Below are 121,896 nucleotides of genomic sequence, written 5' to 3'. Positions count from 1 at the left end.
CTTCCATGTGGGCTTGGTTGCTTCTCAGCTAGACGGCCACCTGTTCATCTTCAAGCCTCTAAGACCCCAGTTGCCACATCTTTTGATAGCCGGGCACCATCAGCTTTCTTCACCACATTTGCTTATGCACCCGCTTTGTCTTCAGTGATCGTGTTGGGAAGGTGAGCATCATGGAATGCCAGTTTAATAGAGCAACGTGTTCTTGCATTGAGGGAGTACTTGAGTGGAGGCCAATGTCTATGATGAAGGGTCTTGAGATGCACAGAACTATTCATAAATCTTTACCATGAACTGCCAGAGAGAGATATGATTGAGAAAACAATGTTAATGTCAGATTACTAGAAAAACCTGCCCAGCCACTGCCCCGGAATCATCCTGTGATAAACGGAAGAGCACATGTCCTTTAACTAATTGTGTGTTCCCGCTGGTGTGTTGTTACCCATCCAGCTGCTAAACCCCCACTTCTGTATACCTCACCTTTGGCTTTCTGATCGTCTTTTAGCCAATTATGATTTAGTAACTCTTACTTCTGCTCCGATGGTCTCTTCTCCACTGTCCCTCTTTGCTCTGTGAAATTGGATGTCTTCCCAGTCTGGACGGTCTCAGAATTTTCGATACATCTCTTCATCTTATTTTACAGAGAACATATTTTCACTGAGGACATGCTAAGGGAAGAAGGCCAAGCTGCACGGAAGGCACTGACAATAAACCAGGCTCCAGGAATTTCTGGAATACCGACGTCACTATTTCAACCAGCCGATGCAGTGCTGGACGCACTCATTCATCTGTGCCAAGAATTTGGAAGCTGGCTAACTGGCCGGTTAACTGGAAGAGGTGCATAGTTGTGCCTATTCCACAGAAAGGTGAGCCGAGGGAATGCATGCGTAATCCAACGATATCATTGCTGTCACATGCAAGTCCAACTTTTAAAAAACGGTGGGAGCAGTACATCATGGGGGACTGCCAGGAATTCAACCCCATGGAAGCAGCAGGCAATGTGCTGCCAAAGACCTCTTTCCAGTGTTCCAAAGCCACGTGTCCCCTTGGGGACTCAGGTGTCCCTGACTCAAGCCATGGTTTTCCAGTCGGCTCATCTGCTTGGGAAAGCTGTCTGCTGAATAAGCAAGACTGAAGAAGAATTGGCACCTTTGAATGATGGCATTGACAAAGACCAGAATCAACCCCGGGCTGTCTGGAGAGTGATCAAAATCCGTCTTGGAAGAAGTACAGCCAGAATGATCCTTGGAAGTAAACGTGGCGAGACTCTGTTTTCGGTGCTTTGGACCTGTCTTCCGGAGGGATCAGTCCCTGGAGAAGGGCATCATGGTTGATAAGATAGTGAAAAAGAGGAAGACTTTTGAGACGATGGACACAGTGGCCAAAACAATGGGCTCACAGGTAGCCACTAGCGAGAGGATGGCTCAGACGGGTTTTCTTCCGTTGTACACAGAGTGGCTGTACCTTGGCAGCAACTCGCTGGCCCCTTGCTTTGCCATCTTCCATCGACTACGTTCTGCTTGGCCATTTCTGCAGACTCATATCCTGCCCGTTTCTTCCTTCTTCACAAGAGCCTTCCGGGATCTTTCCGAATCCCTCTGTCCTTCAGGATACTGTGGAAGTTTTGCTGGATCGATGGAAAAGTCTTCATTTGATTTGTATGCATAGTCTATCTTTTCTATTTGTGGACAATGTCATTTTATTTGTAAGGACTCAACTGTGTGCCTGGCAAATACCCTGTTAGTCACCTAGTGACTGTTTGCTGAAGGAAGCTTTCAAGAGCAGATGAGTGGACTCGCCGCCGAGGGAATGCTTTTTCTAACTGCTGCACTCCCCACCCCACCACCCAAGACTTCCCCAAACAAAGAAATCTACATGGTCAAGAGTCACTGTTCCACCACCACACCCACACTTGTCAGACAGCGCTTTCCTTGATGATTAATTAGACCACCACCACCCAAGCAGGGGACATCAGTTTCCCTGATGTGTCCTCCGATGCACTCTCTCCCAAGCTGGGCACCTGAGTTGGTCAGGGAGACTCCCGCCACCATCACTGGGGACATAATGATAATGTTCACCTATAATGCTCTCTCTGCAGCTTCAAGGCGCTGGCCCAGGCATTATCTCTCTCCCCGCCCCCTTGCCGATCCTCTGGAGATAGCTAGGGTAGCGATTGCTATCCCCACTGAACAGATGACAAAACTGGAGTCTGGGGCCTTGTGAAAGATCACTTAGGGACTGAGTTGAAGCCCTGGGTCTAACCAGCCCTGGAGTTTCTAGTCATTAGGCCACAGGCAGAAATGCATCATGTTGTCTGGCTGTATTTTTGTCGCGGGGGTGGGGGGAAGAGGCGGGGGAGGCGTGTGGCGCCCAGCTGAGTGGAGACTAGGAGCAGGGAAGGTAAGGGAAAGCTGTGACTTGCTCCGCAGTGTTGCAGCGGTGGACATTGGCTAAGTCCATGAGGCCTTGTTTCGTTGTGAAGCATTACTAGATGTGTGTCCCGGAGAAGGGAAGGCGGAGGGTGAAGCTGAAGGTCACCCAAGGTTAGCAGATGTTTGCCATCTTCTCTTAAACCCACAGAAAACCAAAGGCTGACACCCATTAGCGAGAACAGTCAAGTGACAAGTCAGAGGGCCTTCGCAGCTGTTAGCTGGTAGACTGGAAGAAGTGAGTGCCAGGTGGGTGGACGATTTCCTCTGACAAGCCTGGGCGGTGGGGCCTGTGGAGGGGAGGCCTCTTGTGGAGGAAAAGGGCCCTCTACAGCTCCCAAGGTGAGTCGCCCCTCGATGGGCTCAGCAACAAGCCCAGGGAGGCTCTGAAAATCATGGAAATAAAAAACCTGTGCAGGATCCACAACTGGTTTCTGCAGAAAACTCCCCATAGAAATCCAACAGGTCCACCTCTCTCCCCAGGTCATCTTGGCGGAACAACCAACATGTGTTAGAAGCCTCCGCCTTCTCTCCCAGCCTCGGGATGTCCTCTGCCCGTTCTGTTTCACTGGCCATCTCATCTCTGGGCACCTCAGCCTTTACCCCATCAGTCTCTCTTACGCCTCAACTCTTTGTTGAGGCCTGGGGCTGGAGGTGTGGGGTGGACCAGAGATGGACACACCCTGAGCCTCCTGTCTGCTCCTCAACCTGTGGGGGAGGGAGAGGCGCTGGGCCTGCCTCAGAGGTGGTGTGGGATGGGGCTGATCTAAGGGAGTGATGATGAGGGACAATGGGAAGGCCAGCCTAGGTCTCTGTCTGACTCCCCCCACCCCCTTTCGCTTTCAGGACCAGATGGGAACTGGAGCTGGGAGAAAGGCCCACCTGGGGCAGCCAGCGAGGAGCCTGAGCAGAAGAGACTCACTCTGAATGCTGGAAGGCTGCAGCCGGGGCTCATTTGCATCATAAGTGATTGGTTTTCCCTGCTCTTCCCTCATTAGGACACAACGGACAGTTGTTTGCTGGCGAAACAGATCCATTTACCAAGGGACAGAGGAGACAAGCAGGAGTGACTGATGGGTGACAGTGTTAGGGGGCAACCCGGCTCTCCTCTGGGCCCGCTGGCACTCTTGTGTTCACACAATGAGAAGGGGCCACGCACAGAGCAAACCCACCCCCTCGTTTTCCAGATGAGGAGAAGGAGTTGCTAAAAGCAGATGAGCCTTCTGTGGTCCAACAGGGAGATGACCACAGGGCCCCGGCGTCTGCCTTTCGCTCACTGGCTGTCCCTTCAGTTAGGGCCCTTGGTTTCCATTCTACCCTCTCCAGTGATGGTCTGTCTGTCTGATATGATACTTGTCTGTCCCTGCTCCTCTCTCTACCGTTTCCTCTGTTTCCAGCCAGCCACGATGGTTACTACACTTCTAATTAATCCCTGCCCTTCCTAGGGGTGCATCTGGCAGGAAAGGTAGCAATTTGGAAACTGTCTCTGTGTGTTCCGGGAGAGGTGGGAAGGGAGGACTCTGCTGAGCCCTGTCATAAACCTGCCAGGGAGACTTTGATCTCACGTTGTCCTTGCAACCCGGCCAGGCGGCCAGGCAGGTGCTTGCTGAGGCAAGGAGACAGAAGCTCAGAGGTCGAGTGACCTGGGCCAGAGCACCTAGCTGGCAGATGGGCTGTCTGCCTCCCAAACCTCATTCTCAGGCCCGGAATCAGGGGCTCGTCAGGGTGGGTGACCTGATCCCAGCTCCAGGGAGTCGCCCTCTCTCTAAAGAAGGCACTGCTTTGTAGCTCTTGCAGAGGCAGCAAATGCCTCCCCCATTTCTACCCTCTGGCCCCCACCCTCCTCCGGGCTTTCACCCCTGGAGAGTTGTTGGGGCAGCAAAACCCAGGCCAGGGGGGCCCTCCCTCCAGCTCACACCTCCTCCGAGCTCCCTGTCCACCCTTTCTGCTTTGTGGGGCAGGCCTGCCAGTGTCTGGGTGGGTTTCATTGTCCCCTGGAGGAGGGGAAAGTCTAGGGGGAGTGGGTGTCTGTGTGCTTGAGCATAAGGGCCTCTGGGTTCATTCTGACACTGAATGAAAAACTCACCAATTATTCGTCCAATCTCATTAATATGCAGACAGACATCTGTTATTTAGGAGTCAACAGCAGAGGCATTTTCTTGGGGGAGGGGTATGCATCTAGCATCCCACTGGTCTCTCTGGCTGCTGTGGGGTTAGCTGCATGGGAATCAGCCCCCCTCCCTTGGGACCCGGAGCCTCCCAGAGCTCTGACCCTCACCCACCCCTTGCCTAGAGGGAGCAGGGGATGGAGGAGAGGTGGATGGAGAGGTGTGGTGAAGAAACTCCTTGACAAGAGGAGCTTCCCAGGACCTGACCCTTTTCCTGGGAAGGAGGGCAGGGTCCAAGGACAGGGAAGTCCCAGAATTGCTTGCCAGGGCCCTGGTGGCCATGGAGATGACCCCTTCCCTCCATCCCCTCGGCCTGCAGGATCTGGGCCAAAAGAATCAGTCCAATCTGATTGTAGCCGGGGCGCGGTCACTATGGCAACATGGGGTCCACACCCCGCGACTCAGGGAAGGCAATGAGGGGTGTTTATAAAAGTGGGGAACCAAAGGATTTCGCTTTCAGATGATGCGGGGACCCTGCAATCTCCCAGCCTTCCGGCCTCTTTCACCCCGAGTCTCAGCACCACTACTTCCTCCAAGAAGCCTGCTCCCCTCTGGGCCAGCTCAGAAGCACTCCAGCCTGGAGGTCTCTGAGGTGAAGAAAAAAAGGCTGCCCCATCAAACTGGGTCCCTTTCAGATGGTCAGTGTCTGTTCCTCCGACTCTTCCAAGCCAGGTGTGGAACTGAGTTCAGGCAGGTGCAGGCCCTTGGCCAAAGACTTCCCAGGGAGGAGGTGGCAGGTCTACCACCCAAACTCTGGGATGTCCAATTGTCAAGCCCTTCTCCTGCCTGTCCCTGCAGGGCAAGCTGGAGTCCCCAGGGGACAACCCTGGAGCAGCTGAAGTGTCCCAGGGGCGGACCCAGTTTCTCCTCAGCCTCCTCCCTCCCAGCTCGCTGATTGCAGAGGTTAAGAAACACTGGCAGCATCACAGCAGGATTAGTTGTTTATTTCATTAAATGATTAACGAGGCTACATTGTTTCCCAAACGGGTGTCTAATTTGTGGGGGAAAACAGCTGCGGAGGGAGGGAGGAAGCCGCCTGCGCTGGGTCTGACACTGGCATCAGGCAACAGTGGGGGCAGGAAGGGCTGCCCCTCGCCACAGGGGCTTTGAGGACCAAGGTCCAGTCTACCATCTCCTCCACTCACAGGGCTCCTTAATCCAGAGCTCCAACTCCTTCCCCATAAAGGAAAACGGGGGGGGGGGCACCCAGACTTGCAGAGGGGACCAAACTCCCTTCCTAGGGGTGCTGGAAATGGATTCTACTTGCGGGTTCTCCAGTTGACTTCTCTTCCTAATTGTTTGCTTCCGGGGGATATTGCGATGTGTTTGCAATGGCAGGCGAGGGAGCTTGGGAGAGGAGAGGGGTGCCAACACGCTGCACTTGGGTGGTTGCAGGCTTGAGCCTGCTTGGTACCCCAAGAACCCAAAGTAGAGCAGCCACACAGATTGGCATCCTTCTGGAGGCCCTCCCTAAGCATCTCCTCCTCCTGGGGATTCAGCGGTCTCAATAGCACCCCTAACCAGGTCTCAGGTCGACAGTGTGAGGGGCAGGGTACTTCAAAGCCCAGAATCCTCAGGAAGACTGGCTGAAATGGACCAGATGGGGGCCCAGGAGGAAGGAAGAGGGAGAAAGGGGCACTGATAGATCAGGAGATGGGTGTGGATTTCCTTTCATGTCTGGAGACAGTTACAGGGAGAAAAGAAGCTACTTAAAATGATGCATCTCGGAGTCAAGTTTTTCCAGCCTCCAACACCCCCACCCCGCTATCTATCCCCAAACCCAATCTGATCACTTCTTTTCCCTGCTTGAAATCCCCGGTGGCTCCGCTCGGCCTCAGATTGAAGTCCTCAGTTCCTCTCAGGCCCTGCAGTGGCCTCTGGGCACCTCCCCAGCCCCATGGCCACGGGACCCAACGGCACCATGTCTTTCCTTGCCTCCCATGCTCCAACCTGCTGAGCTTTCTGTCTGGAGTGCCTTCCCTACCCTCTGTGCCTGGTAAGCTAACACCTCTTCAACCCTTGGTACCTAGCTCGGAGGCACACCTTCTTCCCAAACCGTAGGCTCCTGCGGCACTCTGCAGCACCCATATGCCTGCCTCAAGGCACCCCCAGCCCTGGGGAGCCCCTCTTCCTGCAGAGCTGGCCTCCAGAAACAGAGGCAGGCCCTTTCTGTCTCGCCAGCCAACTGGCCCCAGTTGGTACTTAGTGCCTCTGTGAGGGTACTTAGTGGGTGGGGATCCCAGCAGATGGGAGGCTAAGGATGCTGTGTCTGGCAGAACTGGGGGCGGGGTGGGCCAGGGATGGTTCCTCAGGGAGCATGTCACCAAAAGAGGCCAGTGGGACGGGCGCCAGGGAGGGAATACAGGACAATGTGAAACCAGACTCCTGAGAAAACAGACCCACACTGTCCTTACTGACCACAGCGCCACGGCCGTCCCCTCCACCAGCTCTGTCTCTAGGGGGTGGGGATGACCCTAAACTCACAGCTGATACTCCCCCTCCCCCCAGGCTTCAAGTAGCTGCAGAGAGTCCCTGCCCCAGCCACCCAGGAAATCCCAGGATCAAACCCCTGGTCCCTTGGGAAACCTCACCCTGAAGAGGGTCAGCCTCTGTGACCTGGAGACCTCTGCCACCCTCCAGCTGTACACCACCAGGGCTTAGGGGTGGAGATGGTCAGTAAGAGGTACTCAGGAAGCCCCCCTCCAACACAAGCAGGGGGACCCAATCCAGTAACTAGGTGAACCGGCCCATTCCCGCTCATTCCCAGGCTTCTGGCTCTTCAAAGGTTTTGGCCGAAAGGACCCAGGGCTTTCTGTGTGTGCGCCAACTGTGGGTAGAGACAGGAAAGTTCTTCCTGAGGCCTAACTCTCCTTCACACTGCTAGAGACTGATTTTGTTGTTGTTGTTGTTGTTTTTCCAAAGCATCAACACTAAAGCCACAGTGGTTTGACATGGGCATGGGTTTTATTGGAAGCTTGGGGGGAAGGAGCTAGGGCAGGTGGGTAGCTAGGGGCGGGGCTTTTCCTGGCTTTTGCATTTAGTGCACAACACCTGTAGGCTAGGGTGCTTGAGAACAGCTGTAGAAGTGAGGGGAGGAACAGAAGGGCATGGATGCTCCTTGGGGAAGGAAGCTAGAACTGGATATGGGGGGAGGGGAGGGGAGGAACTCTCCTTGACTGGGACAACCAAGTCACCAAGCTTGAGGCCAGCTTCCCCAACACCCACCTGCCCCTTCCTAGCTCATGCCTCAGGTACCTGCCCCTGTCATCCCCTTAGCTTCCTGTGAAGAGGAGGGAGATGAGGATTTAGGGAATGGTAATGCCCTTTTGTCCACCAGCTCCTTTCCACTAGGCCCGCCCCGGCCCCCTGGCCACGATCAGGATGTCAGGAAGCCCAGGGTCAGGCAAGTGAACAACGTGGCCCTGACCGCCCGCCTCACTCCGCTCTGCTGCATCCCTCACATGAGGTTGCAGCTCTTGGCCCGGTCCTTGTGCATCTCGCCCTCGGTCCCCCGGTCGGGCCGTCCTGACAGCTGAGCAGATCGCTGCAGTCCCCGGCGTGAGTCAGTACGGCGAAGCTGCCTATGGCCACGGCCCAGGGAGGCCACGGTGGCCACGTGGAAGACATCCCTGACACTGCGCTCGGAGGATCGCGAGGAGCACTCCACGTAAGACACAGCCCCCACCTGCTTGGCCAGCACACTGCCCTGGAAGAGAAGTTCGTGAGAGAGCATGACTGAGGACACCTCTCAGCAAGGGACCACTGGGTAGCTAAGCGTTGGGGGCGGGCGGGCTGAAGATCAGTGATCAGAGGCTGATGCAGCCGGGCCAGGGAGGGTGTATTCAAATCAGAGACCGAGGGGAGAGGTCTAGGCTGGGGTCAGGTCAGAAGTCCCACCTGCTCATGTGTCACAGGGATCAGCCTCTGTTTGGACAGCTCCCTCAGTGTGGCCAGGTCCGTCCGCATGTCCAGCTTACAGCCAACCAGCACAACCTTAGCGTTGGGGCAAAACTCCTGAGTCTCCCCTTGCCACTGTTTAGGGGAGAAATAAGAGTTAGGGAAGGTTCGAGGGGTGCCCAGGGTGAACCCAGGGCAGAGAGGGTGCTCCACCCCCAGTACTCTTTTACCACAGGGGATTGGAGCTGGGTTGAAAGCAGAACTGGGTGTGGAGACGGGGGTGAGGTGAAAGAATTGGGTGGGGCTGAGGGTTTAGGGGCCTCCTCCCTTAGAGCAAGCGAGTCTTCAGCCCTGAACCGTCCAGCTCCCACCCCTTTCTCAAACTCTGGTCTGGGAACAGACCAATTTTTCCCAGCCCTGCCCTCCCCTGCCTGGGAACTGGGGCTGCCCTAGCAGACACTCATCCTTTCACCACAGGCTTTTCTCATGGAAATATGGACCTGGAGAGGCCTTGGGGGGGGGGCTTTCCCAGCTCCTGTATCTGGGGACCCCACACCCACCCACAGAGATGAGGAGAGCCAGGAGGAGGAATCTCCCAATCCCCCTTGCTCCTGCCCCACAGCTGTGTCTGTGAGGAGAGCCAAGAGTTTCGAAGGATGATGGTTTGTCCACCTTGTCGGGGCTCTTCCAACCCCCTGGGGTTCCCACCTTCTTGAGGACACTGTCCAGTGTTTCCGGCCGGCTGATGTCGAAGCAGATGAGCACAGCGTCAGAATCAGGATAAGCCAGAGGCCGGACATTATCATAGTAAGAAGAACCTGGTGGAAGACAGACAGGGATGGGGTAGGTGGGAGGGAGGGCCTTAGAAATCAATTGTGGTCAAGAGTTGTTGTTTTCTTTGGGGGCGGGCGGAGGGGACAGGCAGTTTGTGTGTCCCCAAGGAGGCAGGTGGGGAGGACTTCTAGTCAGGGACAGAAGGTCCCCGCTTCCCTGGGGCTCTCTGAAAGCAGCAGTACTTCATCTTTTCCCCATGGAGAATCTCGTGAAATCAGTTTCACCATGACATTTTTTGTACCTCTGGCCTTTGATAGACACCTCCAACCCGCCAGGAGAATCTGGTTTAAAAAAACAAAACAAGCAAACAAAACCACCAAACCTCTCCCCATTGTTGAAGGCGGGTGGGGGAAGGGCTCACCCATTCCTCTAAGACTTTATCTTAGAATAGTTCAGAAGTTCAGAAGAGTCTGCTTCTCAGTCCCAGTCACTCCCCCATCCCAAGGAAATTCTACATGTCCTCCCTAAACGTAGTCAGTCTCTTCAAAGGCACACGTTCCCAAACAAAAGACCCTTCCCTTCCCAACTTTCCCAGAGAGGAGGCCCCAGCAGAAGGGGCTCAGGTAGTGGGGCTTCTCCTTCAGGTCAAGGGCTCTGTTTCAGTAAGCCCTGCCTCAGTTTCCATCGCTGTAAGCAGAACACTGATTCTCCTTCTTCCTAGAACTGGACAGATGAGCTTGAGCCTAAAGGTCCCCCAAGAGGGAAGTTGGGGCAGGGCTTTGGAAGTCGGGGTCACCCCCAGGGGCCTTGCTACCTGAAGTGTCCCACATGCTGAGCTCAATGCGGCGCTTGTCTATCTCAAAGCTGGCGGTGTAGTTCTCAAACACGGTGGGGACATAACTCTGCAGACACGGAAAGGACATCATGAGATCCTTGCTCCATCTCACCCCTGACAAACGTCCTCCCCACGCCCACACCTGGTCCAGCCCAGCCTCGCACCCAATCGGTCTGAGGTTAGGCAAAGGGGAGACCAGAAGAGCCCGCTCAGACTCACTCCAAGACCACCCACTCTGGCCCCTTCAGCCTCTAGTTCTACCTCTGCCCATTCCCAAGGGCCCCCCATCTCCCCAGCCGCCCCCATTGGGAGTCTCCCAAACCCTATTCCACATCACCTCGCTCCCCAATTCCTCCCATCCTAGCCTCTGCAGTCCCTCCAGAGCCCCCATGCCTCCCACAGTCTTCCGAGCCCCTCTCCTTCCCTGGCTAGCCCGCTCCCCCGTTCCTGGCCCTCTCGGGGCCCTTGTCACCCACCCCCGCGCCCTCAGCGCCCTTCTCTCGAGCGAGCCGCGCTTCCTCACCCCGGGATAGGCGTCCTTGGCGAACACCTGCAGCAGCGCCGTCTTGCCGCACTCCGCGTCCCCCACCACCACGATCTTGCAGCGGCCGCTCTGCCCCTCCATGGTCCCGGCTACGCGCCGGCCCCCCGCGCCGCCCCCCTCCCGGGCCCCGCCGCCGCCTCCCCCGCCGCTGCAGCTGCAGCCGCTCGGGCTGCCGACACCGGCATCTCGCGGGCCCGCGCCGAGCCCCCGCCCCGGGCCGCGGCCCCCTCGCCCCGCCCCCGGCCGCGCCCCCAGCCCCGCCTCCCGCCCGCGCCGTCGGGGGCGGGGCCAGGGGACTGGGCGGGGCCCGGAGCGCCGGACTCGGGTGCGCGGGAGTGACCCAACCGGACCGTGCTGGTGTGGGTTGGCCGGAGCCGGGCCCATTTGGCTTCCTTGGAGGTGGGGACGGGGTGAAGTTGGGGTGAAGTTCTGAGGAGCAGGACCGGGGCGGCACACGCGTGAGGCTCGGGCCTTCTACGTGCCCACGCGTGCCGTGCACGCCAGTGTGCCAGTGCGGACACGCGCGGGGCAGCCGTCCACTCCCTGAACGAACACGTGGGGCGCGAAACGGCGGGGCAGAGACGGCGGCTGCTCGGGTGTCTCCCTCCCCTCCTGTCCCGGGAAGGGGTCTTGGCGACGTCGAGACTTCTGACTCCAACACACCCACCCCACAGTGGTGACATCATAGCTTTCGGTCCCTATGGCAACGAGCGGCTGGTTGGGGTCGGTGGTGACTTATCAGCGAGCTGGACGAGCTGGGAGGCGCGGGCCGAGTTCCTCTTACCAAACGCTGAGTGGAAAGTTTTAGGGGAGCTGCGTCCTCTGGTGGATGTTCCGGGCGACGGAAACGAAGGAAGCTATAATTTCTCAAAGTGACAGCCCGGGAGGAGCCAGAACCAAGCCCTAAATGCCTCGATCCAGAGTTTAACCGCAATTAAAACCCTGCCTTTTTGCAAGGCATCTTTTACCGTTTTTAGGCGCTTCCTTATCCTCTATTTCAGTTTGTCTTTAAACAATCTGGTAACGATAACTAAAAACAAGCACGGTCACCATTTTACAGAAGGGAACATTGAGGTCCAGAGCATTACAGATCAAAATCAGATAGAAGTCCAGTCCCTGAGCTCCCAGTTTGCCCCTGCAAAACCACACTGAATGGGGTCTAATCCGTGCCCGAGGTTACCTACGGAGAGTCGCAGCTGCAGGTACAAACTGGTTGGATTTCAATCCAAAGGTAGCCGATTCCTCAAATCTGATGTTAACTCAGGTCTTGAGATTTTGCTTCAGACTGCTCCTTTAACTGTCTTTTAATCTGCATGCGTTTTTATAAAGCAAACCGTGGTCCGCGTGAACTCGCGCGCGTCTCGCTGACGTGCCATTGGTTCGCTTTTCGCGCTCCCGCTCCCGCTCCCGTGGCGCGCCGGTGACCAAGACGCTGGCCCTTTAAGTGGGCGCGCGAGCCCCGCCCACGCCACGCCCCTCCCCGCGAGCCCCGCCCACGCCCCGCCCCCGGCCCGACGCTGCGCCGCCCCCGCCCCGCTCGCCCCGCACTCGCAGCGCTGCCGCTGTTCGCGTCGCGCGCCCCGCCCTCCCCAGCTGTGCAACCTTGGTCCAGCTGTGCTTGCAGGTTGGGAGTACAAATCATGTCCGCCGAGAAGGAGGCAGCCGAGGCGGCTACCATGGTAGTGGCGGCTGAGGCCGGGGCCGGGGAAGGCGCTTCTCCGCAGCCCCCGAAAGCCGAGGCAGCAGCCGCCCCCCAGCCGCCGGCGGCCCCGGAGGAGGCTACGGCCGCCTCGCCGCCACAGCTGCGCTGCCTGGTGCTCACCGGCTACGGCAGCTACGACAAGGTGAAGTTGCAGAGCCGGCCGGCCGCGCCCCCGGCGCCCGGCCCTGGCCAGGTGACACTGCGCGTCCGGGCCTGCGGGCTCAACTTCGCTGACCTCATGGCCCGCCAGGGAGTGTACGACCGGCTGCTGCCGCTGCCCATGATCCCTGGCATGGAGGGCGCGGGGGTCGTGAGCGCCGTGGGAGAGGGAGTCAGCGACCGCAAGGTGAGCGGGCGGGGCGGCGCGGCAGGGTCAGAAGGCTGCCCGGGCTGCGGGGCAGGTGGGCACGAATGGGCGGTGCCGGGGGGTGTGGCAGGAGGGGGAAACTGGCCCGGACCGGGGTGGACAGGCGTGGGAAAGAATCCTAAGTTCTGCACTCCCGGAGAACTGGGTTTGAGAAGGTGGGGTGCAGATAACGGCGTTATCGCCCCCTCCCCAAGTATTTTCTGCTTCGGCCACCGCCCAGGGGAAGGGAGGTGGGGAGAAACAATGAGGCGCCACTGCGCATGCGCATCGGCCGCCACACGCGCGGGGGGGCCCCCTCCCACCCCGCCCAGCCTGTGGTAACACCACACCTGTACCCCTGACCGCTAAATACTCCCTGAGTAATTGCGGTCTGTGGGCCGGAGTGACGGTTAGCGAGAGTTGGAGGGGCTGTGCACTGGGGATCGGGCGGGGGCGCAGCGGCCATGCCAGAGTCCGAGTCACATGCAGCCCCGTGGTCTGCGGGGGTGTGAGGCGGCCCCTCCCCGTGCAGGGCTGTGGAGACGGGTCACGCCCGTCCTGGGGAGAGCCGCTCTCGGAGCTTCCCCGCCCGCCTCTACCACCGGGCCAGCGCCCATCCTATGCCGTCTGGCCTTGGGGCGGGGGAGGCGGGATTGGGGCTCTGGATCTTTGTCTTGGGATGTCTCCCGTGACTGCGGTATCTCCTCCTCCGGTGACTCAGCTGGCGGCCCACCACCCCGTGGCTGGCCTCGGGAAGCTCTAGCGGAACCCCGCCCCTGCCTTGCTAGTGGAGGACCCCTGCACCTCAGAAGCATGGCCCGGTCCATTTGGACTGGGGTGGGTACGGGTGGCGCGGTGAGCAGGTTGGCCCAGCTCTGCCGGTCTAGGTCTATTTCTCCTTTCTAGGTATCTTGCCCACAGCTGCGAGCACCAAATAGTCCCAAATGACCGACTTGAGGAGAGGCCTGGGGTGAGGCCACTGCATGTGCTTCCTTCGAGTTTTGTTGGCTGGAAGTCCAGCCCTGGCAAGCGAGGCCCCTCAGATTCAGCCTCTGATGCAGGCTGCCTGTTGCTTGCCAGCCAGATCCAGGTTCCGGAGTTGGCTTGCTTCGTCTTTTTAAGTGATTTTATTGATATCAAATTCACGGATCATACACTCCATAGCTGAGTGGCTTTTTGAAAAGAGGTTGTATGTGCCTACAGCATCACACTCAGTTTTAGGGCTACCTGCCCCCCACCCCAACCCCCCCAAACTGGCATTTCTAGCACAAGCCTTCTGCTCCTCCTTGATGGGCTTCCCCCACTCCCACCACTCTTTTAAATAAGCCAAGTTCTTGAGAAGGTGCTAGGAAAAAATTTGGGGATGTCGGGGTGGGGTTTTTAGTGCTTGTTTCTGCTAAAGACCACCCACCTGAACTCCCTTCCTCACACTTTCCGCTGGGTAAATACAGGATATCCTGTCCAGCGCCGAATCTGATGTAACAACCTGGATTCGGTGGGGAGGAGGGCTGCTCCCCCTCCCTCCTGATGTATGCACTGGGCAAAGGGCATAGCCCAGCCTTGGGTTGGGTTGCAGGTTGGACATAAGCCAGGGTGAGACTTATTTTGGGTCAATCTTACCCCAACTGGCCACTGCCCCTTTGCCAGGTTCTCAGGCGGTTTCTGTCACCTCTGAACCCTGGGGTGAGAGGTGAGTCCATTCCCCAGATGCCCATCTTCCGGCCAGGACTTACAGGGAAAGAACTCAGCCCTCAAGCCTCCTCTTGAGTGGAGTATGGGGACTTGAAAACAAGAAAAAAGGTGTGGGGCTCCCCTCCCCCATCCTCATGAATCCTGTCTCATTAATATACAGAATTCCCATCATGCCTGTCCAAGACCAAGACAGACCCAGATTGTCCGGAAACAGCACCCACAGGAGCAGCCTTCCTTTTTCCTAAGAGCCCCGTCCCTTCCCCTCCCCTTGACCCTGGCTGCTAATCTGCAGGGCAGGGCTCTTTATCTTTGCCTCTGTTGTACACATGGTTAGCTTAGGGGGGTAGTGGGTGGCTTTCCTGGTGGAACTATGTGGCTGGCCTTAGCCCTTTGTTAGCTCTGGGAGAAGGTGGTTGTTTGGTCCCCAGGACTGGTGATTTCTGTGCCCGGCCCTAACCTCATAAAGACCTCTACCATTGTTGGGCTGTAGCCTCAGCACAAGTGTCACCACGTATCCACTCAGCCTGCAGCTGTTAGATTCCATGACTTTCGCTCCTTGCTGTTATCACATTACTGAGTGCAGACTCTGTGCCGTGCGAGATCATTGGCTAACCCCACTAACCGATGACCTCTCCCATGTATTCATAACTGCCCAAAATTCCAAATGAGGTGACTCAACGAGGAGTACGGAAAGGTTAAGTGATTTAAATGCGCCCTAGGTCACACAACAGGCAGATGAATAGTGAACCGAGGAGTTTGGCCTCTTGGATACTGCGTTCATGCTGCCCGGTCAGCTTCTGGTGCTCAGGGACCTTACACAATGCCCAGCTCTAAGATCTATAAAACGGAGATAAGCATAGTATCGACCTTAGAGAGCTGGTGGAAGGATTCCATGGGCACTTGGAGATAAAACACACGGGGCCTGGCCCTTGTTATGTTTTTTGTGGTTTGTGTTATTATTTATTGCCTTCATTACCAGAACTAGGACTGTTGCTTCAACGATGGCTTCGTTGCCAAGAACAGGGCCTTCTGCCTCGTGGAAGGTGAGGGAATTCCCTGTGGGTGAATGAATGATCTTCTCCCATCCCTCCAGGAAGGGGACCGGGTGATGGTGCTGATCCGGTCAGGGATGTGGCAGGAGGAGGTGACTGTGTCCGCATCCCAGACCTTCCTGATGCCTGAGACCATGACCTTTGAGGACGCCGCTGCCTTGCTGGTCAATTACATCACTGCCTACATGGTTCTCTTTGACTTCGGCAACCTGCGGCCTGGCCACAGCGTCTTGGTCCACATGGCTGCAGGTGACAGCCTCCTGCCTTTTCTCTCTCCCTCCAGACCTCTCCCCCCCCACCCCCCCACACTTCTGTCTAGGCCCCTTGCCTGCAGCCTGGCTGGATTGTTGTCATGGCAACACTAGGCTGCTGGAGTCCTTGGCTGGCCAAGAGGCCGCTGGGGTGCTGTTGCCATGGTAACATTCAGGCACTGGGTCCAGCCTAGTGTGCCATCCAAATCAACACACCCACACCCAGCACCCCGTACTCTCCAACACCCCCTGTCCCCAACTCCCAATGATGGGCACTGGGCATGAGATGGAAAGAGACAAGATGAGGGTCAGGGACTGTGCCTTTGCCATTCCATGGGGGTGGAATGGTTGCCAGAGGGCTCCCTAGCCCCTGAATGTCTGTCTCCACAGGGGGCGTGGGCATGGCTGCCCTGCAGCTGTGCCGGACAGTAGAGAATGTGACCGTGTTTGGAACAGCCTCGGCCAGCAAGCACGAGGTGCTGAAGGAGAATGGGGTCATGCACCCTATCGACTACCACACAAGTGACTACGTGGATGAGATCAAGAAGGTCTCCCCTAAAGGTGGGGCTTAGGGCTTGCGAGGGATGCGGCACCTGGGGCCAGAGAGGTAGTCTCTAAACTGTGGATCCTAAAGCTGTCCCCGCTCCCCTGACCCTGGCAGGAGTGGACATCATCATGGACCCTCTGGGTGGCTCGGACACCGCTAAGGCCTACAACCTCCTCAAACCCATGGGCAAGGTTGTCACCTACGGTGAGTTCGTGGGCTGGGAGGGAGAGCACATGGTAAGGGAAGGAGGGCAGGTTTGAGGGGTGGAGCTCAGGTCTCCAGAGCTTTCCGGAGGGAGGAGGGGCAGGTTGTCAGGTGTACCACACAGCACCAGAGTTGGAAGTGGTTCCTGTGTCTTGGCATGCAGAGTGCTTTCTCCCAGGTACCAGCTACTTCCTTCCCTTCCGCAGTCCTGGTAAATTCCCAGCGTCCCCTCTCTCTGTGCTCCTCTTTGGGGATTTTTTTCCTGATGCAAAATCGGCCAGGCTGACTTCTGTCCAACTTGCCCCATGGCCTTCTTGGGCCAGCTGCATTTTCATTTTAAATACCGTGTCGCACAAAAAAACAGTCAAGATGAGAGCAGTGTCTCAGGCCGCTGAAATGGGCTCGGGCCGGTAGCTAGCAGGCAGAGCGTGATCCCGGCCCTCTCTGGTACCGCACTGGTGTGGAGCATTGCACGGACACCACGGGGGGAAGGCGGCCAAGGGCAGCGTGCCAGGATGGGGCTGGCATCTGGATCCTCACTGCCTGTACTTTATCCCTCAGGAATGGCCAACATAATGACAGGCCCCAAACGGAACCTGATGGCCCTGGCCCGCACCTGGTGGAATCAGTTCAGTGTGACGGCGCTGCAGCTGCTACAGGCCAACCGGGCTGTGTGTGGCTTCCACCTGGGTTACCTGGAGAGCGAGGTGGAGCTGGTCAGTGGTGTGGTGGCCCACCTGGTGGCTCTGTACAATGAGGGCCGCATCAAGCCCCACATCGACTCGGTCTGGCCCTTTGAGAAGGTGAGGGAGCGGATGGCTTTTGCGGGTGAGGCTGGGGTCCCTGGGGCAGGGGAGAGCAGCCTCTTGTGCTGTGCAGGAGTCGAATGGCTTTGAGACCAGTCTTTCCTCCTCCTCGCCCCGCCAGGTGACTGATGCCATGAAGCAGCTGCAGGAGAAGAAGAATGTGGGCAAGGTCCTTCTGGTGCCCGGGCCAGAGAAGGAGAACTAGGCGAGGGTCTGGGGGACCCTTGGAATCCAAGGAGGGGGAAGTTGGGAAGCCACATTCTGTTGACCACCATCTCGCCTTTCATCCTCTGTTGTCTTGCTCCCCATACCCCTACCCCCCAGATCTTGGTGATGACCTCCTCCCTGCCCCTCCCCCTTCCTGCCCCCTGAAGAGGTCAGGGAAGCCGGAAGTGATCACTTGGATGTCTGGGCCCCATGAGGAGACAGGGAGGGTGAGAGAGGCTGGAAGCTTCCTGTCTCCCACCCTTTCCCCGGGCCTGCTGTGCTGCTTTTGTGCCAAGGTTAGCCAGTCCTTCCCCATCCAGTGTGCTTCTACCCCTGCCTCATCTCCCGCCCACCACCCTGCCCCACCACCTCCCCAAAGAATTGAAGTGTCAGCTCAGGATGTGGGGCCAGTCTGTGTGAGTCCAGCATGTACCTGTCTTTCCCCAGTGTCCCTTCACCCCCAGGCCAGCCAGCGCCCACCTCTCAGCCCTGCATGTCCCCAGCCTCTTAAGCACAATTGGGCGTTGTCCACCTCCTGGTTTTCTGCCACTGTTAGCCAAGGTTGCCTCTCCCAAGGGCGAGAATCAGACCCCCTGCCCTAAGTCATGGCTCTTCACCGAGTCCTGGGATCTGTTCTCAGTGCCTTAGCTACGGAAAACCTGTGCTTGTGTGTGTATGTGTGTGTGTGGGGGGGGGGGTGTCTCCCGTCCCCACCTCCTTCTCCATCCCTCTAGTCCCCAGTGCCTTCTCCTCTGGTGGAGCTGGGGTCTCACACATCCCCAGTCCCACACCACTGCCAAAAATCTGTGTACGTGCCAGTGGGGGTGCAGGGGAAAAAGTGGAGGCCAGCCCTAGCCTCCCACAAGGGTGAACCGGTCACCCTCTTGGTGGGCAGGCCCTTTGTGCCAAGTCCTGTCTCTGGGGCTGCCAGTTGTCAGTGGGTGGTTGAAGAGGAAGAGGTGGGACAGATCCCCAGCCTTGCGGATAAGAAGGGCATTTACCAGCAGCAGCGCTGTCTCCTGGGGCCAAAGTGGAAAATAGAAGCGCATGCCCCTGGCTGCCACGGGAGGCCCCCTGCCTTCTCAGAGCTTGTCCCTAAACTTTGTTTACACGGTGGGGAGTTGGCGCTGGGAGGGAAGCAAGCAAGCAGGTCAAGACCTGGATCGCTGGAGCCAAAGTGGGGACTTGCTGGGGGTGGGGTGGGGGGGTGCTGATTGCCCCAGCCATTGCCAATGGGTGTGTGTGTGGGCGGGGTCCTGGGGAGGCCTGAACATGTGAAGTGCGATCTCTGCTTTTGTGTACCCCACCCCATTACCACAGCTGCCTTGTGTTTGTGTCAATAAAAAGCCAAACCCTGGTTCCAGCCTTTCCCTCACAGATCAGAAGGCCTGGGAGGACAGCAGGAGGCGGCTGGCCTCCCCCAGCCAAGTCCCCATCCTCTTCCCCAGGGGGCCGAATCAACTTTCCTTTCATGAAATGAGGAAGCGGGCAGGCCACCCAGACACTTTTACTCTCCTTTGACCCAGTTGCGCAACCTCAAGGCCCCGCCCCTGGTGACGAGCAGGAAGGCCGGCCCCACAGGCACCCGACAGCGCAGCGGCCAGCGCAGAGCCCAGGCTCCCTAGCCCGACTCGGAGGTGAAGACCGCCAGCCCCCGCTGGCCAGGGGGCACGACTTTCAGGGCCTCCACCTCCCCGCCCCCGCGGGTCGGCTTCTGGAAGTGGATCTCCAGCACGTCTTGCAGCTCCGGGCCGTCCAGGATGTCGGGGATGTGGCGCACCACCACTGCGCGGGGCACGGGCTGGAGGCAGACCTGGGGGAAGAGGCCCCGGTGTAAGGGGGGTAAGGCTGAGAGCAGGGGCGGGCTCTGGACTGGCTGCAGTGGGGACTCGGAGACTCCCTCCGGTCCTTCCTTGGGCAAATTCCTGGCGGGCAGACGGTTGCCCTGGCCTGGCCCCAATTCTCCACCTCTGCTTACCTTGGCATTCTGGATCTCACTAGTCATGTAGGGAGAGACTTTTAGAAGCACCTGTCGCCCATCCAAGGCCACCTTGAACTGGCCAATCTGGCACAGGCGCCGGGCCACTGTGGGAACAGGAGGAGGTGGCCCTTTAGCATCCAAGGCCCCTTCTCTCCTGTGGCCCCAGGCACCTGCCCCCTAACCACCTCTCCGGGCTCTGGGGGGCCCTGACCTCCATCCTCAAGGAAACCTAGCATGACGCCCCCTTGCAGCAGCTCCCGGATCTCCACGTCACCGCCTCCGTTGCTGGCTTTGCCAAAAAAGATCTCCAACTTGTCCAGCAGCTGCTCCTCGCCCAGCTGCAGCCCCGCAGGAAGCCCGCTGACCAGCACCCTGCGGTCACTGATCTGACTGGACACCTAGGGGAGACGGGGGAAGTGGTCCCAGGCACAGCCCCTGGGCCCTGCTGCAGAACATTCCTATACATCGTGCCCAAGGCCTGCCCTTCTGTCACCTGGATGGCGGTCACCATGGGCAGCTCCAAGGGCTGGACCTGCACGCGCAGCCGGCACTCTTCCATGGGGATCTTGTGCTCCTGCTGCTGCAGGATCTGCTCAGCCACTGGGTGCGGGGCACAGAGGTCAGTACTGGGAAACCTCAGACCTAGCGCCCAGAGGTCGCTTCCCTGCCCACCATCCCCATGCCCCCTGACTCACCCTTCAGGTCATCAAAGATGACCACAGCGGAGCCTCCGGGCAGAGGGGTGCAGATTCTCAGGTTGGAAAGCAAAGCCTTGGGCGCGGCCCGGCCCTGCTGTGTGTGCCCTTGAAATACTAACGGTAGCTCAGGACATGGGAATGGCACCTGGGGTTGGGAGAGGGGAGGCTGATGGTACTCTGAGTGGCGGGAGAGCCCCACGCCCTCCCTGGAGGAAAACCCTTCCCTGTTGGACAGATGCCGGGCACCAGAGTGAAAGACATTTATTTCCCAATCACTGCGGGAATGCAAGTGAGGAGCCATGCTGGGCTTGGACACGCACACACCAGGACGGGTGGCAAGTTCACCTCTCAGATGAGACGAGCGAGGTTCAGTTCAAGCAATGTTCTTGGGGCCACACAGCAAGAAAGTGGCAGGGCCAGGACCAAACCAAGCACTCCCTGGTGCCAAGCTCGCTCTGCCAGGCTGCACCCCAATCTCTCTCTCTCTCTCACCTTGTCCTGGGAGAAATGCATGCGCTGTCTCTTTAGCTCCTGAAGCTCCCATAACCTCTTCTTCAGTCGGTTCTGTTCCTCCAGAAGGCTGAGGAAGGAGGCCTGTGGGAACGGGGAGGCGGGGGGAACATACCCGTGGCGTTACTAGGGTTACCCATGGACCTCCAACAGCATAGGAATAACGTTTCAACACAGAGGAGGGGGCGGTAGAGGTGCAAACTGCTTCAAGGTAATATTTCTCAGATCATGTGAACACCACCGAAATTGTCCTGTAAAATCTTTGGACATCAAAGGGCATCATTACAACATTATTGGTAACTGAGCAGAAGCTCGTTTATTTTTCTCCTTTGCCTTTGTTTACAAGTTCATCACCCCCTCCCCCAAAAATGATGATAGGTTCATGCACACTCATGATCACACTCCTGTAGCTAAAACACCAGAAAACTGAACAAAATCAAGGATGATAACCCCACCCCCACCCCCACCCCCGGCAGCAATAAATACAGCTGCATGTCGTGCAGAAGAAACCACACGATCCGAAGCATCATGGTAACTGGCAACAGAACACACTCGAAAGTACCAAAGGGAAGACGCCGCTTGGAGCTTTATACCTTTCAGGCACATTGGTACCTGTGAGCTGGGTTTATGAAAACACATTTTTAATGAAAAATATTTTTATAGCTAGCTCCAGGGACCGTTCTACAGAGGGCCATACATTGCTGCTGCTAATGCTGCACAGAAAATTGACAGACCGAGCAAGGGTAAGGTTGCGTAGAGAAGAGGGATAGCTGTAGCCCAAGTGGGGACAGAGCATGGTGGTAGGGCAGGAGGAAAGTCAAGGGAGATGGAGGAAAGAGCTAGGAGTCAAGGGGCGTTTATAGAGGTCTAGACAAAGACATGTACATGCAAATATATATATGAGGATGGGGAAATAGATCTATATTTATAGGTTTAGTATTAAGGTGGTGGAAGGATCTTGGGCCTCTACTCAAGCACTCCCTCAATGCATGAATACTTTCTTTTATTAAATTTGCACTCTACAATGCTCACCCTCCAGACACAACTGCTGAAGCCAAAGTGGGTGAACAAGTAAATGTGAAGAAAGCGGATGGTGCCCGGCTATCAAAAGAGATAGTGTCTGGGGTCTTAAAGGTTTGAAGATAAACAAGCGGCCATCTAGCTCAGAAGCAACAAAGCCCACATGGAAGAACACACCAGCCTGTGTGATTGGGTGGTCCCAAAGGGATCATTTATCAGGCATCAAAGAACAAAAAATCATATCATTGGCTGCACACCTCCATAATACGATCGCCGAGGACAAATGGGTGTATAAGCAAATGTGGCGAAGAAAGCTGATGGTGCCCAGCTATCAAAAGAGATAGTGTCTGGGGTCTTAAAGGCTTGAAGGTGAACAAGCGGCCATCTAGCTCAGAAGCAACAAAGCCCACATGGAAGAAGCACACCAGCCTGTGTGATCACGAGGTGCCAAAGGGATCAGGTATAAGGCATCATGCAAAAAAAAAAAAAGAATATGTGTATATATGTATATATATGTGTGTGTGTGTGTATACCACAGTGAATGAAGGGGGAAGTGCAGAGTGGAGACCCAAGGCCCAAGTGTCGACCAATGGAGATCCCCTCATAGAGGGGTTTAGGAGAGGAGATGGGTTAATTAGGGTGTGAGGTAGTATCGATGAAGAACACAGCTTTCCCCCGGATCCTGGATGCTTCCTCCCCCCAACTACCATGATCCGAATTCTACCTTGCAGGGCTGGATAGGACAGAGGCTGTACACTGGTACATATGAGGGTTGGAGGTACAGGGAATCCAGGGTGGATGATACCTTCAGGACCAGGGGTGTGAGGGGCGAGGCTGGGAGAGTGGAGGGTGAGTGGGTTGGAAAGAGGGAACTGATTACAGGGATCCACATGTGACCTCCTCCCTGGGAGATGGACAGCAGAGAAGGCGGGGAAGGGAGACTCCGGATAGGGCAAGATCTGACAAAATAACAATCTATAAATTATCAAGGGATCATGAGGGAGGGGGAGCGGGGAGGGAGGGGAAAAAAAAGAGGACCTGATGCAAAGGGCTTAAGTGTAGAGCAAATGCTTTGAAAATGATTAGGGCAAAGAATGTACGGATGTGCTTTATACAATTGATGTATGTATATGTATGGATTGTGATAAGAGTTGTAGAGACCCTAATAAAATGTAAAAAAAAAAAAAAAGAAAGAAAAGAAAATTGACAGACCGTCCTCTGTCACTCCCCCTGTCAATGTCACCTGGCTTGATCTGTTCCCCTTCTTTCTTGTGATGCCACTGAGCCAAGCAGACAGCTATCTGCCTTTCCCGAGACCGAGTGAACCCAGGGAAATGGGGTCCTCTTCTGTATGTTCCAGCAGAGCACAAGATCAGCCCGAGAATAGCACACCCAGCCCCCCGCCGGGCTGGTCCTGGTTGGCAGTACCCAGAGCTCTGGGCTGGCTTCATCTCAGCTTCTCGCTGAAGGGCAGGAGGCTGCAGCCTTGCCACTTCACATGCACTGGTGGTGCCCCTAGGAGGTGGTTGGGCACAGAGCTGGGCATGGGAGGAGACATGGCAGGAGAGCCAAGTGATCATCAGTAAGTGACTGACCTGTTGGAGCAGTGGAAATGGGGGGGACAGGCCTGAAGGGGCTGACACACAAAGGAACCTTTTTAGAGTCGCAGGGGCTTCGATTTCCAAACCGTCCTAGTGAAGGGCACGGGCCGGAGCATTCTGTCCTGCTGGGCACGGGCTCACTGCACGTCAGAGCTGACTGGAGTGCCACTAACAACACGCCAGGCGTGACCTAGTGATTCCACGTGGGCTGCAAACCACACGGTTACTAGTTCGAGACTACCAGTCACTCCATGGGAGAAAGACGAAGCTTTCTACTCCCATCAAAAGTCCCAGTCTTGGAAACCCACCGGGCCCCGGTACCCTGCCCTGTGGGTCGGTGTGCGTCAGAATGGGCTCAGTGGCAGTGAGTTCGCGCTTGAACGCCACGCTCTTTATGTGGCTTAGATCGTCTTATGAAACAGCAGGGGAGGGATCACTGGCTCAGAGAGGTTCAGTGACTTGTGCAAAGCCATTCAACCCGGGCAGTTTGACCCCACACCTCTCCCTAACCGTTGTGCTTGAGAGACGGTGGAGAAGTCAAGCCCCAGGCAATTGTCCAGTGTCGCCCCACTGGTCTCTTTCCTGCCACCCTTTCCACCGTACCAAGTGGCCTGTCAGACTGGGTGTGATGTGGAAGAGGTCAGAGAGAGAGCGAGAGCTGGTGACATCGGCAGGCCCTAGGAATAGGAGTGGACGCCCCTTCGCTCGTGGGATAAGCTGACCGTGCCTTCGTCCCCGAGTGCTGCTGCCACGGGACTGCCACACGTGGATGACTTCAGCAAACAGAAATGTGTCTCCTCAATCCGGGGGCTAGAAGTTAGAACTCAGGGCGCCAGCACGAGGGGAAAGCTCGCTCTCTGTGGGCTCTGGGGACAGGTCCCTGTCTCCTCAGCTTCTCCTGGGTGACCGGCAGTGGTTTGTCATCTCTCTTCCCCCATCACCACCTTGCTCTTGTTGAATCTCCCCAAAGAGAGACTGACTCAAAAGAAACCCTACAATGGTCCCGCCTGCCTGTTGCCCTAACAAAGACAACCCATTCTCAAATGGGCTGTATCCAGGGGTGAAGAGGCTGGGATTTAAAACGCGTATGGTGGCGGTGGGGGCGTACACAATCCCATCCATAATAGAAAGTCCACTGTTGTCTGGTCCGACTCAGCGCACAGGACAGGACAGCGCTGCTTCCTGGGGTTTCGAGGGCTGTCAGTCGAGGGAAGCTGACCATCTCTCAGCTTTCTCCTGCGAGGCCTGGAGACGCAAGCCACTGACAGCCCACCGGATTCCCCCCCACCCCCACCTGTGTCCCAGGGAGACTGCTATATAGTGGGAACTCTTGATAAGATCCATCTCCATCCTGGTCATCTTTCTGCTTCCATTATCTGGCAGAGTCCCTGGTACAGGTGTGCCCTAGGTGTGCACTGTGTGAACGGGTGATAGGGTGGGAGCAGATTACACAGAGCACAAAATGACATCTGTTTTAAGCAGAGGGAAACGAGGGTGCTGGCTTTGAGTCATGATGAAGGTACCCAGTTATTTCTATTTCCGTAATTCAGGGCTTTCCAATCTCGTACCTGCAGGGGCCAGTGAGGTGACAGCGAGGCTCCAGGGGAGCCCTTGGAATACAAGGGGATGGGTGTGGCACTCTGACCAACTAGAGAGCAAGGCCCCCAGGGCGGGAGTGGGCGGCCTCTTCTCAGCATCACCATGTGTCTTATTCACATGGGCACCTACTTACAGCACTTAGAGGGGATCAGAAGGCAGGAAGGTGAGGGAGTTCTTGTGGACTGGGTGGGTGTGGAGATGTGCAACCAATGCTGGGAAATGAAGTGTGTGTGAATCGTTGGATGGAAACTGTGTTGCAAAAAAAAAAAAGAAAAGAAACTATCTTGCTCTGTAAACTTCCACCTAAACTACAATTCAAAACAAAAGAACAATCTCACCTAACCACACTGAAATTTATTTTTTGTGACTGTTTTTTCTTTTTAAAATTATTTCTATTTATTGATTGACTGTTTTATAGCATCATTTTGAAACCCCAAAAGCCAGAGATTAGAAAGTATTTTCTCTTTCAAACTTCTAACAAGGATCAAAGGTAGATCAAAAGGAACTTGGCAAAAATTGTATCATGAAAAAAGGAGCAGGACATTTTTTAAAAGGTGGCTACATTTTAAAAATATACAAAAATAAAAATATTTGGGGGTGGATTAATTCCTCAGTTTATCCCTCTTTTGCTTCTGATTTAAATTGTAAAGATGCTCACCGATGAAACATACAACTTTTCCTCTAGTTCTTTAATGTCAGTCCCCCCCCCCACTGTCATGACCTCAATTCTACTCTACAAATCCAGCCAGACCAGACCATGTACACAGGTACAGATCAGAGCTGGAAACACAGGGAATCCAGGACAGACAAACGCCTCAGGACCAATAATGAGAGTAGGGATTCCAGGAGGGGAAGGAGAGGTGGGGGAAGAAAGGGAGAACCGATCACAATGATCTACATATAACCCCTCTCCTTGGAGGATGGACAACAGAAAAGTGGGTAAAGGGAGACATTGGACAGTGTAAGACATGAAAAAATATTTATACATTATCAAGGGTTCATGATGGAGGGAGGGAGGGGAGGAAGGGGGAAAATGAGGAGCCGATACCAAGGGCTCAAGTACAAAGAAAATGTTTTGAGAATGATGATGGCAACATATGTACAAATGTGCTTGACACAATGGATGGATGGATGGATGGATGGATTGTGATAAGAGTTGTATGAGCCCCTGATAAAACAATTCATTAAAATAAATAAATAAATTGTAAAGGCGCTCTGGTGTCGCTGTTGGGTAAGCACGGGCCCACTAACCGCAAGGTTGGCAGTTCAAATCCACCAGTTGTCCCCTGGGAGAAAGGTGAGGCTGTGTGCTTCCATAAGATTGACAGCCTTGGAAAGCCCTAGATAAGGGTCACTATGAGTTGGAATCAAGTTGACGGTGGATTTGATTTTGAGTTATAAATCTCAATTCAGTTGTATGTAATTGCTTGAAAATCTAGTTGGCAATGTTATTTTGGTAGTGCTATTGAATATTTGAAATGGATAGCTTATTAAATCGATTTCCAAGAGAAAAAAATTAAAGTTTGGATTTTATTATCATTAAGCCCAATTAATAAAAATGTCTTGTGCATAGTATCCTTTTAAAATTTTTATTAAATACTTTTACTGGGGGCTCTTCCATCTCTTATCACAAGCCATACATTCATCCAGTGTGTCAAACACATTTGCACATCTGCCGCCATCATCACTTTTTAAAACATTTTATTAGGGGCTCATACAACTCTTATCACAATCTGTACATATACATACATCAATTGTGTAAAGCACATCTGTACATTCTTTGCCCTCATCATTTTCAAAGCATTTGCTCTCCACTTAAGCCCTTTGCATCAGATCCTCTTTTTTCCCCTCCCTCCCCGCTCCCCCCTCCCACCATAATCATTTTAAAAGCATTTTCTTCCCACGTGAGCCCCTGATATCAGCTTCCCATTTCTTCCTCCTCCCTCCCCTGGGGAATAGTATTCTTATAAAGGCTTATTTATCTATATGAACTTGAACTTAACCCAATAACAGTTAGCTTACAGCACAGGGAGAACGTCAGTGGTAGAGTCTGAATGGTGGTAAAGTAATGTAATAGATAGAAATGGTGGCACAGTATCGAGGATGTAACCAAGGTCAATGGGCTGGCTGTTCACGGAGAAATACTCGACTCTATGATTGTACATATAATTTCTTTTCAGAAAAAAGGTTTGTATTTGACAGACTGGGAAGCAGGGAATTCATATGGATTTCTGAAAGGGGAAGTGATGTGATGGGCATGGTGTTTACAAAGACCAGATTGGCAGTGGTTGGCAGCTGGGGAGACTGGCACAGTGAGCACAGAGCGAGGAAAAGGAGCCTCAGGCCCCGGCATTCAAACGCCACGGAATGGAACAGGAGCTGGCCTGCGCCTCAGCAGGGGGCATCTGCAGAGGGCATTCCATCAGGCTCCGCCCTGTGGCTTTCTGCATGATGGCGCAGGTGGAGGTGGACAAAGCAGATGCCAGCTTTCAGGCCTGGGCGTGGCGGAGTTTAGTGTGAGGCACGTCAGAGATTCGGTAGTTCCCGAGGCACAGTTCGACTCGAGGTCCCTGAAAGATCACAAAACGACCTCCCTGTCCTAGCTCCCTGAAACTTCTCAAAGGGTCTCTTCAGCACAACTCAGACGGACGGTGGTTACTTACGTGGACATAACTGTGCATGCTGCTGATTTATATATGTATTGGCTTACATGCAAGCCAACATTGTTGCGCAACAGAAACAAGAACAACAAAATGGGTTCAACCGAGCTTATCCAGAGACTCAATTTGAATACTTAAAAAAGAAAGAAAAGCAGGTACTGTAGTCATTTCTGACTCACAGTGGCCCTGCTAGAGCAGCGGCTCTCAACCTGTGGGGCGCGACCCCTTTGGGGGTTGAACGACCCTTTCGCAGGGTCGCCCGATTCATAACAGTAGCAAAACGACAGTGATGAAGTAGCTATGAAAATATTTCTATGGTTGGGGGGTCACCCCACATGAGGAACAGTCTTAAAAGGGTGGCGGCGGTAGGAAGGTTGGGAACCACTGCTCTAGGGGTTTCTGAGGCTGTAAACCTTCATGGGAGCTGATAGGTTCATCTGAGGCTGCTTTTGACTTTGCGCATTCCCCCATGTAATCTCATGTCGAGTAATCTCATGTCATTTATGCCTGTCAGGGAAGTACTGGGAGGCATGTGGACATAAGGCACCGTAATAGCATAAACAGGAGCCAAGCTTTTGGGCTTCCACCCCAGCATCTTACTACAATATGAGCACGGACAAGGTGTTTCAGGCTTCATACCTTGATTTCCTCATCTGTAAAGTGATGTAACAGCATTTTCACCTGCATCTTGCTGGGAACGGTGCCTAGCACATAAAATGTGTCATATGAGAATTAAGTGTTTTCTATTTTACTAATCCTCATTGTATAGATGAAAAACTGGAGGTTCATCAAGGTTAAATAATGGGCTTCCGTCGGTCAAGCTTGTCTTTTTATCTCCGAAGACCACTTGAACTTTGCTTTCTCTAACGGCGGAGCTTGCGAGGGAGAGATGAGGTCATTTTAGATAGCTGAGTGTCGGGTGATGAGAGCCGCCAGAACGGGTGACTGCAGTGGGTGAAGGGAAGGTAACATCCCCTGAGAGGGAGATGGAGAGAAAAGAAAAAAAATGCTGGAAATGGGGGAAGTCATCGAGAGGCTTGATAAGTTGTTGAATCCAAAAATGATGTGGTCTGGAGACCCTCACCTCATCCAACCACCCTCAAATGGAAGAGGGCTGAGCTTCCAAACCAAAGCCAGCTCCATGGAGTTGATTGCGACTCAGCCCCCTGTGGGACAGAGTAGCACTGCCCTGGGGGTTGGTGGGGGTGGGGTTGTAAATCTTTTTAAATTTATTGAATGGAAACAGGTCCTTATTAAGAAACTTTTAATATCAGATGGGTTGTAAATTTCCCTCATCTTTCTCCAGGGGAGCAGCTGACGATGTGATTGGCAGCCCCGTGCAGCCACTGTGCCACCGAAGCCCCTTCTTTAAATGGCAGAGTCTTGGAAAGATCGTCTGGCAGGATTCAGGAGAGAAAAAGGAATGAAGAGAAAGAGGGAAAAAATCAAAAAAGGTTGGTCAGGGAAGTAGCGCCAGGTCCAGAACTGGCAGACATCAGACAGAGGTGAAACGGGGGTGAAAGAGTAGGAGATGCTGTGAGAATTCCACTCACCCCGTTGGGGACCCCTGCTACCCTGCAGAATGAAGATGAGCCGTCTGCTGCCTTGGAGACTTACAGCCTTGCAGAGGATGTGGAGCGACTGGAACCCGCCACCGTGGACTGCGGAATGGCACCTCCTCAAAGATTATTGTGGTGATAGCAATACCTTACGACCCGGCAGTCCCTCTACTTGGTATCTAGCTACCCTTCAGAAGCAAGGAGCGGAACACGAGCAGGCAGATGCCCACCAGGCTCATCCCAGCACCACTCCTCGTGGCAAGAAGACGGAAACACGCTCCTTACTGGCTGGAGGGATGGATAAGCAGGAGTTGGTGCATACTGACAATGGAATGCTATGCATCGCGGAAGAATGATGCAGACTGTCAGAGACATACCGCGTGACAAGGAAAGATTTGGAAGATATGCTAAGTTAATAAGGTGAGAACAGTGTTAGAAAAGAAAAAAATCAAGATCAAAGGATTTCATACCAAAGGTACCAGACTCTGATGGGGACGGAGGGGAGGTGGAGCAGGGAGGGAGGGAGGGAACAAGGGGGCTGGCAGTGGATTTGTTTGGTTTGACTCTCAAATAGCTACTGCTTTTTTAACCTGTCAGCCTGTTTGGGGTTCTACAGTGTGGCTGAATCAAAACTTCCGGCCCTTCCTGAACTTGAATTATCTACAAGGCTAGCCTAATAAATGAGGCAGGGTTGGGGGTAGGGGTATTGGATGGTTAGGGAAAGTCTCGCTGAGCCAACGCCACAGTCTGTCTGCCCTTCACTCCTGCATCTGTGCAGGGCAGCTGGGAGGTTTGGCCTTCAGGCCCTGACATCTACCTGTAAGCTTCTTGCCCAGAAAAACTTAGTTCTCCCCACCCCCTTGTCTTCTTCCTCACTTACGGAATCTTGGGTAGCAGACATGGGCCTGGGGTCCGGTTGGCAGGAGTCCAGGCTTCAGAGTTGGGTGGGACTGGCAGAGTTCACCAGGACGAATGCTGGAGTGTACCCCTATCCCTCGTCACAGCAGGCCCGGAACACACTTCAGGCTGCTCCAGGCTTCACTTTCATTTCTGTGAAAGCCCGGCCCTCTGCCACACACGCCCCCAGTGGCGGATCCCGCCCCTGGGAGGGGCCTTTCTGCTTTCGAAGGCCCTCTTATGAGGAAGTCCATCCTTTACCCTCCTCACCAGGGCCTCCACTGGCACGGCAGCCATCAGTTACTGACCTCCAATTTCCTCCTCTAGCGCGCTTCCTCTAGAGCATTTCCAACCAGCCAAACTGGGGTGTGGGGGATTTGCAGGCTCTTTTGCCCTAGATGCCTGGCACGGAGCCAGGACAAAACCAACCAGCAGTTGACCCTGTTCCTCCAGGAGGCGGCGGACACATCACTGCCATTTTTCAAGAGTGGCAGAAGGGCACTGTACTACAGGGAAGCGAGCGGTCTCCAAGGATTGAAATTCCCATCACCCAACAAGTAACACTCTTCTCACCAGCACCCAGAGCAGACAGCACAGTGTTTCCCACTGTCATTTATACCTGAGTTTCTAGCTGATTTCGAACTAGGGAACATTTTTAAAAATCATTTTATTGGGGTGCTCATGCAACTCTCACCACCATCCGTCCAGTCAAGCATATTTGTATGTTTGCTGCCAGCATCACCCTCAAAACATTCTACTTGAGCCCTTGGCATCAGCTCATCCCGCCACACAAATCCTTTATACATTTTTTCATGTTTTACACTGACATCTCCCTCCACCCACTTTCCTGTGTTCCCCTTTTCCCTCCTGATACCTCTACTCATATGGGTCCAGAGGGGTTTGCCTATCCTGGTTTCCAGTTAACTGTACCAGTGTACATCGTCTGGTCTAGCCGGATTTGTTAGAAATTGGGATAATGGGGGGAGGGAAGCATTAGAGAACTAGGGGAAAGCTGTAGGTTTCATTGGAGCTACAGTGCACCCCGACTCCCCTTACAGAGGGTTGCAGGGAGATGACCCAGGGACATTTCAGCAGTGCAATAGTGTAACAACAGGAGGCAAATACTGGCCCACACAGGCCTGGGTCAGGACCAAGCCTCTCCCTAGAGCCCCATTAGCAACACCCCTCTGGACCGGGTTCCCAGCAAACCAGTCAACCATCTAGAGGACTGCTTCTCTCTCACCAGTGTCAAGGTTCAAAGAAACCTGGTCAGTGGTTTCCAACCCAAGCCTGTGGTCCATACCCCAACGCAGGGCGAGGGAACAGGCTCTTCTGGCCCGTATCGGACGCGGGAGACAATGTCAGATCCTGTCCAGGTGGAAACAGTCCCTCCCCCCTTTCAGAAACCCTTTAGTAAACCATCCTTCCCTGAGATGTCCTACTGCCACCCAATGTCTCACCCCCTAGCATTCTTTCCCCAGGTTCAACAGGACACAGAGCAGGCAGACAAAGGGATATTTTGGGATGTTTTTTTTAATGATTTTGACTCAAGACCTAGAATCTCAGCTTCTGGAAGAACCACTTGTTTTTGCCTGTCTTGTACCTAGAGGGGGAGAAACAGACAAGAATGAGGATCAGGGAACTGAACAGTGACTGCCCCCACAATTACCAGCCGGAACCTACTCACCTCTCCTCAAATTTGACCTTGGCCTCCCGACGGGCCTTGCGTTTAAGAGCAGGGTCTCTGAAGACATCCTTGTTGACGATAGTTTTGTCCAAGGGGATGTCTACGGAGTACCTGGGGAGTGATGGTGGGAAGGACCAGTTCAGGTGCCATCAGCGCCTCCACACAGCCCCACACAAGCTTCCCCGGGACACTGGGTGTGAATTCCATACAACAAACAACCTGAACCAACGACCGTTTTGGAGAAAGCTTCCATTTTACTTCTTCAACCCACTGGAAAAACTCAAGCTTCAGTCTCAACTACTTGAAAGCTAGCAGCCCCAGATCCAGAGAATCCCCCACCATCACAACCACTTCAATTTTGACTCAGAGAGACAAAATGGAAGGGTCCCTTTGGGTTTCGAACTTCTCTTTTCCCTTCGGAGCACTCGCTGTTGGTGGGGTCAAGTTGTGGACTTTACAGTAAGCAACCCCACTACCGGGGTTCTTTAAACTCAACTCACTGACTCACTTCTGACTCCTAGACACTCTGGTTTTCCAAATCGACGGGGACAGACAGCCCCATCTTTCCCCATGCTGCCACTGCTGTGCTGGAGCCACCAGACCTCTGGGTAGCAGCCCAACGCTCGGCCAGTGCAGTGGCAGCTGTCTTGTAAGCAGGAATCTTTAGGCACACACTGCCTGGTTCAGACAGTTCTGACTCAGGCTCTCTCAAAATGCACCATTTAAAAAGCTTTTACCAAGGTAGTGACATGCTGCCGGATGTAAGATTTCCGTAAAGGGCCAGAGATGATAGGGCCCAGGAGCAAAGGCAGACAAGACCCTGTCTTTGTATTTACTGGGGATGGAAACAAATGGTGACACCATCTCTACCCAACTTACAGGGAGGAGACAGAAAGACCAGGAGCAAGCTTAGGACTGACAGCTTCATGATGGACCATGGCTCTGCTAAGACAGGGGACCCCAGCTACAGCCTAAGTGGACATGGTGTCCCTTCCGCCCCTTTGAACAGGGTGGGAAGGGTCTCTGGAGTCTTTCCCACACTGAGCTGCTCACCTTGTGGGCATGAGGTGATTATAGTTATACACCTTCACAAAAGACTTGATCTTCGACCTCTTGGCAATTTTCTTCTTGCCCATGGCGGCTGTCACTTTGCGGGGATATCGGTCGATTCCAGCCACCAGGGCGTGGCTGTAGGGGCGGTCCGAGGTGCCGTCGTCAATGTTCTATAGGAGAGACGTTCACAATCCGTTGAAGGTTTACCTAGGCGCCGAGCTAGATGCAGGCCAGGGGAGGGAAGAATGCCTCCAAACCCAGGTCTGGGACCCACGACGTTGAGCGGAAGACACAATACAATTAAGGTCTATCCCATATGACCAGAGAGAAATCAGGAAGCAGAGAAAAGGCTTCTGGAGGTAAGGCTCAAGAACGGGAAACAGTTGTGGTGTGCTTGCTCTTTGCACAGGGCTTAAGATGCTGTAGCTCACAACCCGCCGTAGCCAACGGTGGCAGTCCACTCGGACTCCCGGCAATGCATGTGCAGAGAACCGCCCCACAGGGTTTCCAGGGCTGACTTGCAGGCCCGCATTGAGGCAGCTCTGGCAGATGACAACGTTTGGCTGTAGTTTAGCCCGTCCACCCAGTAACTCCTGCTCACAGTCAGGAGAGACAAGGTCAGGTCTTAAATGATTCAAACCAGCCCCAGAACTCCCACCTCCAAGCACCACCAGATCAGCGTCTGGCAGGTGGAGAAGCAGAGGTGTCCGGGACCTAGCAGCACAAATCAAGTGTGGCCGGATCTCACAGGGGCCTGGCTGCAGGGTACCAAAGGCAGGTGGGGGGCAACTAGCTAAGGGCTAGGAGACACACCAAGCTAAACCCGTCTTTGGGGCAGGGCTTCTAACCGGCCCCAAACGGACCATTAATTGCCCATAAACAAAGGCCATGTCTGTCTGCCACACACATGCACTCCTTCCTCCTGACAATGTGGATCACTGGCAGGTCTCAGAACAGTCAGGGAACCAGGCACCTACAAGCAGCCCTTGTTTACAATTACAACCTCAGTGACTGAGCCTTTCCCAATGGAGCCGAAGCCCTGGTCTGAGCTGGACTTCATGAGCAGTGTGGGCTTTTGCTCGGGGACTCTCTCCAGTTCGTTCAGGTTACTGCTGGCCAGGAAAGGGGCCGTAGTTCGGACTAGAAGACCCTCTCTTCTGAAGGACTCCCAGGCACCACTTACTACGTATATTGTAGGGCAGACGGTAGAGACTACTCAACACTGCCTAGAAAATACTGCCTGAAAGAAAATATAAACGGAAAGGGCTCAAGTAGAAAGGAATTGTTTGGGAAATGTTGACGGCAATGCATGTACCAGAGTGCTTAATGCCATTGGAAGACGGATTGTTATAAGACTCGTAAGAGCTCCCCAGTAAAGTGATTTAAAACAAAAGTACGGCCTGAGCCCTAACAGACGCTGGCCCTATCATTATGTACTCTCCGAGGCGTTGATTTCGAATCTTGCCCCCACACACGCCCTCCTGCGCTCCCGCTCCCACCCGCCAGCACTCAGCCCCACCGCCTCCCGCGCTGGGCGGCACGCGGGCGCGCAAGTCCCGAGGCTGGTACCTTCACGATGACGGCTTTGCGTCCCGAATAGCGTCCCGCCAGGACCAGCACCACCTTCCCGGGTTTCATGAACTTGCCCATTTCTGCAAGGAGAAGGAGTCCGGAGAAAGCTGGGGCGCCAACGACCCTCCGGGCGGAGTCCTGCCCGCGAGCGCAGGCCGCGAGCCCGGATCTCCGGGGTGCGCTTCTTGCTCGGCGGCCCCAGGCGCCCCGCAGCCCCTGCTCGCCGGGCCGGGCCCCCACGAAGCCGCCGGAGGCCCAGCGACAGAACGCACCCGGCGCCGCCCCGCAGCCCGACCCCCTGGCCGCGGATGGAGGGAGATTGGGAAGCCCTTGCCAAGACTCCACTCACCGACGACAGGCTCTCAGGCCGACAACAGAAAGGAAGAACCGGCACTTCCGTTGACCTTTCACCACGGGAAGAAATGACCTCACTTCCGGTCCCGCCCCCGACGCCTCGCCCACCATTCGCTGTTCCGTCTGTCTTGTGGGCGGAAGAAGTTCTTGAGGGCACAGAAGAACCTGGCAGAAAACGCTTTTGAATCAACTTTATTAACCTCCCTGGGATACAGGCAGAGGAGCGCGGGCGGGCGCCGCGGCCATGCTGCCCGTGCCTTCCTGGGCGCTGGAGGGGGCTCTGCGCTACTGTTTGCTCCTTAGAAAATGCAGAGAACGGTATGGGGCGTGCTTTCGTTTTAACCTTGCCCTGGTGGCGGAGTGGGCAACCCTAGCTGCAAGATCAGCTGTTCCAAAGGAAAACGAGGCTCTCCACTCTCGTTCACGTTTATAGGATGGAAGCTCACAAGGACGGTTCTGCTGTCGATAGGGTCGCCTTGGCTCGAAATCGACTCGGTGGCTGTGGGTTTGAGACCGTGTGTACTTTGTTAGGCACAGTTCCACAGGAGGGAGAGACGAAGATCGACCAAAGGAAAATTCTTTCCCCCAACATGTAGACGTTGGCATTACCAACTTGAGCTGTGGCTGAGGTCAAGGAGGGCGATGGTGATGTAGCAGCTGTGTCCTCGGTGTCAGGTGGAGTTGGTCGTGTATGTACATGATCACAATTGGCCCTGCTAACAACCTAGATGATAGGTCTGTCATGATTTCCATTCTGCTGCTGAAGAACTGGAGACTGAGGGAGTGTAACTAGCTTGCTCAAAGTTCAGAACTAGTTACAGTAGTAGTTGGAATTCAGACCCGTGCAACCCAGCGTCTAAATTCAGGTCATCATGCGGATCACCTGCTGGATGGCAGCTAATAGGGCTAGGCGCTTTACAGGATAACCGCGTAATCCTCCTACCTCGGAATCCTGAGTGTTTTCCTCATTTAGGCATGGGGAAACAGGATTCAAGGAGCCATCGAGCATGACCCGCCTGGGATTCAGTCTGACCAATTGCATAAATAGAATGCAACTCTGGGCCTGCAACTCAGGTCTGGTCGCCACTCAAGCAATAATTTCCTGGAAGAGCGTTTTTAGACGCAGTACTAAAGGAGCTCACTCCACACTTCTGCTCATGTAAAGCATTGAGGCACCGATAGAATTGGTCTTGAGGCAAAATGTGGAAACAATCTACATAAACTTTGAGGCTCTCCACTCTTGCTTCTCTTCTCGAGATTTTCCAGGGGCCAATTTCCCCAGCCGTCCTCAGAACCCTGTTCTAATGGTTGATTACACTGTTTTATACTCAATTACAATACTTGCGCTGTTTCTCTCCATTCTCCCGGTTCTACAGTCCTGGACTGACTGGACCTGCTCTCCTCCTCTGTCCCGTCTGCCAACCCAAGGCAAGGATAGAGCCCTGTCCTCAGTCACAATCTAGGGAATGTCCATTACTAGCAAGTATCTCCTTTGTCTGGGATGCTGGCTGGACTGTCTCAGGTTACATGTACTTTACAGGCTAGTGAAGAACTTGGCTGAGCAGTGCCGGTTTGCTCATCTCTCTGTAGCCTAGTCCTCTGACAGGTGAAATTCCTGGCAGGTATGTGGAAAACACTGGTGGTGAAGTGAGAGGGTGAAGGGAAGGAGACAAAAGATCTAGAAGCAGCATGACACAGTGAAGGACCCTAAGAAAAGGATGACCATCAGATTTGGATCCAGACAATTAAGAGTTCAAAACCCAGCTGTTCCATTATGTAAACCTGTCATTATTTCTTCAGCTGAAAAATGAGGACAATTGCCGTACAAATCTTGGAGTCTTGGTGGTGTAGTGGGTTAAGCACTGGGCAGAGAATGTCCAGGGTTCAAATCCATGTGCTGCTCCATGGGAAACCTTAAACTGTTAGAAAACCGATTTGGTCTTGGAAACCCTATGTCTCACTTCTCCCCTGCTCACTATGAGTTGGAACTGACTCAATGGCAGTGTCTGGGTCGTATGAGCAGTTAGAAATAAGGACAGTACACATACAGGCTTCCCATGATATTAGCACAAGGCCGTAATACATAGCTTAGGGGGGATTCAAAAAAGACAATACTGGCTATATGCCCTTACTGCTCACTCTAAGGGCTTCCGGACAAATCGATAGAGAGTGAGAGTCCCCAGAGGGCACTTGTGCTGGAGGATTATGCGACGTGTCCTTTTCAGCGAAGCAATCTTAAGAGAATTGGAAAAACCAAAGCTGAGCTGATCCAGGGCAGGGAGAGGGCCTGCCAGCTCTCCAGGAAACACTGATTTGGATCAGATGGGCTGACAAGTGCCAGGACAACGGCTGGTCTCTAAGGTCTTTGCCGTGAAATTACACAAAATACTATGATTTTATTAGCAATCACAGATGCATCACTTTTCACATCATTTTACACCAAAACACTTTCACACAGAAGGTGGACTAATTCTACCCAAATATCAATAATGCATTTAAATAAGTAACACATTGCTGAAGAAAGATTCAGTTAAAATGCACTACGTAAGAGTGCACAGAGAAAGTGCAGCTGGCAATTCAATACAGAAAAACAAGGTAGAATCACTCATGTTTGGGGTCCGTTTGGTTTTCCAGAAAGCCATACATTTCCTCCCGAGTCTTTGGTCGGTCCTGGAGGCGCACCCACCACAAGCAGACCGACAAGCATAAACCAAAAAGGCAACGCTACTGGTGACCACATACGACCAGGCTGGTCAGTTTTGAAATACTCAGCCCACTGTCTGTACACAGCAATCGGCTCTAGGACCTAGCTCCCCACCTTAGTAAGCATCTGCAGTGGGAAGAGACCGGAAGCACGTCTTTAGTGGACGTGAGGGAGAAGAGCAAGATCCGCTTCCTTTCGTTCGTCATCCTGCCTGGGGAGAGAGAGGGCGCCTGGTGAAGCACGCTTGGAGGGGCTGTGCGGGTTACAGCCGAGTGTTCCTGCCCATGGCCTGGAGTCTCTCCTGGAGTAGCTCCTCTCAATCCACGGCTTCTGGGAGGCCTTAGTTGTCTTGCTGATAGGAGTGTACAGAACAATCTACTTGTCGAGGACATATTCTCAGACCCTGGCTTTCCTTCCTTGTGAGCAACTCTGCTTCAAGACAGCCAACCGCCCAGGCCCTGGGCTGTGAGAAGAGGGTCGCCAGGTCAGGGACAGAGTTCAGTTCGTATCTTTACAAGAAAAGGGGCTCAATTCAAAACCAGCTTTCCGTTACTCCCTTAGACATGTTCTTGGGGAACCGATGACAATGATCGACATAGAACCCCATCCCTGGGGAATGGACAGCAGAAGGGTGGGTGAGGGGAGACGTCGGCAGTGTAAGACAAGACAGAATAATAATTTATAAATTATCAAGAGCTCATCAGGGAGGGGTGGTGGGGAGGGAGGGGAAAATGAGCTGATACCAAGGGCTCAAGTAGAAAGCAAATGTTTTGAGACTGATGATGGCAACAAATGTACAAATGTGCTTGACCAAAAAAAAGAAAAAAAAAAGGATGGCAACATATGTACAAAAGTGCTTGATACAATAAATATATGGATTGTTATAAGAGCTGTAAGATACAGCTAGACCACAGGATGAAAGCTGATAGTGATAGGAACTGGAAACAGAATCCAGGACAGAAGATCCCCTTCAGGACTAGAGCTCAGAGCGGTGATACTGAGAGAGTGGAGGGAGGGTGGAGTGGAAAGGGGGATCAGATTACAAGGGTCTACATATAACCTCCTCCCTGGGGGATGGACAACAGAAAAGTGGGTGAAGGGAGATGCTGGACAGTGTAGGATATGACAATAACAATTGATAAATTATCAAGGGTTCATGAGGGGGGGAGCAAGGAGGGAGAGGAAAAATGAGCTTGTAAAAGCAAATGTTTTGAGAATGTTGATGGCAACAATGTACAAATGAGCTTGACACAATGGATGGATGTATGGATTGTGATAAGAGTTGTCCAAACTCCGAATACAATATAAAAAAGAGCCCAAATAAAATGACTTATTAAAAAAAAAAAGATGGAAAAAAAATGTTCTCATTCCTAATTTTATAGGCAGTTCCGCCCACCCTGGAGTGCTGTACTCTTAGAGACTCAGTATTCTTACCGAGAAATGTCAACTCTGACCCCAGGATTCTCAAACTGGCTTTCAGTCAAGGAAGATGGCTTCCAACTCGATCCCAACTTGACTACCAGGAGCCTCGAGTTGCATGCCTTCTGGGACCAACAACTGGTGTCACTGTCACTCTCGGGCAACCTGAGTTTGGGGAAAGCCCTGGTACGGTACAACAAGATGGCGCATGACTGCGTGTCACGACAGCTGTCTTGGTCAGAGGCTCAAACTCATGTGTACACCCTGGTCACACACCCAGGCAGAACCTTCTTCTAGGTGGGTTTCCTGCACATCTCTCTGAGATGCTACGTTGGTGGGGAAATAGATTTTGCAATCGTCTGGCTGGCCACTGAAGCAAGATTGGGAAAGATTTTCAATCCCTCTTCCTGGCTGAGAAGACAAACACATGTACTTTTTGACTGAGTGAGGCACTGGTCCAGGTCCAGGGCCAGGGCATTCCTATCAAAAAGCATCTTTGATGTTCTTGAGCTGGCGCACGGCCAGGTCGACCGGAAGGGCGAACTTGAGGCTGCTGAGGCGACTGAGCAGGTTGAGGGCGCTCTCAAAGCCGGTGTGTGCCATGTAGCTCCACGGCTGGTAGTGGGACTCGATGAGTGCCCCCGACTTACAGATGAGGTTCACCCAGGACACCAGACGCTGCTCGTTCAGGGCCATGCACACCAGGGCCTTAAGCTCCGAGTCTGCGCTGCGCTTAAAGGGGTCATGCTCCGTCAGCACCAGGTGGATGGCTGTCAGTAGGCTCTGCTTGGGGGTCACAACAGTGCCCCCCATCATGGGCAAGGCAAAGGACTGGGAGAGCTTCCGGGCTGGCGATTCCACGTAAGCCCGGCCGTTCTTGGCATGGTAGTACTTGACAAAGAGCTCCCAAGGGTGCATGGCCTCAGGGGCTGAGGAGAAGGCTGGCAGCAAGCAAGCAATGGGCGCCATGACGAGGCTCATGCCTGGAGAGGAGGCGTACAGTCCATGGGCCAGCAGGTCCCTCACGGCCACGGTCAGCTCCTTTCGCACAGCTGCGGTCAGCTCGTCCTTGCCTCCAAGAGTGAGGTCCTGGAGGTTGGCAGAGGTGACAACGTGGTTGTGTGGCTGGTGCCTCAAAGCCAGCTGTTTCACTCGGTCCACGGACACCTCCAGCCTCTTTAGTAAGGGAGAGTAGTCCCTGTCGGCCTGGCCACTCTGCCACAGGCTTTGTGGAATCTGGCCGGTGGCACACCCAAACTGGCTGACGGCGAAGATCTGGAGCACAGCCAGGGCTCGCCGCATCAGGTGCAGCCCCAGCTCCCGAACTCTCCTCGCATCCTCGGGCTTCACTGGGAGAGAAGGACAAGCACTGGTCAGCGCGAGGCTATCGACAGAGCAGCAGGGCCAGCAGTCACGCCGTGCGTGCCTGCAGCCCAACTAGAGTGTGAGCCCATTGTGGCATGAGTTGGGGGGGGCCAGCCCCCCACCACTAATCACGGGTTCAGTAAGCACAATTGTATAGAGTGAGAGAGAGAGAGAGAGAGAGCATGAGAGATAGAAGAGAGTCAAATCATGGAGTCACATTTCAAGGTAGCATGCTCACTTCAGCCCTGCTTGGTGGTCCACGTGGAGAGAGGGGGAGGGGAAGGAGGGCAAGGGGAAAGGGGACAGGGGAGGAGAGGGAGCCGAGGGGAGGTCAAGGGAGGAGCTGAGAGAGAGGGAGAGAGATCTCTATTGCTAACCCAGGCCTATATACCTTTGGGGATGCGCAAGCCCACTGATTACAGGTAGAGACACGTCACAGGAAGGGGCTGCACTGTAGGTTACACAGCAATGGGAGGGAGATACACGTGAGAGGAAGAGGAGGGGTTGGGGATATACATGTGACAAGATGGGTGGGTCCTAGAGTCAGGATGGCAGCTTAACTTTGACCTGTTCTCTGGGTCTCCATAGGAACCGTTATCAGTAGGGTATGAACCCCACCTACAGGAACCAAGTAGATGACTGCAGGCCTGTCCATTGTCCTTAAGAGCAAGGAGCGAGGCTACTGCAGTCTGGCAACTGATCGCCCTCAGGGAGGATGCCTGCAAGCTCTGACCTCCCCACAAGCCCATGCTGCCAAGAGCTGCGGTGAATGTAGCTGGGCATGGGTTTCTACTTTTTGGTTAGTAACAGCTTAATGAGATACCATGTATCATGCAGCATCATTTAAAATGTATCATTCCGATTCCTTTTTTGTGGGGAAGGGGTAGATTCAGAGTTGTGCATCTAGCACTGCAACACATTTGGGGACATTTTCTTCGTCCCACAAAGAAACCTCGTACTCTGAGCAGTCCTCCTCCATCTTACCCTAAGCCCCGATCCCAGGCAACGTTACCTACTTTCGGTCTGTCCCGGCCTGCCAGTCCAGGAGAAATGTACTCACCTTTGCCGTTTCCTGGGGGTAGTCTGCTGCCGCCGGCGCCTGTGCTGGCGGAGTTGCTGCCAGTCTTCCTTCCCGCTTTGCACTCACAGTGCCCATCGCCCGTCTGCAAAGGGCTTCCCACTTCATCTGCGGTCAGAAGTGGCAGGGAAAGAGGCTAAGCAAATAACTTCCACTAGTGCCTACCACTAGTAAAATTTTCACAAATATTGTCTTATTGTCTCCAACAGTGACCGGCTCAGGAAATATCTGCTGAGCGAAGGAAGAGTGAATCATCACTTTGTGGATGAGTGGAGTAAGACTAACGAGCTCGGTTACCTGCCCAAGGGCACAGAGCTGGGATTTCAATGAGTCCCTTACTAAGTGGTCAACTCCCTAGGGAGAGGGCATCGACAACTGGCACCCTTAGGTAGAGTACCAGAACCAACGCCATGTGCCCTCAGGTGCCCCTCCCCTCCCCTCCCCTCCTCTGACCTTGGATGAAGTTAATGAACATTTCGAGGTCTCGGATCTGAGTTTTCAGCTGTTCAACCAACTGCTCTTTCACTCGGGCGGGGTTGACGATCTGAGCCACGGCGGCGTCCACACGCTGACGGAGCTCTTCGGTGGACAGTGAGCTGATGTCCTCGTTCAGGTTCATGTCCAGTTTCTTTATTAACTCGTCTATGATCACCTAGGAGACCAAAGGCAATGAGCAGACTCTTCAGTGGTTTTCGGGGAGAGGCGTACCAGTACACCCTCTTCCCTGACATGGGAATCTGAAGACACACGCAACTCCCAAATCAACCGCTCATCAGGCTCAGGGCTCAGACTCTCTGCGTCTCTTGAAGGAATCAGCCTTTTGCTCCTCGACTTTCTCACCTCTTGCAAATGGTCTACCAGGCAGTGGATCTTCACTCAGGAGCAGAGCAGTGTGACTCTTTAGGCTCAAGAGAAGACCACTGCTTTCTCTCGTTCTTTCTAGCACTGTTCCAGACAACGAAAGAGGGGTCTCGACACCGTGACAAGTATGACAGCAGAGAAATGAGATCTTACTGACAGTTGGTAAGTCAATGGCAGCACAACCAGGGAAACCGCCATCGACAGGCACGATGACAGCACGCAGGAAAAGACGCTGAAGCTGCTTGTTTCCCAACGGCTTTGCCTTTGGCCCAGATCTCACCCATGTTCATACACCGTCAAGTCAGCCTGGGTTCTTGGAAGACTTACCGCGTGGTGGGCAGCACAGAAAAAGCTCGTCTACATTGTGTGCTTTGCCCAAACACAATGTTGTACCAAATGAAGAGCGTAATTATTATGACAGATCGTCACTGCTATTACACTAAGTCTCCCAACCAAAGGGCCCCGCCATCCATCGTGCGACTCACTGTCCCTGCGTGACTAGGGACGGTTCCATGGAATACGTTCCCTTTGCCCTGCGCTGGCTCAGATTCTCAGTAAGGCCCCGGGAGGGCGAGCCTAGCAGGGGAGGTCTTGTCAATGCTGGAAGGGACAAATCCGCCCTCAGGTCTGCTCACCCGCTGTCTTTCCAAGACGACCGACTGCGGCAGGGAGTCAGAGCTGCCCTCTTGGTAGGCGAACGTTTCCAGGTCATCGAGCTGGGTCTTGAGCTGCAGTATCAGCTCCTTCTGCTTCTCCCTCTGGGTCTTCAGCCGTTCCCGCTTCTCCTGGTCGCTCTAAGAAAACACACACGCAGGTCTAGTTCCAGGGCCTCGCAAGAATCCTCTCAGGCCAATAATGACCAGTAAAAGAGCAGACGCTTCCAAAGCACCCGAATGAATCACAGAAAGACTGTGTAAGGCCTGATCAGAAATGAGAATCATCATTTCATCCAGGGCCATCAATTACATGTGTCTTCTTCTTAAGAAAATACTTGTTTTTCACTGGAAGTTGGAGGTGCCAACAGTGGAGCCTTTTGTGAAGACTGGTTTTTCTCAAAGGTCTGGTTGGGGTTGAGATAGCTCATCTTAAACATGCCATCCTCCCCAGCCAGCCATCACCGCAGAGCTCCTGAGTACTTTGTGCAGCCAAAATGTACCAGGGACTCTGGGGACAAGGATGGAGAAAAAGGCTTCATAACTCAGCCAGTTGTGTTGTTGTTTGGTTGCCTGTTTTTAAGGTTCTAAGCTCCGCCACAGGTGCTTAAGGCCCTGAGAAAAATCCAGAAGCCAAGTAAAGGGAGTAGCGAGATACCAATGCTTGAGCGAGAGAGAGAGAAACGTCTGGTAGGTTTTTCTGACCAGAGGCTTTAATCACTATCGGTCACCAGTAGTTGGTGAATTTCAGTGATTCCAAACTCTTCACGGTCGTAAAGGCTTGCTCTTGTAGTCTCAAGCACTGGTTCTGCCTTGCCTTTCATACCAAAAGCAAAAGGAAGCAAAATCAGCTGATTATTTGTAGATCGCAGGCTGGGGTTTGGAAGGAGAAGCCTGTAAGTCTACAAGATATTAAGAATCACCTTCAAATGGTACTTACCAAACCCTCCAGAAGGAAAGCATGAGAGAGAACAACGAAAAACGACAAATAAGCTTTCTGTTCCAGCTGTTTTACAAGCAATCCTCTCCTCTGACTTTGACTTTGCTCAGTAAAAACAAAAACAAGAAACCGAGCTGTTTTACAGGATACTCCTGCTGCAATCTTTTTGGTGTATACTGTCCCTTTCCCCAGGACCCTGTCTCTCCATCTCCATACAGAAGGACCAGTTATCCTTTAAGAGGTTTCTCTGGCTTCCAGGGCCCACGTCTCCTCTAGCTCCTATTACTTACTCCTTCGTGGTAAGAGTATTGACTTTGGGGACTTAGAATAATCAACCATTTAAGATCAAACGGGCAGTATTTGCCCAAGGCCAAGTTCAGAGGGTTGGGAGAGGAGGAATGCAACAGGACACACAGGAAGTGGGAGAGTGATGGCACACTCAGGGGTGTCAATGGACGAGTTGAACCACAGTCGTAGGACTGTTGAACGTAAACCTGATGATCTGCTGTAATATTCTTTCTCTCTCTCACACCCCCCCCATTGCCCAACATAGACCTGGCACAGAGGAAGCTCTCCATATACATTTGTTGCATGTTGATGACCTGAATTAGGAACAGAACCACAAATTCTGAATGATGAACTTGGACCAGAGGAAGTTATCTAACCAGAACCCAGAAAACTGGGGGATTTGTCCTTTGTTTTGTTTTCAACCTATCCCAGCTTTAAGAAGCCAGGGAAAGAAGGAACCAGCCATAACTCTCGGCCTGTTTTAGGGACAACGACATCCGTTGCACGTGGCCCTTGCCGAGGTGCACTGTTTGCTATAATACTGCCAAATGCCGTACAGACCCGAGCATAAGCTGACCAGAATATCCACCAAGACACCTGATTTTACCACCAAAACGGCATTAAAAATGTGCTGAAAAAACTCGGCTTATCCTCCAGCATATACGGTAGGTTTTTAATAGGTGAGAACAATGAGCTGTGGCACAAGGTAGGAAATAGTTTAAATAATTTCTAGTAAAAAGTGAAGCTAAAAATTAGTTTTTTTAAAATCTGGATTTGGAAGAACACACCAGCCTGTGTGATCGAGTGGTCCCAAAGGGATCAGTTACCAGGCATCAAAGAACAAAAAAATCATATCATTGACTGCACATCTCCATGATAGGATCGCTGAAGACAAACGGGTGCATAAGCAAATGTGGTGAAGAAAGCTGATGGTGCCCGGCTATCAAAAGAGATAGTGTCTGGGGTCTTAAAGGCTTGAAGGTGAACAAGCGGCCATCTAGCTCAGAAGCAAATAAGCCCACATGGAAGAAGCACACCGGCCAGTGCGATCATGAGGTGCCCAAGGGACCAGGTATAAGGCATCATGCAAAAAAAAAAAAAGATAGAAGTGTGTGTATGTATGTGTATATATGTGTATATGTATGTGTATATATATATCATATTAAATGAAGGGGGAAGTGCAGAGTGGAGACCCAAGGCCCAAGTGTCGGCCAATGGAGATCCCCTCATAGAGGGGTTTAGGAGAGGAGATGGGTTAATTAGGGTGTGAGGTAGTATCGATGAAGAACACAGCTTTCCCCCAGATCCTGGATGCTTCCTCCCCCCAACTACCATGATCCGAATTCTACCTTGCAGGGCTGGATAGGACAGAGGCTGTACACTGGTACATTTGAGGGCTGGAGGTACAGGGAATCCAGGGTGGATGATACCTTCAGGACCAAGGGTGTGAGGGACGATGCTGGGAGAGTGGAGGGTGAGTGGGTTGGAAAGGGGGAACTGATTACAAGGATCCACATGTGACCTCTTCCCTGGGAGAGGGACAGCAGAGAAGGGGGGAAGGGAGACTCCGGATAGGGCAAGATATGACAAAATAACAATGTATAAATTACCAAGGGCACATGAGGGAGGGGGGAAAGGGGAGGGAGGGGGAAAAAAAAAAAGAGGACCTGATGCAAGGGGCTTAAGTGGAGAGCAAATGCCTTGAGAATGATTGGGGCAGGGAATGAATGGATGTTCTTTATACAATTGATGTATGTATATGTATGGATTGTGGTAAGAGTTGTATGAGTCCCTAATAAAATGTAAAAGAAGAGAAAAAAATGATTAGGGCAAAGACTGTACAGATGTGCTTTATACAATTGATGTATGTATATGTATGAACTGTGAAAAGAATTGTAAGAGCCCCAATAAATTGTTAAAAAACAAAAACCCACGTGGATTACAAAAAAAAAATCTGGATTTGGTAAAAAGTAAAATCATTAGAAAGAGGTCCCCCACTTTATCCTCCTTGTTCATGTGTCCATAGATGGGCCAAGTGCTCCACATTTTTGAGGTACGCTGTTTGCAAAGGGGAAATGGAGCGGCAGGGGGGAGTGCTTTTGTTGCTGGCCCTTCTCAAGAAAGCCTGGCCGAATCCATTCCAGCCTTCCTGCTTCTTTATTGCAAGGAGCTGTGGTCAGGTGGAGAGAAGGATGGGACTGTAACCCTGTAACCGCAGCACTGCAATGGAAACATTTCACCTTACAACAAACAAGTCAATATCTGCTACAGATAAGCCTTCTTGTCTAAAACCAATTTAAGTAGCAAGAAGGCCAACTGGGGGATTGTAAATTGGATACAAACTAGCTAGGTGTGCACCTCCAGAGATTGAAAACCCGTGGGGAAACTGTATGTCTCCTCTCATTTTGGATCCTGCCCCATCAGTAAATGAAAACCTTTTTCTCCTTTCAGGAGAGTCCACTGGACTTGGAGGGAGCTCTTCCCCCATTTGGATTTGGGGGGCCTCCCAACCGAAGAGGCTTGTTTTTCGGCCCAACATCTGACCATGTTCCACTGCTGTTCGCAAGGTAGGCAGTGGCTAATGCCTCAGAAGGGAACCGCTCATTCCTTCTTCCCACTCTGGAAGTTCAGCTCACACCTGTTCCGCACGGGTGACGCTGTGGAATTTGAAACACCACGGGCCTCATAGCTTCTGGAATCTCAGGATCACGCAAGGCTCCGCAGTGTGACAAATCTGGCAGATGGGTGGTGATGGCACGGCACACAATGTCATTATTTCTCAGTGTGAGCTTCTTGAATAGATCTTGTCAGAGAAACCCATAAGCCCACATGTAGAACACCTACCTAGTTATTAAACAGGATGTGAGGGGGTGTTACAATGCCAACATCAGGGAATGCTTATCACCGGGAGATGTTTCTTTCCGTTACCAAAGAGATCTTGCTCTCGCTCAGAGAGATTTGAAAGTGTGAAGATTTTCTCCAGGCCCCGGGCGAGCAAGCTTGGGCAGGGGGTTCTATGGGCTCGCTCCACTCACGTGATTTTCACATTCTAGACCCCCACAGAACAGCCCCTTCCCCCCAATTCCTGGGCTGGAGGGCTGGATCGGCAAACAGGCGCAGAACTTCGGGACGTCGTTTTTGGAAGCAGGTAAGAGGAAGCGAGCGGCACTGCTTCCGCTGCCCGGTTGCCCTTGCCATGCATGTCCATGCCGTCACGCTCCACTCCTCACGTCCTCACACACCTGCATCTCTGCAACCCCGCACCCCGTCTCCAGACGTCCACGTCCGGCACCATCTCCCCGGTTTCAGTGGTCCTCACCTGGTCCTCGCCCCACGAGCGCGGTCGGTCCGCGGGCAGCCCGTCGCCCTCGTCGCTGGCAGCGTCCTCTGGGTCCCCGCACCCCAGGACGTGAGGACAGCCGCGGAAGGCGAAGTCCTCGAGTTCGCGCAGGAGGCGCTGCTGCTCGGCCGGCGCCCCGCGCACCACCTGGCGCAGGCGGAACTGCACCTGCGCGAAGTGCGAGGAGAGCGCGAGCAGCGCCGAGTCCAGCCGCCGCCGCTCGGCCCGCAGCCGCCGCAGCGTCCGGCCCGGCGAGTCCGGGCTCCCTGCGGGCTCCTCGGCCGCCGCCTCCTCCGAGCACGCGGCTGCCCCGGGCCCGGCCTCCGCCACGGCGCCCACCGGGGCCCAGCGCACCGACTCGCACGGCGGCAGCGGCTCCTCCTCCTCCGCCTCCGCCTCCTGCTTCGCTGGGGGCTGAGCGGCCGCCACCCCGGGCGCCGGCGCCACGGCCGCTTTGACAGCCGCCATCTTTCCGGAAACGCCGCCGCACGTCAGCCGCGCCCCCGCTGTCATGGCAACGGCGCGCCCGCTGGTTGGCTGGGAGCGCGGGTGGGCGGGGTCTACAGGCCAGCTGTCTTCCAGGGCGGCCTCCCCAGCCCGCCCCACCCCTGAGATTTAATTCGGGCCAATAATTAATTCTCTCTCTCTCTCTTTCTTTTTTTTTATTTTTAGGGCGTAGGGTGAATGAGGCGCCTGGAGGAATAAGCCTCGGACGGCCTCCGGGGCACCCGTCGCTCTGTGTTTCCGTCTGGTTTGGCGCTTGCCCTGATTCAGGGGTCCTCAAACTTCGGCCCGCGGCCCCATGCGGCCCGCCCAGGACATTTATCCAGGCCGCCGGGCGTTTTTGCCCCGTTTTGTTTTTTACTTCAAAATAAGATATGTGCAATGTGCATAGGAATTTGTTCATAGTTTTTTTTTAACTATAGTCCGGCCCTGGAACGCGTCTGGGGGACAGTGAAGTGGCCCCTGTTTTAAAAGTTTGAGGACCCCTGGGCTGTGCTTTTCTCACAGAGCCCTCCCAAATGCAATGAATGGCCCAGTCCGCGGCCGGGCTGTGCTCCCCCGCCCCCTCTCCCCACCATAAAAGGAGGAGCAGCTGTGGGGCGGCCGGATCTAAAGATAGAGGGCCTCTGGGGACGCTCAACCCGACCGGGCCGCTGGAGCCGCCATGGCGACGTGAGTGTCTCCGGTCGCTGGAGCCCCTTGTTACCCCTCCAGTCTTCCCCCTTGGGGAGCCCCTGTCCCCCATTTCCCAGGCACAGTCCCAAGGGCATCTCAGGACCGCCCCCGCCCCAGGCTTCCTCTGTACCGTGGGATGAGAGGCAGTGTGACTTCAGTGACTTCTCCCTAACTGCCCACCTTTCTACCTCTGTATTCTCGCATTTGGGATTGGTTCCAAGTTTGACCATCATCACACAGACCCCCCTCCCCCCCACCTTCACCTGCTTCCTTGACTCCTGTCTGTCTCCTGTGGCATCAAGTGTCCCTGTATCTCCTCTCCCCCACCTTTCCCAAAGACCCCTCAGTCTTGCCTCTCTCACCTCTCTGAAGCCCACCTCCACTCCCCTTCAGGCTGCACGCCCGGACCCTGTGGTACGACAGGCCCAAGTACGTGTTCATGGAGTTCTGCGTTGAGGACAGCACGGATGCCCGCGTGCTCCTGGAGGACCACCGCCTGGTGTTCAGGTAACGGCTCTCCCCTCCCGGCCGGCCAGGCTGCCCAGGAACCTCTCCTTCCCCACGGCCCTCAGCTACCGTGCCTTTTCAGCTGCAAGAACGCCGACGGAGTGGAGATGTGCAACGAGATTGAGTTCTATGCAAAGGTGAACTCCAAGGTAGGCATGGCGGGTGAGGACGGTGAGATCTGGCTGGAAAGCAGGCCCCAGGACACTGGAGATTCACTCTAAACCTTACGCCTTAAGACGGAGGTGCTCTATCTGGCAGGACTCCCAGGATAAGCGCTCCAGCCGCTCCATTACTTGCTTTGTGAGGAAGTGGAAGGAGAATGTGGCCTGGCCCCGCCTCACCAAGGAGGATACCAAGGTGGGTTTGCGGGAGCCCCTGTTCCTTCTCTGGTGCTCTCTGTCCATGTTCCCCAGGACCCAAGTCATACTAGGGAATTACACTCACCTGCCTTCCCCCCCCCCCCCCACCTATTCACTCACTCACTCAACCCACTGCTGTGGACTGGTTCCTAGTGACCCCATAGGACCAGCGGAACTGCTTAGGGTTTCCAGGACTGTTTATCATTGCAGGAGCAGATGGCCACATCTAATTTCTGGGGATCAAGCTGGTGGGTTTAAACTACTGATCCTAACCAAACCTAACCAACCTAGCCACCACCAAAAAAACCTTTAATCCCTCACCAAACCAAAAAACCAAATCCCCCACCATCAAGTTGATTCTGATTCCTACAGTCTTCTGTTGGGGTTCCAACTGGAATTCTTTTTTTATTTTAATCAATCATTTTATTGGGGGTTTGGGTTAGGGTTGACTAGAGAAACAAATTCATAGGCACTCGTATGTGTATAAGAGAGGACTTTATATACAAGAGCAATTGACTATTGAGAAAACAACTCAGCCCAGTCCAGATCAAGTCCATAAGTCCGATACTAGCTCACATGTCCGATACCAATCTATATAAGTTCGTCTTCAGACTCATGAAACACATGCAATGACGCTGAATGCAGATCACAGGCCAGTGGGCGGAAAGTCTCGTGGATCCAGAAGCATCTCAGCGCTAGCAGGAGGCTCCACGTGGCTCTCCACGTGGCTCCTTCACCTCCAGGGCTCTAGCAGAGATCATGGGTCTTGCCTGCTCCCGTAGGGAGTGAGCATGTGCCACGCCTCCCGTGAGCTTTCTCTCCTTAGTGCCACCAAATATGGTCATCAAAGTGCAACCTGATTGACAGCCTAAGCTCCACCCCTCCATTCTTAAGTCTCAAGTTGACAACAGATTATGTAACTACCATGGGGTTCTTAACAATCCACACTGCAACTGTAATTCTTTTCTTTTTTTAAAACATTTTATTAGGGGCTCATACAACTCTTAGCACAATCCATACATATACATACATCAATTGTATAAAGCACATCTGTACATTCTTTGCCCTAATCATTTTTTTCTCCTCTTTTCTTTTTTTACATTTTACTAGGGACTCATACAACTCTTATCACCATCCATACATATACATACATCAACAACTGTAATTCTTTATGGGAGCATACAGCCTCATCTTCCTCCCCTGGTGTGGCTGGAGTGTTGGAGTGTTTGAACTGCCACCTTGGAGTTTAGCAGTTCAGTGCCTAACTCACAATGTCTCCAGAGTGCCTTCATCACTCCCTGAGTCCTGTCAGTTTGACACCTCCAACATTCTTATGTATAATTCTATACATAATTCTATACATGTCAATACGTGCGTATATATATCTATAATCACATGCAAAGTTTGTGGAAAAATAGAGTGGATAAGTTATGGATTTCTATGAACTTTCTGAAGCCCCCTCATATATGTTCATATATATATATTAAAAACTTTATTTTTTGTCATGGAAACTATATATAGCAAAAATATATACCAATTCAAGTTTTCTTTTAATAGTTTTATTAGCACTTCATCTCCATGTTACACAATTCAATAATTCCATCATATCAATGAAGAGTTGTACAATTATCACCACATTCAATTCTAGAACACAGTCTTCTTCCTTGTATTAATTATCATTTATATACATTTTTTCCTACTTGTGGCAGAAATATACACAACAAAACATGCTCCAATTCCACAACTTCCACACGTAATTCAGTGCCATTGATTATATTCTTCGTGTTGTTCAACCACGATTGATATCCTTTTCCAAATGGTTCCACCACTAGGAACACAAACTCGGTGCCCCCACTCAACTGTTTCTACGTACACCACTCGGTGACCTTGATGACAGTCTCCACATTGTGGGACCCTTCTCACCTTTTCTAATGGTTTCTCCCCCATGGACGTAAACTCACCGGCCCCCAAGGTTCCTGTCTGTCTAGTTGAGTTGCTGTTGTCAGTCTGAACCTACATAGATAGCTCTGAAAAGAGCACAATGCTGAAGGCAGACTTTACATATATATATATATATATATATATATATATATATATATATATATATATATATATATATAATTAGTTAAGCTAAACTATTGTTTGGTTTTAAGATGAGTAAAGGGGATTTTTTTTGTATCCAAAATGGGTTTATTAGAATGGTTTCCCACTCATCTCGACTCAGGGTCTTTTAGTGCTGCTTCCGTCTGAAGGAGCATCCTTCTGTGAGCCTTGCTTGTCCTCCTGACAGAGGACAGTAGAGCAGCCAACACACAAAACTACTGTTTGTGCCTGGCTGAAGACCATGGTGATTTTATAGCAGCCTGGGCATTTGACACCCATGAAGTAGGAGTTGGGGCTCGGCACCAGGCACTTCAAGCTTCTTGTGTTTTCTCTTCTCCTTTTTGGGAGAAGAGTGAAGGAAATCCTTTGTGAGAGACATGATCACCGGGAGGTCGTCAGCGCTGGAGAGTAAAGTGGATTTTTAAAACGTAAGGTTTAAGATGCCCTCAGGGCAGAAGTTTCCATGATTCATCAGCCCCTGTGGCTCTAATCTGGATTCTGTAAGAGTCTGAAATTCCTTTCTGCATTTTCCTCTTTGGGAGCAGGATCCTTTGACAGTGACCATGTCAGTAGTCTTGAATCCTCCACTGGGCTTAGTTCAGAGCATCTTTACGGACTTGTGAGTGTTGCCTAGTTTCTGGCCCTCTGTCAGTCCTCCCCCTGCTGGCCTGGGCCCCGTCTTTGTAAAACACACACTAGGCCATCTTTTCCCACTGAAGCCCGGCCAGTGCTTTCTTCTCACCTGAAGTTTGAGCACTAGCGACCTGCTGGCTGGGTCTTGGGTACATTTGATTTAGCAGTCTTCACGTGGTTCCAAAGGGTTTTGATTGCTTACTTTATTGATATGTTAAAATGTGGAGATCTTCCCCTGGGATCATTTGAAACCTTAAAGGAAAAATAAGCCATGAAGTCTTAAAACCCAACAGTAAGCCCAACCCAGCCCACTCCTATCAAGCTGAGTCCGGTTCCTAGGGACCCTATGGGGCAGTCAAACTGCTCCACAGGCTTTCTAAGGCTGTGAATTTTGACGGAAGCCGATTGCTCCGTCTTTCTCCCGCCGAGTGGCCGCTGGGTTCAGCCCCCAGGCTTTGTAGCAAGCTGCCCAGCGCTCGACCCCTGCCACCACCAGCTCTTCCTAAACAGATATTCAAAGTTTGTCCTAACTCATAAAGAAGGTCTGCCTTGAGCATTCATTCGACTCTCTTAAGAACCATCTAAAAACAAAAAAACAAAAAACTTTCTTTGTGAGATCAAACTCACCAACAGCAACTTCAGAAGGTAAGAGCGGAACCTCGGAGGGCCGTGAGCTGATGCTGATGAGGGTGGGACAACCCAGGACTGGAGGGCAGGAGGGTGTGCATTTCGAAGACTAACCAATGCCATTGGGCCTGAGCATGTTGAAACAGTTGGATTGGTGCACATTTTTCGGTGCCTGCTAACAACAAAGAGAATGGACTGCAGAGGGGGTGAAAATGGAGATGACACCTTGAACACTAGAGGTGAACAGACACACTGAGTCTCAAGCCCCAATGCCTGGCACTGGAGCTTTACATGAGGCGGAGGCGCCACCTGACCTGATTCCTTGTCACCATCTCCCTGACTCTTGCAGGCGTTTGAGCTTGTAAGTTCCTGCCTTTCAAGGGCAAGCCCCTTGGCGAGACACACAAGGCCGCACAGAGATCTCGCCGTCTTGCCCTTGGGCAGCCGCCTATCGCAGTGCTCACTGCTTCCAGCGCGCTGTTCCAGCCTCGGCAAACTGCAGTCCCTTTGCACTCACCAGGCTGCTTCTGGCTCCGGTCCCTTGGTCCAAGCTGTGCCTTTTCCCTGGACAACGTCCACTGCCATAGCACACGCCCACCGAACCCAGCTCCCCCTCCACATCCCTGCGTCTCGAAGACGCCTGGTACTTGTATTCCAGAGGCCCCCTACATCACCCAGTTACCCACGTGCCCCATGATTCGTTTCCATCGCCTCGTTCCACTTAGGTCTCGATGGCTGGGACATTGTTTGAACTTTTAAAGTCCCAAAGCCAAGCTCACGGACTAGCCCATAGTACGGGTTCAATGCATATTGTTAAATGGATGCACGGGTAACTTCTTTCCCTGGAAAAGGTAAGAACTCTGGGACACGAACCTTGCAGGGTCTCCTCTGACCCCCAGGACTGCAGTTTGTCGGTCACATTGGTTTGACTTTTATGTGCTTTGCCGCCCGCGTCGATTAGCTCTCTAGTTAATCTTTACCTCCTGCTTGGCAGACGGCTTCCTTTTTGAGTCCTTACAATGTCTAGTGGGCAGCGAATAAGAGGAAGACTTCCCACCAGTTGGGTGGACACAACGGCTGCTTCAAAGGGCTCAAGCACGAGGCGGTTGGGAGGAGGCCACAGGAGCGGCGGTGTTTCCTTCTGATGTGCAAGGGGCCCTGGGGTCGCTGTGAGTCAGAGTGGACTGGACAGCTCCTAAGGACAACGGCCACCACGTGTGGCATTGCGCGTGGAACTCAGTAGTGTCTAGTAACTCTTTGCGGCCTGAAGGGGGAGGGGTGCTGTGGAGGAACTGTACCCCAGTGACCCTTTCTGCCATCCTCCGTGCATTTGTGCTGCTGCCCTGATGGCTGGTGACACCGTGTTTCTCTTTCAGCCAGTGTGGCTGTCTGTGGACTTTGATAACTGGAGGGACTGGGAAGGGGATGAAGAGACGGAGCTGGCTCACGTGGAACACTATGCCGAGGTGAGAGACACCAGCCACGTCCTGCTTATCTTGATCACCCTCTGCGGCTCGCTACACAGTTTTGCAGCTGTCGTCAGCGTCAGCCGGAAACCCCCAGCTTCCCCGGCAGGCTACTCATCGGTGCTAACACTCTTAACCTGTCTTGCACAATGTTTATTTAGTCCGGGTGAGAGACATGACAGTTCCATCGTTAGATTGTATAAGCAGATTCAGCTAGCCACAGAGCAGAGACTGTGTTCTGGGAAAGTTTGGCAAAATCTTTCCCCACTCTTCCCTAACTCAGATTCCCACTTCCAGTCTCTGTGTTACTTCCTCTCGCCCGCACTCGCACGCCCCCCCAAACCAGACAGCTTTGTGGGAAGTCAAAGTCAGCAGTGTGGAATGGACGCCACAAAGGAACTCCCTAGTTTCCCCAAACAGCACCTTTCCCACGGGCTACTAACCACAAGGTCAGCAGTTTGAAACCATCAGCAGCTCCTCAGGAGCAAGATGAGGCTTTTTGCTCCGTGAAGAAGAGTTAGAGTCTCCTCACAAGGACAGTTCTACCCTGCCCTGTAGGGTCACCATGAGTCAGAATTGACCTGATGGCAGCGAGTTTTCTTGTTATGTATAAATAATTGGGTTTCCTGGTGTCAGCTTTTATTTATTGATCTTGTAAAGAACTTTAACACCAACCTGCACTCGTAAGGAGCGTGTCCTGTGTGTGTGTGTGTGTGTGTATTTCAATTTCCTTTTCAAGAGCATATCAATTTTCTTTTCTCTGACCAATTCCAGTGATGTCTTGGGGCTTTGAAGAAGGGGCCGTTGCCTGGCTGGCTCTGGCTGGGCAAGGTCTCCCTCGGTCCATCCACAGACAGATTTCTCGTCCCTCACCCCTCTCTCCCTTGTGACGCCTTTTCTCTTCCCACCAGCTTTTGAAGAAGGTCAGCACCAAGGCCCCGCCCCCTGCGATGGATGACCTGGATGTGAGTGAATCCTGCTGCCCTGGGGCCCCGGGGTCCTTTTCCACCCTTCAGAAGAAGTGCCCATCCTGGTCCCTGGCGCACGGTATCTGTTCAGCGTTGGTTAGCCAAATCTCAACTTGACCCACAAGGTCGAGTGTTCTCTTCCAGCCTTTAGACAACTCCGGCAGGGCAACCTCCTTTCACCACCCCCTCAACGCCTCCACCCGCCAGCAGACTGGCCCCGTGGAGTGTCTTTACTCAGAACAGAACTCAGCGCAACTCTGAAACTTAATGCTGTGCGGCAGCGTGCTCTTTATTGTGTACCGCGGTTTTTCAGGGGTTAGGTCTGCCCCATTAGCCGCCCAAGATGCTGCCTGGTTAAAGACGCACGAGAGGGAGCTTAGAGTGTGGAAGGTGGGAGCAGCGTTTGTGAACGCAGATGCTGGCCGGACTCTTGAAGCTTCCGTCTTTTCCTCCCCAGGATGATTCTGACGGCGCTGAGGCACCAGGTAACTAGTTTGCTGCGACACCATAAAGCTGGGGAAAGATGGTGGCTGGCTGCCAGCCCTTTGGAAGAGGCAGAGCCCTGGCCGTTGTTAGCTCACAGGGTGGCCCCCAGGCCCTCTGGGGTCTCTGAACTTCCCTAGGAGATTTTTATTTATTTAAACAAAAAATGTTTGAGGTATGTACAGTGGTTTGTAATAACACATGGGTGCTACTTTGTTGTGTATGTCAACATATTTTAATTATTGTGGTTATTATGTTAAATGTTTTAGTGTATCTGGAAATGTTTTTTTAATGCATAGAAAAATGCACAGATAGGCACACTATAAACTGTATATTAAGACAAACATTTGACTAGTTTGTTAGATACGAGTTAGACCTGTTTCTTTTGACGTAAATACGAATTTAATTTAAAGGCAGACTTAGGAACAGAATGGATTAGTAACCCAGGGATTGCTTATCAATTGCTTGTGTGAGCCGAGAGCACTCGACCTCAGAGAAGACATTGGTGGGATCCAGCGCCACTCATCAATTTCACTAGCACCATCGAACTAACTTAAACAGAACTTGAACTCACACACGTTTCTAGCTATTTATTTTTTCATAAAAGCTATGGAGAATCAATAGACTATGATCCAAAATATTCTGCTCCGTGTACGTTTGATGTGAAAGCCATTTTTTAAAAAGAGCAAATGTCTTCACTTACATTGCTCGTGGTTTCAGCTCAATAATTCATTCAACCTAACTGTAGATACTGCAGTCACCTGCGAGAAGCTCTGTATTAGGGTTCCTGTCACGCTTGATTTCCCTCCTAGGCACTTGACCTGCTGCTGCTGCATCGGGGCAGGACGAGGAAGGAAGAAGAGACTGGTGGGCCTTCGAACCCATCATTGACTCATCTCGGTGTTCGGGCCACTCTTCAGTGCCCGAGGATCATAATAAAGCTCTAGGATTTGCACTTTGCCTCTCTCCTTCTTTTGCTTCTTCCCCTGCAGCCAAACCTCTTCTGCCTCTAAGATTCCCTCCCACAGAAAGGGTTGGGCATGTAGAAAGACGGCTTGTGATCAAGCCGGGGGCTTAACTATGTCCAGACCTGGGTTCTGATTCCCTAGCGCAGAAACCAGCCTTTCCTTACATGGCAAATCCTGCTATCCCGGGAACCAGTCAGGAGCCTCACCTCAGAGCTTTCTGCACATGACAGGAATTTTTTCCTTGCATTTTAAACTAGAGGTTACTCTAATTCTTGAGTTCCCAAACTGCCACCTTTTCAGAAACAAAATTACTCCGCACACTCTGGCAATCAAAAACTTTTGTACCGTAGCCCATAATCTAGCATAAAGTGTAGGCATTCGCTTTTGCAGCACCCCCTGGATGGTTTCAGCCCCCCGCCCCCCGAGGGTGGTACCTCCCACTCTGGGAAACCCTGCTCTGGATCATACTCTTGTTTGTTTACCCCTCCATTCCTAAGCCACTCCATTGATCCACAAACATAAAAAAAATCATTTTATTGGGGCTCATACAACTCATAGCAATCCATACATACGTCAATAGTTGTAAGCACATTTGTACATTTGTTGCCCTCATCATTCTCCAAACATTTGCTCTCCACACATTTATTTTTTGAGTGCCCAACCTGTACCCAAAAGAGCCCTGGTAACACATTGTGTGATCAGCATTGAGCTGCTAACTACAAGGTCAGCAGTTCAAAACTACCAGCTGCTACTTGGAGAAAGACGAGGCCTTCCACACTTGTAAAAGAGTCATGGTCTTGGAAACTCACAGGGGCAATTCTGCTCTGTCCTACAGGGTTCTTATCAGTCGACATCGACTCAATCAATGGCAGAGATTTTGGTTTTTTGGTTTGGGTGGTGCAGGGGTTAAGTGCTTTACTGCTCACTGAAAGATTGGTGGGTTGAGTCCACCGGCTACGATGTGGGGTAAATATGTGGCAGTCTGCTTCCATGAGGATTTACGGTCTTGAAAAGTATGTCTATAGGTCCTCAAAATCAACTTGACTGCGATGGGTTTTTGTTCTTTATTTTTTACAGGGGGCGGGGGCATGGACAAGAGACAGTGACTTAAGCAAAATGCATTAGCCACTGACTTTGGCCTTAAACCCATGGAACTGAGGTTTATTTAAAGATTAACCTTTAAGAATGATATAAATAACATGGATACAGTAAAGACATTATAATAATATAAATGTGTATTTATAAAATTTTAATTTAAATTTGCAAGTTCTCAGGGATAATTAATATGAGCAATTAAAAGTTATATATTATAGATTCCATGATACCGACATTTTATATGGCTATAAGGTATAATTGATAAAATGAAAAGATACAGGAGCTGATTCCAAAGGCTCAAGTAGAAAATGTTTTGAAAATGATGGCAATAAATCTACAGATGTGCTTGACACAATAGATGTATGTATGGATTATGATAAGAGTTGGACGAGCCCCCAATAAAAATTTAAAAATAAATTTTAAAAAGATATAGAATAAGCGTAGCATTATTCATGGTTTCTATTACTAATAGAAAATGGAATACAATGTCTGTTTATGTCTATGCAATTGGAACAATACTATGTGTAGTCACCTAGATTAACATGCTGTCTTGTTTCATACTTCCTCTAACCCCTGCTAGCAGCTAGCCTCCCCCTGCTCCTCTTCCCTTTTCCAGCTCCTCCAAGGAGACCTTGACTCTTCCAGAGGTGTCCAAGCTCAGCCTGCCCAATTAGCAAGAAATGCATACTATCCCCTAAGAATTAGCACCTGCAACTGTGCTGTTCCCCCACCCACCCCCATTACCCTGCCAAACGGATAAGAATGTAACAGCTAGAATACCCCTCCCCCTGAGCCAGCCCCTTATTGTGAACTATAAGAATTTTGAAATTTCTTTGTTCTGGATCAAGAAGTTTCCAGGTACTAGCCTACCCTTGGTCCAGCTCTTTAATAAAGGCTTTAATTATATATGTGTGTGTGTATATATATATATAATATATATATATACACACAATATATATATATATACACACACACACATATATCTTACATCATACTTAATAGATGTTGGAGATCTTTATATCAGCACAAATAGATTTATCTCATTCTTTTTCAGCATTGCATAGATACCCATTGACTTTATTTTCTACAATTTACTTGGATGGTTCTTTACTGAAAGACGTTTATATTGTTGTTAACCTTTTGCTATTTTCAAACAATGCTGCCGGTAACATTCTTAAATGTAGCTAGAACTTTACAGAGATGTTCAAATATGTAGGGTAAATTTCCGCAGTACGACCTCTAGGCGGCGCAAATGGCTCGGCATTGGTAGATTGTACTCACCAACAGAGCCTGAAAGAAATGCCCATGACCCATAAAACGGTAGGGAAAAAAGGAAAAGGTCTGTGATGTTTTAATAGTATTCTGGAACACATGAGCTTGAAGTAAAAGAGTAGATACCCGTTTTGACAGATTTTGGGGAATGGCTCCCTTATCAAGTTGCTCCAGCCCCACTCCCACTCACAATGAGAATGCTCCACCCTCCAACATCTTTTATGCCTGCCAAGATGCAAGAGTGCAGAGGGTCGTTGGTGGACCTGAGTTAGGCATTGGATTGCTAACTGTCAGGTTAGCTGTTCAAACCCAGCAACCTGCTCTGCAGGCTCACTATGTGTAGTAAGCCACTAGGAGGCAGTGGGACAGGTCATAGCTGGTTCAAACTTTCTTTTAATTATGAAATAGCATATTGTTTATTTGTTAGTGATTTATTATATACTTTTAAACAAATTTATTGGCATATAACACACCGTACAGTTGCATAGTTCATTCGCATCAAGAAGAGTTCCACAATTATCACCCCAGTCCATTTTAGAACATTTTCATTCTTTAAAAAAAAATCATTTTTTGGGGGGGCTCGTACAATTCTTATCACAATCCATATATCCATCCATTGTGTCAAGCACATTTGTACATTTGTTGCCATCATCATTCTCAAAACACTTGCTTTCTACTTGAGCCCTTAATATCAGCTCATTTTTCTCCCTCATGAATCCTTGATCATTTAAAAATTATTATTTTGTCAAATTTTACAAGGTCCAACGTCTCCCTTCACCCACTCTTCTGTTGTCCATCTACCAGGGAGAAGGTTATATGTAGATCCTTGTAATCGGTTCCCCCTTTCTCTCCGCCTTCCAGATATCGCCACTCTCACTGCTAGTCCTGAAGGGTTCATCCGTCCTGGGTTCCCTGTGTTTCCAGTTCCTATCTGTACCAGTGTACATCCTCTGGTCTAGCTAGATTTGTAAGGTAGAATTGGGATCATGATAGTGAGGGGAGGAAGCATTTAGGAACTAGAGGAAAGTTGTATGTTTCATTATTGCTACACTGCACCCTGACTGGCTCATCTCCTCCCCTCAATCCTTCTGTAAGGGGATGTCCAGTTGCCTATAGATGGGCTTTGGGTCTCCACTCTGCACTCCCCGTAATTCACAATGATGTTTTTTTTTTTTTGTCTTTGATGCCTGATACCTGATCCCTTTGACATCTCGTGATCACACAGGCTGGTGTGTTCTTCCATGTGGGCTTTGTTGCTTCTGAGCTAGATGGCCGCTTGTTTACCTTCAAGCCTTTAAGACCCCAGACACTATATCTTTTGATAGCTGGGCACCATCAGCTTTCTTCTCCACATTTGCTTATGCACCCACTTTGTACTCATCGCTCCTTATTAGCACCCCAGTCCCCCCGAGATGTATATCCTTTTTCAGGTGTTTGGACCATGCCTTTTGCTCCTTTTGCCCTCAGGACCCAGAGGTTAGGCACACCCCTACCTCCAAACACACACACAACCACACACAATTGCACACATATGCCCACAGCCTAAGGGGCTAGACCGCATACTGACCAACGCAGGTCGAAGTTGCAGGGCGTTGTGTTTGATTGCTTTACAAATCCTCCAACAACCGCTGCCCAATCACGGACGCCGGCAATTCGCGCTCTCACTAAGTTTGTCCAAACCACTCGCTGTTGTTCCCCGGGGCGCGCGCGCGCCGGCCTCGGCGCAGGTTGTCCTCCGCGCGCTCCGTCCAGCCGCACTTCCGGTCCGGAGAGAAACGGACGATGGCGTTGCGGTGCCAGCGGGACAGCTACGCCCGGGAGGTGCGGCGCGGCGGCGCGGCGGCGGGAGGAGGGCGCGCGCGGCGCGGGTGCCGGGGCCAGCGGCTCGCTGGACTCTCCTTCTCCCCCTTCTCAGTTCACCACCACCGTGGTGTCCTGCTGCCCCGCCGAGTTGCAGGCCGAAGGCAGCCGCGGCCAGAAGGAGGCGGTGAGCGGTTTCCGCGTGGTGCTGGAGGACACGCTGCTTTTCCCCGAGGGCGGCGGACAGGTACCGCCCGCCCGCGCTCCGCCGCCGGGGTCCGCCCTGTGCCACGGCGGTGCGTCAGAGCCGCGGTCTTCCCTTCCTCCTGCCGCCTTTGGGCGGAAGCGCTGTGTTCACACGGAGACCGTCCCCTCGTGGGACACAGTAGACACCCCCCCCTGCTCCCCGACTTTCCCTGGGGAGATGGAGTTCTGCGTCCGCCCCCCACGCCCGTGCCCTCCAGCGGCGTTGCTAGGGCGCGTGCCGCCTCCCTCCATTGAGGACGCGCCCGTTCGTTCTTGTCCCCGCAGCCTGATGACCGAGGCACCATCGATGGCGTCCCTGTGCTGAGAGTGACCCGCCAGGGCTCCCAGGCTGAGCATTTCACACAGTCGCCCCTGACCCCCGGGAGCCAGGTCCAGGTGCGGGTGGACTGGGAGCGCAGGCTTGACCACATGCAGCAGCATTCAGGTAGGTGGGGCCGCAGACCGGCGGGGGCCACTAGAGCAGCCACCGTCCCACCGGCGGACAATTGATTGAGAAAGGGGTTTAGCTGCTTCAGAAGTTGACCTGTGGGAAGAGGCAGCTGTGTGCCGGTATGCAGAATTCACTTTCATTCGGGTCCCCACAGCAATATAAGAAGTAAAAATAGTAGAATCACTGCTAGATTTTATGAACTTCACACTTTATATCCGGATGGCCTGCAGGCCACTCAAACCTAACGTGCCCAATTGGGTGGAGCTGCCCCCTCCAACCTCCCTTCCAGCCTGTTGCTTCGACAGCATCCACTAGCTTAGTATGGGGTGTCCCGAGCCACACAATTGTGGAAGTCATTGCGGAGAGCCATTGGGCCCAGTCGACTTAGCTTTCCAGTTTCTCTGCACTGCGCTCACTGGTCCATCACCCTAGTCTTAGCTCTTCTCACTCTGCCCCTGGGCCCCTAAGGGCCTCCCAGCTGGTGTCCCCACTCTCAGTCTTGATTCTCTGCAGCCCAGCCTCCACATGAAGCCGCCGGAGAGCAAGTCAATGCTGAACCGCAGCCACCCTCTGGGACAGAGTAGCTCTCCCTCAGGTTTCTGAGGCTGTAAATCTTTACAAGAGGAGACCGCCTCCTCGTTTCTCCCATATTCTCTGCACAGCCTCCAGAATCCTGTTTGTTTTGGGTTTTTTCCCCCAAAGGAAGATCTGATCATGTCATACCCCAGCTTAAAGCTTTCCAAGACTTCATGTGGCTGCTGTCTGTTGTCCTCACTCAAGGCCTCGTTCCCTCTGCTATCCTCGAATGAATTCCTCCTTGTCCTCATCAGCCCGGGGCACCGCTGGGTCTCTCATGCCAAGCCCTGTGCCTTGCGTGTGGTGGGCACCGTTCGCCTGAGTAGACACGAAACAAATCCTTAAACCCCTATATGTGTATAGGAAAGAGCTTTATAAACAAGAGCAATTGAATCTTGAGAGAACATCGCAGCCCAGCCCAGGTCAAGTCCATAAATCTGATATTAGCCCATTATGTCCAATACCAATCTATAAAGTCCTCTTCAGACTCACGCAACACATGCAATGACGCTGGATGCAGGAAGATCACAGGCCAGTGGGTGCAGAGTCTTGTGGATATGGTGGTGGTAGAAGCATCTCAGTGCTGGCAGGTCTCCACATGGCTCCTCCAGTTCCCAGGGCACGCGGTCTATCAGTGTAATGCCATGTGTCTTGTCAGTAGAGAATCTCTATGGGAGTGAGCAGAGAGAGAGAGAGAGAGAGAGAGTCAGTCTCCTGCCTCCAAGGAGAAAATACAGGAGTTCCCAGAATTCTCAGGAGAAGGCCATGCTTACACAGAGGCCTCATTGACTAGACAGGCTAGACTCCACCCCTACACTCTTGATGATCCTCAAATGGACCCGGGTTATGTAACTACCACAGGCACTCAGTAAATAACTGTTGAATGAGTGAGTGGAACACATTAGAACTTGAGTTCGAATCCTGGTTCTGCCTCTGATAAGCTCCATTGCCCCGACAAGTTATTTGATCTCTCAAAGCCTCGTTTCCTCACATGGCATCCTCGTGCCTCTTGCAGGGATTCTTGGGAAGGTTGTCAGTAAGGCGCCTGAAGTGCTCGGTGCCTGGCAGTCTGAGCTTCGGCAAGTGAGACTCTGTGTCGGTGGGAGAGGCCGTGGCTGCCTGGGGCGCTGACGGCTCTCCCGCTTTGTGCTCTCTTTGCTCAGGGCAGCACCTCATCACAGCCGTGGCTGACCATCTGTTTGGGTGGAAGACGACTTCGTGGTGAGTGGGGGGCATTAGAGCTGGTGGACTCCTCTCGGTCGTGGGCCTGGGATTGGGAGGATATGAGGAAGGCGAGTGTTTGTCCTGGGTTCTCCCTTCCCCTCAAGAGTGGGCTTCCAGGCAGGGTTTTCCTGAGACACGGGACCAATAGGCTCCTTGAGGGGCCTGTGGAAAGCTCGTGGAAAGATTCCATTGTCTTCTAATTCCATATTTCCCCACACACTTTTCCAGGCTTCCACATATATGTGTAGAAAGTGATGGAAGGGGTTGATTCGTGCCACTGTAGGGGCTTGTGAGCCTGAACTACTCGGACAGGCTGCCAGTGTGGACACGGGTTTACTGTGCGACAGCCTTGAGGCAGAAGTCCTGCTTTTCTGGAAAACCTCAGTGCGCACAGGCCTTCCACCGATGGGTTGAGGCCCACTCACATCACTGAGGATAACTGTTACTTAAAGCCACCTGATGACGACAAATCGCAACTACATTAGCAAACTTCCCCAGAGCGGCATCTGAACTAGTGTTGGGCCAAACACCTGGTCACCGTCACCTAGCCAGGTTGAGATATTTAAATGAGCCATGACAGAAGGGGTGGTGGGGAACGGGGCGGGCATGGCGTGGGCTTCTCAGGGGCAGGGAAAGACAATGCTGAGAGGAGAAACAGGTACCTGGTCTCAGGAAAGAACCTGGAATTTGGAGCTCAGAGGACGGGGCAAATCCTGTCTGCCCCACCCACTGGCTGTATGACCTTGATCACATTCCTAATATCCATCTGAGCCTTAGGGTGCTTATGAGGCCTTTGGTGAGGATGAAACTTGAGCCTTCTTAGGGCCTGTCGTTCTCCTCCCCGTCAGCAGCAGCCTCCTGTGACCCCCTCTGCTTCCCCTGCAGGGAGTTGGGACGCCTCCGGAGTGTGATTGAGCTGGACAGCCCCTGTGTGACTGCAGAGCAAGTCACTGCCATCGAGCAGAGCGTCAATGAAAAGATCCGGGACCGGCTGCCCGTTAGCGTTCGAGAGCTGAGCCTAGCCGATCCGGAGGTGGAGCAGGTGAGGGGTGAGCCAGGGGGCTGGCACTGCTGGAAGGCCTCTTCCAAGGGCCCCCTCCTTAAAACTCAGACAGGTCCTCTCCCTCTGTTGCAGGTGAGGGGCCGGGGTTTGCCGGATGATCATTCGGGACCCATTCGAGTCATCACCATCGAGGGCATTGATTCCAACATGTGCTGTGGGACCCACGTGAGCAATCTCAGTGACCTGCAGGTAGGGGAGGAAGGGACTTCAGAGTTGGGGCGGGGGGGGGGGGCCCTGCTCGGCCGGCAGTGGTGTGTGGACGGCCCTTGCTGCGGGATCCTCAGGGCAATCGTCCCTTGCTTCAGGGCTGGGCGGGGGGCTGGCGCTCCCCCCCACTCGGGCTCCGTGATGCTCGGTGGCTTCTGCCCGTGTGTGCGTGTGTTACTCCCTTCTTCATGCAGGTGATTAAGATTCTGGGAACCGAGAAAGGGAAAAAGAACAAAATCAACCTGCTCTTCCTGGCCGGGAACCGGGTGCTGAAGTGGGTAGAGAGAAGTCACGGGACTGAGAAAGCGCTGACGGCTCTGCTCAAGTACGCCTCCCGCCCGCCCGCTCAGCTCGCAGTCACCCTGGGGCTCCACGGCTGGAGCTCTCCTCCCAGCAATGTGGACGGCAGAAAGGCTTACCTCCCGGGAGGGGAAGGACGTGACCACACGTGTTGAAGGGTTCTGGGTAGGAACCCAGACCTAAACCCAAGCCAGTGGCTTCTTTCTTTCTTTATTTTTAAGTAATACTTTATTAACATATTTTAAAAACCCTTTTAAAAAATCATTTTATTAGGGGCTCGTACAACTTAACACAACCCATACATCCATCCACTGTGTCAAGCACAATTGTACATTGTTGCCCTCATCATTCTCAAAGCATTTGCTTTCTACTTGAGCCCTTGGTATTAGATCCTCATTTTCCCCCTCCCTCTCTGCTCCCCCCTCCCTCATGAACCCTTGATAATTTCTAAATTATTATTTTGTCATATGCTTGCCCTGTCCGACATCTCCCTTCACCCACTTTTCTGTTGTCCGTCCCCCAGGGAGGAAGTCACATGCAGATCCTTGTAATGGGTTCCTCCTTGGCAGTGGTTTCTTGATAGCCACCCTTCCCCTCCCCCCAGCTGCCAAAGGTCTCTTAAGGTCTTCAGGTCCCCATCTGGAAGGAGGGCCCCCTTTCGCCAGGTGTCTACTGAGCCTTCTCTCCCAGGTGTGGAGCGGAAGATCACGTGGAGGCAGTGAAGAAGCTACAAAACTCGACCAAGCTTCTGCAGAAGGTAAGCTGTTCTGTGGAGGGTGCACTCGGGCCTGGGCGCTGCTGGGTCGGTGCCCAGACTTGGGCCTGGGCCCACACAGCTGTGTGGCTTGTCAGATGGGAGAGCGCGGGAAGGAGGATGCTGGTGTCTCCTCCTCCTCCTTTCCGCCTGTGAACTGAATCCTTGTCTCCATCCCAGAACAACCTGAATCTGCTGAGAGACTTGGCTGTGCACATCGCCCACAGCCTCCGTAACAGCCCGGACTGGGGAGGAGTGGTCGTGTTACACAGGTAAGAGACCGGGAGCAGAGACGAGGCGGGAGCAGCGGTGGGCCTGTGTGCCGTGGCTGGTAGAAGTGGGTTTACTCACCGATGCTTTCAGACCGCGTAGAAGCTAAGAAACGCATCCAACACCAGATTGCTGGGTTTGGTGTCAATCTCTCCGCTCCACCATCTGCACCTTCCCTCGTCTCCCTTAGCGGTAGATCTCCCGGCGTCCTGGCGAATCCTGTTTCCAGGAGATGGAGGCAAACCGTAGCATGTTAATAGGCTTCTGAGGCCTAGACGTCCGTCTCACTCCTAGTCTTTGCTCAGGGGGCCCAGAGCTTTAGAGCGCTCTGTGTGGACGGAGCGAGGCCAGACGTCATGAGCAGCAACTGGGCTTCCTGCTCTCACCACCCCGCCTCCGCCCAGACCTCACGTCTGTGTCCTTTGTTGCAGGAAAGAAGGAGATTCTGAGTTCATGAACATCATTGCCAACGAGGTTGGGGCCGAGGTAAGGGGGGCATGGGATTGGACCCACCCTGACTAGAGACCTGCTTGAGAGGAGTGGAGGCGAGGGGCTTTAAGAACGGGCTCAGTTGCAGTCCCTCCCCCTGAGCACCCGCAGTGTGCCCCGTGGCGAGTCGTGCAATGCTAGTTTCCTAGCACAGGCCAGCTCCCTTTGAGGCGTCGACCTCTCTGGGGCTGTGGCACTCGCCAGCTTCCCAGCTCCTCGGAGCCACCAGGTGCTTGGGTGCTGAGGGCTGGGTTTCCGGTTGACGGGGCTGCAGAAGGCCACCTCTGCCCCCTCTGCCAGCGTCCTCCGCCCCCACCTTCTGTTGCCCTTCCTCATCCAAACAGTTCCAAACCTAAGAGAGTCCCAAGTCTCTCATGCATCTGCTTCAGAACCACGCCTCCCCTCCCCTTTGAATGCCTGCACTCGAAGGTCAAGCCTGGCTCGCCTCACCGTTCTTCATGTGGAACTTGGCTCCTCAGGGGCCTCCCCTTCTAGCCTGGTGTTGACGTTGATCACCTGGCGCTGCCCGCTGGTGGCAAGGGGCAGCAGGGAGCAGAGGTGGAGGAGCCTGTCCCCTGAATGGGTGGGGAGACTTTCGGGGAAGGGCCCATTGAGTTAGCTGTGCCTTGAAGATTGCTTGGAGGCCATCAGACGGGGGACCCAGGGCCAGTAGGCAGGGGCAGCCGTGGTGGCACAAGGTCACACCTGTCTGAGGGGTACCCGGGCAGGAAAGGTTGCAAGGAGGATGCTCACAGAAGGCACTGTGTGCTTGGCCACCACCTGCCTGGCCTTCTGCCTCCTAAGGTTTAACCTACAGCCGGTTCTGACTCGCAGCGACCCATAGGGTGGAGCAGGTCTGACCCATGGGGTTCAGGGCTGTCTTCTCCGTTTGAGCTGACTCCACGGCTCTCTCCCATGGGAGGGCTAGTGGCTCTGAACTGCCAGCCTTCCCATTAGCTGCCAACTGCTTGATCATGGTGTCACGCGGGCTCCTAAGTTCCCCGTCACTCTCAGGCCCCATTGCGAGACCAGTCCTGGGAGAAGGACATTGTGGGCAGCGAAGGGGAGGAAGGCCTTCAGTGGGATGGATGGACGCGGAGCTGCCACAGTGGGCTCAGGCGCAGGAATGATTCTAAGGATGGGACAGGACCGTGCTATTTCCTTTCGCCCTGCATGGGGTTGCTATGGCATCTAACAATGACCACACTGAGCCACAGTGCAGGGGGCTGCATCGCTCGGGAACCTGCCCCCTCCCCTGGTGGCTAGGGGCTGCGGAGCCACGCCCTCAAGTATGGGGGCTCAGCTCCCTGTCTTCCCTCCTAGGAGACCCTCCTGTTCTTGACCGTGGGCGATGAGAAAGGAGCAGGGCTCTTCCTGCTGGCGGGACCAGCCGAGGCCGTGGAGAATCTGGGACCCAGGTAATACCTCGGGATGCTGGGGTGGCGGGGGGGCTGGCGCTGCACAGGCCTGCTGAGAGGGAGGCTGCCTTCAGCTGGTGAGACCGTCCCACTGCCTGTGAGGCCCTCCGGCTTGGAGGACCTTCTGGTCAGCCCCAGTCTCACAGCACGTGGCTGAGAGGTCACTGTTCAAGTGGCGGAGCGCAGGCTGGAACCCAGGCCTGGTGGCTCTAGCGTTCATGGACCGTCCCCACTTGGGGTGGTTTGTGAAGAGCTGCCCTCCCATAAGGGCATGAAGCCCAGGCTCTGGGTGTCAGTAGGCAGATGAAGCAGATGTGGAAGGTGCCAGCTAGGCAGAGGTGCAGAAAACCTTTGTGGAGGAAAATTTTGGGTTTTGAGATTAAAGCAAAAATTTTTAAATCATGAATGTGGTCATTATGGAAATTCCAACCCCTCCCTCCCCTTGCCCGGCTCTCTCTAGTAGAGGTTCCACAGTGCCGAGTCGGCACGGGCGCCGGTACCCTCCGTGCTGGCCCGTAGGGCTTCCTGACTGCTTCCAGGGATAGATGTTTCCCGTGCACTGTCGGAGTGACCTCTGAGTGCTAAGGCAGAGAGAGGGACCTGCTGACTACTTGGTCTGGTCACTCTTTTTTTTTTTTTCTTTTTCTCTTTTTTTCTGAATGTCTGTATCAAAATTTATCCCTGAGCCTCAGCAGAGGAACAGGGCCCATGAGTTACAGTGTCTCTGTGACAGCCTTTTGGGCTAGTGCCAGCCATGGGCGGGGCCGGCACTGAATTTGACAAGCTGCTCTTTATTTTTTTTTAATGGATATTTTTACATGAAAATAAGTTCTCACTTTTCTTTTTATTTTTTTCTTTTTTTAATTTTTAAAAATTTTTTTAAAATTTTTCTTTAAAAAAATAGGCTAGGGGGTGGGGGTGGAAAAAAAAATAGACAAGGGCCTCCGAGCTTCTGGCCCCATTCCCCAGTGATAGTAGCCAATAGGAACTGCCCAGCGGCCACTCTCTCCAGACAGAACCGGCCCCTCAGCTTGCCAGTCTCTGCTTTCTCACTTGCCTGCCCCAACCCCCCCAACCCCCACCCCAGCTCTCCGCTTTCCAGAGGCTCTCCGCAGGCCCTTGTGTGCCGCCCCCCCCTCCCTGGACCCGGGCGCGCCCTCCCAGCCCCGTCTGGGCGTTGACATTGACATCATCTCTTCGAAAAGGAAGACATAAAATGGAGCAAAGCTTTCCCGGTGGCTCCAACGGAAATCCCCCCTCACATGCTGGAGGAAATGTCTTTCCCAGGTAGCAGGCGGCCCTGCCAGTCTTTCTAACCCCTGCACCGACCCAGTGCCGTGTCCTGTCCTGTCCCTGGAGTACTGTTCCTTTAGCTACACCACTCCCCGACCCCAGGGAGAGACACTTTGTTTCCGATTCCTACTCACTGTGATAGTGAACACCGTGCTTGCACTTCAGTGCACATGTGCAGGGATTTTCCTTACTGGGCTGAAGTGATACCCGAAACATGTTGCCAATCCATGCCGTTTTCGGTGGAAAATTCGGTGGCACCGATTCCATTGCTCATGGTGCACAGCCATGCCGCTCTGCCTTTCTGACTTAGTTCACCACCATTAGCACAGCCCCCAGCCAGAAGCAAACCCCTGCCATCGAGTCGGTTCTGACTCATAGCAGCCCTGTAGGGTCGAACACCGGTGGCTTCACGGGAGCAAAAAGCCTCTTCTTCCTCCCACGAGGGCTGGTAGGGTCCAGCTGCTGACCTGGGCAGGCACTGTGCCACCGGGGCTCCTCAGCATGAGCTCAGTGTCTGCTACTCAGTAACTGCCCCTCTCCTCCCCCTGCCTCCTGCCCAGTTCATCTAAACGAGATCGACAGTTATTGTCCTCTTGTGAATTGCATCTTGTGAGATATAAAAAGGTTTTTCCCCAGGGTGTCTTCCCCAAATACGGGCCAAGCCTAAGACACTGCTTGCTACACATAGTCAATGACTGCACACTGGGAGGTCAGAGGAAGCCGCTTAGAGGTTATTCTCCCTAAGGGGTGTGTCAGCCATCTAGATTCTAGAGCAGTCAGACTGTGCAGTCTGTCCCACCCTAAGGGTCCACTCCCTTCTGTAAGGGTAGCAGATTGTTTCCTTGCAGGAGAGCCTAGCGGCAAGGTCGAGCCCCCTCAAGGATGACCAAGTTAGGATGCCATTTTGAGTCTAGGGTCCCCATCTTGTCACATGTGTACCCTTTATCCAGCCCCTTCCTGTTGCGTGTCCGCCCCAGTGCATCCCCTTCCTGCGATGGAATGCCTATTGTACAGCCCCTTCCTGTTGCGTGTGTGGTGACCTAAGTATATGTAGGCCTTGGTCAGAAATAAAGAGAGACCCCCTCCTCCCTCCCCGTCCTCCCGCTCGCTGCGTGGACCTGGCTGCTGAGCTCACGGCCGTCCTGGAGGTGAGCGTGCTACCGTAACATGTGTCTGGCTCCTTTATCCCACTCTCTCCTCTCTCCCACGACTTTACTGAGCTCTCTCTGTGTGGTATAACTGTACACTTGCTCCTATGGACCCCCGTGGGTGCTCGCGGCTGGTCTACTCCAACAGCCTCTTGCCGGCGGGTAATGGCGGCACTGTCAGGTGAGCATTGGACAGGCCTTTCTGAGGGAGAAAGATGAGACCGCCCTGCTCCCCACGATGCACAGCCTTGGAAAGGCTATGGGGAGTTTCTGTGGGTTGGAGCTGACTCCACAGCAGTGGGTAGCTGCTGTCATGGCTCACACGAAGAGCCCTGGGGCCGCAGTGGTTAAGCACTTGGCTGAAGGGATGACTGTTTGAGCCCGCCAGCCTCTCGCTCCACAGGAGAAAGGTGTGGCCATCTGCTGCAGTAAGATCTGCAGCCTCGGAAACAAAGCGCTGTGAGGCAGTTCTGCCCTGTCTTCAGTGGATCACCTTGATGGCAACTTGCCCGGCTTAGGGTTTTGTTGTTGTTTGCTTAATGGTTAAAGACATGAACGTTGAGTTGTCTTAACATAATCTCTTTTACTTCTCGACTTGATCTCTCCGTGTTAGAGTAAACCAGCCTCTCACAATGTCATGGGGTTCATAGGAGCAAGTGTACAGCAATACTATATAGAGATCATAGTAAAGCCAGGAGAGAAAGTAAAATAAAGGAGTCAGACACATTTCATGGTATGCTCACCTCAGCCCCTCTTGCTGCAGGTGGGAGACGAGAGGAGGAGACAGCGTATTTCTAACCAAGGCTTATCTATACTTAGGGGCGTGCGCCCCCCCCCCCATTACAGGTAACCACATACCTCACAGAAAGGGATTGTACCGTAGGCAGTACAGCAATGGGAGGGAGACAGTCTAGGGACGTACATGCAATAGGAAGAGGAGGGATTAGGTACACATGTGACAAGATGGGCGGATCCTAGGTTCAAGATGGCAAGCTAACCTTGGTGGTCCTTGAGTGGGCTGACCTTTTCTCTGGGCTCTCCAGGGAAACAATCACTATCCTTATCCTAGGGTGGGAGCCCCACCTATGGTTGCACGGACAATGGTCTGACAGCTCTGGATGGATGATGCCCTCAGGGAGAAAACTTCTAAGCAGCTGACCACACAATGAGCTAGCAACCAGGAGACAACTGAGGAAAAATCTTTTTGTATCCCACATCTCCGGGTTCTAATATGCATTGCAATGGCTACATGTAAACTCACAGGTAAAATTCCCAAATAAAGGCTTCATTAAGGAAGTTAACAGTTGTAATGCCAGAGAAATGCTCGGGGTAGTTGTTGACCAGGACATGTTAAAAAGTTTCTGGTCTGCCAATAAATGCCCAAAGGGTAGACCACTCTGCTCTAAGACTCAGTTGAAAGGCATTCAGCTCAAGTTCCGTGGGGCAGCAAACCCAGCTCCCTGAATTAAGTGCTCAGAGGCACCCCACTCCAGTCAGCCTCAGCCTAAAGGCTCTCACTCCATTTCCATGGGTCAGCAAGCCCAACTTCCCCAGTGCAGTGCCCAGCAGCACCCCGCTCTGCAGGCCAGCCTCCTGCACAGAAGCACTCGCCTTAAACTTGCTCTGTGGGTTGGATCGTCTACCACTCTGTCCCAGCTCTGGTTCTGCTCCTGCTCCTCTGACAGTCCAGCTGTCAGCTGGATCCAGGTGGTTCGCTGGGCATGGATCTCCAGTCTAGAGGCCGAGAATCCACTCCTCTTGTTTCTCAGAGGCCTCATTTTATACACAGCAGGATGGCACCCAGTTCGTAATTACACGTGAATCCTATCAGTACCTTCTTAGCAGACCCGTGCAGGGGACGGTCATTTGGTGGGTGTTAGAAACTTCGTCTGGAAGAGCCACGTTCAATAAGTCACTGCCTGCAAACATCTTTTCACGTGCTTGTTGGCCATCTGTGTGCCCTTTGGCGCACTGTCCATGTCCTTTGCCCATTTTTAGAATGGGCTGTATTGGTGTTGTTCAGTTGTACAAGTTTTATATAGACAGGTATTGGGGGATTAAAGTGTTGTCAGAGACATGGTTCCCCACGTTTCTCTCACTCTATCGGTGTTCTCTTTGCTCTTGATAAAGTCCTTTGGTAAGACTTCTAGAAGCCATCCGCTCCTGTGCCCTCCCTCTAGACCCAGCTGAAAAACTCCAGGCTGTCTGATATTTGGTGGCATTTGCTTCCTCGGTAACTTGCTTCCCTGTGTCTACTCCGAAGGGTGGCTGAGGTTCTGGAAGGCAAAGGAGCCGGGAAGAAAGGCCGCTTTCAGGGCAAGGCCACCAAGATGAGCCGGCGGGCAGAGGCGCAGGCGCTGCTGCAGGACTACATCAGCAGGCAGAGCGCGGAGGAGTGAGCCCCAGGATGCCGGAGCCGAGCTGGAGCCCTGCTGCCGGGAACAGGCCCTTGGGGCCCCCGAAGGAGTCTGGTGGACAATAAACTAGTTTGGCTCAACCGAGTGTGGGACTCGCACGTTTATCTGACTCACGTGTACAGTCTAGGCCGGTGTGTTTGCATCTCCGTGCAGTAAACCATTTTCTCATGTGGGCCTCTGCGTGAGCACGGTGTTACTCCACCCTCCTGTCAGAGGATGAGAGCCCCCGTGGGTGTATGCTCCAGGAGCACTGTAGGCCTTAGGGTTTTCAGAAGCTGTGTTTTCAGAAGTAGTAACCAGGCCTTTCTTCTGAGGCTCCTCTGGGTGGACCTCCAAGCCTTCAGTTCATAGCTGAGCACGTCAGTCAGAGATGGATGGATGGATGTAAACTCCGCTGACACGCAGTTACCTAAGGATAGTGGGAAGAGCCCTGGGGTGCTGCAGCTTACGTACTGGCTGCTACCCACAAGGCTGGTGGTTCAAACCCAGCAGCTGCTCTGGAGAAGAGAGGCTGTCCAGAGCCATGTGGGTTTACAGCCTTGGAAACCCTAGGGGGCAGCTCTACTCTGTCCTGCAGGGTCACTGTCAGTTGAAACCCCCTCAATGGCAGCAGTTTAGCTTTTTCCTTTTGTTAATTTGAGGAGAATGGAAGTCAGTTTGCGGCTTGACCAGGACTTGCTCTTTTCCAAATCTTTTCACAGTCGAACGCTTCAAACCAAAAAGCATCTGACTTTGCAAATAGGTCAGGAAGCCAGAAAAATGCATGGTAGAAAGATGCCCCCAGTCTGACGCTGAGGCAGTGAAGGGGTGGGAAAGTTTTACCATGAACAAGGAAAGCAGCCGGAGCCGTGTCAGACAGGTTAGCCTTCAAGGCAGAAAGCAGGATTAAAGACCACGGGAAAAGTCACAAGGACTCAACCCATGGAAAGACATGTATGTGCATTTAGCAACACCCGCGAAAGAAAGTAGACATTGACATCTGAAACAAGGAGCACTGGTGGCGCAGCGGTTAAGCAGCCGGCTGGACTGGAAGTCTGGCAGTTAAGCCCCACCCCCGCGGTTCAGCAGAAACACCTGGGCTGCACTCTGTCCCGGGGGCACTGCTCTGTCACACGGGGCTGCTGTGAACGGGAGGCCATGCGGCACCCACCATCAACGGACTGCTTCATCTTTCAGAAGCAAGAGAACAAGAGGAAGTCTGACGCCGTAGGTAAGAGCATGGCTTCAGGGTTCCGCGGGCCCGGCGAGCAAGCCTGGCATCGCGCGTCTACAGGTGGTCACTTGATGAAAGCAGGAGCGTCACGGATAAAGGACAGTGTAGGCTTCGGGAGGGAGGTGGGGTGGGAGGGGGGTGGGGAGGGTGACTGGCTGCTGCTGGTGGTTTTCTGTTTCTTTTAGAAACAACACAATTCTTGTAATTATACACCATGTGATCATTCACACATTTTATGTGTTCATGTGGTTCTGTTTCAGAATTGCTGCTAAGAGAAACTCTGGTTCTTTTACTTAATGACTGGGAAAACTCGCTTGCTTCTCAACCTTCAGTCTCCTTATCTGTTAAATGGCGGTCGTAACTGCGTCCAGTCCACTGAGGTACCAGGCCCATGTGATCAATTGCAAAAGCGAAGTTTGTAATTGTCAGTGTATTTTTTAATATGTGCTTATTGAATATCTTTCCTTTGTTCATGTATCAGATACAATTGGACTCTGTGTTTTCATTTATATGTATGATAGGAGTTTGATGTTCAGTAAAGTGTGATTTCATTAATATCCGGAAATTAGATATGGCTAAAGAATTGTGTACAGGTGCCAAGTTGGCAAGGGATGGATTGAGGTAGTTTATTCTGCCATCCTGGCTGATGAACACATGTGGGATTAGTTGAAGGGCAGAGAGATAAACGGCTCTGCGAGCCTCGCCTGTCTTGTCTCTTGTTCTTTGATCATCGGACCAGTGTGCAGCTGCCTTGCTTGTTCTGTGGCTCAATTTGCAAGCTACACTACCTGTGGGACACCCAACCCGTGGACTGTGTCGCTGTAATTTGAGGTTCCTTCAAGACCTGCTTTGCCACACCATTGGAATTTACAGCTGTTGAGCTGGGGACTGTCGGACCCTGTATTTGACTGTTGGTGACCTGCCTTGCTGTTTGCTGCCTGACTTGCTCTACAGAGGACGACCCAGCGGCCCTCAGGACTTGAAGGACTGCCAGTGTCTCACGACTGTTTCACAGGCGTGAGTTGCACCAAGCCATTTGTACTGCTTTATAATTTAATTAACTTTATTTCTTTTTTTTTAAACTTTATTTCTTATGCTATATGTCTATCTGTGTGTGTGTATATATTTATTAGTGTTCTGGTTTTGTTACTCTAGAGAACCCTGTCTAACACATTTGGTACCAGAAGTGGGGTACGAACCCATGGGGACATATGTCCTATGTCCCCCTCCCCAGGGCTCAGTTTATTATTATTTTTACTAAATTGTGGTAAACATACAGGCAGCAAAATCGCTGCCATTACGACATCCTTCCCATGTCCACTGTCATGTTAATCATGCTCATGTGGTTCAACTGTTGCCCTTGTCTGATCTCAAATTGTTCTGTCCCCTTAAGCAACAGTGTGGTGTCCCCTCACCGTTGAATCCACCTTTCCTCCTCCCTGCCGCCTGCCCCTCGTAGCCATGAATAAACTTTGATCTCTAGACCATCCCTATTCTGGATCCTTCAGCTAAGTGGAATTGCTCAGTATTTGTCTTTTCGTGACTGAGAATCGATCCCCTAATGTTTGGTTCCCCGTCCCCTGCACACAGACTCCCTGACCAATGTCATGGCTGTCTGGCAAGGCAGGGACTCAAACACCAGCTCATTTGGGCTTCCTGCTTTCCACCTGGTGACGCCGCGTCCCAGGTTGGGAGTGGAACTGCCCTGCTAGAGACCCAGGCTAACTGGGTGGAGGTCTATGTCTTCTGAAGGGGAGCCGTATACAGACCCCCCTGAAATGAAGCTTCTCAGTGTCCTTCCTCTTGTTTCTCTTTGGCAAAGAGCACAGGGAAGGTGCTCACAAGAGCATTGGTACAGGCAAAGTCACTCCTGGCTCTCGGCCAAAGCCGGGGACTTCGCACAAGGGCGGCAGATACTTTTAACGCATTCAAACTGGTTCAGTCATGGCTAATGCTGCGAAATCAGAGAGACCCTAATCTGTCAGATGGGTGTACCAGATCACTGGACTGAGAAAACCCGCAACAAGGGACACGGGAGCCTCGTGAACCCTCTCAGGATCCTGAGGAGGAAGACTGGATTCTTGCTCGGCCTGGTTGGTTTTGAGGGGATGGTGGGGACTCGGCTTTGTTGTTCCAGGGCTGTGGGAGACACACTGCCCTCGTTGTCTAAGTGGGAAAGTACATTTCTAGCAGGTCACCTGCCTCATTCTTCCCAAGTCTAGTTAATTGTCGAGTACACGCATGTCTTCATTCCAGTTTTGCTTCGTCAGCCATGACAACCGGGCAACACCGGGTCCCAGTTCTGCTTCCAGCTGCCGGAAGAAAAGCTCAGAACAGACTGATGGAGACACAGCTGTTTGAATGGGTGCCCCCAACTCAGAAACATGCTCCTTTCTTTCAGGGGTGTCTGTGTGTTTAGGGGGAAGGATCGCTACTTGGTTTTCCCAGAGCAGTGAAGTATAGACCGCGGGCAGACTGGGCAGAGGAATGTGAACACCGCGTGGAAGGAAAGAACTGCCTGCAGAGCCAATGAGGGGAACACCCAGACCCCTGAGCAAGTGAAGCGAGCCCGGAATGGGCTGTCTGTGGGAAGGGAGAAGAAAGCAGCGGTGTTGGAATGGGTGACACCATTCACCCCTGTCCCCGCGGCCTCGGCCAATGGCCCTGGGGGAGGGTCCCTCTGCCCCATGGGGGTGGGGTGCCCTTTGGGAGGTTCACCAAGCCACAAGGCAGAGCGAGTTGAATAAGCAACTTGGGCTCACGCGGAATAGCATCTGAATGGATACAGAAGCGAGAGAAGGGTGTGTCAGAAAAATGCCACTCTCGTTCAATCTCATCCCCCCCCCGCCCCGTGAACTGGTTGAAGCCCCCTTGTACGACACAGGTTTTCTGGAGCATAGCTGTCATCGACTCATTTTACATGGGGATTGTGAGGGGTGGCTCCTTGGCTCCTAAGAGAGTGTTTGTGACTCAAGGCCCCAGAAATCGCTAAAAACAGAAACACTGGTCAGAGCCTCCTGGCTGACGGTCTCCATGCACTTGTACATCCTGATGCAGTGCTAGCAAGAAAGACGGCCGGGGCAGGAGACTGGCTTCAGGAAGGGATTGTAACTGGCGCCAAACTTGCCTTGTAGCCCCCCCCACCCAGTCCCCGATGGAAACCAGTGAGTTGGCGGGGCTGGGCTCCAAAGTCAGGACATTTCCTTCAGAAGACCTGGAATAACCCCTGGGGCCCTGCCTGGGACTGATGGGAAATCAGATGGCTCCACAGACCCTGGTGAGAAACTCCCTGGCAGAAAGTATTCTGCGGCTCCCATTCCCTCCTCCACTCTGATCCAAGCTGTGACTAAGGTTCCCTTGACTAAGGGCAACTGAGGCCATTGGGGAAGGAGTGATGGAGAAGTTTCCGCCTTTCCAGAAAGGGCTGTGTCTCCTGTGCCATCGGCATGACTGTTGCTGACAGGGTGCCAGGTGCTAAGCCTTACCAAACAAGAGCAGGACTCAGTTCGCTTACCTGGGGCAATGTCTGGAGTCAGAAGACAGGCTCACAAGGTGGCCTTTCTCCCGCCCGGCAGAAGGGTTTGGAGGGTGTCTCAATCACCCTGTTCATCGTAAAACACCAGCCTCAGAGCTGAGTGTTTCAGAAAGAAGTGGGGCACCGTTTTCTTCTGGGAAAACACATGTGTCTCTCTCGTCATTAGCTTGTGTTGCTGTTAACGAGCCGGGACACACAGTCACAGACCGCATCTGTTCTTTATTCAGCAAGTATTTATTGAGAGAGCAGTATGTTTTCGACATCGTGGTTAAACACCAGGCCCATGTTGGGGACTAAAAACAGCCACGGCCCTTGTACTTACGCAGTCGAGGGCCCTCCATGGGAAAGAGACACAAGAAAGAACAAGTAAATGGATGTTCAATTCTATTAAAGAGGGCAAGAGCAGGGTGAAACACTCCCTAGAGGGTCACGGGGCAGAGGGGAAAGCAGGGAAGAGCCGCGGCAGTGCCAAAGGAGGCTTGAGGAACATGGAGACCTCTGCCCCCAGCAATCTCCAGCATGCAACCCACCCCAACGCAGCAGCATGCTTATTATGCAAACGCAATTTTCTGAAGCCAAACCCACCGGTGTTGCTTCTAGCCAAACAGCCTCTCTGAGCCCCTTTGTAATAGAAATTCTGGAACTGAAAACTGTCTTTCAGTCCCAAAAGGTGATCAGGGTCCTGAAGAGGCTGCAGAATTCATTCATCACCCCAAGCAGAAATCCTAGAACAATAAGACTCCACTTCCCTTGCCTCAAACCTCTTTTCTTCTTTCTGCCTCTATGACTCCCCCTTTTCTAAGTACCTCACCTAAGGGAAATCCTTCAGCATTTGCCTTTTAAAAAAATCATTTTATTAGGGGCTCATACAACTCTTATCACAATCCATACATACATCAGTTTGTGTAAAGCACATTTGTACATTCATTGCCCTCATCGTTCTCAAAACATTTGCTCTCCACCTAAGCCCCTGGCATCAGCTCCTCATTTTCCCCTCCCTCCCTGCTCCCCCTCCCTCATGAACCCTTGATAATTTATAAATTATTACTATTTTGTCATATCTTGCCCTGTCCGACGTCTCCCTTCACCCACTTTTCTGTTGTCCATCCCCCAGGGAGGAGGTCACATGCAGATCCTTGTCATCGGTTCCCCTTTTCCAACTCACCCTCCCTCCACCCTCCCAGCTTTTGCCTTTTTGTCTCTGACTTAATTTCACTTGACATCAGGCCTTCTAGGATCAGCCATGTCCTAGAACAGATCAGAATTCCATTGCTTTTTGATCCCGGCTCCATGATATGCATATCCCACCGTTTATTTACCCCTTCCCCCACTGATGGGCGCACTGCACATTTTTTCACTGTAGCTGGCGCTTATGTGGTTCCTCTGCCAGGCATTGTTCTAAGCACTTTATATAGGCTGGTAGGTGCTGTCAGGTTGGTTCCGACCCACATTGCCCCGATGTGGCACACACGAAGCACTGTTCGGTCTGGTGCCCGCACAATCGTGGCTGTGTCGGACGGAGCCACTGTGTCCAGCCGTCTCATTGAGGAACTTCCTCATTTTTTCTTTTGTTGGCGACGCTATTTTACCAGGCGTGATCTTTATACAGATTAACTCCGTTAGTTCTCCTAGCAGTAACAGGACAGATTCTATTGCCATCCCCATTTTACAGACGAGGATACTGAGGTTCGGAGAGATGCAGCCAGGAAGTGGTGGGACTGGTCTTTGAACCCGTAACTCAGCTTCCGGAGTTCCCCATGGCAACACCGTGTTATTTGCACATCTGCGAAGGTTCCTGGGAAAATACAAGGAAAAGAGAAAGCAATCAGTTTTTCCACAGAGCCTTTGAAGCCTCCTTGTGGATGTCTCCACCAGCATCCCCATAGACATGTTCTCCCACGTGTAAAGTCACGAAGAGACTGGGCTGAGACTCAAACGCTTCTTATGTGTGACCTTTGGTATTTGGGAAGGAAAACTAAAAACAGGATTTTTTTATGTAGGTACTTAAGTTTGTTTAAAATTCTTGAGTAAAAATGCATCCTTTGAGTTTTAAAATTTTTAAATTTATTTTATTATTATTTTTAATGACACACATTCTATATGACCCAAATCCTCTCTGTTTTATGGGCTGGCAGGGTGAGAGTAAGGGCTGGGACGCAGGGCATTTAAGGACCTCGAGGCGCACTGGTGCTGTTGGCAAGAAGGAAGCCTCCAACTAGCAAGCTGTGAAGAGAAGAGAAACCGTCACCATTTCATCTTGACAGGCAGCCTGAACTTTGACTTCTGTGGACGCAACTGTGTTTATTGTAAAGCTGAAACTGCGAAACCAGGCCTCCATTCTTCACGGAGTCCAAAAGACGAGCCCTGGAAATCCCCTACAACCCGTGGGCTTCCCCCTTTCAGTTAATCCAGAAGTCTTCTCTCTGGAGACCGAACGACACGTGTTCCACCAATGGTTAGAAAAAAAAGTTGTTTTCCTGCTTTTAGGACATTGGTTTGGGGGAACTGGAGCTTTTCAGTCCGTTTGGAAAAGACAGAGAAACCACTCTGGGGGAACAGTTCAGAATTTTTTTCATCGCTATTCCAGCAAGATCCTGAAGGTTCACCTGAAAACAACTCTTGAATTTCTGCAGCTTCTTGCTCCAAACGGGAAGAATCCGTTCCCGGTCTCAGTAAAGGGACTCGCCACGTCCAGGGACAGCTTAACGCCAGAGGGTGCTGTGAGCCCACGCTTGCCAGGGCCGCCGCCAAACAAAACACACACACACACACACATACACACACACGCACGCACGCGTGCCCCACAGAACACTTCTCCTGGTCTTGTCCCTGTATGGTTTCAGAAGAGGCTTTCTGAGTGAGGTGGGCCTTGCAGGTGTTTCTCAGAATGCAACCTGGGGACAAACGGTCGGGTCGATGATCATTTCTAGCTCTGCTTTTGAGCAATGTTGGTCCTTGTCTGTGAAACTGATGCTTGATCTCTTAGGAGATTCCAATGAGGACTGAGTCCCACTTTGGCAGGCGGCAGCACGAGCGCCCTCTCAAGCTACTGTGTGCTTTCTTTTTCTTTTAAAAAAAGCACTGGACTCTTAAAGCTCTTATAATATCCCATACATCAATTGTATCAAGCATAGTGACACATATGTTGCCACCAGCCCTTTCTAAACATTTACTTTCTATCGGAGCCCTTGGTGGTCTTGCTTTCCATGGCGACAAGATCACAGGTTTCTTCTGTTTCGAGAGCCCAGACAGGGAATGCTGGCTCTGGGTCCTCACGGGTCTGCACCACCACCCTGAAATGCAGTCCCTCCCACTCCGCTTCTTCCTCCGGCTTCTTGGCTTCCCCCGGTGCCTTTTCTCCCTTGATTATTGACAGAAAACAACAGTGATAACCCATATTTCTGACTGGTTTGCTTAGCTTTGCCCCTGGGGATTTGCAGCATAAGAATCCAAGTATCATTGAGATGAGCCTCTGACAGATCCCTCTGGCCACAGTCCACAAGGGGCGGGGAGAAGGGCTTTAGTGTCAGACCAGCATTATTGTAAACTGATTCTGGGGGATGGAATGACCCATATCATAGGAAACCTGGTCAGTTGACTCCCTCTTGCCCCATCCTGAACGTTAAGTATTTCTCTTTTGTTCCAAGACAGGTTTTGTTTTCTCTCCTGGTTTATCTTAATATAGCCGGTGGTCTTTTCTTTCTCCCTCATTTTTTCCCTGTTCTGTTTTTGTTTTCTCTTGTTTCTACTTTGTTTCCCACTTTAGGAAGCAGCTTTGGAGGAGTGGATATTTAAAGACCATGATGTAATCAGCTAGGGGATGAGAAAAGTGGTGGAGGGCCCTTGAGGAGCCAACAAGGAGGAAGCACTAGAACGGATTGGGATGATGTACATACAACGCTTCTCAAATGAACTCAACTATGGGAGTAGATGACGTATGAATTTCACCTCAATAAGACTATTGGGTGGGGGTGGGGTGGGTGGGAAGAATCCAGGTAAAAATCCACCAAGATAAATCAAAGGCGATTTCTTGTGCAGCTCGCCCAGCAGGTGTTCAAGGTGAGCTACACTGATGGATTCATAACGAGCTCGGTAGACACTGCATCCCATCTGTTCCCTTTGAGCACTTGGTTGTTGCTAGTTGCCATCCTGTGGGCTCACTGTACCAACAGAGGGCATCTGACCAAGACCATGAACTTCAGCGGTTTGTTTCTGTGTGGGGTTATAGCCATCTGGTGGGGGAGGCAGGTGAAGGGATGGGCAATGGATGAGCTAAGTTGAGCCTGTAAGGACTGACCTCTGGTGACCTCAGCAGTCACTAGGGTTGGGGGGAAGGTGTATAAACGCTGGCCAGGTTCCAAACATAAGCCAAATAGAGGTGCTGGGTGACGGGCAAGGTTAGACTGTGCTCCCTCTCACAAACAAACAAACAAACAATACATAATTTGACTTGTTGGGTGAACACCAGCAAACCAAGCAGAAGCCACGCCAGAGGACGTGTGAAGCAGTGACTGACAGATGACTGAAGATGAAGGGCCCACGTTGGAATAGCCGGGCTACTTGACAACCCCATGTTCAAGTCCAATAGGAAACCTGGAAGCTCCCCATAGAGCATAATAATGCAAGGTTCCCTACAAAGCCAAGCTTTGGGAATGGATTTGAGAAGCGTTGATGTAAAGAAAGGAGCAGCATTTTGTAAGGCCAGCCCATCCTTTTTCCAGTCTGGAGACTCAGGGTGGGGGATGGAGCGAGGGGACTAGGGGATGCTGTGATCTCCTGGGCAGTCATTTGGGATTTGCAACTAACCACAATTTCAGTTTCCCCAGGATCGACTCCATTTGTTCTTTCCCGTGACCCTCTTCTCGTTGTGTGTGAGGTGGAAAGACACACAACATACAGCAGTCCCACCGTTTCTCAGGTGGAGTTTGGCGTGACTCTGACAGGACACTTTGATAAGGTATTTTATGGTGACTTATTCACATTAGCTATTCACCAGCTGTCCCGGCGAGAGCCCTAACTAGTTACTGAATGCCTCCCGCGTGCCAGCACGGTGGCAGGTGTTTGGCATATATCAACGCACAAACAATTCCTCCTCTCTTAGGAGAGCGTGTGCTTTCAGCGTGGCAGACCCATAATCAGCAGTAAACTTAACCAGCAAAGGAGGGATGGGGCGCTCAAGAGGTGAGGGGTTCTAAGGGGGAAAAAAGAGAAATGAACACACGGTAGTAGGGCAGGGAGGGCAGGGAGGCCAGGAGGACTGGCGGTGTGGGGTGGGTGGTAGGAGGGAGGGGGAGAAGAGGGAAGTAGGGTGGGTTGAAACTTTAGGGTGTTTGTGAAAGGTTTCATTGAGATTGGTCAGAGCCAAGACGTGCAGGAGGCGGAGCCTCAAACAACAACCAGAACACCCACCACAGCCAGTGCTGACGCATGGTGACCGCCCCCGACACACACACCCTTGTGTGTCTGAGAAGACCTATGTCGTCAAGGTTTTCAGCGGCTGAGTTTTTGGAACTCGATGGTCAGACACGTCATCCGATGTTCGTTCCTCTGGGTGTTCGCAAAGCTCCAAGGGTTTTGATTAGCAGCCGAGTATAATACCAGTTACACGACCCGGGGGATTCCCTGAGAACGAGCATCAGCTGTCTGTTACGGGGGGCGGGGGGGGGACAGTGAACGGAGGGAGCAGCTGCTGCCAAGGGCCCCAGGGCTAGGTGTGCTCCCCACCCCGCCCTCTGTACCCCCCAAGCCCCCACTGTAGGGAGGAGCCAGGTGGCTGGAGGAGATGAGGTGGAGGAGACGGGACAAGTCCTGTCCCGGCTTGTGGTCCCCGTAAAGATTACAACTCTTACTCTAACTTAATGGGAACCAAGGAGTTGGGATCTGACTTTCCTTTTCAGTCAGACTTTGCTGCTCTGTGGAGAGGAGCCGCCAGGAGGCTGGGGGAGCAGCGGTCTGTGAGGAGGCTGACGCTGTGGTCAGATGAGATGTAGTGGCTTCCGAAGTACGTACTTCAAGGAAGCAAAAAAAGCCCCAGCAGCTGTCAAGTGGGTGCTGAGCCAGTGTCTCCAGGTGCTCCCGGTAAGCTTGGACGGGCAGCTTTCCAGTGAACAGTCAAGTGCATCGATAATTGTTCACACCACCCTAAGACCCCAGGTCTCCAGAAAGATGCCGATAAAGGAAATGGAAAGATTTTATGTTGGGGAAAAAATGTAGACGCCAGTAGGAAAAAACACGACCTTTAAGAAAAACATGTTTTCCTAACTCTGACCTTAAATGCAACCCGTCAACAGCAAGAACTCCACCCACCCCCTGCTCTCCTGCGCCCCTCTACTAGAAACAGGGACTCACTGGAAGGTAGTTCATTCTGCACTTTGGAGCAAGAAGAAAAATCAGGACGGGCCTGGAAAACATGGATTTCAGGGGGGGAGTGGTTGAAAAAGAAAAGGAAGCCCATTGACCAAATTATAACATTGATGTCAAAAAGGGAAAACTAATTATGATGGACCGAATGAAGCTGAGTATGTGAGAGATCTCGGGGGAAAAGATGTATGATTTATGTAAAAGGTAAATATTACCAGGATCTGTTTATTTCAGTCAGGGAGTAGTGTCAATAAATGTGGGTGTTTTTAAATGAAACCAATGGTCTGCACATCCCCCATGTAATGAGGAAAAGGGTGACTGCCAGCAATGACCGTGAGCCAAACCGTTCTGGAAAAGCAGACACTGCACGCAGGACCGGCAGGCGATCAAGGCGGTGGTTACACACACGGAACAGAAGGGCGTGTCCCTTGACCCGTTTGGCTCTGGAGTCCCCAAGATGAGAGAAAACTCGAATGTTATAAAGAGAGAAGCTTGTAGAGCTTCCTGGTCCTCATAATGAGCTACATTTTTAATTGGAAAAAAAAACAGCAGACATTTTAATATTTGTTGATATTGGATATCCTAATCAGAAGACAGGGAGTTTTGCCTAAGTGAGACTTGTCGCTTGCATTATTCTGGTGAGAGACACTGACTTGGCAATGGGGTGAATTGAAAAAAATCTTAACTGCTTTACCAAAATCTCAAGCCAACCCAGTGCCTTGGAGTCTGTTTGGAGTCATCGGGAGCCTGTAGGGTCAGGTGGTTCTACTCGGTAGGAAAAGCTCAATAGGAGTAGGAATTGACTTAATGACAGTGGATGGGCTTGTTTGTTTTAAATGATTTTATTAGATATAAATGCACAAACCATCAAACACTTTCATTCAAAGTGCATCGCTCCAACTGCACGGGGCTGTGCATTCCTCGCCACGGTCAGCTTCAGAGCATTTTCCCTAAAAGGAAATACTGTGCTCTTTAGCAGCCCGCTCGCATTTTCCCACCTCATCCCACTTTCACACCCTCAGATTCAAACTCACGGCCATCGAGTCCATGCGGACTCATAGCGACCCTATAGGACAGACTAGGACTGCCTCGGTGGGCTTCCAAGACTCTAGCTCCCTATCGGAGTAGAAAGTCTCCTTTTTCTCCTGAGGAGCAGCTGGCGGTGTTTAAACCACTGACCTTGTGGTTAGCAGCCCAACGTGTAACCCGTGACACCGCCATGTTGTGTTGTCCTCGGTCGAGCTCATTCATAGCAATGATCTCTTGTGTCTGGCTTTTTCACTTAGCATATTTTCAACGTTTATTCATGCTAGAGCATGGATCGATATGTTATTCCCTGTGATGGGTCAAGCTTATCTGATGGATAGATATACCACAATTTTTTTATGCATTTATGAGTCAAACAGGCATTTTAAAAACCATTTTATTGGGGGCTTATACACCTCTTTTTACAATCTATACACCTACCCATTGCATCCAGCAAACAGGCATTTTAATGATTCCCATGTTTTAGCTCTTAGGCTGCCATGAATCTTTGTGTCCACGTTTTGGTGTAGACATGGGTTTTCACCAACAACTCTGTGCTGCAGGAGCTAGCTCGGCTGGGATGGGCAGGCGCCAGGCTTGATGCGAGAGGATGATCCTTAATGAGCGGGACTGGCTCAGTGGCTGCTCAGACACAGCAGTGGTTGTGGGCGGGCAGCTGCCAGGAGTGGGCGGTGTTGTGTGGTTTTGCACCGGGTTGCGATGAGTTGATTGACTGCAGGGCCCCTAACGACAACCGCTTTCACCATGGGGGTGTCGCAAGCAAGAGTGTGCTCTCCAACCTTGGGTATGAGCATCTCACCGGTCTTGTGGAGAACGGACTTGAAAGGGGCGAGAGTGGACCGAGAGGCCAGTCCATGAGGGAGATGACGTGGATCATGGATGGCAGTAGGAAGTCAAAAGAACAGGATTTGTTGCTGCGTTGGAGAGGGAGGGAGGGAGGGGCGGCAGTACCACCCACTGAGACAGAGCGCTGGTTGGAGGTAAGTCAGTACATGCAGTGTGATTTGTAGGAGGACCACCTGTTACGAGGGTGTAACATCATTGGGTGGCACGTTCACGTGCCAGGCTGCCAACCGAAAGGCTGGAGGTTTGAGTTCATTGAGAGACGCGCGAGGAAAGCGTCTGGAGGTGGCCTTTTGAAAGACCAGTCACTGTAAACCCTGTGCAGCATCATGGGGTCGCAGCAGGTGGGGTGGCCATTAATCTGAGTCCACTCAATGGCACTGGACCAGTAAGTGTCCAGCTTATGGAGTCTTTCCAAATGCTTTCTGTTGGTGGGCTCAAAGTTCTACCTGAAACGATCCTGGTACTTGAGCTCCTTGAGGTAATTAGTTTATTGTGCCAACCTGGCTGATAAACACATGTGGGGTTAATTGAAGGGCGGAGGGCTAAATGGTTCAGTGAGTCTCATCTTTGGAGTTCTTGGGTATCTTGCTCTCTGATGGTCGGACCAGGGTGCAGCTGCCTTAGCCAGTTCCCTGCTTCAGCTGGCAAGGCTCACTTCCTGCAAGACATCCCTGAGGAGAAGCCACATGGACCTACCTCGATGCAGCCCTGGGTGCAGGAGCAGCCGTGTGGAGACCCCTGCCAGTGCTGAGATGCTTACACGTTCACTGACTCGGCTTTCCTCCTGCAGTCGGCATCATTGCGTGTGTTTTGTGAGATGGAGGAGGACTTTGTGGGTTGGTGTTGGACATATGGGCTAATGTTGGACTTGTGGGCTTGGGCAGCACTGGGTTGGGATGTTTTCTTGATGCACACTTACCCTTTATATACAACTCTCTCTTATACATGAGTGTATGTGGACTTGTTTCTCTAAAGGACCCGGACTCACACACTCGTCAGCTGGTGTGACTTCACAGAACCTTATGCCACAGTTGAGTTTCTGTCTGGGATGCAGCTCTTCCCCGAGCAGCGGGGTGGGACTCGGTCAAGCTCATCGCCAGCTCAGAAAGGGGCCTTTTCTGCCTCGAGTTCTTCGTTCTGTTTGGGAGATGATGGAAGACTAAGAGAAGGTGAAGGTTAATCTTATTTTATACTGTGGGAAGCCTTTTCACATGCTCGAACATACCACAATCTGCCCGGGAGAACATTCTGGCAGCGGCTTACATGAGTTATGGAACTTTTTGCGACCTTTGACCCACCAATACTGGTTTTGGGAATAGACTGCAAGGAAAAACCCAAAGGGAGGGAAAAAAGAGTGCTATTTGTGTAAAGATGTTCATGCTGCTATTTATAGAGGAAAATGCTGAGAATCGTCCAAATCCCAAATAAGGAAGTGTCTGGGCCAGTGATGGTATAGTGACTAGAGGAAATCCCAGCGACTGCTTAAAGCAAGCTGCCGACAGCGTGCGCTCCGTGTGCGCTGGGAATGCGTGGACTCGGTTATTTTAAGCGCCGAGGAACATGGCGTGGAAAGGTGGCAACTATGTAAAATGTATTTGCGTCGGTGCAAAAGTTTGGAAGGAAATCTTGAGTGAAGATAAAACAATTCCATGTCGATACCTTGGCTGCAAGTTGCTTGTGACTTATAATTGCCACTGCGGACCATTTCAGACCTGACCAAATTTGAGCCTAGATTAGCTATTTGAGTATATAAAGCAGCCTTTAGTTACAATATAAATCAACCTTGTGTTTACTTTGCAGCAACATCCCCCCCCCCCAAAAAAACCCCTCACATTCATAATTCTGTCCCACGGCATGGGAAAATGTAAATGCTGGCTACCATCAGGCGTTTTTTGGCTGAGAGCCCAGAGACACGAAAGAAGGGTTGGAAAGAGATGTTAGAGCCTGTATGGAATCACCGTCCCCTGGCAGATTAATTCCACTCACAGGTGGGACCTCCTTTTTGAAATTGAGACAGGAAAAATTAGAGCTCAGAAGGCAAAACAGATTAGAGATGCCAAAGAATATTTACCCCAAAGTGACCCTGGCTCAAGACTGTTACAGAGGCAGCCCTACAGCGACGCACACTTCTTTTTCTCACGACAAACCCAAGAGAAACAGGAGCAGCCACGGAGGAGAGGAGCGGTCAGACCAAGAGACGGAGGCTCTATTAAGGGAAGAATCGCTAACAGACGGGCAGGGGATGAATCGATGTTTGAGACAACTTCAGGGAGCCGACAGGACCTTTTCAGTAAACTGTCTTGGGTATGAGTTGATATGCAACAACTAGAAAGCCAAGAAAATGTGGAATTCATGACGCTTTCTTTAACTTTCTGCATTTTACACCAACTTGGCGAGTGAGTTCTTAGGTTAACCTCTTCATGCAACGAACGGTGGGAAAGGAAGCCCCTTTCCTTTCTCAACCTTCACAACCCCCTGCTGCTGAGGAGGGTCCCCCGGCTCATAGGGGCCCCCAGAGCAGACAACTACCCCCTAGAACTTCCAAGTCTAGTGTCAATCTTTCTGTGAGCTGACGGCTTCGTCTTGCGACAGTGCAGTGGCTGGGGGGTTGGATCTGCTGAACTTTCCATTAATAGGCCAACACTTAACCCCCTGTCCTACCCAGACTCCTTAATCTTGGTAAGGCAGAATCATATTAGGCTCCACCACATTAACAATAAACAGAAAACCCAAACTCAGTAAGCTCCCAGGTTATACAAAGCAACAGTTATATAGAGTTATACAGAACAACCTAAGAATGTATTGTTTTTTAAACAATTTTCCATTGTTCAAAAGCAATATATGAATACGTGTAATGCCCATATCATACACTTCATGGTTTAAACTTATTCAAAAGGGTGCAATCATCTAAGCATACACTATTTATTTTGCATTTTGTGTTTTCTTTTTTAATCACTTTATTAGGGGCTTATACAACTCCTATCACAATCCATACATACATCAGTTGTGTAAAGCACATTTGTACATTCATTGCCCTCATCATTCTCAAAACATTTGCTCTCCACCTAAGCCCCTGGCATCAGCTCCTCATTTTTCCCCTTCCTCCCTGCTCTCCACTCCCTCATGAACCCTTGATAATTTATAAATTATTATTTTGTCATATCTTGACCTGTCCGACGTCTCCCTTCACCCACTTTTCTGTTGTCCGTCCCCCAGGGAGGAGGTCACATGTAGATCCTTGTAATCATTTCTCCCTTTCCAACCCACCCTCCCAGTACCACCACTCACACCACTGGTCCTGAAGGGATCATCCACCCTGGATTCCCTGTGTTTCCAGTTCCTATCTGTACCAGTGTACATCCTCTGGTCTAGCCAGATTTGTAAGGTAGAATTGGGATCATGATAGTGGGGGAGGAGGAAGCATTTAGGAACTAGAGGAAAGTTGTATGTTTCATCATTGCTACACCGCACCCTGACTGGCTCGTCTCCTCCCTGAGACCCTTCTGTAAGGGGATGTCCAGTGTCCTACAAATAGGCTTTGGGTCTCCACTCCACACTCCCCTGCTTATTCACAATGATATGATTTTTTGTTCTTTGATGCCTGATACCTGATCCCTTCAACACCTTGTGATCACACAGGCTGGTGTGCTTCTTCCATGTGGGCTTTGTTGCTTCTGAGCTAGATGGCCACTTGTTTACCTTCAAGCCTTTAAGACCCCAGACGCTATATCTTTTGATAGCCGGGCACCATCAGCTTTCTTTGCCACAATTTGCTTATCCATCCACTTTGTCTTCAGCAGTTGTGTTGGGAAGGTGAACATCATAGAATGCCAATTTAATAGAAGAAAGTATTCTTGCATTGAGGGAGTACATGAGTGGAGACCCAATGTCTATCTGCTACCTTAATACTAAACCTATAAATATATGCACATATAACTATTTCCCCATCTTCATATACAAATATATTTGCATAGGTGCATACCTTTATTTAGACCTCTATAAATACCCTTTGCCTCCTAGTTGTTTCCTCTATTTCCTTTGACATTCCTCTTGTCCCACTATCATGCTCAGTGTTCATTTGGGTTTCAGTAATTCCTCTTTGTTACATTACTCTTGATCACGCCCTACCAAGCCTCCTACACCCTCCTCACCACCGATTTGGATAATTTGTTGTTCCCTTGTCCCTGGGTTTGTTAACACCACTTCCTTTCCCCCCACCTCCCCCTCTCCCATGTTCCCCTGGAACTGTCAGTCCCATTGTTTTCTGATCCAGATTATTCATACAGCCAATCTTATTTAGACAGACCCGCAGAGATAATAACACACACAAAAACAAGACAGAGCAAAACCAAGCAACAATATATAACAAAACAACAACAACAACAAACCAATGACAAACAAAACAAAACACAAGAAAGAAAAGCTTGTAGTTAGTTCAAGGATTGTTTGCTGGCCCTTAGGAGTGTTTTCCAGTCCAGTCTGTTGGGCACCACACCCTGGCCCCAAAGTCCACCTTCAGCATTCCCTGGGGACCTCGCCACTCCGTTCCCTCACTGCTCTGTTGCACCCACTTAGTGTTTTGCCTCGGTGTGGCGGGATCTGATCAGGTGCAATTCCCACACTGCGTCTCTGGTGTTGTCCTCTATAGAGCTGTGGGTCAGTGAGCGTCATGTCTCATAGTGGGACCGGCCATGTGGCCCTCTCTGGGGACTGGCTGCTCTAATTGGGAACATCGTCCTCCACTCTCTCCTCCTTCCCCTTCATCTGTTCCCGTGTGCTCCGATCAGATATGTCCCTCTCCCAGAGCTGCAGATTCAATGCCATCCTTTGAAATAAATTCTTTGGGGGGGGGGGGGAGGTGTCCACGTAGTAGTTGGGATTGGGCCGGCCCCTCAGACATTTTGTTTTTCATTCCTCTCTCCAGTGGTGTAAGGCCGATGTTAAGTCCATCTTGACCCTTTCGTTGTGGATGGAAGTCGTTCTCTCCCAGTCCCCACCCATTGTCCCCAAACTCTTTGGCTGAGTCTGCTCATTGGTCTCCACATCCTGCATTTAGTGATGCCCACATTTGTGGAGGCTTCAGGGTCTCTGTGGGAGCTACACCATCGCATGTCAACTTGGTAAATAGAGTGAAGGGCTCGAGTCTAGCCTGTCAATCAGGTCACAGCCTGATGATGCCTCCTGGTGGGCGTGAGGATTCTGGGAGCTTCCCCTCTTACTCCCTGGAGGTGGGCCACTCTCTCTCTGCTGCACAGTCCTGTTGACAAGCCACATGCAGCCTCGCTGGTGGCAGCCAGAGCCCTGGAGATGTGGCTGCCATCATTGGATCCACAAGCCTTTTCACCCACCGGCCTGTGATCTTCCTTTATTTTACATCATTGCATGTGACTGCATGGATCTGAAGAGCAATTTATGGACTGAGTATCAGACTTATGGGCTATTATGGACTTGCACACTTTATCTGGACTGGGCTGGGATGTTTTCTTTATATGCAATTGCTTTGACAGAAAGCTCTTTCTTACACATCTCTGAGTGTCTCTGGATTTGCGTCTAACAGCCTAGAGCCCCACGGGACTAGGAACTCAGCTGCAGTAACTGTTCCTGTAACCTGTAACCGATAGACCCGATTGGCGAGACTGAGTTTAGAGCTTGTTACTGTTTATTGCCATCAAGAGGCCCCTTCACGGTGGCTTCGTGCACGGCAGCGTGAAATGCGACCGACCTACACCATCTCCACAATCCGTTGGGGATTGGACTGAACTGAACCAGGCTATGTGATCTGTAACGTTTCGCTGTCTGACTTTTAGAAGTAGAACATCAGGCTTTTCTTCCTGTCTGTCTTAGTCCGCAAGCGCTGCTGAAACCCGGTCAGCCTCATCACGCAAGCCTCCACTGGCAGACGGCTAGTTGGCTATGCATGAGGTACACTGGCTGGCCACTGAAGCCAGACTCCCCCTGGGAAGATAAGATTTCTACAGTGGATCCCCCAGTGCCCCCTTATGTTCGCACTCTGAGCCACGGATGCCCCGTTTCAGACAGAATGGATCATTTGCACATAGAGTGAAAGGCGAAAAATATATTCGGAGGGGAGGAGGGTGGCGAGGGGAAAGAGGAGCTGACTCCAAAGGCTCAATAGAAAATAAATGTCTAGAAAATAATGACGGCAACATATGTACAAATGTGCTTGATACAATTGGTGTGTGGATTGTGACAAGAGCTGTGACTGCCCTCAAGAAAATGTGTGGTCTTTAAATATATATATATATATATATATATATATATATCTTTGGAGGGAAATCACTTTAGGTCAACAGTGATTGACTCTCCCTTCTCACGGGTTTATTGCAGTTTCTGAATCACAGCACTGCACATAGACATTTCTTGGGGGCGGGGCGGGGGCGGGGCTGTCATTTTAAGATATTCAGCAGCGTCCCGGACCTCTGCCCACCTGATGCTGGCAGCATCTCTGTCCTGTCCCCCAGTCCTCCACTATTGCAATTCCAGCCATTCTCGTGTGTGTGTGTGTGTGTGTGTGTTGGGGGAAGGGATGGGGAGGGGCTGGGACATAAAATCACCCCCAGTTGAGAATCTCTGGCTTTGTTTTAGTCTGGGTACATTAGAGAAACAAATCCACAGAAACTCATGTGTATAAGAGAGAGTTTTATATAAAGGGTAGGTGCACATCAAGAAAACATCCCAACCCAGTGCTGCCCAAACTCACAAGTCCAACATTAGCCCATATGTCCAACACCAATTCACAAAGTCCTCCTCCATCTCACAAAACACACTATGACGCCGACTGCAGGAGGAAAGCCGAATCAGTGAGCATGTAAGCATCTCAGCACTGGCAGGGGTCTCCACGAAGTTGCTCCAGCACCCAGGGCTGCACTGGGGCAGGTCCATGTGGCTTCTCCTCAGGGATGTCTTGCAGGAAGTGAGCCTTGCCAGCTGGAGCAGGGAACTGGCTAAGGCAGCCGCACCCTGGTCCGACCATCACAAAGTAAGAGAACCGAGAACTCGAAAGGCGAGGCTCACTGAGCTATTTATCTCTCCGCCCTTCAATTAATAATCCCACATGTGTTTATCACCAGATTGGCACAATAAACATTAACTATCCCTGACTCGCTAGATGGTTTGAGTGGAAATGTTGTTGCCATTTTGTTGTTGCTTGGAGTCAGTTCTGACTGCGAGGCTCTCGTGGGACAGAAGGGAACTTGACTGTTCTTATGTTTGAATCTACTGCTGCAGCCGCTGTGTCCACCCATGTCGTTTTGGCTGCCCCTCCATTTTGCCAAATTATGACATCCTTTGCCAGGGACGGGTCTGTTCTGACCGCATATCCAGAGTGCCTGAGACGCCACCGTCCTGTCCTTGCCTCTGAGGAGCATTCTGGTTGTACTTCTTTCCAGACAGATGTTTGTCCTTTTGGCAGTCCCTGGTACTTTCAGTGTTCTTCGCCAATACCATGGTTAACATGCATGGATGTCAACCACGTCCACGTCCACCTTAAATATGCAGATGAAGCAGCGGTATTTCAACAATGGCGTAGACTATCCCTGATTGGCTAAGACAGCGGTTTTCAACCTGTGGGTTGAGACCCCTTTGGGGGTGAACAACCCTTTCACAGGGGTTGTGGGAAACAGGTGGATTTCTCCCAAGTTGTCTCCCCCAAATATATGCCAAAGTTAACTGCTTGCAAATGACTGTACACTTGGAGGTCATCAGAAGTAGATCAGGGGTTATTCTCCTTAAGGGTTATCAGCCATCTAGAGCAAGCAGTCACCCCTGTTTATCCCACAACAAGTAGGTCCCACTAGTTGTCTGTTTCCTTGTAGGAGACCCAGAGAGGTCAAGCCCACCCAAGGGTGGCCAAGGTTAGGCCACCATCATGAATCTAGGGTCCACCCTTCTTGTCATGCATACCTCTAGTCCCTCCCCTTCCTATGGGCACACCCCTAGCTCATCCCCTTCCTGTCACACTTATGCCTATTGTACTACCCATTCCTGTGACGTGTGGTTACCTGTAATCACACACCCCTAAGGAGATATAACCCTTGGTTAACAATAAACGGGGTCCTAGAGCCTCCTGCCTGGTCTCTGCCCCACCTCGCCTCGGCCCACGCTGTGCGTGGACCTGGCTGGTAAGATCATGGCCATTCAGGAGGTGAGCATGCTACTATGAAATGGGTCTGACTCCATTATTTCTCTCTCTCTCTTCTATCTCTCATGCTCTCTATGACTTTATTATAATATATAGATCTCAACCGTACAATTGTGCTTACTGCACCTGTGATTAGTGGTGGGGGTCTGGCCTCCTCTCTCACCACAAGGGGTTGCCTAAGACCATCGGAAAACATATAAATATCCCACAATCTATAATTACATATTGTCTTGTGATTAATCACTATGCTTTAATTATATTCAATTTGTATCAATGAAAGCACATTGTGCATATCAGATACTTACATGATGATTCATCACAGTAGCAAAATGACAGTGATGAAGGAGCAACGAAAATCATGTTATGGTGTGGGGGGGGGTCACCACCACACTAGGAAGGCTGAGAATCACCAGGCTAAGAGAATGACCCATTCATTCTGACTTCTCCTCCTCGGTCCTCAGAGCCTCAGTGGGCTCAAGAGGAAGAGACCCCGTTTCCTCTTCCCGGCTCTTCCCAGTGTGTGCCCAGCACTCCCCTCACACTAGTGGTTGATGGACATCCTGGAGGTGAGCTTGGTTCCCAGGGGCCCCGTGTGAGTGAGTAGCACTGCCCATGGGGTGTCGAGCCTGGCATTTCTTTGGGGCAGATCGCCTGGTCTTTGTCCCTGGAGTTGAAATCTGTACTTGAACTTGAATCATAGTTCCCTTGAACATTTTCTTCCTAACCCAACCCAACCCAACCCAACCCAACCCACTAGCTGTCAGTGGATTCTGACACTCATAAGACCCAGAACGGCCGCGTAGAGTTTCCAAAGTAGATTGAGACCGAAGCAGATGGCCACATCTTCCTGCTGTGGAGAGGCTGATCGGTCCTGACCTCTGACTTCTTGGTGAGCAGCACCATGCTTAACCGACTGCACCACCAAGAGGCTTAGCTCTTTGTAGCCCCTCCTCCAGTTGACTCCCCCCGCTAATCTTCCCCTGAGGAGGACGCTGAGAATCATGCACTAGCCTAAGGCCTGGACACTGTAGGCAGCCTTCCCAAAGAAAATGTCTGACTAGGACATTTCGAATTCTTTTAGGCCCGAGAGTTCAGAGAAGCAGAACCTAGCCTGGGTCTTTACTTTTCCTTCCAACAGATTGAGTTCAGCCACCTCCCTGCGCCATCCAAGAAATTCCCTCGCCAGTCTGACTCAATCATTAGGTTTGGGGTCCGTTGCCCTTTGCAGCTGCCTGGCAGTATGTCTGGTAGCTGGGCTGAGCCCTCGAAGCGGAAAGCGAGAGAGGGCAGAGTTCTGTCGATGACCATCCTGTGGCCAGTGTGATTCGTGGACAGCTGCTGTCACGACCTGTCTGGAGGGAGGGGCCTCACCCAAGACGCCCAAGGCCAAGGCGCCCTTCCCAGCACGAGGGTTCCTGGGAGTCTGTAGGGAGGAACGGTCCAGCACAGTCACTGTTGCGGGGAGCCTGAGCTTGAAAGGTGGGCACTGGTACAGCAGGCTGGCAAACTCATTCACCCAGATTACAATCTCAAAAGATCACAGGTAGTAGAAGCCTGGCTGAGAGGACCCAGTAGGAATTCGCTGTCAGCCTGGGCCTACAGGAGGTATGGGTAAGAGAGGGAGAGAAAAAGATAGAATTCAGGTGGCATGCCTCTGGGTCAAGTAGTCCCCAAACAAGTGAATCCCAGTGGGATTCTTTCTGCCTGGGGAAAGAAAGGGGTACAGATAGTCAAGGAGCAGGACCCCCAGTTCTGTAATGGCACAGTAAGTGGAGTCCTACCAGCATCCAAAGGTCCCAGGTGAGTTGTGGGAGCAGAGTGTGAGGAGAGAGCAGGAGAGCGGGAGGGTAGCACAGTAGAAAGAAAGGGTTAACCACTTGCTGGGTGGGACACTAGTCTTGTGCTAAAAACAAACACCCCCCCCCCCCCCCCGCCGCATCAGAACACAAGTGTTCCCAGTCATGGCTCCACATCTGTCCTGGAGAGTTTGTCAGAGCAGAGGAAGAGTGGAGAGCAAGGCATAACTGGAAGCGGGGCTTCCTCGGGTGGGTCGGCAGCTTCAACAAACCCTGGGCCAAGCTCAGAGAAGCTGTTGCTTCCGTTTGCAGCCGCCTGCTGACCTCGCAGCCCAGGGAGTGCGGGAGGGGCACTGACGGAGGAAGCAAGACTCAGGAGCCTTGGGAGCCGCTTACGGATGTGACAGATGAGCCATCTACTTTGCCAGCTCTTAGTTTTCATATCCAAGAAATCAACATTTAAAAAAACTCGAATAGAACAGTGAGCGAATTTTCTCTCTCTCTTTTTTTTGGTACCTCCAAGAGAGCGGTACCCCAAATTTTCATTTCCTAAGAGCATTTCAATGATAAATAATAACAGTCAATTAGAGAAAAACCAAACGATGCATAGAGTTCCTCCTGAGCCCCACCCCAGGAAGCAGCAACGCAGACCATTTTTCACTCGCTCATCTTCAAGTTCAACGCGGGGCTTCAGGCTGCCCATCTGTGACGCCCACAGGCGCCCTGTCCCACAGCGTGGACCTGCGCCTGCAGAGTCCAAGATGGCAGTTCTCGGTAGCAGTAGAGAACCTGCTCTTGCTCCCAAGGAGCCTGTTGGTTTGAAAGTGCTGACCTGTGTCACCGCTGCGGCACTGGGGCCCCTAGCAATCAACCAGACTATCACTAAATCAACTCAGATAAATTGGACCCTTGGTTCTCTGACTTGTTGGCCAGTTCTTGATAATGTGTCTAGTTGATTTTGTCCTCAGACCATCAGCAGAAGCCTATCTGAGCACAACTCTGGCCATTCTCAAGAGGGTCGTGAAAAATTCTTGAATGCAAAGGGCCCTCATGCGCACGAGCCGCGAAGGCATCCGTCCTGGTTCAGCGGCTGCCACTGCACGGAATCAATAGACATTTATAATTCAGCAGCTAATGCGCTGGTTTTCAGAAAACACGTCAGCAAATTTGGGCAGGTTACAACTACCCAGTCAATTGATTAGGGCAGGGACTGAAAATATCCCGACATCGCTTCAAATGAAATTCTCTTAGCACGCACACTAGAGCAACAAAAGTCGTTGCCAAAAAAATAGAAGGCGTTCACTTGACATTTAATCACGTAAAATCAGACCTTTTGCACAATCTTGATTTAAAAGTCTTCCAGAGCCAAGAGGCAGACACAGCTATTTATGATACAAGGTGCGATCCTGGAAAAGCAAGACAAATGATAAAAAAGCCGAGCACTCAGATTTTTCTTTAAACTAAACCTTTGGGAAAACAGCGGGGCCGTCCTCAGAAGGTTCAGCCTTAGAAGCACCATCCGAAGTGGGCATTTCACTCCTAGGTTTGTACCCACGAGCACTGAAAACATCCGTGCGCATTCACACTTTTGTACTCTCATCTAAATATTCATAACAACACTCTCCATAACAGTAAACAAATTGTAAATAACCCAAATGTCTTTCAGCGAGTGACTGGATAAATCGAAAAACATGATATGGTCATGCAGTGAATATTATTCAGCCACGGAAAACGAAGGACAGGCAATCTATAATATGTAGCCTCAGAAGCATTATGCGACATGAAAGAAGCAGATACGAGAGGCCCTGTCATGTGTGATTCCCATGTGTGTGAAATGTTCCAAAGACACAGAAAGTAGATTGTGGCTGACGAGGGCTGAGTGGCTGGAGCTAGATGGGAGTAACTTCTCGTGGGTACTGAGTTTCTTTTCGTGGTGATGAAAATGTTCTAAAATTGACTGTGGTGGTGAAAATGCAGCGCTGCCTAGACTAAAAACCATCAGATAGTGTCCTTTTATTAGGTGAATTACTGTATATGGTGTTTTAGTTACATGGGGCGCCTAGGCCAGAAGTAACGCGAGTGGGTGACTTTATCCAACCGAAATTTGTTTTCTCCCAGGTAGGAAGCTGGAAGTCCAGGTCTGGAGCGCCAGTTTTCTCTCTCTGTTGGCTTTGAGGGGAAGCCCTTGTTTTCTTTCAGTATCCGTAGGCCCAGGGTCCCTCAAAGATCTCCATGGCTCTTGGCATCAATCTTCCCCGGAGTATAGGAGGTTCTCAGCACAGGGAACCAGTTTCCAAGGCTGCGCTGCAGTCCCAGCTCTTCCTCCTTGAGGGTAGGCAGGTGTCTCACTCTTTGATGTCTCTCCTTTGTCTCTGGCGAGACAGGTGATGCAAGCCACACCTCAGGGAAACGCCCTTACATCGGATGGGCCTGTGACGTCCCACTTCCATTCCGCCTCATTCACATAGCACGCGTGAGCAGATCCTGCCTCGGCGACACCGAGAGACAGGATGGACAACACCTCACAAATGGAGGCACATCACATCATGGCACAATTGCCAAATCACATCATTACGTAATGGACAAACGACATTGTCCCTGCCAAACCACTGAAGAGCAGGGCCTAGCCAAGGAGACACATACTGTTGGCGGGCACAGCTCAATCCATGGAAGTATATTATTAATGCGTTTATTGCAGTGAAAAGAAAAAAAATTAAATTTTGGTCTATCTATGATATTGCCCCTGTCAAAAGATGAAGTGACAAATCTGCTGCACGAGACTTCTTTAGAGCGTTGAAAAGCAGGGAGGTTACATCATCGAGGACTAAGGTCTTTTCCATTGCCTCATATGTATGTGAGAGGCGGGCATTGACTAAGGAAGACCAAAGAAGAATCGATGCATCTGAACTGAGGGTGGGAGAAGAATATTGAAAATACGATGGACTGCCAGAAAGACAAACAGGTCTGTCTTGGAAGAAGGACGGCCCGAGGGCTCCTGGGGGGCAAGGATGGACAGACTTCGTCTCACAGCCTTTGGACATGTTGGCAGGAGAGGACATCGGGTTTGGTGAGGTAGAGGGGCAGCGCAGGAGAGGAAGGCCCCTGAGCAGGTGGGGGGCACAGTGGCTGCCGGAGTGGTTCAGGCATAGGTACCGTGGTGAGGCTGGTGCGGGAGCAGGCGGTGTTGCATTCCATTGTGCATCAGGTCTCTCTGAGTGTGAACTGACTTGAGGTCAGTTAACAACGTGATACTGCAGTGCTTTCTAGACATAAATATATATGCAGAGTCTCAGTCTACGTATTATTGAAACATATCTATCCCAAGCCAGACTCATGCCACCAAGTCTGTTCTGACTCAAAGCGATCTTAAGGGACAGACTGGAACTGCCCCCGCTGGGTCTCCAAGACTGTCACTCTTTATGGGAGTAGAAAAGGTCCTCTTTCACTTGAGGAGCAGCCGATGGTTTCAAACTGCTGCGCCTCAGGTTGGCAGTCCATCGCATAACCTGCTGTAACAGTAACATTCTCTCTCTCTCTCTCTATATATATATATATACACACACATACATATATTACTATGTATTTAATTGTAAATTATACATACATACAAAATATACAAGAGGGCTTTAAAAGTTCATAAAATGTAATGAAAAGATAATGGAATCTTTCATAAACCTTTTGGAGCCCATATGTAGAGATAGATACTATCCCTAAGTTTATCACCCCAAAACTGACAGACTGCTAAAACAATGTATCAAAAGTATGCTGTGATGTATGGCATCTGACTTAAGCCTGGCTTTAAAATGGTCATTGGCCACCTAAACTTGCTTCCACCCTGAGGACCCAGAGTTTTCTTTTAGGCAGATATAAGCCTGTAATGAACACATTAGTGATCAAAATGTGCTATCTTAGCACCAACGAAAAACACAACATTCCTCTAGTTCTTTAATGCTTCCTCCCCCCACTATCATGATCCCAGTTCTACCTTATAAATCTGGCTAGACTGGAGCATGTACATGGGTACATATGAGAGCTCTTAACACATGGAATCCAGGACAGATAAACTCCTCAGGAGCAGTAATGAGAGTAGCAATACCATGAGGGTAGGGGGAAGGCAGAGGGAAAAGGGGGAGAAGGGGAACCAATTGCAATGATCAACATGTAACCCCTTGTCCAGGGGAGGCAGGCAGCGGATGGTGTAAATATGAAAATAATCATAATTTGTCAAGGGGTCACGAGAGTGGGAGGGGAGCGAAGGGAGGGAAAAAAGAGGAGCTGATACCAAGGGCTCAAGTAGAAAGGAAATGTTTTGAAAATGAGAGGATGGCAACATAAGTACAAGTATGCTGGATACAATTGGTGTCTGGATTGTTACAAGAGCTGTAAGAGCCCCCAGTAAAATTATATTAATGCCACGAGTTACTGACTGAGTTGATACTTTTTCTGTTCAGCTTTGCCCGTCACAACCGGTCACAAACCCTAAGCTATGACACTTGTGTGTTTCCAGACTTTGTCGGTCCCAATTGGAGGCAGCGAATCTGTACTTGCTGGGTCTGATCTGAACCATCTTCCACGAAGGCTCTGTTTTCTACCCTTGGGTTTGGATCTAGACCAGACATTAGGTGTGGCCATTCTAGCTTCTTTCGCTGTCATGGTTCTGGAGCAGTGGGTTGCTTACTGTCTGACCCAGATAGTCTGGGCATGACCGTACCTCTTCCTTGAAAGCAAAGCTAAGTGGAAGTCGCTTTAGACACTGCTGTCAAGCTCCCGCGGTGATGGTGCCTGCCTATTTCAATGGCTGTCTTGTCCCGTTACCTTTGAAATGCGGCCTCTTCATACTTAGAAACTCGCATCTGCTCAGCTTGCTTGCTGGAGGCTCACTCTAAGTTTTATAATGGCACTTGGCCAAAAGAAATACAAATGCTTGCTGGCCTGAATTGAGTCGTGCTGGCTCCCTGAAGGTCCTTTGCGATATCTGCCTTCTTTGCTTGTGTTCATTGAGTATAGGGCGGAGGGGAGACCGGGTCTCTGGTTCTGCCATTCTGGGCAAGATCCCTAAGCCCTTTGCGTCTCTTTAACTGTAGGATGGGGGCTCCCTTACAGAAATGTGGAGACCATTAATGAGTGAACTGTATAAATTAAGCAAGTTCAGGGAATGGAACAGTGCCTGTAATGAGCGCTCAATAGTTTATGTTATTATACGGTCTTTGCCTGCTTCACAAACTACCAGGGGTCAGGAGCATTGTTCCCTTTCTGCCGGAAGCCCAGTCCAAGGAACCTGGACTTGATCCCCAAGAGCAAGTCATGGTCAAGGAGGGTGGGCCCTGCCTTTGTTGTGGGGTTCCATTCAGAGCACCTCCTGTCTCCCTTGGTAGGACTTCGGTGGCAGCGTTAGGGACCTGCCCCCTGTGGAAGCACCTAAATCTAACAGGATTGTCCCTAAATATACACATTTCAAAGCTCATTGGATGCATGAGCAGATCTCACCCTCAGGAACTCAGGACGATGCGACAAGTCAGGCCTTTGCAGGCGGGAACCTTCCCCGGGATGAACTGAATCATTCGGCAGAGAATCCTGCAACAGTTCCCTGGAGCATGCCTTGGTGTTGCAACGTGCATGGTTCAGACATTCTTGAGCTTCCCCAATCTTCCTGCCACTGGATCGCAGGCTCCCAGGGCCTGCCCGGTCCTGTTCTGCCGCTGGGACTCACAGCCCCTGATAGTGGAGTTTGTTAAAGATGCTGTTGACTCCCTTAAACTGGAACCGGACAGCTTTGCTTGCACCCCTGTGTACCCCTCAGAAAGTTCCCAGTTTCTGCTGAGATGTCTGACCAAGGCAGAGAACCTTCATTTTTCCAAAGGGAAAATGTAGGCCCATGGGAATCAAATGATTTGTTTAGGGAAATGGAGACAGAGCTAGAAATTTAGCTGAGCCAGAATTAGAACCTTCAGATCCCAATTATATCTAAAATACAGTCATCAGGAAGACTTCATTCGTAAATAAAACGTTGCTTTAATAAAATACTGCACATAGATATTTTTTCTTTTTAAGGATTTATGACCAGGATGGTTGGTGTTAATCATAACGTATGCTGTACTATATAATTAGTAGCAAAAACAAGATTCTCAAATAAATAGGCTACAGCTTTCTGTTTTTTGGTTTTGTTTGCTTTGAGGACATACCCTGCAAACCAGCTGAAATGGGAGAAGGAGGGAAAGGGACTAGACTTTCCTGCTACAAACAGGCTCTCAGTAGACACGAACGCTAGAAAGGAGTCATGTGCCCCCTCCAGGGATCAGCGGTAACATTGGAGTGCCCTTCTGGCCAGAGGAATCCTGACCCTTCGCTTTGCCCTGCTGCCTGGCTTTCAGGGCTTCCATCAGACCTACAGAAGTCCCACCCATGAGGCATCTGAGGACCAGCGAGAGGGTGTGGGGCCCGTGGAAAATTCTCGGGAAACCAGAGCTGGGCTAAGGAGGAAGATCTAGTGTGATAGAGGGGAAACCCATTACACCCGAATGGTTGACCCAGAACCAGATCTAGGTCACCGCCGCCATCCAGAAAGCCGAGAAACGACAATGACCACTCGGGTGTGTGGAGTAAAACAACTTAAGTAAAGAGGAAAAGGACCGCACTGAGCCCACCTTAATCACACTTAGCGCTGGTCCCCCGTTATGAATCGTGCCTTTCCTGAAGAGTCAGGTGCAATTGAAGCCTCTTCGGTATTGCTTGGCAGCGACCTTGCATGATGTGGGAGATACTAAAAACTCCACCCCGCATTGGCCTTCCTTCCCTGCTGAATCTGCTACTCTTTTTTCTTTCTTTCTTTGATCCGTTTGAGCGCTGGTAGACAATTCTCAGTTGGACTCCCCCTGCCTGGCTCTCCCTGGAAGTTTGTTTTTGTGTATGTGATAGAAGTCTTCAGAGGGGGGAAAAAATCCAGAACTGACCCAATATTTAACAGTCAAGGCTCCCCCAAGTACCATCTACTAGTTATTGAGTTTGTTTTTTTTTTTTTTAAAAAGAAACATCACCCAATATCATTGGAATTGCCAACAAGACAGGATCACCTGAGTTGACTGGCACCTCTGGCCCCAGAACAGGTGGCAGAAGACCCTAACCCCCCTCAATCCCTGGCACAAGTCATTGGCTTTCAATACTGAAGACTGCACATCCTTCACAACGACTTCTTTTCCGGCTGGCCCAGGACCCGGCTGAGGCAGTAGGGGACAAGGCTGGCAGACATCAGGGGCACCGCCGCACTTTTGCAGAAGGACAGGCCATAGAAGAGCAGCTCGATTTGGGATGGGGGTCTCAACGAGTCAAAGAAGTGCAGGAAGACCAGGGAGGCCAGGATGCAGCCGAGGCGGAAGGGGAGCCACCTGCCCAGCTGGCCCTTGCAGCTCGCTCTGTACATCGTGGAGTTGAGAGCCAGCCCCAGGCCGAAGAGGGTGCCCAGGTTCCTGAAGAGGCTGGCAAAGGGCGTGCTGTCAATCAGGACCCATTCGGGACGTTCACACCAGTGCTTGGCTTTCTCCAGAGTCCACAGCAGGTCCACATCCAGCCCCTTCAGCACCAGGTAAAATCCGATGGCCACGCTGAACAGGAAGCAGGTAACAAGAGAGTACTTCTTGAGGCTGCTGTTGTAGATAATCTGGGTGCGGCAGAAAGCTTCAGCCACAGCAATGCCTGTGTGGGGAAAAGACCGCAGGTCAGGCTGCGGCTTTAGCTGGCGGGGGGCGGTGGGGGGTCCGGTGCTGGAGGGATGCCGTGCCACTGGTCTTGACACTGTGGAATCACGTCACAACTGCCCTGAAATCTGGCTGATTGACATAGTCTGTCCTTAGCCGTAAACTCATTTGGATAGAAAAGTTACGTCTCCTCTCTTCAATGACCTATGGGGGTGGGGGATCCTCCTGTCTCTACTTGAATACCCTTTCGAGGCAGGGAACCTATGCACACTGGGTAGCCCGTGCCATCTTGAAGTGGATTTTACGGTGTCGAACGTCTTTCTTAGGCTGAGCTGAAATTGGTCTCCCTCATAACTCGTAAGCCATTTGCTGTTTTCAGTTCTTTCTGCAAACCAAAAAAACACCCCCAAACCCCAAACTCACTGCCATTGAGGGAATTGCAACACAGCAGCGCTGTAGCACAGCAGTTACCCCGGGGGGGGGGGCGGTGGTTCGGAAACTCTAAATCTTTCTGGGGGTAGGAAGCTTCGTGTTCCTGCCTCGGAGTGGCTAGCGGTTTCGATCTGCTGACCTTGTGGTTAGCAGCCCAACAGGTCACCCCCTATGCCATGAGGGCTCCTCTGTGCTTTCCGCAGGAGTGAGTGCATTGTAAACGTAGTGCCCCCGAACATATTTGAAAATAATTCTTCTTGTTTCTAGTCTAAACCTTAGGTCTCCCACATGACACAGCTTTTAGCTTCTCCCCAACGCCCTCCAAACCACGTGCCATCAAGTCCGCTCCGGCTCACAGTGGCCCTGGGAGACTAACGCGGTGGCACAGCCTATGTAAGCCTGTGTCTGTATGGAAGCAGGCTGCCGCCTCTCCCTCCCGTGTGGCTTTGAACTGCTGACCTTACAGTTACCAGCTGGATGCTCGACCCCTGGGCCACTAGGGCCCCTTCTCAAACACACAGCCCGAGACTAAGTGCAGTCTTCCTTTCTTGGGCCCTTCCTTTTCCGAGACCATTCTCCCCCCTGTCCTCAAGTGTCTTCTTTGTTCTTACTGATCTCTGGGGAAAGGGAGCCGACCACTTCCCTAAGCCAGGGGGGCTTCAGAAAGTTCTTAGAACAATGGAATTGAAAGGTAATGGACTGTTTCTACAAAGTTGTTGAAGCCCTTTCAGATTCCAATGGAACCCACAAAACCAGGAAATTCTTTCTTATACTGAACCCAAATTTCTGCTCCCTATTAGCTGGACCTCAGACAACACAGGCATTCAAAACCCCGAGCAAAAGAGATCCGCCCTGGGCACCTACTAGGTTTGCCAATGACTGGGCTCCCTGGAGCAGTGCTCTCTGCCATGTTGGTCCTGTAGAGACTGTGAAGTGCTGGGGGGTTTCCAGTTAATACAATTGGATAGATTGATGTATGACACTTTTTCTAGAACACACATGCACACATGTGGACACTTCTGTAGAAATGGATCATTTTGTCTCCCCTCTGGAGATGGATAGGGAGATGCTGGGCTGCAGGGATAGGGAAAGGGGGTCGGAGTTGCAGATACCTGACAAGACTCCAGCAACCACCTGGTGGGGGAAATGAGCAGCGAGGTAGATTCGCGACAAACAGACGTTCAGCTGCACGGCCCAGAATCCCAACCACAGAATGACGTTCAAGCACCTGCGACGGGAGAGACGACCATCAGGGGACTTGTTGAACCTTCGGCAGGAAGTTGGATACCGGAGCCTGGCAACCCCAGGATCCAGCCCATCTTTTTAAGAAAGCTCAAAAAGCCAAGGCTCAAACGTAGTCCGTGACTGGATGTGTGAGACCTCACTTGTGTGACTGTTGTCTATTATCTATCTATAGATGCTCTCTCTTCCTAGAGTCCTGGTGGCGTAGTGGGCTACGGATCTGGCTGCTAAATAGAAGGTCAGCAGTTCAAGCCCATGCACTGCTCCAAAAAAGTAAAAGAAGGCTCTTTGCTCCTGGGGCAATTGACAGCCTTGGACATCTGTTCTATCCTGTCCCATAGGGTCACTGTGAGCTGGAATTGACTGAAGGGCAGAGAAGGAGATCTCAGGTTTTTTACAGAGCCATTTTAACGGTTTTTAGCTGAGGGTTTGCACAGTGGCTGCCTACCCATCGCTTCATACAATCAGCATGTCTCTTGCTTATTTTGAGTCTGGATGGGCAACTCTATGATTGCTACAGAAATGAGCTTTTTATTCAGCCCTACCCCTGGTGCTGTCATGGGTGACACGTTGAACTGCTACCTGGAATGCTGGCGGTTCGAATCCACCGGGAGCATCGTGGGAGAAAGATGAGGCTTTTCCTCCCCTAAAGAGTTCCTGTCTGGGAAACCCACAGGGGCAGTTCCACCCTGTCCTGTAGGATCGATAGGAGGCAGATTCAACTGGACAGCAGTGAGTTGTTTTTGATTTGGAGAAACCTGAAAAACAAACTCTCCGCCCTCAAATCTATGCCAACTCACAGCCGCGCGATCGAGAGGGCTGCCCCACAGGGTTTCTGGGGCTGCAACCTCCGTGGTGCAGATCGACACCTCTTTCTCCCACGGAACAGCTGGTTGTCTTCCACCACCGACCTTTGGCTTAGCAGCCAAGTACGTAGCCCTAGCGCTCCTTTGCGCTTGAGAAGTTCCTTCAACCCCTTTCATTATCTGTTAAATAAGGCTGCACGGATGGGTCCCTTCCAGCTCTAACGTTCTGTGACTCTGATCGTCAGTCTGCCTCCGCACAAGTGCCAGGACTCATCAGTGACACCCCAAGTCATGGGAGCGGGCCGGCGGACTGTGAGGGAGAGCAAGGCTGTGTCCGCTACAGAGAGCCAATTCACCAACCACACCCTGGGGGTGAGCTCTTACCGAAATCTGTAGGTTGGTTTGTTCTTTCCCCGAAAGACAGAGAGGGTGGCTGTGACCATCACGTAGCACACACCTGCGGTGCCCATGGCATGGCCGGAGGGACTCCCTGGAGGACAGGAAAGAATGACTAGATGGCAGACGAACAGGAAAAACATCCGGGAGATTTTCAGGGGTGTTATCTAGCTACCCTCCCTTCCACCTGTCCATCCATCCATCCATCCTTCCATCCATCCATCCATCCATCCATCCATCCATCCATCCATCCTTCCATCCATCCATCCATCCATCCATCCATCCATCCTTCCATCCATCCATCCTTCCTTCCATCCATCCATCCATCCATCCTTCCATCCATCCATCCATCCATCCATCCATCCTTCCATCCATCCATCCATCCATCCATCCATCCATCCATCCATCCATCCTTCCATCCATCCATCCATCCTTCCATCCATCCATCCATCCATCCATCCATCCATCCATCCTTCCATCCATCCATCCATCCATCCATCCATCCATCCTTCCTTCCATCCATCCATCCATCCTTCCATCCATCCATCCATCCATCCATCCATCCATCCATCCATCCATCCTTCCATCCATCCTTCCATCCATCCATCCATCCATCCATCCATCCAGCCAGCCAGCCAGCCAGCCTTCCTTCCATCCATCCATCCATCCTTCCATCCATCCATCCATCCATCCATCCATCCATCCATCCATCCATCCATCCATCCATCCTATTCACCCTTCCACCCACCCATCTTGTAATTCATCCATTTGCCGCTCATCGGGAATCAAAGAGGACGGGATACGAAGTAGAGTTAAAAGTGAAACTGAACCAAACTCGTTGGCAGTGAGTTGGCTTCGACTCATAGTGACCTACTGAGGGTGGTTGAAATGAGGCGCGTATTCTGTTACCTTTTACAAAAACTCAGTATGTGATCTGGCGTACAAATAAGAGGCAGACACGGTGTGGGGTGGGACCGTCAGCTGAGTGGAGACATGGCCCCAGACCCCGTCTGTGGGCAGGACAGCCAGGGGCTCGGGCCTCCACCACACTCCCTGCTGTGGGCTGTGTGTGGTGCAGAGACTCTCACGCGCTCTTTGCCTCTCACCAACACTAGTGACTTGGTTTCTGGAAGCCTCAAGCCGATTTCTAAAGTGACCGCAAGATGGCTATTCAGGAAGACCTTGCGGAAGTGCATTGAAATGTGGTGGCACTTTGAGAGAAGCCCAGCGTCAGCTCGTGTACCCTCAACGTCCGCTGCACAGCCAGTGACTGCTGACAGGGTCTCTGATGAGCAGAGGGGCCCCTGGCCAGTCAGAAGCAGAATGGTTGCCTTCCATGCGGAAGACCTGGGTTTGGCTCCTGGCCAGCGCACCTCACGGGCAGCGATCACCTGTCTGTCAGTGGCTGGGCGTTGCTCTGATGCTAACACCGGTCTCCGTGGAGATTAGGAAGAAAGGCCTGGCGACTGGCTTCTGAATATTAGCCAGTGAAAGCCCAGGGGATCACAATAGTCAGACCTGCAACTGACTGTGGGGACGCCGCTTGAACAGGCAGCGCTTCACCGGTCGACATGCGTCAGGGACGCCGCGATGGCAGCTAACCACGTGATGAACGAGGACCACCGAGCGTCTGTCCAAGAGGAGGGATCCTCACCTGGCCCGGTCTCACAGGTGACAGGGAACTGCTTTATCAGGGGCACCGAGGCGTTGCTGTAGTAGTCGGTGTCCAGGACCCACCAGTAGGGCCGCTGTCCAAAGAGGATCCTGAGGAGAAGCAGAACCAGGGTCTGGAGTTACTGAATCAATCCCTTTCCCCAAAGATGGCGTCTTTGAGAAGAGAGAGTGGCTCGAGGAGAAGCCCCCCAGGACCCTGAAGGGAATCCTGGTAGTCCCGCTGCCTCCAGGCAGGGGGACCATGTGACGGGGAGCGGTATGGGAGGGAGCCTTGACAGCCCATCCTTTATCGAGCCTTTTTCAGATGGATTTTAAGCCCGCTGAACGTGCTACCTGCTCACACCTAAATAAATCCATGCAAGATCCCCAAGTCTACATAAATGGACGATTGACTTCTTTTTTCCTCTTAATGCAAAGGAAATCGGTGTCCTAGACTACTCTAAAGGTGTACAACTGCAGTCTGAAGCTTGAGCTGGCAGGTACGGTGAGTTGTTGCTTCTCTCACTTGCGGTTTTCAGAATCGTTTTCTCAGACTCCAGAGACTCCAGAGGCTGCGCGTCAGCATCCAGGAGAAGCCTCTAGCCCACTGGAAGGTTGTAGATGTACATGGCTCTAGAGGTTTGTGCTGTGTCCTCTGTGGGTCAAAACAATCGTTCAGACAAACGTCTTCCCCTGTAAAAGTGATGACCGTTTTCCCCCATGTTGAGACGGTGTCATAAAAGCCGCTGGAATGTCCCTCCACCGAGCTGTGGGGGGTCCGTGGGGTCTCGCCCAGCCCAGGACAACGATCAATTCTGCCTCCCTAGATAGTGTGTTTATGGGTCACTGAGTTCAGATGTTTGGAATAACATTTTATCTTTTATAGTCATGCTATTTAATAAGGAAATTATAGACAACATGTCATAGCTTTGTTGTCAGAGTTTCAATATGACTTCAGTATGCCTCCCATCAATGTGCCTTTGGCTTTTGAGCTCAATGATTTTTTTTCCTTCTTTTTAATTCTAAAGGGCTTTTGTTGTTTATGATCAAAGACTATTAAGGCTAGGTCTTAAGATCTCTGCCCGTTAGTAGAAATCGTGATAGGGATGGTACAGGTCTCAGACTCAATGGTGAATGTCTTAGAGAGGAGCCCGTGGTGGCGTGGGGCAAGGTCAGCAGCTCTAAGCCGCCAGCCCCAGAAGAAAGATGGGACTCTCTACTCCCACAAAGAGAAACGAGTTACAGTCTCGGAAACTCACAGAGGTTGTCCTTCTACCCTGTTCTAGAGGGTCGCTATGAATCAGCATCAGCTCAGTCGCATGGAGATTTCTTTTTCACTTGTCAAGGCCTTAGAAGGCAGCTGGTCCCAAGAGCCAATTGTTATATTCAGAACTGGACCGCAGACACAGTGGGGCTGTTTACACCATGGGAGCTGACAAATGCTAAAACCGGCACTCCTCACCCCACCCCACCCCACCCCTGACTCCAGTTGATTGGCCGGCTCTGAACATAACATAGTTCCCCAGAACGTGACATCGGAAGTCAGCTTGCCTGACGGCAACGCGAGCTCTTTAGCCATTTAACTCAGCACCTTGGTCTCTGCATCTGTCAGACAGTAGTAACGACTTCGCGGAAAAACTCTCAGCGCACGCCGGGCACATGCTAAGTATTCATTAAATGCTAACTCTGATCATACCTGAGGAGCCCTGGAGGTATAGCGCTTACGATCCAAAAGGTCAGCAAGTTCAAAACCACCCACTGCTCCGTGGGAGAAAGACGAGGCTTTCTACTCCCACAAAGAGCTACAGTCTCGAAAACCCACAGGGGCGGTCCTACCGTCCTCTATGGTCCCTGTGAGTTGGCATTGACCCAATGGCCCTGAGTTGTTTTTTTAATGATAATCAAGGCCCCAGAGATCACTTAAGTTTGTAGATCATTAAGGAGAAACTCAGAGAGGTGCTCTGACTTGCCAAGGGCATGGAATTAGCTGGTGGCACCGTCCCGTCCCGGGAGTCCCCTGCAGTAGTACCCACACACAGGCTTTTTATGACTTAAAAAAAACACTTCTCACCTTTCATCTTTCTTATATTTATCTTTATGATGCCTGTGTGCTTCCAAGTAATAAAATAATAAAACTGTCTTTTTTTTTCTTTCTTTTCTTAAACCCTGCTACTCGGACTTTTCATTAGTGCAACAATCTCTGGACCCCAGGCGGTCCGTACAAAAGTGTCTCTCCTGCGCTTTCCACGCACTGCCAGCGCTTTCCTGGCTCTTCCGTGAGGGGCCCAAAGTCAAGGGGAGTGCAGCCTGTGGCTTCCTGAGGCACACGAGGAGGGCGGCTTCTGGCGGACAGTCATGTCCAGGAGAAGGCCAGCCTCTTCCCTCGCTCGTCCCCTCTCGGTCTGGTTCGTACTCACCACTTAAAGATGAGGTTGAGCCAGTCTCCAATCACAGCCACCCAGAGGAGCCGGACACCCACGGCTTCTCGCAGATGGAACCAGATGGGGAAGAGGACTTGGTAGACATTCCTCAGGTCTGCGATCACAGACACCAAGATGAACCAGCCCTGAAAGTCCTGGTAGTTCACCTGGAGGTAGTGCGTGGACCGGATGCCAAAGTCATGGAGAACATCCATGCTGGCCCCTAGCGTCATGCCCTTGGGCCCTCAGTCGGCCGCCAGCTTTGCCCTGGCAGTACGTCCCGGCTTGGTGGTAATGGTTCTGCTATCAGCCTGTGCCTTGCCCTGATTTTATACACCCTGCATTCAGTCGGCAGGTCAACCAGCCCTGATCTTTGGACTCAAAAACCACTTTTTGATCTATCGATCAAAGGTGCATCAACCAGTAGGTTGATGCAAACATGTTCGGGGTGATTTACGTAAAATAGAAAAACAGGCACACAGAAACAGCTTGATCTGCCATGTACGCAGCAGAGCCAATGATTAACTTGGACATGCTGCTTGACAGCACAAGGGGCTGCCCTCTTGGTCTCCCAAACCAGGCCAGAGACCAAGGACAGAGTCTAACTCCACCGTGGTTCTTGTGAAGTCGTCTGGTTTCTTAAATTCTGCATTTGCACATGTTTGGGAAGGGGGGGGGCTTGAGGGTGGCCCCATGCTCTAAGCATTCAAGTCTCAAGTAACTCATTCTACAGTATCATTTAAAAAAACAACTCTATCATCCTGGGAACTGTCAGCCTGCTGGCCCTTCCTTAACCTCATTTGGTTCTAGGAAACGCTTCTGCTATGAAAGATAAGGCTCACTTGCCAGAATTGGCCCCTATCTCCTAGGGCCAGACAGTGCTCGTTTTTGAATATGCACCAGCTCCTTTGAAGTTCTTAAAGTTAGGACTGTGGGGTGTTGATATTATGTGGAAGTAGAAGCAATATCATGAAAGGGTGTTCATGTAAAAATGATACAAATGGGTGGTCCTAAAGAGGACGATCCGAAAATTGGTGACTGGGGACTTTGGAAAAAGTCTTTGGAGTTTTTAGTTATTTTTGAGAAAGGGCTTCTGCCTCTTGAGCTTCCTTTCGACTGTCATTGAAGCTATGTGTTGGTGTGTTGGTGTTGTTGTTGGTGCTGGTGTTGTTGTTGTTGGTGGTGTTGATGGTGTTGTTGGTGGTGGTGGAGGTGGAGGTGGAGGTGGTGGTGATGGAGGTGGAGGTGGAGGTGGAGGTGGTGGTGGTGGAGGTGGTGGTGGTGGTGGAGGTGGAGGTGGTGGAGGTGGTGGAGGTGGTGGAGATGGAGGTGGTGGAGGTGGTGGTGGAGGTGGTGGAGGTGGTGGAGGTGGTGGAGATGGAGGTGGTGATGGTGGAGGTGGTGGAGGTGGTGGAGGTGGTGGAGGTGGAGGTGGTGGTGGAGGTGGTTGGTGGTGGTGGTGGAGGTGGTGGTGGAGGTGGTGGTGGTGGTGGTGGAGGTGGTGGAGGTGGTGGAGGTGGAGGTGGAGGTGGTTGGTGGTGGTGGTGGTGGAGGTGGTGGTGGTGGTGGTGGAGGTGGTGGTGGAGGTGGTGGAGGTGGTGGAGGTGGTGGAGGTGGAGGTGGTGGTGGAGGTGGTGGTGGATGTGGTTGGTGGTGGTGGTGGAGGTGGTAGTGGTGGTGGAGGTGGTGGTGGCGGTGGCGGAGGTGGAGGTGGAGGTGGAGGTGGAGGTGGAGGTGGTGGTGGAGGTGGTGGTGGTGGAGGTGGAGGTGGAGGTGGTGGTGGTGGTGGTTGGCAGTTGCCTCCACGTCGGATCCACTCATAGTGAATCCCTGTGTGCCATCGGACTCTTGCACAGGGGCTGTGTGGCTCAATCCAAACAGCGGCTTCCGAGGGATCGTATCAGCGAGACCAGTGAAATCCAAGGAGGAGAGGTCAGCTCAAAGGTTATGGGTAATCACCAGAGGTTTTCTCAAAGGACACAGGCTGACCACAGGGGCTTGTGGTGAAGAAGTTTCCAGGAAAGGGACACCAAGGTACAGTCTTCCTTCAGGGCACTACCGCGAGCCAGGGCTGTCCTGGAAGATGTTTGGGTTTTAAACCGTACCCCATCCACCCGACAGGCCCGGTCTTGCCCTGTCAGATGTCTTTTTGTTCCCCACGCTCAAAGAACATTGAAAAGGGACACGGTTAGAGACCCTGGAGGATATCCACGTGGTTTGGTGTAAATCAGAGAGCCATGGAGTCTTGAAGGAAGAACTGGAGATGAAGACGCTGCCTGCCGCTCCCCAAACTCATGTGGCCTACCAGCCCTTTTCCAGAAGAAAAAAGAAGAGACTTAGCACCACCCTAAAAACATTTGCACCTGGTGGTAGTTACATAATCTGGTGCCAACTTGACGCCTTTACAGTATCTACTTGAGTGTAAACTGACCCGAATATCAGCCGAGGCACCAATTTTATCACAAAAACGGCATTAAAAATGTGCTGAAAACTCGGCTTATGCATGAGTATATACGGTAAGCGTGACGGGGCGGAGTTTAGTCTGCGGATCAGGTCGCTGCTTGGTGGCCTCCTTTGGAGCCGTGACAGATAATTAACTCACTGGAGGGGGGACACACACGCTCTCTCCCTGCGAGACATTCCTGCTGACGAGACACATGGAGCTGCCCTAGAGCCCTGCAGCTGGAGGAGCCACGTGGAGACCCGTTGCCAGCACCGAGATGCTTCCACCGCCACTGGATCCACAAGACTCTCCACCCCCTGGCCTGTGAGCTTTCCTCCTGCGTTCAGCGTCATGGCGTGTGCTGTGTGAGTCTGAAGAAGAATTTATAGACCGGTATTGGGCATACGGGCTAATATCGGACTTATGGACTTGATCTGGGCTGGGCTGGGATGTTTTCTTAATGTACAATTCCTCGTTGATATAGAGTTCTTTCTCGTACATATTTCAGTGTCTCTGGATTTGTTTCTCTAGTCCACCCAGACTCACCCACACCTATAGCCCACAACCTAGGGTAAAGTGTAGGTATCTGCTTTTGCAGTGCCCCCCCCCCCACAACTGTTCCAGTGCCCCAGGTGCCGCCCACCCTCAGAAACAGGGACCTAAATGGAGGCTATGCACGAAACACAACCTTCACCTCTTGAAATTTTTGTTTAACAAAAGTTTATGATTTCATAACAATAATTTTCAATCTACCGTTTTGTTTGTGTCTGTGCGTGTGCGCGCGCATAGGGGGCTTCAGAAAGTTTCTGGGGAAATGGAATAGAAAGACAACGGGATTTGCCCACAAACTTTTGAAGTCCTTTTCTAATTATGTGTGTGTATACATCTATCTGTGTACATTCTGTATATAGACATATGCATGCATATTTACATATACTTAACTTTTGAAACCACCAGAAAGATCATGTAATTTTATTTTTTAAATTTTTATTAATAAATCTTTTTATTGGGGCTCATACAACTCTTATCACAATCTGTACATACATCAATTGAGCAAAGCACCCTTATACATTCGTTGCACTCGTCATTCTCAAAATTCACCTTCCACTTGGGTTCCTGGAATCAGCTCGGTTTCCCTTTTTTTCCCCTTCCCCCTCCCTCCCCGCTCCCCCCTTCCCCTGGTCCCTTGATAATTTAGAAATAATTATTATATCTTATCTTACACTGCCCGGCGTCTCCCCTCACCCACCTTCCCATTGCCCATCTCCCAGAGGGGAGGTTACACATAGATCTCCAAGATTGGTTCTCCCTTTCTACACCCCCTTCTATCCTGGTGTCGCCACTCCCACCGCTGGTGTTGAGGGGTTCGTCTGTCCTAGATTCCCTGTGCCTCCAGATACCTACTGCACCGCTGTACATCCTCTGGTATAACCAGGTCCGCAAGGCAAGGTAGAATTGGGGTCATGATAATTGGGAAGGGGAAAGATCATGTAATTTTGTAGTGCCATCCATATAGACAAGAAGTAAACAGAACTCGGTCATCTGGCTGAGAAGCAACCAAGCCCACATGGAAGAAGCACACCAGCCTGTGTGATCATGAGGTATCCATGGGATCAGGTATCAGGCATCAAAGAACAAAAAAATCATATCATTGTGAATGAGGGGAAGTGCAAAGTGAGGACCCAAAGCCCATCTGTAGGCAACTGGCCATCCCCTTACAGAAGGGTCACAAGGAAGAGATGAGCCAGTCAGGGTGCAATATAGCACCGAGGAAACATACAACTTTCCTCTAGTTCTTTAATGCTTCCCCGCCCCCCACCATTATGACTCCAATTCTACAAATCCAGCTAGACCAGAGAATGTGCACTGGTTCAGATAAAAGCTGGAAACACAGGAAATCTGGGACAGATAAACCCCTCAGGGCCAATAATGAGAGTAGGGATACCAGGAGAGTAAGGGTAAAGGGACAGCGAAAGGGGGAACCAATCACATTGAACAACATATAACCTCCTCTCAGGGGGATGGACAACAGAAAAGTGGGTGAAGGAAGACATTGATCAGTGTAAGACATGAAAAAATAATAATTTATAAATTATCAAGGGTTCGGGGGGGGGGTGGGGAACGAGGAGCCTATACCAAGGACTCAAGTAGAAAGAAAATGCTTTGAAAATGATGATGGCAACAAATATACAAATGTGTTTGACCCAATGGATGGATGGATGGTGATAAGAGCTATATGAGCCCCCAATAAAATGATTTTAAAGAAAGAACTAGAGAGTGTGGAGGGAGGGGAAAAATTAAAAATGAGGAGCTGATTCCAAGAGCCCAAGTGGAAATCAAATGTTTTGAGAATGATGGGGGCAACACATGTACAAATGTGCTTTACACAATTGACATATGCATGGATTGTGATAAGAGTTGTGTGAGCCCCAGGAAAATGATTTTTTAAAAAGAAAGAGCTAAACATGGAAAACTAAATAAAACAAATGAATAAAAGTAAAAATGCCGAGTTATACGAGGCCAGGCTGTAGGAGCAGAAGCCGGCTTGCAAGCAGAGAAGAGGTCAAAGACATGGGACTCTGAGGGGAGCAGAGGTGCAAATCAGGGAGTGCACTGGTGCCTTTTTAAGGCTTCGGATGAGTGGGGAGCAACCTGTGTGCAGATGCACCTGAACTTCCCATCAGCTGTCTGTACGGAGGGCAGTCTGGGCACAGGGCAGAGACATCAGAGCCAAGGAGACTCTAGGCAAGGTTGGCAACGTCCCATGCGGGAGATGATGAGCGCGCTCTCCGTGAATTTGGGAAAGAAGGTGGTGATTGCACATGATGAACCTAAGGAATGTGGGGGGAAACGGTGGAACAGCCAATGCTTTATGTGCGTATTTAGCGCATGTTACGGATTGAACTGTGTGCCCCTCAAAGTGTGCATGTAACTCCTAACCTCTATGCCCCTGGATGAACTCCCACGTGGGCACGGGTTGTCTTTGTTATGTGGATGAGGCAGGATCAGTGTAGGATGGACCTTGATTAGATCTCTTTTGAGACAAAAAAGAGGTGAAGTGATCCAGTGGAGCAGAGAGGCCAAGCCACTGGAAGATCTCCCGGGGCAGTGGCTGAAGAGACAAAGACGTTCATGGAAAGCCTCCCCGCCCCCCCACCCACCCCCCCGACCTGACGCTCTGACTGTGGACTCTCGCCTCCTGCACTGCGAGGTCATGAACTTCTGGTTGTTAATGAACCTATGCACTTGCTGCATTTCCGTGACAGCAGTCCTAGCTAACAAAGACACCATGATGCACCAAACCAGTCCTCCGGGAGATATTCGCTGGCGTCTCCTCCCCAGTCCTTCCTGGGCTCACCACCTGAACCCCAGGCTCCAGCCATCTCCAGCCGCCCTTGGCCACATGGTCTCTGCTGGCCCAAGCAACCCCAGAGCCTCCCGCACGTCTGCCCTGGAGAGGAGGTCACGGAGGGCACAGTGTTGGCTGCCAGGAGTCCTGAGCTTGGCAGTGTTGGGGGCAGAGGGAGCTTCAGCTGGCCCACAGGTAGCCCCACCAGAAGACACGGCCCTTTCCTTCTACCCAGCTCAGCTTTCCTAGAAAGGGTTGACCAACTCCTGGGCAATCGTGGGGACTGGGACGGCGGTGGTGCGAGGAGCGTGGAGAGCAAATAAGGCAAAGCTGTCGCAATAGCCAAAGGTCACTCTGGGTCTCCCCAGGATTGTCAGGAGCCAGGGTCTCCCAGTCTGGTGGATCCCCATCAGGTGCTCAGCAGATGGGAGCCAGCCACAGCCTTATCTTCTGAGAGAGGCGCCTGCTGATAAGGAGTCTCAGGGAGCTGACAACTCATTCTTGGGCAGGCAGCAGCCAGCCAAGGGTGTCTGCAGGCTGCCCTCCAGGCAGGGGACTCTCTCGGTCACAGCATATTCTACCAGCTAGTCTCCATGGTCTACCACCTAGCCTCTTTTTACCTCCTCCAGCAACACTTTATCACGTGCAGGAAGACGTGAGGCCCTGAGGCTCTGTGCCTTCCAGACAGCTGAAGGAGGGAGACATCATGGCTTGTGATATTCGAGGTGATAATGGAGTGTGTGAGCAGCTGGAGAGGGTGCTGAGACAAGACGCCACCCACTTACAGAACCATCTCCAGCAGGGGGGATTCCACCACCTCCCTGTCGTCTCTTAAGTTCATCAGCTTAACTAAACACACGTTTAAGGAGCCAAGTGCCATGCCTGGCTCCCGGAGGAGACCACAGTTAAAGCCTAGCTGTGGCCCGGGACCTTCTGGGCACACAGTCTAGGGAGGAAGGGCACCCAGAAGTTTCCACCACTGTGCAGACTGGAGGCAGCCTCCGCTGTCCACAGAACGTCCGGTGCCCAAATACCCGTGAGCGCCCAATTCTTTTGTTCTCAGAGGTCACGTCCAAGACTTATCATCGCCCCTTGGGGAGGTGACCAGTCTGGTCCGGAATGCGATTAGAATGAGAACTTACACGGGCCCCTTATGTTAGCCTCAGTCACTCTTCTCCATGGACAGATCCAGGGCCCCAGGCCGGTGAGGACCAGAAGCAGTCTGCCTTTCAGCAAGTGAGCTGCTTCCAAGGCTCTGGCAGCTTCTCCCTGAGCGCAATGTGCTTGCCAAGGAGAGAGCGCAGAGGAGAAGGGAGCCATCGTGTATCGGCCACCTCGTTAAAAATGGTTTATTTCTTACCAAAGGGACGCTCTGCGTTGATCTCTGCCTAACTCTCTATTCAGGTTGGGACACTGGATTCTACTGAGAGAGGCGCTGCTGGGCTGGGCCCTCAGTGGCTCTGGTGGGGGTCGCAAGGACTGAGTTCCAGCACAGATCTCTGAGCCGCAGGAGGGCTTTCTCTGAAGGGGAACACGGGCCAAAGGGCCAGATGGAAAATGCTGCTTTGTAAATTTTGTCAAATGTGCTTTGGGGACTTTTTCTTGGCTTTCTGACTGAGGGACCAACGAGGGAAATGTGTATAGTAGACATGGGACACGGGCAGAATCACTTTTGGAGTGAGTGACCCAGATTTTTTTCCACGTGCAAAAAAACCCAAACCCACGTTGGGAACAACAGCTGGAGGGAGATGTGTTAATCATTGCTAGCCGGGGGAAATGGCTGATATATCCCTGGCACACTGAGAAGGTGCAGCTGCAGGACCTTGACCCCAGGCATTTGTTGACCAGGCAGCAGAAGCATGGCATGTGTGTGCGTCCTAGGAGGAGCTGGACACTTGGTTCCCAGAAAAGCGGCTGACCGCATTGGCTCCCCTCTGAGCAGTGAGTGCGGGGCTCCCTGCTCACGACTGTCCTCCAGGCCTGCGACTGGCCGACTGGCCGCCACTAAAGTCCATTCAACCCTCTGAACCAGACACCAGGACCTGCCTCTCCCCCTCCCCCTCCTCCTTACCTCTGCCTAAAAGAAACGATTGTTCTTTCCAGAGAACATCCTGTTTTCCCAAACGGCCGGCTGCGCCCGTGCCCCTTCAGCGGTGCTCGGCAGTGCCAAGCCACTCTGGCAGTTAGGAAACATTCTGGCGGTCGACTAGGAACCTTCCACCCTGGAGTGAACACTTTGTTGATGGTGCTCTGTGGAGGCCGAGTGGGTGAGACTATTGGGGAAAGAGTCATTCTCCCCTTTGGCCCAGGGTACGCCCCCCTAAGCCAAGAGGGGCTCATTGAGAACAGGGACCGGAGCCAAGTGCTCAGACCACACCTGGACCCTCCTTACTTCATCTCAAGGGTCCTGTGGAAGAATCGAGCCCCGTCCCAGAAGGAGGGAAGGGGAAACCAAGTTATCAACTGCAATAGTCTAGCCCCCAAGTAATGCCTTAGCATGGTGTGGGGTGGAGGGGGGCGAGGAAGGCATGTGAGGAGGAGAGGTGGGCGGGGGCCGAAAGAGCAGCTCCTTGTATCTCCTGGAGGTTCAGGCCTCCTGTCGCCTGCCCCAGAGACTCCCCCACTCTCGTCACTTTCTCCAGGATTTAAAGAAGACCCCAGTGCTGGGCAGCCCTGGCCAACCCGCTGGCCATCTCTGGGTTCTAGTTCAACTCTCAAACCAGGCTCGTGACCTTCACCCTCCTTCCCGCTCCACGACCCCCCCCCCTAGTCTGCAGCGCTCCGTGAAGGTGCTGCCTGGATTTGAATTCTCCAACAGAACTCCATAGTTAATTATTGCCTGATGGAGAAGATTAAGTTTGTTGGGGGTTTTAATTAAAATCTTTGCATGGTTTAGAAGAGGGGGGGAATGCAGTATTTTAAAGAGATTTTGTAAAAGTCTGACCCCTCCCACCAACGGGTCCTTCCACACATGCAGTCCGCAGCTCGCCAGGCCTGGGCTGCTCCAAGATAGAGGGGCGTCACGGCCTTTCCTTGCCGCATCAGGAAGGGGCTGCAGTTGCTACTGCACCCTGCACACTTCAGCTTCCAGCTTCTGGCAGCTCCCTGTGGGTCATAGCCTGAGCTCAGCCATGGCTGGTTTGCCAGGAGATCCAGCACCAGGCCTTTATTCTAAGGTGCCTCAGACCCCCAATCTTCTGTTCAGCCAAACTTTTATACTCCCAAGGGCTCCAAGCTCCACCTTCCTCAAGGGAAAGCCACCTTCCTGGATGGAGCCTGGATCTAGGTGGGATCTGGATTGGGGGTGGAGGGGCACGGTCCTCCTTCCACTCTTTTCTTTCCCAGTCTCTCTCTCTTCCCCAACTCTGCTCTCTTAAGTCCTTTCCACCAACTCTCTTAAGAGCCAGGGTATTTCATCTCACCCCAGATACCCATGTTATACGGTGGCTTATCTAGAGCCAATTTGGGGGTGATGACTAGGAAGTGTGTGGTCTAACCCTCTGTGATAGGTTTCTTGTGCCAACCTGGCCAATGAACACATGTGGGTTTCATTGAAGGGCGGAGAGGTAGATGACTCGGTGAGCCTTGCCTTTCTTGTCTCTTGCTCTTTGATGATCGGGCCAGTGTGCAGCTGCCTTAGCTGGTTCTCTGCCTCAACTTGAGAGCTACACTACCTGTGGGACACCTAACCCGTGGACTGTGTCGCTGTCGTCTGAGGTTCCTTCAAGACCTGCTTTGCCACGCTACTGGAGTATTCATCGCTTGAGCTGGGGACTGTCGGATCCTGTCATCTGGCTGACTGTTGGTGACCTCCCTTGCAGTTTGCTGCCTGTGGCCTGATTGCCTGAATTGCTCTACAGAGGACTCAGCTGTCTACTTCCTTGACTTGCACCCAGTGGCCCTCAAGACTTGAAGGACTGCCAGTGTACTAGCTGTCTCACGGAAGTGAGTTGCACTGAGCCATTTGTACTGCTTTATAATTTAATTAACTGTTTATTTCTTATGTTATCTATCTAAATATATAAAAATGGTGTCCTGGTTTTGTTTCTCTAGAGAACCCTGTCCAACATACCCTCTGACCCCACCCTTCAGCCTCTAGAAGGATCCTCATGAGAGCCAGGATGTGGAGAAAGGGCAGAGGTGAGGCGGGCCTCACACGAGAAAGAATTCACACCGAAGCCTGATTTGTAATCCAAGTGAGTTTTTATGGAGGGTGGGAGAAGCTTCAGGTTTAACAGTCTCTAAAGGGTGCACGCTATTTCAGGGGAGCATGGCAAATGGTGCAGAAGCCCTGCGGAAGTTCGCAACTGGACACAAGAAGCCTCGTGGAAGTGTGAGCCCACACGTGGTGAACAGAGAGAGAGAGAGAGAGAGAGATTGGGGAGAGGGAGCAGGTGAGGGAGAGGGAGAGGGAGAGCAGCTGGCAAGAGTAGGGGGGCACAGGAGCAGGATAAAAAGAGATCGGCCTTCCCACCCACAGGGTATTTCAAATCTGTGGCTGGGAGGCGAGGTGGTTGAAGGAATGGGTTGACTCCATTGGCTGAGGAAAGCCCACCTGGGTGATGTGCTAGGCCTGGGCCTAGTTTGGGCTGCCCAGGTGTACTGCCCACCTGGCTTGGGACCTGTATTTGAGCATGCCCAGATCAGGGGGTCTTCATGGTGGCCAATGGCCGCCTAATTCTTTCCCAACCTCCTCTATGGGGGCCATCATAGGCATGGGAGGGACAGTCATTGTCCCTGTCCTGGCTACCTAACGAAACCACCGCAGGGCCTGTCTCCCTGGACACGGGACTTGACAGTGCCTCATCTCTGGCCAGAGAAAGGCCAGGGAGAGGGGCCAGGTGACAGGAGTGGACACCCCCTTCCCAGAGCCCTCATCCTGGGGAAGGGAAAGCAGGGCTTGTCTTCGCCCGACTCTCCACTGCCTTCCTGTGAGCAGGCTTGAAGTGGAACGAGAATGTGGGGCTGGGGCCATGCACATCCCAGGGTTTGGCTTGCTCCAACCAGAACCCAAAGCCAGGCAGGACGCCGGTGGCTGCTTCCCCAGCCCCGTGGACCTCTCATCACCTCTGCTCAGTGACCTTCTTGTGGCCAACTCTGCTGCCCGTCTTTTCCCACATCTTCCCTCTTCATCTTTGGCCCACACCTGACACTTTGACCCTTCACTGCCTCGCAAAGCCCATTGGCTCGGTCCAGCTGGTCTTCATGTCGCTCCTGCGGGTGGTTCTCTCTGGCTCCCTCCTCCGACCCCTGATCCCAGGCAGCACCACGGGGCCCAAGGCTCTCTTCTTCCTCCCTCCTGAGCTTCCTCCCACAGCTTTCACCCCAAAGCCGGACCTCCACCCCTGGCCATCTTCATGGTCATTCATTGACTCCTGGGGAGCAAGGGGGTGGGTACTGAGGTCCCTTTCTGCCTGGTCTCACAGGACACCATTGATAAAATAGCCACACGGCAGCCGAAAACCATCTACCCTAGCTTGTTGTGCATTCTTTCCAAAAATCAGGACTTTTATAAAACACTGCGGGAGGCGGGAAAAATTGTTAAAAAGCAGATGCCTGGTCACCTTACTCTACGGCCGTTGCTGGTGCTGGTTCTGCAGGGCACTCTGGGAAAGAAATGGTTGAGCTCAGAGTGTAGGCATCGCCCTTTGGCTCCTTGTCCTGGTTTAGCCGTGCTGCCAGCATGCTTTCCCACGGGGCCTCGGAGCTTCTTGTGAGGGAGTTCAGGGAGAAGATGGATGTGAAATGGCCTTTTTAAAAGACAAAGAGGAACAACATGTGTATAAATGATTGAACGGAAAGCCAATAGACTGTGAACTTTCACCCAAATGGCAATTTATTAAAAAAAAAAAAAAAGAGGGGGGTGAGGAATTTCTCTAATGTCATCACTGACTGTGACT

At 51.8% G+C, this 121,896-nt stretch overlaps 7 protein-coding genes and 1 non-coding gene across 10 annotated transcripts; 2 read left to right on the top strand and 6 right to left on the bottom strand.

The window, feature by feature from the left end:
• Positions 1 to 7,551: 7,551 nt before the first annotated feature.
• RND2 (Rho family GTPase 2) lies at positions 7,552 to 10,731 on the bottom strand. Its single transcript, XM_075561911.1, has 5 exons — positions 10,624 to 10,731; positions 10,080 to 10,167; positions 9,200 to 9,309; positions 8,492 to 8,626; positions 7,552 to 8,300 (listed from the first exon to the last, which is right to left on the bottom strand). Exons 1-5 carry the CDS (start codon positions 10,723 to 10,725, stop codon positions 8,052 to 8,054), a joined length of 684 nt encoding a protein of 227 aa, XP_075418026.1. The 5' UTR covers positions 10,726 to 10,731; the 3' UTR covers positions 7,552 to 8,051.
• Positions 10,732 to 12,196: 1,465 nt separating this feature from the next.
• On the top strand, positions 12,197 to 18,808 carry VAT1 (vesicle amine transport 1). Its single transcript, XM_075561898.1, has 6 exons — positions 12,197 to 12,692; positions 15,478 to 15,685; positions 16,078 to 16,248; positions 16,349 to 16,438; positions 17,000 to 17,241; positions 17,366 to 18,808. Exons 1-6 carry the CDS (start codon positions 12,285 to 12,287, stop codon positions 17,447 to 17,449), a joined length of 1,203 nt encoding a protein of 400 aa, XP_075418013.1. The 5' UTR covers positions 12,197 to 12,284; the 3' UTR covers positions 17,450 to 18,808.
• A 134-nt stretch (positions 18,809 to 18,942) lies between these two features.
• IFI35 (interferon induced protein 35) lies at positions 18,943 to 30,144 on the bottom strand. The gene is made up of 7 exons (XM_075561902.1): positions 29,960 to 30,144; positions 20,623 to 20,724; positions 20,128 to 20,275; positions 19,926 to 20,032; positions 19,644 to 19,830; positions 19,430 to 19,536; positions 18,943 to 19,264 (listed from the first exon to the last, which is right to left on the bottom strand). Exons 1-7 carry the CDS (start codon positions 29,978 to 29,980, stop codon positions 19,073 to 19,075), a joined length of 864 nt encoding a protein of 287 aa, XP_075418017.1. The 5' UTR covers positions 29,981 to 30,144; the 3' UTR covers positions 18,943 to 19,072.
• Positions 30,145 to 31,491: 1,347 nt separating this feature from the next.
• On the bottom strand, positions 31,492 to 34,736 carry RPL27 (ribosomal protein L27). Its single transcript, XM_075561918.1, has 5 exons — positions 34,638 to 34,736; positions 34,286 to 34,368; positions 32,717 to 32,886; positions 31,664 to 31,774; positions 31,492 to 31,579 (listed from the first exon to the last, which is right to left on the bottom strand). The coding sequence occupies exons 2-5, from the start codon at positions 34,364 to 34,366 to the stop codon at positions 31,531 to 31,533; spliced, it is 411 nt and encodes a 136-aa protein (XP_075418033.1). The 5' UTR covers positions 34,367 to 34,368; positions 34,638 to 34,736; the 3' UTR covers positions 31,492 to 31,530.
• A 3,946-nt stretch (positions 34,737 to 38,682) lies between these two features.
• Positions 38,683 to 47,781, bottom strand: RUNDC1 (RUN domain containing 1). Its single transcript, XM_075561883.1, has 5 exons — positions 47,270 to 47,781; positions 42,705 to 42,863; positions 41,662 to 41,860; positions 41,191 to 41,316; positions 38,683 to 40,114 (listed from the first exon to the last, which is right to left on the bottom strand). The coding sequence occupies exons 1-5, from the start codon at positions 47,756 to 47,758 to the stop codon at positions 39,249 to 39,251; spliced, it is 1,839 nt and encodes a 612-aa protein (XP_075417998.1). The 5' UTR covers positions 47,759 to 47,781; the 3' UTR covers positions 38,683 to 39,248.
• A 123-nt stretch (positions 47,782 to 47,904) lies between these two features.
• LOC142459897 (alanyl-tRNA editing protein Aarsd1) lies at positions 47,905 to 72,686 on the top strand. 3 transcript variants are annotated; one of them, XM_075561897.1, is made up of 17 exons: positions 48,446 to 48,466; positions 48,863 to 48,976; positions 49,059 to 49,125; positions 49,235 to 49,333; positions 54,075 to 54,164; positions 55,076 to 55,129; positions 60,866 to 60,997; positions 61,282 to 61,441; positions 63,187 to 63,244; positions 64,133 to 64,289; positions 64,383 to 64,499; positions 64,712 to 64,842; positions 65,508 to 65,574; positions 65,752 to 65,843; positions 66,273 to 66,327; positions 67,654 to 67,748; positions 72,453 to 72,686. In XM_075561897.1, exons 1-17 carry the CDS (start codon positions 48,459 to 48,461, stop codon positions 72,586 to 72,588), a joined length of 1,632 nt encoding a protein of 543 aa, XP_075418012.1. In that variant the 5' UTR covers positions 48,446 to 48,458; the 3' UTR covers positions 72,589 to 72,686. The 3 variants fall into 3 exon arrangements, with proteins under 3 accessions (XP_075418010.1, XP_075418012.1, XP_075418009.1); XM_075561894.1 differs by lacking the exons at positions 48,446 to 48,466; positions 48,863 to 48,976; positions 49,059 to 49,125; ... (1 more) ...; positions 54,075 to 54,164; positions 55,076 to 55,129 and adding an exon at positions 60,665 to 60,771; XM_075561895.1 differs by lacking the exons at positions 60,866 to 60,997; positions 61,282 to 61,441; positions 63,187 to 63,244; ... (6 more) ...; positions 67,654 to 67,748; positions 72,453 to 72,686 and adding exons at positions 55,590 to 55,617; positions 56,428 to 56,574 and having other exon boundaries at positions 47,905 to 48,466.
• LOC142460528 (small nucleolar RNA SNORA5) lies at positions 68,406 to 68,537 on the bottom strand. The gene has a single exon (XR_012786717.1). It is a non-coding gene; the product is annotated as a small nucleolar RNA SNORA5 (small nucleolar RNA).
• Positions 72,687 to 102,741: 30,055 nt separating the features above from the next.
• Positions 102,742 to 110,437, bottom strand: G6PC1 (glucose-6-phosphatase catalytic subunit 1). The gene is made up of 5 exons (XM_075559670.1): positions 110,202 to 110,437; positions 107,786 to 107,895; positions 106,120 to 106,225; positions 104,800 to 104,915; positions 102,742 to 103,253 (listed from the first exon to the last, which is right to left on the bottom strand). The coding sequence occupies exons 1-5, from the start codon at positions 110,435 to 110,437 to the stop codon at positions 102,742 to 102,744; spliced, it is 1,080 nt and encodes a 359-aa protein (XP_075415785.1).
• Between the last annotated feature and the right edge of the window lie 11,459 nt (positions 110,438 to 121,896).

The sequence above is a fragment of the Tenrec ecaudatus genome, chromosome 10 (assembly GCF_050624435.1).
Source record: "Tenrec ecaudatus isolate mTenEca1 chromosome 10, mTenEca1.hap1, whole genome shotgun sequence".
Taxonomy (NCBI): Eukaryota; Metazoa; Chordata; class Mammalia; order Afrosoricida; family Tenrecidae; genus Tenrec; species Tenrec ecaudatus.
Note: the sequence above shows the minus strand (reverse complement) of the source record. Positions and strands in the feature narration are given on the sequence as shown.

Coding starts and splice junctions, on each gene's coding strand:
- RPL27 (XM_075561918.1), bottom strand. CDS start 34,366: ATGGGCAAGTTCATGAAACCCGGGAAGGTGGTGCTGGTCCTGGCGGGA. Junction 32,887..34,285: donor GCAAAGCCGTCATCGTGAAG/GTACCAGCCTCG, acceptor TCTCTCCTATAG/AACATTGACGACGGCACCTC. Junction 31,580..31,663: donor AAGGTCAAATTTGAGGAGAG/GTGAGTAGGTTC, acceptor CTCCCCCTCTAG/GTACAAGACAGGCAAAAACA.
- RUNDC1 (XM_075561883.1), bottom strand. CDS start 47,758: ATGGCGGCTGTCAAAGCGGCCGTGGCGCCGGCGCCCGGGGTGGCGGCC. Junction 41,861..42,704: donor TCGTCTTGGAAAGACAGCGG/GTGAGCAGACCT, acceptor TTGGTCTCCTAG/GTGATCATAGACGAGTTAAT. Junction 41,317..41,661: donor GTTCATTAACTTCATCCAAG/GTCAGAGGAGGG, acceptor TTCTGACCGCAG/ATGAAGTGGGAAGCCCTTTG.
- IFI35 (XM_075561902.1), bottom strand. CDS start 29,980: ATGTCTGCTACCCAAGATTCC. Junction 19,831..19,925: donor CCATGGTGACCGCCATCCAG/GTGACAGAAGGG, acceptor CGTCTCCCCTAG/GTGTCCAGTCAGATCAGTGA. Junction 19,537..19,643: donor AGGTTTCCTTGAGGATGGAG/GTCAGGGCCCCC, acceptor CTGTTCCCACAG/TGGCCCGGCGCCTGTGCCAG.
- RND2 (XM_075561911.1), bottom strand. CDS start 10,725: ATGGAGGGGCAGAGCGGCCGCTGCAAGATCGTGGTGGTGGGGGACGCG. Junction 8,627..9,199: donor TGGACAGTGTCCTCAAGAAG/GTGGGAACCCCA, acceptor TCCCCTAAACAG/TGGCAAGGGGAGACTCAGGA. Junction 8,301..8,491: donor TCCCTGTGACACATGAGCAG/GTGGGACTTCTG, acceptor CTTCTCTTCCAG/GGCAGTGTGCTGGCCAAGCA.
- G6PC1 (XM_075559670.1), bottom strand. CDS start 110,437: ATGACGCTAGGGGCCAGCATGGATGTTCTCCATGACTTTGGCATCCGG. Junction 107,896..110,201: donor CTCAACCTCATCTTTAAGTG/GTGAGTACGAAC, acceptor GCTTCTCCTCAG/GATCCTCTTTGGACAGCGGC. Junction 103,254..104,799: donor GGTTGCTGGAGTCTTGTCAG/GTATCTGCAACT, acceptor TTCCCCACACAG/GCATTGCTGTGGCTGAAGCT.
- VAT1 (XM_075561898.1), top strand. CDS start 12,285: ATGTCCGCCGAGAAGGAGGCAGCCGAGGCGGCTACCATGGTAGTGGCG. Junction 15,686..16,077: donor CTTGGTCCACATGGCTGCAG/GTGACAGCCTCC, acceptor CTGTCTCCACAG/GGGGCGTGGGCATGGCTGCC. Junction 16,439..16,999: donor GGGCAAGGTTGTCACCTACG/GTGAGTTCGTGG, acceptor TTTATCCCTCAG/GAATGGCCAACATAATGACA.
- LOC142459897 (XM_075561897.1), top strand. Junction 55,130..60,865: donor CTGCGATGGATGACCTGGAT/GTGAGTGAATCC, acceptor CCCCCTTCTCAG/TTCACCACCACCGTGGTGTC. Junction 66,328..67,653: donor CCAACGAGGTTGGGGCCGAG/GTAAGGGGGGCA, acceptor CTTCCCTCCTAG/GAGACCCTCCTGTTCTTGAC.